We start from the raw sequence: 144,179 nt of genomic DNA, 5'->3' as shown, positions 1-144,179 counted from the left end.
CAGCTCAGGAATTACTGCCTCTTCCCAGGCAGTGGTTTCCTGTTTAGAGTAGACACATTTGGAAGTAAGTAGGATCTTGGTGCCCATCAGATCTATTTGAAATAGCAGCTCAGAATACTGAGTTCATCCATGGTATGTGATGAGTGCAGAGGTGATAAATCCATCAGCTCCCACCACATGGGGTATGAGCAGCTTGCCCTCTGTTCTGGTGCTCCAGTTCTCCCCTGTGTTGTGCTGGCTGAATTTTATTCTTTCTATTTCTCACACTCTTGAGTCTTAACAATTTCTCTAAACAAGTGGATTTATTCCCAGTGTGTACATTACATGAAACTACTGTTTTGCTTTCTCAACAAAGAGTAGGCTGATGTTCTGAATTCAGCAAATAAAGCAGCTCTTTAATGTGAAGAGTGTAGAGCTACCCAAAGATTCCATGTGTGAATGGAAAGGAAGCCTTGATCTCCCTTCCAGTGGTAACACGTACTCCTTTTTTTTTAGGAAATTACCACAGCTGCACTAAACCTGATCCAACTGAAATCAATAGAAATTTTGCTATTGGATTTGCCAGCAACTCCCACCTTTTCTTTATTTTACATCTAGGATACAGTAGAGAGAAAACTTTGGGGTGTGGAATCCAGATTTTTTTCCTTTTGCTAGGGAGAGTCTGCATTTATTTATGCCTCAGATTAAAAATGTCATGGCGAAGCACTGTCTCAATCAACACTTTTAATGATATGTGATTATTCATAGCTTTTTGAAAATGTCATAAGCACTTCACATGCTAACATATGCTTTCTAAACAAACTCTGATGATTTATCTTGGTATCCAGTTTCTTACAGTAGAGTTACAGGTTCCTGAGTAAAGAAGGAAACAATATTTAAGATAAGGAGAAAAGTGTAAGTGTAACATAATTAATCAGTAAAGAAATGCAGATGTCTGGTGTTCAAAGCCATTGTCCCAGGATTTTATCTATACTGCTTAAACTACTCTGATCTGAAAAATATCTATTTGCCTTTCAGTAAGAAATGCAGTATGGATTTTTAAGCGTAACAGATCTCCCTCCTAAAATGTTCAACAGATTGAACACTGGCAAAAATGCTGTATTAAAATAAATGATACCCCAAATAAATGTAGGCTCTAAAGGGAAGATGTGGTTATCTCTGGCAGTGGTATGAGTTACCTCAAGCTGTGTGCCAGTGATGTCAAGCAATACTGCTTACATCATTCTCAGATTTTTATAACACAAACTGTCATCTCTGAGCTAAAGATTACTCCTGTCATCTGCTATATTTAATAAAGGAGGGTGACAGCAGTCAGACTGCTACAGAATGATGAGCTGGGAGGGAGAGATACTGCTGGAAATCATCTGTGTGGCAGTGACACTTTAACCCTTTTTGTCTGGAGGACGCTCCGCTGGAGAGGGACACAAACAGGTGGGAGGGACGCGGGGCAGCGCGGTCACTTCTGAAGAGCTCCATAACTCTACCTCCTGGGAGCTGAGGATGATGAATTAAATGTCACCAATTGCATGAATAGGCAGTCAGGAGTGCCAAAAAGAGTTGCTGAATGATCTAATAACTCCCGAGGTGCCATGGGAGCCTGAGCATCACGCTGCACCCTGGGCTGGACCATCTCGAGATCGCCTATTGCTAAATGTGTAGGAGGGAAAATTTAATCTCTTACTCAGTCAAATATTTTGCTGCATGCTTCAGGGAGCATCAGAATTTCTAAACAGCCTAGTTTGGACCAGAATTTTTTTCTGGTTGCTATACATATGTCATCTTCACGTGCTTGACTTGCAGAGTATCCTCTTCCTTGTGGGTTTGGAACTTGCTGTGTTTAGTGGTGATGAAGCTGAAATGCTTTTTTGTGTAGCACAAATAATAAACACAGAAGCAGCCTCAACAGCCTTTAGGGCAGTTGTACTGTATCACAGCTATATTGTTTATATTAAAATCTGAGTGCTTGCTGCAGGGATAACATCCCAGAACAACCCTGTGGAAAATACCTCTCCTCATCTCTCATCACAGTAAATTGTAGTAAGAGAAAGTGTCTCCATTTGATGAAAAAATATCTTGCAAGCCCAAGGAAGAGGTAAAAATACACTACCAGCAATTGTATAGACTCCAATTAGATTTCCTGGGGAAAAAGTATAGGTGAGAGGGCACTGGCATTTTGGGAGCAGGATTTTGCATATGCCAGCTCAGTACTGTGATAAAGAATGGACAGTTGTTGCTGGAAAGCTACAGGGAGAAAAATGTCACTGATGTTCAAGATGTTTATAAACATCATGTTTATAAACATGGACTACCTGCAGTGGATGCACCCCGCTCCTGAGAATTACTCTGTGTGCTTCAGCCTAATTAAATACAATGGTGTCATTTTTATGTTTTCAGTGCAGGTTCTGCTAAGGAGTCTTGTGACAACTATCGTGGTGTAAGGGTTAGATGTTTAGATGGGGGAAAACACAGATGCAAGCTTTAGTTATGTAAGCCTTTAGAAAGGTTATGTTTCATTGCTTTTCACATTTCATCTAGTTCTTACTGGGGAAATGCTGTACTATAGAAAAATCACTATGCAGATCAAGAAACATGAGCATGTTGCTACCACGGGAGGAAAAAATATAAATAATTAAATTTTGTGCCACCTCTTTCACAGCCCTAATCTCATTAATATAAAGCAATTTTAGAGATGGAGAAGAGTCGGCAACAGCATTGGACTCGTGAGATATTTCTGTTTTCCATCCATCAGGCAGGTAATTGTGGGAGTTATGACTTTGTTAGGCAGAAATGTACAGCTCTAAAGAACCGATAACTGAGCATCTCTGCTCAGCAGACAATGGAGCAGCATCCAGTAATTGAATACATCAATAAGCTTTCACATCTCGTATAACTTCAGTGCCCTGGACAGGATAGCATTAGACATAATCATATTTTGATCAGGAGAAAATAGAAGTTGGATGAAATAATATCAATTTTATTTACAGGGCAGAGAAGAAGCCATCCAGTCTGTGACAGAAAAATGATTTTTTTTTTTTTTTTTTTATCTGGCTTTGATCTGGCTCTGGGCTTTGATTTGGTGGCAAATGGGTCTATAACTCATTTAGACCAGCTGCCAGGCTTTTTCAAAGCACAGAACATTAAGCAGAATCCTGCTTCAAGGAATAAATATACAATCAACATAATAAATGGTGACAAAACAGCCCCAGCTCATTCTTTACAGTTTGAAGTTCCTACAGCCTACATGAAACACTACAGATACTCAGCTCAAATGGTGCTTATTGATTTGTGGCATTCTTGGGCCAAAGAGCATTTCTTGTGTAAAATGTTCAGAATGACAGTTCAAGGGGGCTTGATGGGGTTGGGGAGTGCCTTTGTGTGAATGTTATTTGCAATAACACTTGCAGAGTATGGCAGAAGAGGAAGGATCACTGGGGACAGGCGAGGGGAGGGCGGAGGGGGGGTCACAGTGAGGCCACAGCCTGTGAGCCTGGCCAGGGCTGTCAGAGGGGATGGGCAGTGCAGGGTGGCACAGGGGCAAGGCCATGACACTGTGTGCCAGTGGGATTGGGGTGGAGCAGAGCAGGAGGGATGCTCTCTGCTGGCAGAAAGTCCTGAGTGTTCTGTCCCTTGCAGGAGGAAGGGCAGCGCAGGCTGGATCCTCCTTGCCAGAGCCTGGCACTTTTGGGAAGCTGGGCTTGCTCCCTGCTGGCCTGGGGTGCAATGATTGCAGAAGGCTTTGAACCCCTTATTCCATGCAGACCTGTGGGACTTTCATCTGCATTTTGTGTGGAAAATTGTATTTTTGAACCCAGCCTCCCCTTCAAGCCTCACTGTTCTCCCCCAGCCCTGCTCAGAAAGGTGTTTGTTCTCCTCAAGACTCTTGTAGTCTCCTCCTTACATAATGCTGCACTTCACTGAGGGCTGCCTTGTGCACTCCTGTGTGGATAAAACAAGTGTTGTCACGATGCTGCTTTACAGGGGCTGGCAGCCCTGCCTGCTCTGCTGGGGTGGAAAAAGCTGGGGTTTAGCTGTGGAGAGCATCAAAGGCTCCAGAAGTGCTCTTCAGGCTGGAACAGAGATACCGAGCAAAGCTTTTTCTGACGTGGTCAGGGGACCAGGGGACGTGCATTTTATACACAAGGGTTCATAAACTACAGGTTTATTTCTATTTTTCTCCTATTCCTCTTTTATTCTCTGCCAAAACTAAGCAGTGGGGTTTGCAGGAGGCAGCAGCTGGAAGATGGAATCAGGCAAATGCTAAGAAGGAAAGCACACTTTTAATCTGAGTTGGAATATCCCTGATAACAAGCTTTCAAGTGAAACAATAGGATTCTGTGGTTTCCAGTCAAAACAGAGCCAAAAAGGTTTTATCCTAGCACAGGTTGTGCCCTTAAGTCAGAGCACTTCATTAGGATCATAAGCAAGAATTCAAAGTGAAGTTTGATGGCTTATGTTGCATAGGTCTGACCAGAGGATCCTCTTAAAACTTGATTTTCTATATTAAAGCATATTTAATGATGTAAATATAATATCATGGTTATTTGTTCCTCTTCTTTAGAGCTACAATAATTGGACCATATCCATTTTCTCTCTTTTCTGGTCTCATCTCAGTTTCATTCTAGTCTGAGATGTGGATCATTATCCCATGGTACAGACTATTTGCCTTGGCAGATTCTAGGGAGAAAATAGTTCAATTACTTGAGCTGTTTTGGATAGGCAGGATAAATTTCTACGAAATCTTTTTTGCAGTTCCTGATTTTTTTTTCAATAAGGAGCTTGCTCTGAAATAGTTGGCAAGAGACAAATAAGGGTTTAAATTTGGGAAAAATAATGGAGATTTTTCTGCTCCAAGTGAAACTATTCAAGTAATGGATTTTTTTAACGTGGCTATTCCTTTTATTTCTGTGAATTAGGAGTCTGGGGGTGACAAGTTTTGGAGGTGCAGTTTACTGTCCCTGCAGCCAGTTGACCACTTCAGAGAAAACTCTCACCCACTATGTAAAAGGTCCAAAAATGGAATGTAGGGCTCCTATGAGTTGCTGAGTGGTGGGAGAATTACTTTTCCAGTTGAGGTTTCCTGCCTCTTTTGGGCTAGACTGTGGCCTTCTGTTATATAAGAGGTGGAAAATGAAGTTTTTACAGACACACATGTGCACACACTCCCCCATTTGAAAGAAAATCACTCCAAAATGTTTTCCTGGAGCCCCCAAGCAATTGCAAAACTAAGAGACCACTTCATTTCAGTGAGCACCAGCAAAGAGCATCTTGGGCACCATCCTATGATCTGCAAAAACACTCATTGAAACAGATGAAATGCATCAAGTCCATTGAGATCAATGGGTTCGAGATGTCCTTCCTTGTGCTGGTGGGTGTTCCAATGCAAGAATAACTGATTAGATCCCTAATCTGATGTGTTACTGCTTAAATCATAATGTATGAGCTACCTCAAGCTCCTGAGGTCACATCAACAGAGGTGGTGTTGTGAAAAAATCAGATTTTTGGAAGCACAGTGTGAGTGGGTGAGAAAAACTTGACTTTTGAGAGTCTTATTAGCAGGAGTGTATTTTAGCTGTGCATGCTCAAAAGCAATGTACCATCACACCAGGGCTTCTGGATTCAGTCATTATTCATCTAAAATTTTGCTTTTATCAATAAAACTTTTCTCAACACTTTGTGTTCACTCCTTGCATTTAAAATACGAAGATACAGCAAAATCATTGTTTCAGGTTTTCTACCTGTCAGGATGTTCCTTCATCTCATTAATCTGTGTAACAGGTTGATTGGCTTGAGAATGTCCTGGGGAATAAAAAAGAAATGTCAGCTGTGTTATCATGTGCTGGGTGAGGGAGAGCTGCCTGGTGAGAGACAGATCACAGTGATTTATGCAAAGTCTGGTGTTCCTGCAGCTCCCTCACACTGCAGTGTGCTGGTGAGCCCTGAGCTCCCACAAAAGGGAAGGACTTTATCTCCGCTAGAAATCCTATGCCTTACTTGAATTTGGCCTTTTTTTAAGGATTCTTAAAATGTATCTGTCAACACATGCATTTGAGTTTGGAAAAGGATCAGGGTGGTTTGGGTGCTGTAAACCAGCAGAGGCAAAGTGGTCTGGGCATGGAATTGGGCTGTGAGCAGAAGGAATTGGTCACTCCAAAACAACCCATCAAGGTGAGTTTTCTCCTCGTTGCCACATTGGCCTCTCACACCCAGCCCTAGAAATTCCCTTGAGGTGTTGGGTTAAATTGTGAATTTGCAGTTGGGGGAACAGGTCCTGGAGACTCCTGCCTCCCACTGGGAGTGATTTCAGAAATTCCCTTGAGGTGTTGGGATAAATTGTGAATTTACAGTTGGGGGAACAGGTCCTGGAGACTCCTGCCTGCCACTGGGAGTGATTTCAGCCTTTACAGCTGCAAGGGACGTTGTTGAGTTGGAGGCATGAGCAGGCCAGGGTGTCTGAGGGTCTGTGACAGTGTCCTCAGCCCTGGTGGGACTGTTGGGGTGTCCTGTGAAGGGCCAGGAGTTGAACTTGGATGGTCTTTGTGGGTCCCTTCCAGCTCAGGATATTCTGATTCTGCTTTTCCCTGACTCATCAGCCAAGTCATGCTCAGCCATCAGTGACTGACACAGCCAGACACAAATATTTAATATTCTTCTACCTTGGAGCATGTAATAACCAAAATTAAATAACGTCACCTTAAATGAGGCAAACAATGCCTGTGAAAAAAAAATTACCTTTAAATAAACTTTGGAGGCTTTTTCTATTTTTTTTCACTTATGTATTTTTCTTAAATAATGGAAAAATCAGGGTGTGTGGTTGAAAAGCTGGATTGTACCTCAGATAATGACAAAATTTCTGATCACTTCTGTAATGTAAAGATCATGCTTTCTGAAATGACAATTTATATGCTGAGTTCAAAATAGCTTGAAATTAAAATTTAAAATAGGAGGTTAAGCCAGGAAATAAATTTGAAAAATGGTAATAGCCATACTCTATTGAAACTGGCTAAGAAATCACATAGCTGTGGACATAATTAATAGTTCTAATAGCTGCATTAATAGAGGTTTCATGCTAAATATTACACTGATGTTTATTTTCTCACTTGGTTAGCAATGTGCATTATTAAGGCACTAGCCTTTATTCTAATTTTAGGTAGTTCAGTGCATAAATAAGCACAACTTTTAAAATTCATTTTGGTTGGAATGATCATAGTAAGGCAGTTCAATGACCAGCTTTCCTTAGAGATTTATTCTCTTGGATTAGTTTCATGTTATAGATTTCTCTATAGTGGCTACAATTTTTGTCCTAATGGAGTAAATAAGCTTGAATGAAGTGGGTGGGTTTTAGTTTGATGGGGAATTTAATCTCATTTCTGTCTGCACTAGATGACAGAAGTGCACTTAAGATACTGGTTCAATTTAGTCTACAAGTGCTTTAGACTGGAGAATAATCTGTAATTAACTGAGTATTTTACTAACTTTCTACTTAGCCATTGGTTTAAAGGGTTCATTTTCGTAAACCAAAGAATGTAAGGATCTTTGTAAATAAAAATCCCCTTAAAATATTCTTCTAGAACTACCTTTATTGCTCATTTCCACAATGGCATTTTTTGAGGATTTTTTTCCTTTCATTTCTTCTCTTTATCTTGTTGACTTCAGAAAATAAAAAAAAAGACAAAAATCCAGACACCCCCCCCCTTTAGGAGACAGTAGACAAAACCCCTTTTTTGAAAGAGCAGACCTTGCAGCTTTTTGAACCTCTTATGATTTGGAATTTAGAAAGATTTATTTTAAAATTTATTTATTTATTTATTTATATGAGTAATAGGCAAAGAGGGGGCAGCTGCTGACAGGGATTGTGCTCTGTTCTCTATAAGCAAAGAGCACTTGGGCTCGGTGAAATCCGGGGAAAATTTTCAAAGGAAATGTTGCCTAGGGTTTTTGAAGCCACAGAATTCTCAAGTAGTATTTAGAACAGGAAAAAAGGCCTAATTCTGTGCTTATTTCTGAAGTATTTGAGAAAAACAAGAAACTAAGCTAAATAAGAGTTATAATCTTCCTTATTGCTCTGTAAGTGGCCAAGTAACCAGCAGCCACAGAAACGCAGGAGTTACCAGAGGGAAGCTTCTGCTAAGACACCCCTGGGAAATGAGCCTCTTCTGTCCCCCATGCTGCTAAAAGATAATAATGAATTTCTATACATCACAGAGTCATAGAATCATTAAGGTTGGAAAAGACCTCCAAGATCTTCAAGTCCAACTTTTGACTGACTGCCACCATGGTAACTAAACCATCTTGTGAAGTCCTGCATCTGCTTGGGGGATGTTAGGAGTTTTTAACACTTCCAGGCAAGATATATGTTGACTTGTGCCACCTTAGAGGGAAAAGGGCTTTTCAGCTCCAGTGTGTGGATTTGCCTTTTGAGGCACCAAAACTGTAACTTGCTTCCCTCCAGTTTAACTGCTGTTTATGCACACAGTTAAAAAAATAAACAAGCACCTGTCTATTATTTTTAATTACATTTTTCCAGACTTGGAACAGAAAAGTAAGATATCTAACCATTTTGACCCTGATGTTAATTGCTTTGAATAAAAAATATACCACCTGTCAACAGTAGCAGAAAACATATGCTCAGTACAATAGTGTGCAAAGCAAGTGCTACACAGCTCATCTTCAAAAATCACCTCCTTATGATTAATCTTCCTCTAAGGGACATATAGTAAAATTGCCACAAATAATGGTTTGAGTTTTCAGAAAAACATATTTGCTATCTGGTGTGAAAAATGCATTCTCCATACACAAGTGGCCCTCAAATTGTTTCTGTGCGTGCGAACTGGGAAATGAAAAGTTGTTTTGTTTTAGTGGTGAAAAGCTTGTTTGCTGGGATTAAAACTTTGCCTCTTTCCATAAGTGGGAACAATTGGCAAGGATCTCTGTGAAGCCATGATTTCAGTCCTCCCCAAAATCCCTCTAAAGTGGTTCCCTTTATTTACCTCTTTTTCCAGAGGCTTGGAATAAAATATCTTCATTTCATTCATGTGACTAGATAATATCTAGAAGCATGTGTGCCAGGTAGGTTAGCTGCCTCTGGGAGGAAAAAGCAGGGTTCAGTTCCCACATGCACAGCAAGGGTTTTTTGGCCAGAGGTAAATGACTTCAGACATGTCTTTCTCCTTCAGCAGCAAAGGTGAAACCTGACAGAGAAGCTGCCTTTCCTGAAGTGCATTAAATACAAGATCATCACTTTAAGAAATGAAACTTGCAGCATAAAGACATTTTTCTTGGCCTTTATTGTCCCACTTTGTGAGGCTGAGTAGAGAAAGGGCAAACAGGGAACAGCAGTAATGGAAGAAGTAGAATAGCAAAAGAAGTACATAAAAAAAAAAAAAAAAGCCTAGATTGTCTGGTCTTAAAGATTGCACTAACTTATATGCTAGTATAGCACAGAGTGCATTGGGATTTAGGTATTGATTTAAGGGATCTTTTGATTCCTGAACGTTCTGATGAAAACATAGCCAAAAGTTTCTTTTGTTCATCTTGCCATCAGTAACAGATATGTCCTTTGTAGTGATGCTCTGAGAAAGCATCTGAGTTTTTTCAGAAGCATCCAGCCCCAGTAGATACAACAGTGGCTGGGAAAAGGGACTTCAGCTCTCTAAAGGGGGGGGATTGTGTCACTGGTGGTGGTCAGTGCAGGGGCAGCCTCTGGCTTTGGTGCATCGTGGCCCTGGGGACTGAAACCGGAATGGCCTCTTGCAGCAGGGGAAGAGGGGGTGTGTGACAGCAACCAGCTGAGCTGCACTCCCAGAGATTACTTTCCAACAGCTTTGAGTGAATGTTTCATTGGTAGCAAACAGGAGCTCTACTGCCTGTCAGACCCTGGGAAGTGTTGTTTTGATTAGGGAGCGAAACCAAGAGTTTGTCTGGCAAATACACCTGAATTCTGAACACTGATGCAATATGAATTCCAAAATTCATGTTTTTTGATTAGTTAAGATGTTTTTGAGTAGCATGCGTTGATGGACACCAGCAGCACGTGCAGGATAGCGTTGTGTGGGGAAAAAAAGACGTCTTAGTTTGGTATTGATCAAGGTACATCTTGTGTAGCAAATACTGAAACATAAGGTGTTATTCAAGCTTCAAAGCAAACACCAGCCAAGTTCATGCTTTATTCAGCATCATAAGCTGCATTTTTCAAAGTCCTAATTATATTTCTTGTGGTATTTCTTGCACTGAAGCTTTGGGAGGAGCTGACTCCAGGTACTCACAGCTGTCACCACAGCTCAGTTCTAATGTGATGATGTGCATCCTGGTAATGACATATCTGAAGCTATCTCACACTGCTGCATTTTACAGCTCAGTTAAAGTGCCCACTAAGAAATTCATAACGCATGTTGTCCACATTTACTCTCAGGTTAATGGAAATTTCTCTGTAATGCAGTAGAAACCCTCAATTGTTCTCTAGGTGTTAATGTGTGTGAGCCAAAGGGAGGTGAAATTAGTTTCTGTAGACATCAGTTAATTCCCTTTTTTCTTTCTTGCTTTTTTTTTTTTTTTTTGGGGGGGGGGAGGGGAGCATGTTTTTCATCGATTTTTCCAGGAGAAAAATATGGAATTTACAATACCCTTGGTTCCCTTTGCCCCTTGTCCCAGCCCATCTACCTTCAGAGCCCTGCATGCACACACAGTTTATATTTTGTTAATGACTTTGTAACAAGTACTTAAAGGCTTGGATCAGTCAATCTGTGCCTTTATTCCAAAACCAGGAAAAAAATCCAGGCTGAGTTAGATACATATTGCTGTGCATAACTGTGTGATCTGTTTGACTATGATGTTGTTTGAGGCAAACTAATTCCCTCTCCTAAAATTTAACCCCAGAAAATGCCTCATGGTACTGGGACAATTTATGTTCTGCATATGGCATAGAATTAAAGGAGGCATGACTTCAATTGTCCTTGTTTGCCATCTGAGCTTTAGAGACCTGTCTGTACCACATGCTGGAAACCCGGGAGAAGGAACTGTAATCCCTTAATCCTGGATTAAGCATCCTGTGTATCTCTAGGATGACATCCCACGTTAGCACTGCAGTTGTGAGCCCTGTGAGCTTTCCCCTGAGGGACAACTTGGCACTGTCTTTCCATGCAATTGTCCAAAACTGTATTTAAATGTCCCCTTTTTGAAGCTGCCCTGTGTCTGTTGGCAAACTCAAGAAACCCCGTGGCATCTGTGGCTCGCACAGTTTCCTGCAATTGTAGTGTATTTTGTGGAATTTACCTTCATCCCCTTGCTCCCAAGTATTACCTGAAATGTATTAATAAAATACTTATTGCAACAAGCAATACCTGGCTCAACAAAAAATGTTCTGCTGGGAGGTGCTGTCCCATTTTTCCAGTTCATCCCATTGTGTGCCCAGGTTTTCACTTTATGCCTCCTCTGGTCTGCAGCCTTGGCTTTACCACTGGTACAGTCTCATCAACCAGAAATTTTTATTTATTAAATGGTTCACATGCAAATGTGCTAAGAGAAGGGCTGGGAGAGAGCACGACCCATGGGCTGCTGGGGAATATAAAGCTTTCTTCACAGCAGCAGGAGCAGCTTGCCAGCCTCCCAAGCAAAGACAGCAGAGTTATAACGAGGTCCCTGCCTTAACAAAGCTTTGAATGCTTCTCTTCAAATTCTTCACCTTCCATGCTTCTGCCTTGCTTTGAGATATGAATAATTCTTTATCATGGACAACAGCTCTGTTTTCTGAGAAAACATTATATGATGTCTGCCTCTTCCAAAAATAGCACATTTCTGCAAGGGGGCTTGCATAAATAAGGATGGGTTTTTTTTCCTTGCCACTGAAATGCTGATTTACTGATGCTGAAAGCATCCTTCTTGAAAAAAGCTTATTTCAGTAATATTTCACAGTGTCAGGTGCACAAGTAAAGGGAATCATCACATTAGACATTAGCAGTAGGTATTTTATTGCTTATGCCTCCTGTAAAATCAGACTCATGTTTTGCTCAGCACAGAAGAGGCATCTCCTTGCAGAGAGCTATTGATTAATGGTCTGCTAGGCTGCCATTTACAGGTGGTAACTTCACTGCTGCTGTAGTGGCTGGATTTGCTTTTGGAATATAATTAAAGGCAAAATAAAATATTACTGGAGACATTACTGAAGCGATGGCATTTTCCACACTCTCCTTTCAAACCTGTGATAATTAATTGATGTCTCATTATTAGATTATTATGAAAGATGGACTGGGTACGAATTGCAACTGAACCTACAGCATCATCAGCTAACACACTAGTTCAATGGTTCATAAACCAGCTGTGTAATTATCCTAACATGACAGATAATAAATATATAGTGTGGCTCATTCCTATCAAAGGTGATCACACAAGCAAGCTTTGGAAGAGAGGGATTTTTTTTTTTACTACTTTTTCTAAAAAGCTTATCCCTTCTGCTTGCTTTTGTGCAAGTTGATGGGTATAATACCATGAACTTAAGTGGGAGATATGTCTCCAAAGCATATTCAGCAATAAGTTATTTGCATTCAAACTCAATACACTTATTTTTCTGCCACAATTTTGTAAGTTCACGTCAAAACTTTATATTTGATTTACCTGTATAAATCTCTGAAAGGCAGGATCACAAGAGGCAGGAAAGGCATCTTTAAAGGACTTCCTATGGTGACTGTTGCTAAGGAAACCTTCATATTGCACCAGGTTTTGAAATGCCGGTAGCATCTGAAATACACAGCTGAATCTCATATATCCAGATCCAAATTAAGGGTGACAGGTAAGGGGGTATAAGTCACTCTGTGTCCCAGTTATGGAGAAATAACAGATAGGAGCTGGATGCAAAAAATACCCAGGGATTCATGATTTGAGATAGAAGATGCTGTGTGCTCCTGAGATTCTGAGCTTGTGAGCAGAGGCAAGCTGCTGAAGTGTGCAGATGATGTATCGACCTAGACAGGAGTGACTAGCTGGGGGTCATATCAACATCTGGGTACAAAGGGAGTTCAACTGCAGATTAGTGCATGTTATTAATTAATGCTGTACTCCAATTATGCAAGGGAGCTGCAGAAGATTCCCAAAGTGGGGCAATTTGCACAGATGCTACGAGTGACGTCATGTGTTTTGGCCAGGGGCAGCCACTTGATACTTGAATTGGTCTTTCCTCCCCCCTCCTCCTATTTTTCTGTTTGTCTTGGAGACATATATTGTACAGGAGAGGGGCTTGGGGTGCTACCCTCATTTTCAACACAGCTGAAACACAGAGGGACACAATTAGTGACTGGCACCCACACAAATCCTATATCAGAGCATCCTGTATCAGCTGCTCCAAAGACAGAAAATTCTCCAAACAGGGAATTTCAGTTGAAACTCTGCTTCTGTTGGCCTCCTGCATCCTTCCTTTGCATAGCCCCAGCACAAGCAAGTCAGAGCAGGTCCAGAAAGACAGAGGCCTTTGGCAGCTCCCTGGGAAGACCAAGGCTGTTTAATTGTGTAAAACACTCTTGCATGTCTGAGAGAATACTTGGGCTTGCATTTACAAGAAATCTCTTTAGAACTATACTTAGTGGCTTAACAAGGAATAAAATATCTACCTGAGTATCCTTTCCACATGTAACCCTGAGTAGAAGTTTGCACTGAGCTAGGAAATTAAACTTCTGCTGGTTGGAGAGGTAATAGTTGCTGCTGATTAGAAAGTGGCTGTCAGAGAGAACTTCTTAAAAACTGAGAGTCAAGTGTACTTCTAAATATGGCATAATCCATGAAAGTGGGACGAGTGCTGCTTCCAGAGTGTCTGTAGACTTGGTTCACTGATCTTTGGGAAGTTTCACTGTCATGGAGATAGAAATAGCACCTCTTCAACAAGAGATTCAGGTTCTTCAGCAAATGCTTTCTGGCCATTGCTTGCCCCTGAAATATCTGAATTTTTTCCTTAGACACAGTGTCATGTTGGTGAGCAATGTGCAGAGCTAGAGCTTGAATTCCTGAGCACATGTTGCTGCTCACAAGCATAAATGGTAATAAAAGCTATCTCAGAACACCATAACTAATTGTGCATGTTTTTATCTCCTTTGTTTCCCGTCTTTTATAATGTCACTTTACATAAGCAAGCTCAAAAATAAAATTCCTGACAGCTGAGAAGTGTGGCAAATTCTGAAATATGTTTACACTACACAAACATTGAAATGCATGTAATGTGAATATAAATTTCAGAGACGTGCTAAATAAAAGATTATAGCTGCTTTGTAGGATTTAGCAACAGATTTTGGGCTCTGTGCAAGGAAAGGTGTTTATCTCTTAGGTGTATAACTAGACATTTATATGTGTAAGTCGCTGAATTTGTGCTCATGAAAATCAGGTACAAAATCAGTGTTTGCCATGCATAACCTGACTTCTCACTCTAAAACATGGGATTTTGGCTGTTTTGCAGAAGTCTAGCTTGTATTTTCTTTCATACTAGTGTAATCAAACTAATATTTTTACTACTTTTAGGATCAGTGCATTTGTTTGTTTGTTGCCAGGATTCCTCTGCAATGCTACTTCTCTACTTGAGAAAAGCTAAAAATAAGTTGCAAGACTGATCTGCTGACTCTGGAAAAATTGTTGCTCAGGCAACCTGATCTTTTTCATAAGTTTGTGGCTTCAGCCATCTGTTGGTTCCAATAGGTAAACCTGTGAAAACTTCAACGTTTCCATTCTTCAGGAACTCCCCTTGCTGTGAACAAGTTTTCATTCACAACTATCATGGAAATGAACCTATTTTTCCTTTGGGGGGAAAATGATCAAATTTTAGAGGTTAAGAAAGCAAAATGTTGGTGGAAGTGGTCTTTAACTGGATGGGGGTGTTCAGAGTTTTCTTCTGTGCCTGAGGGGGTCCCAAGTATTTGGAGCCACATGGCAGGACTGTGCAAGCTCTGCTTCTACCTCACAGCAGCCTGAGCATCGTGCACCCATGGATGCTGATTTCGGTAGCAAACTGGCTGTCTCTTTTGGCAGGTTCCCTCTGCTTTCCCTAAAACCTCCTTGCAGTAACACTTCTCAGAAAACTCCAGCTAGAACTCCTCCTGCTTCCAAAAACTTGGGCAGAAAGCTTAAGAGACGTAGATTAAATTGTAATTTCCAAAGCTCTGTGGATTTATGCCATGAGAATCAGCCACAGGCTCTCAGATGTCACCATCGATGAGAAAATGCCCATTGACTTAATGAGAAGTAAATGGGCCCAAATCCACCAGTTTCAGCTGGTGCATAGAGCTGCACTTTTGGTAAGGGGGAAATACTAGCAGCTGAAGCATCAAGAATGCTGCCCCTATTTTTTCTGGAAGTAGATTAAAGAAACAAGATCAATACAGCATGTAACATGTCCTGAGAACTTACTAGCTAGTTATCCACCTTATTAAGAGCAAGAATGAAATAAAGCTCAATTTCATTCTGCATAGTTTATTCAAAGTGAATAAATGAGCAGGCAAAGATTGCTGTGTTTATACATTTTTCATAGAGGCTTTTGATAAAAAGCAGAACTAACCATTTAAGTTTAATTGCATCCAAATAAAGAACTATTTCCCACGGCTGCTGAATAATACAACATTGTTTTTGTTCTACTGTGTTCAAAAACAAAGGCATTTCATAGTAGCTTGGGAGGTAAGATGTAAAAGGCTTTATTTATATGTACTGGGGAGAGGGGTGGAAGGAAAGTAATTACAGTCTGACAGACAAGACTTGCTCAATCTCAGATGCTGGGAGATAAACGAGGTTTGAGATGAGAACATCAGATAAAGGGGTTTTAAAGAGTTAACAGCCCTGCCTCTACAGTAACTGCAGTAATATCTGTTCAACCAGAGGCAGTTATGATGTTTTGTATTGATAGCTTGTACTGTGAAGTCTGAAATTCCCCAAAGATTCACTCTATATGGAGTTAGTATGAGAGACTCCACTGTTCATTCCTCCTGAGAACTGCAATTGTTGCTAACAAGGCATTGAGGAGTGAAACACTGAAGATTGTATTGCACACACACTTTGCCATGATACCAGAAAAACAAACAAGGTGTTAAAAATTTGTACCACTTCTAGTGAGCCTCAGCATATCTTGGGACACAGCAGCATCCTCCCTTTCTTTTGTTGGTTACTTATGGTGTTTTATACTCAAGGATCTGAATCTGAATTTTTTACATGGTCTACTGCTAATAAGGTATTTTTTTTAAGCAGAAAGGAGAGAAAGAATGTGGGAGAAAACTCCTGCCAGTGAGTTTGCTTATGCAGACAGTCTAAATTTTTGGCAAAAGAAGGTTTTCCTATTTTAAGGTGAACTGTTGAACCCTGAGAGCCAAGTCTGTCAGCACGAGTAGTGCACGTGTTTGCTTTATGGTTGAGTGAGACAGTTGAGGCACTGAGATTTCAGTCTGAGAGCAGTTAAGGACACAAGGAGCAGACTGAGGGCTCTGACTTGTCCCCTCTCTGTCCTTTGACACCTGCCTGCTAGGTGACAGCTCTTCAGCTGCACAAGTGGCAAAGGGAGCAGTGTGTCCCCTGCCAGGCGCTTTTGTCCAGCCCCTCCTGTTGAGTTCAAACATTGCTGCTTTCAGCTCGTGCTGGCAGTGGAAGTGCTGAGCCTCAGAAGCAGGTGTGCTGCCAGTTTTCCAGCTCCTGTAAGGAGAGCTCTGTGGAGCCAATGCCCCATGCAGGCTCTGATGCTGCCTGGGAGGGCTGGCAGCCAGCTCTCAGGTGTGAGCCTCACTGATGGGTGTCACAGCCCAGCTGATGCTGCAGGGTGAGCAAAGACAGGGCTAAACCTGCTGGGGTTTGTCCAGCCAGAGCTGGTCTGGCCCAGCAGCCCATGGTCACAATGTCTTGGTGCAGTTGTGGTGGCTGAGCCTTGCGTGGGTCTCACAGCCCGGGCTGAGCACAGTGAAAATGGGTTTGTAAGGAAGGCTTTGGTGCTCTGCCTGCATAGCATGTGGACAAACCAATTTTTCTTATGTTTAACGGTTTTGCCCACTCCTGTTCATCAGTATCTCATTATTGTGCTTATTTCTCTTCCTTCAGTTTTCTTATTAAAACCATACTGGAGAACATAATTACTCACCCTCATTTTGCAAATGTTTTCCTGATCATTCACTTGAGTAAATCAGAGCCCAAAGAAATCATCATTATTAACCATCCAATTGACTGTTTTGTTCAATGCCAGCATGGCTGTGTGTGTTGGCCTGGGGACTGCAACTAAGAACAGAAAAAAATCCCCAACCCAAAAGTCTTTTATTCCTCACAGAAAACATCTGGTGCTTTGGGCTGATCTATTGAGATGGAGGCAGGCTCTATTCACATAGGCTGTTGCCTCAACTGGAGATAAATTATATTCTTGCAGAAAGACTTTTAGTTAAAAGGTGATGGAAAAATTTACTTTTGAAGTCCAAAGTGACTTCTATAGCCTAATAAAGCACACTCACTACTAAAACGTAATAGATTGTCTGTAACATTTAAATCTCTGTTTAAAAAAACCACTAGCAGTACAACTGTTTAATCAAAAGTATTTTTTAACACCATGTTTACTTCTGGAAATATTGATTAGTGCCTCAATTCTTACAAAAGGGCAGAACAGAAATGTGGAGATAAACACTGTTAATGTCTCGTCTGTTGTTTCCACTGAAGTATGCAAACCATGAGCTTGGCAGGCAGCAGGCTGGTGGGAACACTCACATTACTCACAGCCAGAGAAGCTGAGCCCCACTGAAGCCAGGGCTTTGAATTATAGGAGGTGACTCTGATCCCATAATTTTTGTGGTGGTGCTCTTTTCCTTTCCCTGGCAGTGTATTTAAAGGCAGTTAAGGCTAAGTATGCTGATACTCTGATCCCAAACATGGACTGAAAATATATTAAATCTGCCCCAATTTACTAGAAAAGCAGCTTCACATGTTTATGGAGGGCTCACACACACTGCAGAGTATTTCTGACCGTGAACCATTGGTTACTTTGGTCATTTGACAAAAAAAAAAAAGTCCAAAAAATATTTTGGTTAACTCAACAACACCAGTTATTTTACAAAAATGTGCAAATATGTAGGACACTGTGCTTGGGAAAGGTTTTCTTGATGTGCATAAAGTAAATTCCATTTCAGAACAGCTGGGTTAGTGTAGGGTTTACTGAGATTCAGTGAGAAATACAGATGTGCTCTGCCAAACCATAGAACATCTGTAACATTTAGGAGGTGGAGAGAACCTTGCAAATAACCACAGTTCTCAACTACTCACATTGCCTTTAAAACTTCAGTAATAAAATTGCCTTTCGTGTTTTGCCTTGTGCCCAGCTGTTGCCAGGTCAGTTCCTTATATTCAGGGCATCACCCTACTCGTGCTGAGCAAAACTCATAAACTGTGAGTGCTGATGGCTCTTGGTGAGGATGAGCTTGGCCCATTTTTCCTTCCAAAGGTCAGTCCCTTGTGCCAGTACAACTGTGTCAGTTTTAGTGATTGCCCAGCTCACACTGGTTTTCAGTTTTCTCTAGATGCTGGTCTTGAAATTTTGATCAAGCTATTGTTGAAAACAGACATACCTTTCTCAGACAGAAGAATTGAGTTCTCAACCAAATTAAAAAATGACTTTTATTCCATTTCAGTACTTTTAGTTCACTTCTGGTGGACTCTGAGTTGGTATCTGAAGAGGAAAAGGTTACACTAGCTTTGACTTCTAGCCATGTGAGGAGCTACCCCTGTTTTCAGCGGGTGTAAAATGGGTCCAACTTGAAGATTCAAATATTTTTGAAAACACAGCTAAGAAGTAATTTTTCCACTGTGTTCCTTCTGTTTGGATCCAACCAGTTCAAACCAGATCCAGCTGGCTCAAACTGGTCCAAAGCAGATGGAACCAGATCCAATAATTGCAAACCAGTTCAGTTTCCCAGAATTTCATCATTTCCCAGGTTAAAGTCTTTTTGAATTCATGTGTTCCTTCAGATAACATCAGTTCTAGCAGCTTTGAGTGGTGTCAAAGGTACAGTTCAGAGTAGCTGGATCTGAAATATTTGCCAGGAGTATTCTTCAGGTGCTATGGTCCATATCCTGACAAATCAGCACTGGATTAACCCCATGTACTTGCATAACAAACAGCTCATCCAGAAAAAATACTCTCTCCATAAATTACCCCAGATACCTTTGAGCCTGTGCTTGCTCTCCTGATTATCTGCTCGTGTCGCTCCATTTCAGACTGCACTGTCCTTGTTTAAATTCTTCCATCTCCCTTTCCACTGAAAATTGGAGCACTTGGTGCAACTCCCTTCACATGCCAGCTGTGAGCTTTGGCCCAAGGCTCTGTGGCTGACAGGAGCCGGCGCTCAGATGAGCTGTCTAACCCCACTGAACTAAAGTAAAATTCCTCCCCCTTCAGCTGGAATATTATGGTAAGAAACAGCACTGCACATGTGAGAGCACAGCCTGGTTAGAACTCCTGAGTCCCTTTGGGATGCTCCAGAACAAACGTGCTGCTCTTTGCAGCTGTACTGGCTGGAGCAGCCCAAAAGGATGCTGAAGGTACCAGTAACAGCTAACGAGTGCTGGATGTGCTCTCTCAGGGTTTATGAACACACCATGAACATTTAGTTGTATTTTCAGTTAATAGTCAGGATGTTCTTTGACTTCAGAGTATGAATCCCATTAGATTTCCTCAGGAAAGAAATGGTTTCTCTCAGGCAGTATCAACTCTTTCAGTGTGTACTTAGTGTGGAGTCTCCATCCAGCTCCTGACTGGTTTTTGAGGGGACCCTCTTGAATAGATGAGTCCTTAAGATGTTGGTCTTCAGAACCCTCCCTCTAGAAGCTGCACCAAAGCTTCTCAACATCATGGAATATTGCAGAGGATTTGGGCTTTTCATAATGTCCAGGCTCATGTTCTCCACAGTGTGGCCAGCAGGACAAGGGCAGTGACCACCCCCCGGTACTGGGCACTGGTGAGGCCGTGCCTCAAACCCTGGGTTCAGTTTTTACATTTTCTGAATGTAACAGAATGGCCTCAAGCCAAAATAGTTTGGATTTCTCTGAGGATGAAGGGGTGAAGGCTACAGGCCAGCAAAGTAAAGGTTTTGATTTCAGTGGGACTACTCCATTGTTTGAAGTTGGTATGGGAATTGCCAAATCCCAGACACTAAAGCACCTGTTTAGAGCTTGCTCTGCTCTCAGAGGAGCTCAGTGGTCTTTTAATGGTTCCTGCCTAAATGTCTTGTGTCCAGCGGGAAACATCTCCTGCATCTGCAGGTCTGCCTTACCCCACAGCAGCCATGCTGATCTCTGACAAGCCATGCCTCTCTGCAATTTTGGCATTTTTTGCATGTACAAATACAAAACAAGATGAAACCTGTAAAGTCATTTTCATGTGTGACCTAATGCAGTTTCCATAGAGGCACTTATGCTCTTTCCTCCCTCACACCATATGAGTTCCTAATGAGACATTAATGAGACATTAATTGCTTATGCAAATTTAGACTAGTAGACAATGAGAGTTGTTGTACCAAGAGTTTAAGGGCCATATAACTGCTCTGGATGTTCACATAATTCCCATTAACATTAATTGGAGTTGCGTGCAGATTAGAGCCTGGTATCTTCAAAAGTTATAAAATAAACCGTTGAATACTAATGGGGTAACTTGTAGCCATGTATCTTTCTTATAAACACTGGATTTTATGCTGGTTGCTAGCGAGTCATCTAGTGTTAAAATGCTCCAGATGGCATTGGAAGTAGTTCAAAAAACAAAAGAATTCTTTTCACTTAATATGTCAGGAATGTGAAACTTTACCCCACATGATTAGAAATAGAATAAGAGGGGCCATATATTTTAACCCCTTGAAAACTTCTGTGGAGTGTTTTAAACTTTGCTGGTAAAGTGGAGACAGGGAAAGGTACAAAAGTTGCATTTCTAAAAGTAACTCATGGAGATGCTGAAAGGAATTAATTCACTGACTGTCATCAGGGTCTGCTGATGAGGAACTGTGAGAACAGTGACTAAAACTCTTTGACCAACCAGCTATTTGACACATATGCTGGTAGCTCCAAGGCTATCTCGGTTGTCTGCCTTAATAACATCTCTGCTCTCATTTCCATCTCCCCCTGCTCTTGCTGCTCCCGTGTCATTTTATTTAACACATTTCTCGCAGCCCACTTCCCAGGCAGCTCAGTGCATCCTTGTCCAGAAGAGCAATAATGCCTCTGCTTGGAGCTCGTTTTTGCCATGACAGATTGATAGACAATCCACGTTCATTCCCTGCTGGGAAGCCTCATTTGGCCTGTTTAATGCCAGGCCTTTTTAGGGTGAGCGCTGGGAGTCCTTTGCCCCGCTCTGCTGAGTGCTAACTCAGTGTGTCTTTCCCCATCCGTGGAACCGCCAGGCTCGATGAATTCAGCCAGCAAGGCACAAGATCTCATGACTTTATGAATGCCTGTGTGTTTTATAACAGCTCTGGCCACCTGGGAGGTTCTGCAGTTGTCACAGGATCATTATGATGGAAATCCAGAGCTGGGGCTGTGGCAGGGCTGCTCCCCCGCCGCTTGTTACTGCAGCTGTGATTGGCAGCTCACGCTCACTCACCTGCACAGGGCTCCTGCCACCCTCCCCGGTCCCCACCGCCTGTCACAGCCAGTCCTGTCCACCTGCAGCTGCTCTGCCTGAATTCCAGCCTCTGGTCAGCCCCTGGGATGCTGTAATTTCAGGAACAGATGTGTCACTGGGCGCCTGAGATGTTCGTGAGGTCAATTAAAATGACCTGCGACACTAAGGGAGTTAAATAGAAGGTTTAGCAAGTGCATAAGATGATCAGCTATAATTGTCTGCAAACAATGGAAAAATAGTATTTTAAATATTTTTATTATCAGTTCAATTACTAGAGAAGCTTAAATTTTGCTCGAAGGAAAGTGCTTGGCAGCACAATCTAAGCATCGCACCTATAGTGGTGCTTTCATTTAGAACAGCAAATAGTGAATTTGCCTCGTGTTTCAATGGTGCTGAGAGTTCTTAGAGCAGGAAGATATGGCCATTAACTGTTATTTTCTTAATAATAGCACCCCATTGTTAAGCAAAATGCTTACCCCAGTTGCATTCAAAGCACTAGAAATCCAAAGTTAAGGCAGCATAAAATGGGTTCTCATTGCATTGAGATGGTAATGTATGGCAATTCTTTTTGCACTCCTAGCATGTACTTTGTATGTTAAATGAGGTGAAATAGAAAAGGGTAAAGAAAAAAAGGTATCTGAGGAAATAATAGTGCTCTCCATGGTATCTTTGGACAGTACCAAACAAAGTGATGAGAAGCTCTGACGTGAGAAGCTCTGATGTGATGAATGAGTTTGAGGTATTAGGGCAGAGAAATGTATTTGATGGACGAATATACATAGAATATTAAAGTAATAATAATAATAGCAATTTCAGGGATTCTTTTCAGTATAGGCCATTTTGCAAGCAGTAGCTGATGAAGCTGTAGAGGCTTGGATTGCTGTGCTGTGGGGACAGCTTGCTCTGAGACCTTCAGACAGTCCACACTTATGTGTTTTCTTTTAGTTTTAAGTGAGGAAAGCTGGCATAACAAGGAAATGTTTCTATTCCTAAGCATAGCAAAGCAACCCTTTCTCTTGCTAAACATCTGAGACATCTTTCCTATCTAATGCACTTCCACGGAATGATGGGAGAAAAGTAGATTGGAGAGGGGGAAAATTTAGCATTTACTCAAAGCAGAACATTGCAGCAACTTGGGTAATGACAAAACAGCCCGACAAGGTGCCAGCTCCGGCGGAGCTGCACAGTGGAGTTCTATTAAAAGGAAAAGAAAAATGAGGAGTTTGTCCTGGATCTATGAAAACCCATTCATCAGGGAGAGGATTAGGCCAAACGACTCACAAACATCATGCAAGCTGTAAGAACATGCTGTAACACTGACAGGAAGTCATTTCAAAGACTTCATCTGCTCAGTCCTGGGGTTACCTTGATGCCACAGGAGCCCGATGCCTCCCTGCTGTTAGATCACCAGGATTTTCCATCTGAAAGGACAGCTCTAGGCAGGGAGAAGATAAGAAATGGGATTTGTTTAAAAGAAGAGGATCACAGTGTTTTTAACTCCCCTCCTGCTCTGATGTTCTGCTCTGTGGGTCTCTCTGTTGTCATCCAACCTTTGGACCAGGGCAACAACCCAGTCCCCAAGGAACTGAGGGCCAGTTTCTGCATTTCTCCTTCCAAATCCCAACCCAAAAGATCCAATTCCCAACTTCCATTCTCCTGGGAATTTGTAACACCTTTGTAATGTTAGTTTCCTCGCCACAGGCCATCTATTGCAGGTTCCACTGGAGCACTTTGATTTTCATTAGTGAATGCTTTAGGTGTCCTCTGCCCTTTTTCAGATTTCAGCCTGGGGGAAATCCCCCCACATGAACACACTTTTCCTAACTCAGCAAGACTTGGAGGGCTTTGTACTGACTTCTTACACACCTTACTTGCCTCTTTCCATCTCCTAAAAACATTTTATCTCTGACAGCAGGTATCACCAGGATTTAACTTCACATATTTTTAGTATTTTAAGAATGAGAGGGAAAGTAAATGTTGTATTTGTAATACAGTAAGTGTAGAAAATGGGTAAAATGGGATCAATATTGAGAACAGTAATTAAAATGTTGAAGATAAAAGAATATGCTTTGATTGACATTATTCACAGCTTTAAAGGTCAGATTGCAACAAATATATGGGATGAGTATTAAAATAAAAGATACTTTTAATGGCACTAGTGAGAGATTACTGCTGTTCTTATTATTAGTTCCCTGAAAAAGAACAATATAAGCACTTAATCTCCAGAGGGAAAAAAAGGAGAGAAATCCAGAACAGAGAGAAGACACATCTGCAATTTAGTTTAATTGATCTTGTGCTCTGCACCCCAAAGTGCACAAATCCACACTCTCCTTACAAACAAACAAGGGTTTTATTAGAACACAAACAATAATTTTCCACTTTTTTCACTCCATGCTCTGCTTTTTTCCCCGTTTCCCTCCAAATCTGCAGGAGGCACTGCAGTGTGTGATCAGCATCCCGTGTGGTGCTTCATGAACAGATTGCAAAGCTGTCCCCTGTTAGAGAGCAGAGGGAGGTGCTGTACCTCAGGAGATTTTACAGATGGTGATGAGCTTTGGGGGAGAGCACAGACTGGGAGTGAAGAGCTGGAGACACCTCCAGAAAACTCATCACAGCCTAGACTTGTACTCTTCCCATCCTGGCAAGATCAGCCCCTTCCCCTCCTTTTTTGTCCTTCCAAAGTGTGACCCTCTGTAAAGCTTCTCTCATTTTACATCAGTCTCCCCCAAAGCCCAGCATGTTCCTGGCTGGCTCCAGCTCTGTCCAAGGCAGATCCCTCCTTTCAGGGAACAATCTCCTGCAGATATCCAGGGTTCTAGGGGTAGCAGGGCTCTGTATTACAATGCCACTGAGAGATACCTGCACGTGAACAGCTATACCTTCACCCTTCAGCCTCCTGTCTCAGCTTTATACCTCTCACAAGGCTCAAGAAATTGATTTATTTTACTTTTGGGGCAGATAAGTATTCCATTCGTGCTTACTCTGACCTTTGCACACAGCAAGGTATTTGCTTTTCCTAATTCTAGCCTCATTAGCAGTGCATAAGTTTTGAAATCTTCTTACGCCAAAAAGCAGTAATGGTTATCTGCTATACTTGCTTAATGAGTCATAAAATGAAATGGCAGATGATTTGTTCTGCATAAAATTAATCCAATAGTTAAATAACGGCCAAGACTGCTGAAAAAGGACAATAAATCCAGTAACCCTGACAACATCTCAAAGTATTGGCTTTACTGATCACAATCAATTAGAATTTTTCCACCCTACTTAAAGTAAAAAGGGGAAAAGTTCTGGGTTTTTGTTTTCTTTATGAAGCTTCAATAGCAATTAGGCTTGTCTGTGTCATTCTGAGGAATGCTGGCTGTGTTGATCTTAGTTTGTTTTAATCATGTTAAAAGGGTTAAGCTAAATACTCCAAGAACACAAAGGGGAGCTCTGAATGCAGCAGAGTGCCTTTATCCCACTAATTAAAAGAAATTGTTGGACAAGATGAGATGCACACTGGCACTCAAGGCTGTTTGCATGATCATGTCTAACAGGAGCTCCTACAAGCAATAAAAGTAAGAAAAGCAAAATTAATTATTTTAGCAAACTATTACTAGGAATAAATAATAGTATTCCTAATATTGATCCCAAGTTCTCATGAACTTCACTCATGGGACAGAATCCACTCATGAAGGGCATTGCACAAGGGCAGGTGTGACCCTGACACGTTCCTGGCAGTCAGGAAGGGAAGTTTTACATCCTGAGCATGTACCCAAACTTCACAGGATCCCTTTCAGCAGTGAATTTGTTGCTGACCTGGATGCTGATGCCACTGGCTTCCACTGAGACAGTTTAGGGTGGTAGAATGCTCCTTACAGTGGGTTTCAAGGTGGGTGTGCAAGTACCAAAAGGTATTTCAGCAGCCAAATGTTACCATAACCAAGTCTACAACAGGCCAGATGGAAACTGAAGTACTTCATGTTCCTGGCTGAGAAGAAAACTTGTGTCCTCCCCACCCCAATCCCATCCCTTACCTCTCCAAAATTGTCATTAAAATGTGCATATTTGCAAGGCTGGTGAAAATTTATTAAGCAGATGAATACATAAATAAACAAACAGCTGGATGCAGGCAAAAATGGGTTCCTCTTGTCTGGTGATGTTTTATTGCTGCTTTTATTTTTACTGATTGAATTTGACAAATGTTTCATTGTATACCACACATAAATGACATTTTGATTCAGGCTCTAATTGTGTAAGTCTCACTAGCTGTGTAAATATTTTAAGGTTTAAAAATTACATTTTTCATAACTGTGTCAGAAGAATTAGATTCAAGCATTGCTCAATATTGCAACAATGCAGGATATATAAAGGAAAACTAATAGACCACATTTGTTCTCTGGAGAAGAGCAGTTGCTGTGAAGGCAGATAGTTCTTTTTGAGAGCAGATTTTTAATAAATAAAGTGTAAAATATTGCTGTGTGTTTCAACATTACTCCTCCTTCATGCTGTATGTGATTTTAGTATCATAAATTTCTTTGTGCTCCTCTCAGTCTCTAATCCTGCACCCTGATTTTTTAAAGGTCTTTATCAGATTGGTCTTTACCTTCAGCCTGTGCTACACCACCCTCTCTCTCAACACTTTTAAACCTTGTTCCCAAGCCTCTTGCAAAGCCCTGAACAAAATTTTGTCCCCTGTTTCTGCCCATTTTGCCCTCTGCTCTCCAGCCTGCAGTGACCTGCGTTCATCCTTTGCCCTTGCAGCCTGAGCTTGCAGGGCACAGCACAAATCTCTGCCCTGCACTGCCATGTGCCTTTGTAAAGAAACAGGAAATGGGGGAAAACAGTGATTTTTAGTGAGTAGTCACTGCATCACATCTTTGGGTACAGAAATACCAACTGATTTCTTCCCTTGGATTTTCCTAAGGTGCAGAAATAGCTCTCAAGCAAACAATTTAGGTGTGACCTTGGACAAGCCACTTAATTATTTGAGTAGTTAATTTTTATATTTGCAAAATGTGCTATCTGTTTCAAGCCTCAATACCATGTAAAGAATGGGTTTGGGCCATGCATATTTTAGGATATTGCAGATACCATTGAATCCTCTAAGACCCTACTGTCATTTTATGGGGATTTCAGCAGCAGTGTATGTTCAAGAACCATTGTACAACATACCTCAAACATAGTGTTGGGAATGTAATCAGAGACTGGCTGAAAAGGTGTCAGCAAATTGTCAAAATTGGGAACGCTAAGGCAGAGAGATCAATCCTTAGTTTGACACTTGGTTGATACAATTCACTGAAAGGATTTTTGATTCCTAGAAACAAGTGTCAGAATAGCATTGCAGTGCTTTTTCTTTCCCCAGTAGCAGCTAATAATAATTTCCTTTATCGTTTTCATCAACTCCATTAATATTTTTTTCTCTTTTGAATCAATACAATATTTTTTTTTTTTTTTTTGTAAATTAAAATTTTTACTGTAACAAATGCTGTATTTGTAAGATTGGGGATGCTCAACCTTGATAATGAGGCAACCTTTTAAAACCATCAAAATATGGGACCAAGATGAGAGCAAAAAAATCTCACAACTTGTCAGTAAAAACTGCAAATATGTGTCTTCATCTGAGGAATGAGATATTTAAGCTGCATTTGAAACAGTGAGTTCATGTGGAATTGAAATGTCCCTCTTATTTAATTTATTCTTTCTGTGCTTGGGCACCAATTTAGGGCTGCAGCAGTGTCGTATGAGGTGTCTAAGAGGTAGAGTTGTTCCTGTGCATTCTTCCCCATTGTCATCTGCAAAAGCCTTAAAAGTTAATGTCCATTGAAATTGTTCTGGTTTTACTACCACCTAAATGTAATTTGTTCTGATTTATGCCCCTGTAAAACAGGTCAAGACTGATGAAAAACAAGGCCAATATATTAAGTTCTTATAGAACAGTTTGTGGACGTAAACATTCGAGATCATTTGTGCCAGTGCATCTTATCACCCAGCAGATGTTGTTTATGTAAAATGCAAAATTGACACAAAACTTCCTACTAAACATAAATAAAACTAGATGTGTTTGGAGGAGAGAGCCAGTTGCTTACCAGGTGCTTAGTTTTGAATGCAGGTTACTCTGTGAATTTTTATTTTAAGAGAAGGCTTATTCACAGCTGTCAATTTTTGAATCTCATTTATGCCTGGATACATCAGGGCTCATTCTGTAGACAGCAGCCCCTGAAACTGTTGGACAGCTGAGTGGATGTGTTTCTGAGTCTTTCTCCTTTCACACTTTAGACATGATTCCAAGCCACCAACACTTTACATTTGCTTTTGCATATTACACTCTAAAAATACATCTTTTCCAGGAGACCCATGAATGTATTTCACTCAGGATATGGATAACTAGCTCCACTTCTAACTTAGACCATTTGAACTTGTCTTTTCCCCTCCTACTTCTTTTCCAGTGGCTCAAGGTTAGATGATAAAGTTCATCATCAGTCTATATGGTGGTTTTTAAGATTTCTATTTTACCTGGATTTTTTCCATTTGAACAACTGCTTGGAGGAAATTTTTACAGAGAAATTGTCAGGGGTGATGCTGGCAGGAGCAGAAAGCTGATGATTGCCCTCAGGAGGACATGGATCACTGAACTCTGAATAATATTTGCAGTAGGGTTTGCTTGCACGTCTTCAGAGTCTGAAGTGCTCAATTCATCCTGCAAAGCCACAAGGCTCACACAGAGTCTGGTACAAACCTGGGAGGGGGAATCACCTTGTTTCATCTTGGGGTAGGAGGCTGGAGGTGCAGAGGACCTGGTGGGAGTCAGGAGACTGAGCAGAGGTCTGCAGCTGTCTCCTTTCTCAAAGGCTGCTGGGCTGTGCTCCATGTGAGGCTGGTTCCATCAGCTGCAGCTGGACAGCAGGATGTGGTTTGGGTACAGCCATGCCTGCAGGACAGCGGTGATGGCTGATGGCAGCATGGGAGAACAGCACAGACTTTGTCTTTCGGAAGACATGGGTTGCTGTGGTGTAATTAATGTTTTCCCACTCTGATGTATGCAGAAGAGTTGCCAGAAAGGAAGATCCGTGAGCTACTGGCTCCAGCTCAGATGAGGCTTTTCAATTTCTGTTGCTTTTGATGCTAAGCTGCATTTTCTAGTACTGCAAGTTGTTGCATGTCCTGCCTCCCTTGCTTCTGAATTGAAATATTTCCATCAGCTGTTCCAGCTCTGCTCCCATGAGTGTTGGCTCTGCCCTGAGCACAGGAGCCCCCCAGGTTTGCCACATGCAGGTGGCAAAACCAACAAGACAATCTGCTGACCTGTCTGTCATCATTTAATAGAAATATTCTCTGAGAGGCAATCAAATACACCAAAGGTTTTGCATGTCTGCTCAATTTTCCTCCTCCAAGTCCAACCCCACACCTCCCCACTGAGGAATTCATAACTTAACTGTATAAGTAAATATTCAAATCTTCTACTTATGTCTTTAATTACCTCACAGATTAGGCCAACCCTGTCCTTAGTGACCCGGTCTGTGGGTTTTAAGTGCTTCCCCACTTGCTTTGCTGGATTTATTCAGGCAATTCCTGGAGAAGCTATTTTGCAATCTGGATTTGCATAACGGATGGGAAACATTGCATGTCTCCTGTAAAAGATCAGGAAGTTTGTCACAAGCCCAGCTATTGCACATTTTAAAAGGTTATAAAGCTGCTAGGTGTGTGATAAATGCTGGTGGAAACACTGGCTTCGCTGCAGCATGAGGGAAATTCTTCCCTGGAGGAATTTTTACAGGGTTCTCAAAGCTATGCAGTGACTTTCCAGCAAATATTATTGTGAAACAATTGTTTGGGGATCGAGTTGTGTTTTGTCAGCCGGGAATTTATCTTGTAATGTTGAACTGCAACCAGCAGTCAACACTGACACCTGATACATCTGTTTTATGTGTCTATCATGAGACATAAACAATCCACATCTTTCCTTTGTTTCTTTTAAAAAGTCATTTTCTTTGCTTCTCCTCCAGCGGACTGTCCTACAACCCTCTGAAAAAGCTGAGACAAGGAGCTCTAAATTGCTTGGATAGGTCTTGGTTGGAGGCTGGGGGAGGACAAGCAGGGACCACTGTGATGTGTTTAAAAACTCTTTCTTGTAGGATAAAAGTGCTTTTCATGACTCTGGGGTTCCTGATTAGGGTGTCTGCAGCTGGATCTGGATGGAGACACAGAAAGGGATCTCCAGCCCAGTTCAGAGTAGCAGGGCCCTGATTTGGGCTGAGCACTGGGGAGGTTGAACATCAGGTGGCCACTCCTTTGAGAGGGAATGAATATTAGAGGGATCTTCCTTTTGGGGTATTCTCTCAGTGAGAAAGCTGATAATGTGGGCAGCCACTGTCGGAAAGCAACCCAAAATATGTGCAAAGAGATTGTTTTCTTCATTTCTCAGATGGCAGTAGAGCCTCAGGATGAATCAGATAGAGACATCCAAAGGACAGCAGAGCTCCCTCAGACCCTAACTAATGAGGCTCTAGATCAGCAGTACCAGTGGGTCTTAATTGCAAGGGGATCCTGTTGTAAAATAACCATATAAAGGTATAATTTCAGGGTTTTTTTCATCTTTTCTACTGGAGGCCCTTGTTTGAGCAGCTGTGAGAAAGTTGCAGGGCTGCAGAGAACACTCACAGTAGAGGTTTCACCAGAGATCTGCAATCTGCAGCTAACTGCAGCCCCTGAGCTGGATTGTTTCTGGGCCCACTTTGCTTATATTCTTTGAATTGTGCAGTTCTCCAACTCCTACCTGCATAATAATGGGAGAGCGTGGGACAGAGCTCATGCTGTATGTTGATGGCAGGAAACAAGGGAAATTGTAGCTTTCACTGTTTGTGCTCCTGACTCTGTTTGTCCCTTTTGAGAAGAACAAAAGCACTGACACTGTTGCAGACAAACACTTCTCTCTAAATGAGGTGCTGGTAAGGTGTTGAAAAATGTAACTTTGCATTCTTCCAAGCCCTCCTGTTAAAAAAAACTTATACAATATAATTTTCTTTGCTCTCTGTTCCTTCCAAGCATTTTCAGTTAAGCAACTTGAATATTCATAGATTTGGATGAGCAGAAAAGAAGCTTGTTTCTTTCCATGTAAAAATGAAAGGGGAAATTAAAACATACTTCCATTGCTAGTACACATTTCAGTAAAACATCAGTGGTGTATATGCCTGATTACTTTCCTGTGGAACAATTCTCATGAAGTCGTTGATATTAAAATTCAATATACTGTTTTGACTAAGCATCACTGGGGATAGGACAATCTCTCATTATTTCCTTTTCAGCATAGACATAGCTCACAGGATGGATATGCAGATTTTAAATGAAGCAATAGAATTGTAAAATGGAGCTATTTTTCAGCTATCACAGATTTTAGCAGGCCTGGAGAATTGTATCTTAAAGACACTTTATTTTCTCTCTGTTTTTTTTTTTTTTTAATGCCTGCCCTGTGCCAACTTTTACTTGTTATGCCAAATAGGAGGCATAGGGCAGCATCCCCATTAAAAAGTGTGTCCACCAGCCTAAATCTTTGCTTCAAAAATTCATTTTCTTACCTTAGCTATGGGGTAAACACTGCACTGAACATCCTGCCTGGCAGAACAGAGGGCATGAGGCAAGGGGAAGCTGCAGTGGATAATCAGGGAATAGCAGCCCTTCTCCTCCTGCTCAGCACTAAATTTGAGCAAGATTCATTCTGGGTTTGTGTCTTTCCTTGTGGCTGATGGATCTGGGGACCCTCCACCTTCCAGACTCCCAGACTCAGCTGGGAGTTGGGATTTCAATTATCATCCCAGACTTTCCTGTCTGGAAATCACAGGGCTCAGCTGTGCACATCTTCTGCATCACTCTGGAGAGCCCTGGACAGAGGTGCAGCAGCTCTGCACTGCTGGAAGGATGCAGCCCAGAAAATGCATGAAGCATGCAGGCCTTGCTCTGTGTCCTGAGACATAAATCTCTACAGAAAAAGGCAGCAGAGCTGAATTTCTCTTTTCAAGGATTTAATGTGTCAGAGCAAATATCTAGCAATTAATAAAAATGCATTTCAGATGCTTTTCTTTCCAGGTCAAATGTTGCATAATACCACCACATGTTTGAAGTATCTGCTTCCAGAATGTTATGTTTTGATAACAAATATTATAAAAAACAACTAAAAAAAAAGCCTCAATCCATTTGTTCCTAATAAATTGTATGGATTTTTGCAAAGACCTGGAAAAATAAAATCTTTCCTAAAATAACAAAGAACAACTTTAGAGCAGCAGATTTCATGGTGATTACCATGGTTTTAATGACAAGGGTTAACCAATTTAGTAATGTGGGTCTGACAGAGCTTTGCAAAGTCTCTCACTGCTTTTGGACTAAATACTTTACTCAAATTTTGGGAAACCAAAAGATTGATTTTCTTTGCCTTTTGATTAAGAGAATGGGATTTGGACATGAAAATCCAATTAGATGAATGTGGGGCATGGGAGGGAGACAGGGAGAGAAAGAGATGGATGGCACATGTCTCTGCTGCAAGCAGACCTTATTCTGAAATTTGGACTACATCTCTGCTGGCTTTCAATTAATTAATTAAAACAGCTTCTCCTCTCTCCCTGTGCACTTGGACAAAACATCATGACATTTTAGATTTACCAGGTGATTGTACTGAAAACTCACCAAAAAAAGAGAGAAAACTTGGAGCCGTTGAAAATAAATAACAGGAGTATTAAAAAGTGAGAGAAGGCAGTATTTTGTTATCTCCAGTATTTCTTGCAGTTAAGCATCTAGAATGATATTATCTGCATTACTATCAATAAAACTTGCAGGCAACTCCATCTGTCTGTCATTCATAAAATGAGATGTTACCATTTCACAGAACCATAAACCACATAAAAGTCAAAGTATAAGGATCCAAACACTTTCTAAGTAAAAGACTCTTTGAAGCAGCTGTTTTGCTTTAATATTAGAGACAATTATACTGTCAAAACAGCAGAATATTAGCTTTTCACATGCCTGGTTCACCTGTTTATTGAGTGCTGCCCAAGAGCAGACGTGCCAGGTGCACCCTGCCCGGCGTGATGGGGAGCAATAAGGCTCTCCATGAATCTGGAGATTGCTCTCTTTGTGCAGAGCAGTCAACCACCTAATCCATCCAAATGCTAGCAGGGGCTTGGGAGAAACATTTTAAAGGAGAAAAAACCTTGCAATGGATCCTTATGACTCTGCCCTTGCTTCATAATTTCCTTCTAAGTCCCAGCAGTGGAGTGCTGTCTTGGTGTGAAGGATGGTGGCTGGTTTTTTTATCTCAAAAAAAAAAAAAAATCTGCTTATCTCTGCAAATTCCTGTTGAGCAAACCAAAGAGTAATCTGTTAGAAGCTGCTCTTCAGCCTAATGAGGGCTCGTGACAGTAAGTTCCACATTTGTGTCTTCATGGGGTAACTTGAAACAGCAATACAATAATTGCTATTTTTATATCCATAACCTAGATTTAGGAGCGAATGGACAAGAAACTTCCATCACTGAGATCTTTGTGACTACATGGCAGAATGACATTCTGGAGGAATTTTGGGAATTGTTTTACAGCAATACATAAAAAAGCAGCTGAAAAAGCTGATTAAAAATAAAAAAAGGCAGTTTTAGTAGATGAAAGACAAATGCAGATTTGGCAGAAACATTCCAGTTTTTAATCTATCTTGTTACCTAGAATTTTTCACAAGGGAGACCTGAACATTGCTATGAATTGTTCAATTAAAATCTACCAAGTTCTACACTAAAAATAATAGTTATGTTCCTCTTTAAATATGTCTTCACAACTTTCTGTGGTTATTGAACTTGCAACATTATCTCTTATCTGGGGAATGCTAACCATGATAAACAAGGAAATAATCAGGGCCAAATGTGAGTTTTGGCAGTTGTTTTGGATTTTCAACATTTGGTACGTTAGGGACGTGCACAGATCAAAATCCTAGAGGCTCTGTAAACACTGTAGCCCAGAAGCTCATATGTATTCTGAAGCTTTTATTTTCCTTTGTGAACATAACCTGGTTGGCAGTGATTAGTGGTTGCTATGATTTCATCTAGAAACTACTAACTGCAGTTAAAAAAAAAAAGTAATAAATTCACATAGAGCAAAATATGTTAACAAAAACAGTGATTGCTTAGAGTTAGCACTTCTCTTTTGCAGCTCTAACTGAAATTGTCCCCTGTAAAGCCATATAAATATATGTGTGTGCATGCATGGAAGATGTGTAGGGGATCTGAGATTTGAGCCTGGCAGGGGGATGCTCTGTGTGACAACAGAGCAGGCCACCAGTGAACTGCCTGAAAATATTAATTTATTGAAACCAGTGGGTTTGTTCTATGCCTGCTTAGGAAAGGGCTGAAGACATCTAGACCCTACTAGAAAGAGCAGGTCACATGAAAATTGCTTTTAACATAAGAGAAAAATTAGAGTTCTTGTCTCAAGTACATAATTTATTTGGTGTGGTTTGAAGAAGCCTCTGTACTCCGTTATAAAATGAGGATTAAGTTGTACTGTGCTAGCAGATGGATTTTTCTCTGACCCATACAGCACCTACTGGTGACACATAAAGTTCTGATTCAGGTAAACTGGGGCCAGTTATGATGGAGATTAAATATTTGTTTCCTTGTACTGTGTGTTTCTTGAATAAGGAATGTGTGAAAGGACATATAAAAAGCAAATTCTCTTCTAAAGCTGTTTTCAAAACAGTGACTTTAAAGCAGTTAGTGAGGTACTAGTGCACTGGGGGAACCCAGGCTGTGCACTTTGTTTTCCCACATTTCTGGGCAGGGATAAGAGCCAGTTTCTCTCAGCTTTTTCTCAGGATGAACACAAGGATAACAGACCCATCTGGGTGTCAGCAGTACCAAGTGATGGGTTGTTCGTGTGCTACTCACAATTGTGACATCTTCTAGGCAGCATCTGGATCCCACTGGAAGCTTATCTCCTTTTTGCTAGCCTGTGTTCTAAAGAGAGGAAAAAAAAAGGCATGTACAAGAGTTGCATTTACACTAAGACAGCACTGGAATTAGCTTTTTTTTTTTTTTATTGTCATTTGGATGCAATGAGGAGGGTAACTTATCTACAAGAAGTCAGCACTATTTTACTAAATCAGCTCTTAACTGATTGTGTCTTGCAGTATTAGGTTCATTCTCCTCCTTTTCCCTTGCCATCTCTTATGCAAGTCAATAATCTGTCCTCTGATTGTTAAAAGACTGCAAATCACTACACTTCTGTTATTTACCACTCATCTGAAACTCCCACCCACTACTTATCCTCTCCTGTGTGTTTAACTCCCAGCTACCCAGAGTATGTGTCAAAATAGGTTTACAAATATTCTTTAAACAGCAGAAATTAATTGCTGTGATTCTACACATTCCAGAAAAGCCCAGAAGGTATAAACTGAGACTTACTCACATTTGCTACGTGGATGTAGCAGATTGTACTGACATCTTAGCAACATAATTAATTGGATCTATTTCTTCAGTCATTTTCTCTATAGAACAAATATCTGAATTAGAGCAATGCCTCCTGGTTAACACGATGTGCTTCATATTTTCTGTGTTCAGTACTGCTATAATTGAAAACATAATATTCAAGGTACTGTGATACTGATATAGGTGAAATGGGCATCTTCATCATGCTGTTGGATCAGTATAACATAGACCTTTCAAAAAATCACCAAACCTGTTGATCCTGCTCAGAGCAATGTGTGGCTTTTGCCAATAGATTATTTAAGTGCATGAATGTGATAAACTAATTGTGCAGAACGGGGGAATAATTCTATTTACTGTCATTCAGACTGACAAATTTTTCATAACACACATGTATGAGCTGACCACGCCAGCCACACATAATTGAATCTCTGAAACTGTGGGATTTCCAGGCTGTGGGAAAATTTTGTAGCCATTTGCTTTGATTTCCAGAACCACTGGCTGGGCTTACTGAGAGCACAAGCTGCAGTTGCTGAAACCACTGCCCAACTTCAGCTTTTTCCTGCCTTTAGTCGTTGGAACGCTGTTCATGGGAGAGACATTCCGATGATGAAAGAATCCTGCCTGTTGAATTGGCAGTATATTTAAACAGAAAGAAAGCAGAAAATTAGTTTTTCTGTGGTCTATGTGTTGTGTATTTTCTAAGAGATACTGACATTAAAGGAGCATTTGCCTGAAGGCCTCAGATGAGATCAGAGCTCCATTATGTCCATCTCAGCGGGGGCCACATAAGAGAAATATGCTATTATTGTTGTTATTATTTTTTTTTTCCCTAAAGATAAATAGTCACAGCAAAAGGATGGGGAGAATAAAGAATAGATGGACATGGTGTTGAGATAAGGGATGGAGATTATGAGATGGACACCTGGCCAGCAGATCAGCAAAGGCTTGTGATGACCATAAGAGCTGGGAAAGTTTGTGTTCATGGCCAGGCTGGGCTTGGCTTGCAGATCTGCAGCAGGGAAATCACCTGGAGCTCTGCTCTGAGCCAGCACCAATACCAGATTTAGCCTTTCCCATTCCTGACCTCCAGCTTGGATTCACGCAGCTGCTCTCCCCCTTTCCCAAAGTCAGGAGCTGAGACCTGACTTTGTGGGCTCCCAGGAGGAACCTGGTATCTCCAAGGGTTGTGTGGATGTTTGATGAATTCTCTGGAGTGCTTTGCTCCTCTTGGTCTAAGCTTGGGACTGGGGGCCCAGGTCTGCAGCCATCAGTGCTGGGAGTCCTTCAGAGGTGGTTATGTGGGAGGGCATTTCTCCTAAAAATTGCTCATAACCAAGCTGTATCTAGAAAAAGACATTTTTGTGGCCAGCTGGCATTTTTCTAGCAGTCAGCTGCTTGTCATAAAGTTCCTGATACACTTTGGGTTTGGGGTTAGCCTTCTTAATCAGGATGTCTTGCTCTTCTGTTTGGTTCTGCAAAATGCTAGCCTACTGTTCCATTTTGTTTTTATAATTCCACTGTAAACCTTCCCAAAAATCCTAGACAACAAAAGGCCAACAAAGCAAAACAGTCCTGTGCTGCTTTCATTTAAATATTTCTTAACCAAGCAGTTTTCCAGTAAGTAGAATCCAGAATTATTTTGTTTTAGGAAAGCAAAACAAATCCATGAGCTAAATAATCTCTCATTTTCTCTTCCATTTATTGTTTTTTTAAGTGACTGGAGAAGTCTTAAGCCTTGCACTTTCCCTACAATGGAAGGGAGTTCAACCATTGGGAGGAAATGTGTTAAGCTGATGGCAATTGTAATGACATTTGCATAAACTAATTTATGTACATTCATTTCAGGGTTAAAGTGGAGCCAAAACTTTAAAAGAATAATCCAAATTGCTTGCTAGATATTTCTGAAACACAGATAACTTTTAATATCCAGGCCATTTGTCAGTGAGTTTAGCTTGTGTGTTTTATTTTTATTGAGCCAGACTAAAAGGATTTGGTTTTGACAAGGAATTTGTTTCCTAATGCAAGAATTCAAATCGTGTCACTCTACTGACCATCAGACATTAATGTTATGTTTACTCAACATTCAGTTTCAGTGGGAGACTAAACAAAAAAAAAAGACAAAAAGAAGACAAAAGGAGTCTTCTTGCCTTTTCAACATGTGAACTCTTCTCCCACTCTGATATTCCAATAAAGCAACAGCGGATGTTTAAACAGAGATTTCAATCCCAAACACTTCTTGCCTGTTTGTTTAATTACATTTCTGGAAGGTTACAGCTCTCCAGCAAATCTGGGCTCTGTTTTCATAGGCTTCTCAAATTCTCTGCTTACTTTGACCCTGCAGCTTCGATTCAGTTCAATAACTCAATACAGAACAAACCCAGTCAGCCCTGCTGAAGGCAGTGCCAGCTCTGCTCCTCAATTCACCAGGGACAGAGTGCTACAACAAGATTTTCCTCTTTATTTTCACATTCTGGGCTTTGTGCCACAGCTCCCAGCAGTTCTGACACACACGTCCTGGTGTCTGGAAGGTGCTACTCGTCACTCAAAGTGCAATATAGAGCAAGAACATCCCTTTGTGCCTTTCCCTGCTCTCGTGCAGAGTGTGGCAGGTCATGGAAAAAATCCCCACCTGCACCTGAGCAGTTCCTTGGCATGCAATAGTTTGGAGGGCTGATCTGCAGAAATAGCCAAAAGTAACTTGGGAAAAAAAAAAGGTTTAAGTCAGTGATCTTCACATTTAGATTTTGGGTTTTAGGACATCTAATATAAAAGGTTGCTATCACATTATATGCACATACTTCATGCTCACAATTATATCTGTATTTCACCATAATTAAGGTAACTAACCATCCATATATTTTTCTTTCTTCTTCATTTGCCTGGGTCTTATCACTTTATCCTCAGTCTTGTCTAAAGCTTCTTACAGTTCCATAGGAAGGGAGATCCTTTTATGTTAAAAACACATATCTAAATCTTTGTAAATGTTGAATATGTTTCCTGCTGAGGTCTGAGTAAGCTTTCTCAAATAAGGTCTATTAGCATTTTAATAGCATACTCACACTAGGAAGTCTTTTTGTTTCACCAGCCAAATATGAAAATATTCTGTATTTGCAAAACAATGATTTGATGCCAGTTACCCATCAGAAATGATCCCCATCACATGGGAAGTCAGGCCATCATAAACATCATGATATTACATAAACATTAACAAGAAATAAATAGCTATCAAATGATATACAAACCTCTGCTTACAGATCCATACCCTGATGACTCGAAATGGTTTCACAGTTTTGCACTCTGTGCTTATATTTGAATCACAAACATTGGTAAATGTTGATGTCTCAATAGTTATAATGCAATTTAGCACCTCACTGTAGGAGCATACACACATATTCAAAGACAGTTGAGTATTTTTTAAAAGATCTCCTGGGCAAATATTCCCCCCCACATTGCCTCACTATCAAATACTCTATACCCATGAGATCACTCTGATTTCCTTTGCCTACACAGGGAAAGATCATGTGCAGGGAAAGATCCCACAGGGAAGTGCCTCTATCTGATTCCTTCTGCAACTGGATATGAGAAGGGAAATTCTTTGGTAGTGCAGATACACTTGCCCCATTTATCACTATCAGGGCAGATTTGTCTGTAGCCCACACTGCCCCAGCCCTGCCTACAATGCAGAGAGATGAGGAGGAGAGTGGCATCTTTGCCTCAGAAGACAAAACAGGACTCAGCACTGGGTTTTTTGATACAGTCCTTGGCAGAAATCTTAAAGGTTGCATTTGTTTCTTTGGAGGTTCTTTGTTCCAGAATCTATCCAAGGAACAAATCCTTCTGTTTGCAGTCTGAGCAAGATAAGCAAATGAGGAAGAGCTAGAAATTCCTTTTGCTTCCCTATGATCTGCTGGCACAAAGCCCTACTCTTTATATATGACTTAGAAGATGAATCAAAAGTTTGTTTTCCTGTGGCTCTAATTTGTATGAAAAGATATAATTTCTGTAGAAAAATCCAAGTTTTGCTCTTGTACTCCGATTCCCCAAGCTGAGCTCTGCTGCAGGCTACACTCAACCTTGAATCGATAGCTGAAATAGAAAGGTCCTAAAACCCATCAAAGTAACAAGTTATATTTTGCAAAAATGACAAATAACTTTGTCCTCACAGAACATGGAAACAACTTTACAAGCAAAGCAATAAAAAAAGAAAGCATTGTTATTGCTTGAGTATATTATAACCCTCATTTGAAAAGAATCTCAGTCTGGTTTGAAATCACTCTGTGCATATGTTACAGGAAGTCTAGAGACATTTTGTTCCTTATTAATGAAGCATGAAGAAAATAGTACTGCGTATACTTTGTTAGGAGTTTTGGCATCCTTATGCATGCTGTGCATTAAGTCTTCCCTAATTAGATTTTTGTAAGTTTAAAGGCTCAAGGAGGGCAAGCACACATGACTACTCCTATAGTCACACTGGTTTTCTCCCCCAAAATGTTCTCTGTTGTTTGGCACACTTCATCCTAAGATGACCTTTCTGGCAGCTGAATGGAGATAGGAGAAGAAAAAATTGATCTTTTAGCTTGCAAATATGGAAAGAATATTGGAAAGCATGAATGTTCTGGTCCTAAAAAAGGTGTTTTCTTCTTGGCAGTGTTTATAAAAAGTGTGATGTGAAGTGTAAGACTTAGAGAGGGCAGATGTGGGCAGTGATGGGTGTCAGTGAAGATGCATAGGGAGCTTTCCTCCACCCTGCTGTGAGCCCACAGAAGCTGCCCCACCCCTGGCAGTGCGCAGGGACAGGTTGGACAGGGCTCAGAGCAGCCTGGAGACCTCTTCTTTGCTGAAAGTGCCCACAAGACAAATACTGAGGGTTTGACCTGAAGGCAGAGAGAGAACAGGTGGCTTTGCCCCTGAGGAAGTAGGCACATTTCTGCTGTTACTCCTAATGTTGGGTTTTTTTGTGGTGTAATACAAAAATAATGGGACTTTTGATATGATGAGGGTCAGGTCCACTATTACAGCCAGCAGTTATAACATGGCAAAAAGAAAACTGGTAGTTCCAGACCTGATTTCAAGGCTTTAGAAACATTAGAGGGTGAAAAGGTCTAATTTAATGTGCTTGAGAAGGAGCAGCTTTTCCACTGTGCAAGGACTGGGGCCATGCACTCGCTGCAGCAGCAGGAACCAGAGTTGTGCCGGGGCAGAAGAGCAGCCCCAGGGCTGGAGGAGTGCATCAGCCCCGGGAGCCTCTCACAAGAAGAGCTCCCAAAGGATGGCAGCACTGAGAGGAGACAGTGTCACTTGTCAACCAGTCTGGGAAATCACAAATGAAGGATGCTGAGCCCAGGGATGCCTGGGCAGGAGGGGCAGCCGAGCTGGGGCTGCTGGCCAAGCTCCACAACTGCCCTGAGGTCCCCTCTCCTTGGGAGGAACACTTTGGAGTTGCCATGTACGCTTTGTGTGCCTTTCTGTTCAACATGTAATCCCCAGAAGCTTCTGCTTGTGTTTATAACTCAAATTGTAATGAAAAAGGAAATTAAAGCCTTTCTCATTTAACAAAAGAATGAAAATTGCATTGAGAAAGAGTGGGGGGAAAAGGAGCTTTCACTCTTTTGGGATTTGAGAAAATTAGTCCTGCAGTATTTTTTTTTCTAAAGAAAAGGAATATTAGATATATTAACTTCATTCTTTTGTCCTTTCCTCTCAATGTTCTAAATTCTTTGTATTTAGAAAAAGAAATACTGCAATCCAACCATTAAACTGCTACTTTATTTCTCATTTTATAGTATTTTAATGCACAGTCTTAGTTCTGCAGACTATTTTCTCAATAAGCAAAGCTGGTTACTTATAGATAAAATTATTTGTTCTATAAAAAGCAACAGAATTAATGCCCAATTGACTTGTGAGAAAAACCTTCACATGTGTGATAGATGGAGGTGTGCATGTGTGTATATTTTTGTGTAGGAGCTATGTTTTAACATTCTAATTAATTTACTATTTACTATTGGTAGCTGCAAACTTTTTTTTTTCAAATTTGTTGGCTGATAAAACTATTCCCAAAACTAGTTAAGTTTCAGACCCCTGAGTGTTGGGGTGGTTCAATATAAAAGGGAATTTTAGGACTGTGGGTTTTAAAAATGGTCATTCCTCTTTGTTGTGTGTTTTCTAACTCTTTCCATTCAGGCAGATTTTAATGTCTATTGTATAGAGGATATGGGATTACAACACTTGGCTTTGCAGGAGTCGGATGCAAGAGCTCCTGGAGCTTCTGGGCTGCTGCCTCCACATGAGGCATCTCTGTGTGCAGTGGTCCTGGGGAGCTAAACCTGCCTGGAAAGGGAGTAGGAAATGCAATGGTTATCCCCACCCAGCTGCCAGCAAGCAGAGACTGGCAAGTGAAAGGAGTTGCCCAAAGCTGAAGCTCAAAGCTGGTTTTTCTGGGGCCAGAGCTGATGTGTCTGCTGCAGGGGTGAGCAGCAACCATCAGGAGCAGCACAGTGGGTAAACAATTCTTGTATTTGCTTCCTCAGAGAGCTGGAGAAGCCTTTCTCCCCAAAGTCCCAGTGGGCTTTGTTTTCTTGGGCTGAGGTCTCTGGAAGGTGAGGAGGGGTGAGGAAGGGCAGTTGAGCAGTTGTATCAGCCCTTGGTAGAGAGGTTAAAGGGGCCAAGAGCATTAATGAATTTAACAAGGCAACAGAAACCTCTTCAGGGTGAACACAAAGATGGTGACATGTCCTGTAGTCATGTCCTGTAGTCATGGCCAAGAGCATTAATGAATTTAACAAGGCAACAGAAACCTCTTCAGGGTGAACACAAAGATAGTGACATGTCCTGTAGTTTGTGGATGCCTTCAACATGATGAGTGCTGAAAGAGATCATACTGGCTGTGACAGAACACCTCCAGTGATAGAGGGGCTGTCACCTGGGGAGAACTGGTCACTAAATCAAAAGGACATGACCTGCTAGAGAAGAGCTTCCCTGTTTGATGTGGCAGTGGAGTGGCTTGAGGCAGGACAGAGCCAGGGCACTGGGCTGGGGGGTGCTGCAGGCCCTGTCACCAAAAAGGTATTGAGCCAAATCAGAATATCTTGGAGATAATACACCAGACTTGATAGGACCACTATTTTTACGAGGCAGTTTTCAGGAAACAGTTCCCAGTGATAGGAAAGAGATGAAAAGTATCATAGAAATTTAGTGCATATAATCAAAACTTTTATTTCCTCATTGTGGAGCTCTGAATTTATGACCAGAGCTGTCAGGAGGAGGACAGCAGCTCTGCACATGAAGTGACCTTTGCAAACCTGGCTTTTCCTCTTTTCCCCTTTTCCTCTCCTTGGAAGGAGAGATGGTGTTCTCTGCTCAGTAATATTTTGTCAAGAGGCTCCCTTCCTTACTGCCAGATTAGCATCTAGCAACTTGTTTTTTCTCCAGCCTGTCTCACCAGAGGAGTGGTTGGGCATTGAGGGACCAGATGGTGGGATTGCCACCCCTTGGTGGCAAGAGCAGGACTGTCACCAGTGCTCTGATCACTGCCTCTGGCACTGAGAGAGGCTTGGTTTCCTGCAGATTTGTGTTGCTTTCTATGGGGCTAAAGTCACACATGATAGAAAACTACAGCCAAGCAGATCAGTTCGCCCCCCAAAACACAAGTTCTGAGTGGGCAGAAATTATACTCAGATTTGTGATGAATTGAACAGAAAAGTTTCAGCCAGAAGAAAATGTGAATGAGTGATGGTTCAGTTCAAAACAAAGCCCTTGAAACTTGCATTTTGAGGAAATATTTAGAGGAAAGTAAAACAATATCAAATAAAAAGTGCCCCCCAAAAAATTAAGCTTCATTTTAGGTTCAATAAGAAAGATTTTCTGGAAAGGTTTGACTGGCTTTAGGTCAGTCCAAAATCTACAGTGGGCCTCTCCTACTGTCTTGATCCAGCAACTGGACCAAGAAGCCACCTAGTGACACTGTTCAAATCTTAGTGAAAGTTTCTCCATTAGTTCCTTCTAAAGCCACTTGTTCACATCTAAAATATCTAAAAATTGCTAAAGTGGACATCCGGGTTTTATTTAAATGATCATAAACCAAGCCCTTTGCAAGACCCTTATGGCACTGTCTGCAAATGCTGGGTCGTTCCTTCACATTTCAAGGGATTTTTGCAGACTTTGGCTGCTTGATTTCTGCTCTCTGCCCTTAGCAAAAACGCATGGAGGTATAAAAGAACAGGATCACCTGACTTTGTCCTGATTTCAAGAGCAAAATTCCAGATTAAAGCCAACTTCTCCAATATGCCCAGCTTTGGGAAGTCAGAAGTGGATGGAGCTTTTAACAGACATCTCTGAAAATTAGGTTTGAGATTCAAAACCTGGGAATGAAACCCCTGATCCATACAAACCAAGTGAGAAATTTTTCCTGATTTCCTCAGGTTTAGGAAAAGTTTTTCCTGATTTCCTCAGGTTTGTTCTTGTTCTTTGCATTTATTCTTTGCTCTTTTCCACAGCCTAATAATCCATCAGGCTCTGAGGCTTTTTATGCACAAGCTTAAATTTGAGAGTATTTGTTCTCCAGCTGAAATAATTTTGTTCTGATGGCAGAAACCTGTCTTTTGGGCAAAGAAGAATGAACAAAGAAGAAAGAAAAATGCTTTTTATGACTTGAAAAATTTTAGTACTTAGGTTTTTTTTTTAGAGCAGCTTCTCAGATGTGCCTATCCACATTGTCTGTCAGTTCTTCAGTAATACATTTAAACCCAATATTTCACCTACATTTGGTAATGGAATTGTGTTAAGTTCTTGCACCTTTTGTGACAATAGACAGCTGGCCTCAATGAAGAACCTCTGTTAATTCACAAGAGAGGAAATGGTTGATAAGTTCACTTTTTCTAAATATCAGAGGATGCACACTTGGCAGCTAGAACCTTAACTCCACTGCTCTCAGAACTACTTCTTCTTTTAACCAATGCCAGTGAAGGGCTGGACTCATTATTCCTGAATTTCCTATTCCACAGTTGTTTAAATCAACTCACGTGCTTTGCTCCCAGTGAAACCACATTGCTGTTCACTGGCTGAGGATCCAGACATACCATTGGGGTGGGCAGCAAATACACAGAGCTTTCCTCTGCTTCTACCCAGCCAGCAATGAGGGAAAACCCTGGAGTATCCCCAGTGGCTATGGAGGGGTGCAGTGTGCTCAGTGCTTTCTCCTTTTGGCTGGAAGTGGAACTCTTTCCAGTCTGGCCTTGCAGGGAGCTCCTGTCCCTGCTGTGCTGTGCAAGGTGGTGACAGCAACATCTGCAGAGAGAAGGTTTGGGCAGTGCAGTCTCTGAAAGGCACCATGAGCAAGAGCAGGCAGCTGAGGTGAGCTGCTGGGCACCAGCTCCCTTGGAAAAATTCAGTCTCTGCTTTTAAATGCTTGTTTCTGTGCAAAGCTTAAAAGAGACAATAGCACCACCAACAAAAACACCCCACAAAATGTGGAAATAGTTCCAATCACAATCTGCCCAGGGAACATGCTGGAATGTGGCTGAGCTGCAGGATGGCAGCTGAATGCTGAGAGCAGGGCACAGCACAGCTGGTTGTACCTCAGCCTTGGTGGGAATTGCATGTGGCGACGGGAGTGTGTGCTCTGAGTGAAAATGCACCTGCAGGAGTAAACCCATCTGAATAGAGCTGTTAACTTACCAACAAATGGAATATTGAACTAACCTAAAAGTGACATAATAGAGAAGCAGTCAGGGACCACATTGGCATTCAAGTGGCTATTTTTAGCTTGTATTTACTAATTGCATAGGAGTAAGAAAAGTAGGTGTAATTACAAAGACAAATGGTCTTGCTAAGTGGAATAAGCTTTTTTTCTGCATGGTGTCTCCTTCAGAGGAACTCATATATTTATTTCTAGTGTTTTTCTAAGAACAGAAGACCAAGCTTACTAAATAGGTAGTAATTGGTATGAAGTGGGCAGGCAGTTAAAGCTGAAAGCACTTGTACCCGCTTCCCTCTTCATTATATTTTGTGCCATGTAGATGGCAGAAGTGCAGTAGCCTGACAATTTACTTGATTAAAAGTGACATTGTAAATATAGTCAAAGGCAATTTGTATTAGAAACTATTTTTGATAAGAAGGTTGTCCTCTGAAGCGTTATTAGCCTTTATGAGATGAAAGACAATGAAAGCCTAATTTCCATATAATTCCACTTAGTATTTTTTAATAAGGCTTTGTGTGTTATTCAGCCACGGGTTTTGATTTGCACAGATGGAACCAAGTGCTGGAACATTTTCAAAAAATGTAAATATAAGGGTTGTATTTCGGACTAGTTTCACTTTTCATTTCAACAGCAGCCATGCAGGCAGGGAGAAGTAAAAAGGAGGTCTAAAAATATTCATGGGCTATATAGTGCCCTGAGACCATGCTCAGGTCTCCCACTGACTTCTCTGTCTCCTGACACAGCAGTTGTTGAGCCGAGACACAGAATTTATATTGCTGTCCCCAAAGTTATGTTCTTATCAGTATGTCTTTTCAAGGAAAAAAACCCAGCAAACCAGAACACATCTCACATACCCACCCAAAAAACCCAAAATGGGTCAACCAAAAAAAAAAAATTCACATGCATTCTTCAGAGGCTTAGTTATTCCAGACAGTCTGAGTTCCCAGTGTCATCATGAGGAACTAAAGATTAATCATATTTCACATATCATTGTGGAGGCTGAAACAAATAATATCATCATCTCTGGAAGCTATATTTATGAGAAAGTGCAGCAAGTGTCTTTCTATTGTTCTCTTATCAAATTTGCTGTTTATTAGTCCAAGGACAATTTTTTCCCAACTTCCAGCTCTTCTAATCAAATTGGGAAATGTTAAAATCGAGCTAATGGACCTCACAGCTGAGAGAGGCACTCCAAAATCCCTCTTTCTCTTTCTGTTGTGTTGACTTGGCAGAGGTAAAAGCTATAAAACTTTTGTCCTGCCAGGAATATCAGATAATTCTGTTCCAGTTTTAAAATCTGGAAATGTACTGCATATGAATATATACTTAAGACTTTCAGCAAAGGAAGAACAATTTTCCATGGTATAGCAGGTTACTTACTCTGCCACAGTTTATTGAATTGACTCATGTAATTTCTCCTCTCTCTCCAAAACTGGTCACGGAAATTAATTTATACAAATCTACAGCCAAAATACAAGGAAAAAAACAACCAAATAAAGGAGATGCATCTCCATGTTTGAATAGATAAGCCAAATAGATAAAAAAGATGCTCAAGCAGCAGGTATGCAAAGTGAGGACCACAGTAACACCTTTCCCAGCTTTAGTTATGCTTCCAATGTAGCTGTTGCCATTCCTTTTGCTGTTTCTTTAAGCAGGACCTGCCTCTCAGGGTCCCCCTTACACACAGCTATAGGACAGCTCTGACTGTTCTCCCTTTTGGCTGTGCCAGCTCTTCTGACCTGTGCAGGCGCTCAGATCCAGCCCTTCACACAATTCCTGCAGGGGATTTGCATGGGCAACTCTTCCAGTGCTCAGGAAAAATGTTGTGCTTTTCCATCAGGGCTGCAGCCCAGAGAAGCTGTTTTGAGGGGGGACATGGAAGGGAGGGCTCCAAACTCTTACTGAAAAATTAAACCAATTATTCCTAGAGTGCAGTACCTCTATAGAAATTGGTTTGGAAAGATTTCTGATTCCACAGATTTGTCCTCAGGTGTCATCCTCATTTCTTTTATTCCTCTGCTCTTTCACTCTTTGTGAACCAAGCCAACAACTACAGCAATGCAACTGAACCTGCAGCCCATCTCCACATGCCTATAGAAAAAAAGATAAATGAGGCACAGAAACCCCTCATTTGCCTTGTCCCTATCGTCTCCACGTGCTCCTCTCACATGGGAATTGTTCTGTGCAAGTGTCAGTGGCTGGAGGGGGAATCAGGCACAAACCTGTACAAATGTAGGTGTGAGTTTGGGAGGACATAGGGCAATGGCAAATTCAGCAAGGCAGGATTAAACAAAAAGTGAGGAAATGCAGATGGCAGAGTGCAAGGGGAGCAATGCCTCATGCTAGCTGTGCACTTAAAACGAGGGCGGGGAAGAAAAGTGTGACTGAGCAGGTGCTGCTGGATGACAAATACAAGATCCTGTGAGAACAGCAGTGCACACCTCCAGCATCGCCACCTGCTGCAGCCAGGGAGGTGGAATTAAAACCTGAGCAAGAGGGAAAATTACTGCTTAGTATGCCCAGATTTCAAGGCACTGAGGAAGGATAATATCCAAGTCATGTCAGTTGGGCAGAGATGAGGAAAGAGAGTCTGTTGGCAAGACAGCATTAGTTCCTCAATTACCATCCCAGGCAAGATGCCTCCAGCCTTTTGGTTGAGCAGAGCACCCTCAAAATCTCATTGCTCATGACTGGCTGCATGCTTCATGAGCCACCCCCTGAATTTCTGCCCTATTTTTATCTTTTACTGGTTGCTTGCTACCCCTGATATATGAATATTGAAGCTCTAATTCCAGTGTGAACTGGAATATTTGTTGGGAGTGCTGAAATGTGGGTTAGGAACCAGGCTGCGAGGGAGAAACGGTGAGCAGCAAGGGGATGCTGAAGTGATTGGAGTGGGGATGGTGATGCAAAGAAAAACAAAGAGGAAATTCAGGCTGTTCAGACCAAGAAAAGCTGACTGACAGCAAAGAGGATGGCATGGGGTGAGTTGATAATGGAACATCACCAAGGGACTGGACTAATGGCTGAGCAAGGCTTATTTTGGGATTGTCATGAACGTGAGGGCAGGGAAATCCTTACCAATTAATGATTATTTTGAGAAGTTGTGAGGGATGATTGGTTAGACAGGGCTGCAGAAGAGGAAGAATTGCACTGAAAGATGCTGAAAGTCAGAACTCACCTGAGCAGTAGAATAAGAAATTAAATTAGTAGGTTTGGAAAGGAGAAAATTTGGAAGGATGGGGCAAGAAGAGGTATCAGAGACATGGGAACAGCACAGTCAGGTGACCAACATAAAAAGAATATTTGGGAGTAAAATCAGTAGTGGGCAGAGTAACTGAAGATGGAGGAAGGAAAAATGGTAAATGCATGAATTAGCATAAAGATGTGGAATGTAGAAAATGGAGGATGAACATTTAAAGACATAATAGGGCATTTTATCAAAAGAAGATGCACTTGGAAAATGACACAAACAGCTCTCTACAGAACCTTTTTTTTTTCCATATCCACTTGGTTTTATTTTTTAAGAAAAACTACAAAGCAATATGAAAAAAACCCTGATGCTTTTAAACAGTCCTGGCTGTTTAATAGAGTGGTTGGGACATTATGTTAAGAAAATGCCATGCCTTTGTAAGCTCTTTGGAGAAACCTCAAAGGGACTTATCTTACATGGGGACAGCATCTTGACAGTCCTCATAAAGGAGAAAAAGCTCCTAATTTTAAAAGAATTAACTTTAAAAGGAGAAGCTACCCCAAATTTCTAGGGGTATTTCCACCATGCAGTGTAGTATTTATTTTAAGAAGAGCTGAAAAGGTTTATTCAAGGGTTATGAAAATTATGTTCCCTTTAAAGTTATTTATATTTAAGCACTCAAAAATCATTAGTCACTTTAAAAAATGTTGGCCACTTTTTGTATACTACATTTTTCTATGAGTACTTGTGTATCATGCAAAATACACAGTGTTTCTGAGCCAAGGGATTTTGGTATAAATTGAGTGGGTTCTAAACTAAAGCAGAATTATAAATAAAGGTAATTTATTGCACATCTTACACTTTCTCTCTTCCCTTCCAACCCTCAGACAGAAAAATCTAAAACACTGAGGACTGTGTGCTCCAGAGTTTGTCAGAGTAGAACTCGACTTCTGCATGGAAAGATTTCTTGCATTTCCACAATTCCCAGTTTGTACTTGCAGAAAATGGTACCGGGCATCTGGATCTCTGATCTTTGTGGAGCCAGAAACTTTGAAGGCAGTGAATTACTTCCTATCTGCTGGAAAATCCTGCCCATTCTCACTTCATGAATCTACAGCAGACAGTGAGCTCCTTCACGGCACTTCTGTTTACTCCATATATAAAAAAGGCTCTGTAGATGTTTTAAGGTCCTGTTTGTGCAGCCAGAGCATAACAAAATCTTGCTTGTGAGCTCAGATCCTCCCTCTCAAAGGAGCGTGCCATTTGAACAGGAAACTCTGCCAAAGGAAAATGAGAGTTTCCCAAATGAGTACCTGTGGAGGGGGAAGTGCTAATCCCCTCCAGGAGCTCTGCAGCCTCCAGCCAAACCCTGTGGTAGCCACAGGACATGAGGGTGCCTTGGCTTGATGGGGATTTTGTGGTTTGGGGTTTTTTTTTTTTTTTTTTCTCTTTTTTTCCTCAGAAAAAATGTCCTTCCATTTTACAGGGTGCAAAGTGGCAAAGAGTAAACATTATCAGTAGTACGAGGCTTGAAATAAAATGAGGAGGAAAATCAAGAAGCACCATTTATGAAACAGACTGAGGGGAACATTTCACTGCGTGGTGAATCTGTACCTTTAGACCTCCTCAGCTATTAAACCACCCTCTTTCTTCTCATAATGAGGATTCAGTTCTGAGAGTTAATGTACAGCTCATCCATAGACCCAGATGGAAATGCAATACATTTTGATAACCATATGGTACAACATGAAAGATAGTCAAGTATAAAGATTATAACAACCCAGAAATTAATTTAGTGCTGAGCTTGATCTAGATCCCACTAAAACCCAGTGTAAGCTTTTTCAATGACATTTGGGTCAGGTCTTTCAGGTCTTTCTGTGCTCTTTGTGTGTGACTCAAGATTATTTGTCAAAGGTCAGCATAGCTGAGCATTAATAATAGATAGCTTGAAGCATTCTTTCCCTTTAAATCTGCCCATAAATCACCTTTTGGGAATTCAAGGGGTTTTTTTACTATTTAGCTTTCCCTAAAACAATAATTAGATAATGTTCACTTGCAGCTGTAATTTGTGTTGGTAGTAATGAATGGCAAAGTGTTCCTCCATGAGTGACTGGCTGAAGGCGGTGTGAAAATTCAGCATTTAAATACAAGTACAGTAGATTATAGAGTGGCTATGACTTTAGGATAGTCTGTATTCTTTGCAATCAGGAAAATAGCACTGGCTATCTAGAACACAGCTAATTTTTTCCCTAGGTTTTGGAATACCAGTCATTTTCAAAAGATTTTGGAATCTTTCTAAGAGCAAGTTGTGGTGACAAAAACACAGGCTTTTAAAAACAAAAGACAGGACCATTGTACAAGTGAAAGCAATTGCCAGTGAAGAGGCATTAGCTGAGTAAATATTACCACCCAGTTCCACTTAATTAAATACTTTGCTAAACACATGCAAGTACTTTTATGGACACCCAATATGCAGGGAAATGCCAACTGACTGACTGGATTCTTATTTAGTATTTCCTGTTTTCAGGGCTGAAGCATCTGAACAGAGCTGCTTTGTAGCACTTCCCTGAGAGCTGTTGAATGCCAATGTTCAGGGCCCACAGTGTCACTACCAAGCAGACACAGGAAAAGCACAGCAAGCGTTGAGCAAAATGTGGGTTTGCTCTCCAAAGGGCCCCCAGCAACACCTTCCATGGACTTTCACAGATGGAATCCTTCTTTCTGTGTGTGCTTCTGCCCTGTTCTGAGGCCAGAGCCACGGATGTCTGCCAGTTCTCCATCTCTAACACAGCACCTCCTGTTAATAGCCTGTATCTCTGTGTTTCCAGCCCACCCCTCTGAGAGCTGCAGAGCAGCAGCCTTTTCCTTGGAGAGACTGAGCTTTGGTCCTGCCATGCAGTGTCTGGGCAGCACCTCCCCTGTGCTGGTTGCACTGACCATGGCACTGCCTTTTCCATGGAATTCCTCCTGGACACAGGCATACTGTGTGGCTTTAGCTTGTCTCATCCTTCCCACCCCCCTCCAACCAGTAGCCACTCATTCAGAAGCAGCTGCCTTGGACAGCAGCCAGGTTTTTGACTAAGAAAGATCCATTTAAATGGATGTTCATCAGAGTTTAATGATCCTTGTTAGCTCCACGCCAGGGGCAAGATGATCTCCTGACACCCCTGCAGGTATTATCACTCTGCACAGGTAAAAAGACAGCAGGAGAGATCCTCATCCAAAATGGAGCTCACAGGCTGACACAGAGCCCCTCTTAATCCCATCTCACCCAGCTGCATGCAGAGAGATTGCCACCTTGCACGTATTTCTGAGGTGAGGTGCTCAGAAGGTCATTGCTTATTCTTATCACTGAAGGGGATTCAGGTTGTATTATGGGTATTTATTGTTCCTGAGGATTTCTAGCTTTTATTACGGACGCTCGTAATCAACCTGCAATGTTACCTTCCAGCTCAGCGAGTAGCACAGTTTGGTCAGGCGCCTTGTTTCCAGAGAACAGGCAGCGTACCTACCACCCAAAACACACAAACAAATTCATTCCCAGTAGGATCATAACCTGCAGTTCAGGGCGTCAATTTTTCTGCAGTAGCTTCAGTGTTCCGTAGAGTCTCATTAATGCACATTTTTTAAAATCCGCACAGATGCCTGAGGAGGCATTAGGAACCTCAGAAAATCCAACCTTTAGTTTTGTATTTGGTGTGACTTGACTTTTTGTAGAGTATGATAAGGTGGTGAGACTAATTGCTGTCAGAGCTGAATTCATTGGAGTTCTGCAAAACACAGACTTGTGTCAGTGTGGCCATGGAAATGTTATGCTCCGTGTGCAAATGCTCAGAGATTCAAACCTTATCAAACGTGTCACAGAACCGGTGCTCCTCTTGAACCTGTAAACTTTTCAAAGCTATTAACTTTTTCTAATTTACATATCTGTACACCAGGGTCATGGTCCCTACTTCTTGCCTCTCTGCATCAGGGTATGTTCAAAAGGGTAGAATATAGAAAGGGTCCATAAGATAAGAGCAGCAAAATTGCTTTCTTTGAAATCTCTGGGATTTTTTTCCAACATCTTTGTAAAAGAAGTATATGGGTATAACAGTCCCTTTTTTAAAAAATCAATAGTTGAAAGTGATTTGCTCTGATTAGGCTCTCAAGATTGCTCTAAGTTACAAGATTGTTGGGTTTAAAACAGCAGGTGAATTTTCTTTGCCACTTAATCCCAGCACAGTTCACATTTTGCTTTCTAATCTTGAAAGACCCTTTCTCCCTCTCAGATCTCTGCTATCATTCTTGCTGCTGTGATGGTGATCTAAGCATTGAGTGAGCAGTCAGTAGTTCCCACTTTTGTAAGACTTTTCAGGACTGCAGGTGGTATTTCTTAAAAGTTAAATCAAGCCTTCATTCTTCTGGGGTGAAAACACTGAAATCCCCCATAATTAACAGTGGATGGGATTTTCCCCTATAATACTGAGAGCTGAGAGGATCAGGGAGGACTGTCCTGGTGCATCAGAGCAGGGCAGTGTGATGGGCAGAGGGGAGAGCAGAAGTCCCCAGGGCAAACCTCCTGGAGCAGGGCAGCTGGGAAGCACAAGGGAGTCTCCCCTGGGGTTTGCAGATTCATGGTGGATATCCTCTCAGTCCTGGAAAAGTTTCAAGGTACTCAACAGTTTTTTTACCCTGCCCTTCACCAGTCTCTAATGAAGCCTGTGGGCTCTGTGTGGTCCTTAATTCAAAGGGAAAGCAGTGCCAAGCCTTGCAGTCTGTGTAGTCCTCTAAGATGTGACAAGTGACAGGGTGCCATCGCTGTCCTGAGGGATGACAGGGCTGTCCTTTGCATCCAGACTGCTCCAGGGGGTTTAATTTCTTCTGATAAATGAAAGGCATTAAGAAACGTCTCCTGCCCTTTGAAGATACACCAAGAAATTTCACTTAGCTTAAACACAATATAATGGGGTTGTTAATCCCAGACTTTACCCTAAAAATATGGGTTTTAAATGGTTTGAAAGCACACTGCAGAAAAGTCATCAAAATGGCTTGGTAATAAACAGACATTTCTCATCATACACCAGCAGAGAGAGGCTTCATTTCTCAGTGGTTAAATAGTAGCATTAGAGATGAGCTACTCTGTGATTTTGTTTGCAGAGTAAATGAATGTCCAAATATATTCTTACTGAGGAAGAGCTATCTCACCATTACTGAAAAATAAATGCAAATGTTAGAGTCATATTCTGCTTTAACCAAATAATGCACAACAATTAAGTGTTAAATTATTGATGTTATAAAAGGCAAAACAGCCGCTAGGCACAGGAGTTTCCATGACTTCAGCACTGAATTATGAAAACTTTCTCCCCCATTTTTGTCAAGAGTATTATTAAAATGTAATTTTTTTTTTTCATTTGAACTTTGAAGTCTGTTTAAGCAAGGCCATTGGGGAAAATTAATTAAATTGGGAAAACTAGCTGGCATATTTACCATTTCAGAGGCCATGCTGTATTTTTGCAGTGAGAGGTGAATTGGGTTTGCATTCAGAAGAGTAACCTGTCCAAAGTCAGCCCTGAACAGCAGCAAACCACAGAGGCAAAATCTGGTTATTGCAAAACAGCTGCTGGCTAGTGAGCTTTACAGCTTTATTTCATCTTTCAGACTACTGAGCCTCTCTGTGTATTGATAAAAAGGTATTAGAAGGCAACTTGGGGTTATTTCTGTGGGACAGCATTCCCTGAACAAGGAAAAAGAGAAAGCTTGGGGTAGAGTAGCCTTTTAGTGTAGCATAGAGAAACAAGGCTGAAGAACTGGAAGCAGACAGCACACAGATCCAAACCAAATTAGATGCTTTAATTATGCAGTGAGTGCTGAGGAGAGGTCTGGGCTCTCCATCTCTGTGTCCCCAGGTCTGTCACACAGAGTCCAGACTGGGTGACCAGATGGCCCTGTGGGACTGTGACCAGGAGGTGTGGGGGATGTGGGGCATCCAGTGAGTTGTGTTTTAAGATTTATAGCACAAAGTGCAGTTTGTAACAGTTTGAGAAGGTGGGATCTGGGGCAAAGCTGATGGCAGGGTCTCACCAGCTGCTTTTTCACAAACATGAAAATGTGATGTTGCACATCCCCTAAGCACAGCACTGCCTTTGGTACTTCTGGATTTCAGGCAGCAAAAAATCTCAATACCTGGTGATAGTGGGCACAGCCATAAATCCCTCACAAGAAATATGCAACATGTTGAGAACATTTGACAAGTTTAGTAACTGTACCACAACCTAGATGGGGGTTTTGTTTGTTGGAGACTTGTTTATTTTTTTTTTTTCCATGAGTCTGCTAAATTATTTAGGGGCTGAATTTTAAAATTAGAAGATGTGGCATTAAAAAAGTGATTAATATTTTATAAGAGGTTCTGGGATTTTGTGGTATCAAAATACACATTGCAGCCTTGGAGACTCCAGCAGGGAGCCACAGGAGCATTCCCTCCCCTCTGTCTGACCCCAGTGCCCATCACAGCTGCAGCACAGAGCACAGGGGTCACTCCATCCCCCAGGTCAGAAGGGAACCCAACTGCACCACCTCACATGGGGTTTCAGTAGTTTTGCTTTTTTGTGATAAATAGGAACACAGTATTTTGTATCAGTGGGGTTCCTCCATATTCTGTGAGTGATTTTTAGGTGAGGAATGTGGGGTTTGCTTACAATATCAACGGGAGAGGTGAGGGGAGTTGCAAAAGCCATTTGAGTCTGCTCCCAGCAGCACCACAGGATCAGCAAAGCTGCTGGGAAATCCAGGGATGCTGGAGAAGCAGGAATCTGTGCAGAGACCACAGGAGTGAGAAGCACAGGCTGGCAGGGATAGAATCTCCAAAGGTTTCTCTGCAAGGAGGAGCAGCAAGAATAAGACTCACGAGCTTTCCTCGAGGACACCACCAGGTATCCTAGAGGGGTGTATTTGAACAGGCTGCTGCACTCTGAGGTCTGTCTGTTCTTCAGTAGATCCCTTAGCAACCTTTCAAGTCAGCCAAGATCAGCAGTAAGTGCTGATGGCTGCAGCCAGGCTTTCTCCAGAGTAATTTACCTGTGTCTAAATGTACAGGAAATAAGTTCCAGTGACACTTCTCATGAATTAGTAGGCCATGCTGACACAAATCAGGAACTCAATACAATATTCAGCCAGCACATTAAATCTCCTAACATGCAGCATGCTGAGGCACTCTTCATTATTAGCAGGAGTACGAGGAGCTGAAGAAATGGCAGCTGTCCCCTGTGATGGCAGCAACGATGACGAAGGCAGGAATAATTAGTGCTCTGCTGCACGGCTGGCGTGGATGGTGCTGCTCTTCAGAGCTGCTCTCCCTCTAGGTGCTGCACAGAGATCCCTGATCATTTACCAGCTCCTGGTGACTCTGCAGTGTTGATAATCCCTCGGGAGCTGCACTCAGTGGGATGTGCAGGCACACAGGCTCAGTGTGGTCGGTGTGGCTGTGCTGGGGATGCAGCCTGAGCTGGGGTAGCAGCACAGCCCCTCTGGAGTCAGGGGACCCACGGTGACAATCTGCCCTGGTCTGCAGTGTCAGAGCAAGTCCTTGTCCTTGAACTGAGAAGCAACAGCCCTTGGGTTTTCCCACAGTCTTTGACTACAGTAGTGGGGAAGAAAATTTTTTTTTTGCAAAGCCTTATTTTGAAAGGGGCTAAATTTTCACTCCAGAATAGAAGTTGAAACTTTATCTCATGAAGCTTACAATCTGACAGTATATATTTAATTTTTTGTTTCATTTTTATACACGTCTACCTTTCCTGCTTTGTTTTCCAAAGCAGGAGACACTCAGCTTTGTGCAGGGCTGATCTTGGTGGGATGTTCCAGCCAGAAGAGTTCTGGCAGTTCTCTGGTGTACTCACCACCACTCTCTGCTATTAACCAGGCACTGAGGGCTGGCTGCACATCTGGTTTTTTGGGTTTTTTCAGGAATAGATCTTCAAGAACTTTAAGATCCCTCTTTAAGACAAGACCCATTTGCCTTAAGAAAAATGAAATGAAAAAAAAGAAAAAAAAGAAAAACTTGAAAGATTAAATGGAAGTTCTGCTCTGCAGATCTGATTCTGGAAAAGGGGAAGAATTTCTTGCTGAGAGATGACTTCACAAACTTACAAACTAAAAGACTTTGGGAAAGACAGCCCCTCAAGCTCCCCCAAGCATGGTTTATGAGAGCCAAGGCTGTATGATTACTTAGCACCACAAATCAAAGCATCCTTTCATAGCATCACAGAACAATTCCCTGAACCATATCAGAAGAAGGAGTTAATTTTCTCTGACCAGATTGTGCTGCAGTTCTAACGTGCACCAGAGAATAATTTGTTCCTCCATTGCAATGCTGGAGATTTTTTCTCCCTTTCACGGCATCAATTTCTCCTGCTATTGGCAAATACTGCAACAAAGAGAGGGAAGTGGTTTCAAATGTGTCCATCCTACTGACATGGATTGTAATGAGCATGGAAAATGGGCCAACATTAACTCTCATAGTGTCAGTAGCATAAGCCCAAGTGCCAAGCCATTTCAATTAATTATGTGCTAATAGTCTCTGGGCTGATGCAGTGTTCAGCATGCTCTATGTGTACAAGTTATCCTCATTAGTTCTATTTTTTTCCTTTTTGAACAAAAATTAGCAGTAATCCTTCAATTCAGTGGAAGCCTTCTGTTGCAGTCCAAAAGTCAATGCAGCATTCAGGCTTCATATGCACATTACCATTCCCTCAGGCCCTTGTTGAGATGGTGTTTTTAGGAAAGTTAAACACCTTCAGTATCCTGTGTCCTGCTCTGGCACAGCAAAGTCACTCCAGAGCTGCTGTGGGGAAGGTTTACAGCTACTCTGGGGCACCAGGCAGCCAAAACACAGAAACAAAATGGCAAATAGGATCCCAATAGCCAGAAAATCATAAGAAAGGCTTTTATTTAGGCAGATATGTTATCTAGTTTTGGGGTGTTTTAAATCACCTCTTTCCAAGGAATGGCTCTTGGACTCTCAGGCATAGATGGATGGAATGTCTCTCATTGCAATTAATGGAGGATTTTTTTTTCTATGGATCTCTTTTCACTATGAGAGCAAATATTTTAGCAGCACCTAGATTGCTCTGGAGAATTCTCAGTATGATTAAATACAGAATTGGAGGCAAAGCAAAATCTGCACGTGGTGTTGTGGCAAAGCCCCTGGAATTGTTGGTGGTTCCTCTGGTGGAAAGCTGCCCTGGAGGAAGAAGCTCACAATTCAAGGCTGATTTGGAAGGTTTTGGGACTCTGCTCTCTGGCTTCTGTTTTAATTGTTGTTTAGCTGCAAACATTCCCTCAACCCAGAGTGGATGGCAAATATAAAAATCAGAGTAATTAAATGATTGCAAGTACTAATGAAGATCCTAAACAAGCAAAGACATCCAAAGCAGTCAGTTTCAGGACCACATCAGGTCTTTGTATCTATAAGACTGCAGCTTAAAAACGAGATACATTTTTCTTCCAGCTCACCAAATTACAGATGATATTCAGATATTTAAATATCTCTTCTGTCCAGGCAGGAGAAAACTGTAATATTCAGTATGTAGTGATATAGTAAGTGTACAGTAGTCATGGTTATTTTGATGATTCTCTCCCCCAATTAGTATTTATTTTGAAAAGACTGATGGCAGCATTCTGTGCTGTAAGGTAATGTGTGCTATTAACCCAGTGCAAGATCACATTCACATTTTTCTCATGCAGGGTCATGCACATACAGGCCAAGAACAAAGTCAAGCTTTTTTCTTCTGGTGGGTCTATCTTTTCTTGTGAAGAAAAAAAAAAGGACTCTGGTGCAAAATTCATTTCATATAAAATAAAATCTCTTTTGAGTTTTACTCCCACACCTACCTCAAAGACCTCACTTTGTGCTCTGGGTACACAATTTTCTTGTGAGCACAAGGACCTGTCCAGAGAGGTGGGACAATGTGACCTCGGGACTGTGAGAAGCCATCACTGCCCCACTCCTCGACGGAGAGCTGTGATTTTGGCCAAGGCCCCTCTCTTTGCTGCTTGAAATGAAGATGAGTGGAGCAGGAGGATGCCTGTGGAAGGTTCTAGTAGTAAATATCCAGAGACTACCATCCCTGTCAGACGGGATGGATGTTTCAACAGCCAGTCAGCCAATTTCACGCTGAAATTAAAGTTGTCAGTCATCAGGTGGCCTGCTTGGTAGATAAGTGATATTACAGTTTCACTTACTCAACCTTTTCCCATTGGCCAGAGTTTGATGCAGAATCCTTGCTGGCATGCTATTGACACACAAAATGTAGCAATTATTGCTAGCATTTTTATTCTCAAGGTTTTTTGGCACATTGAGTTCAGATTCCCATTTACTACGTTTGATACATGTAAACAATCCAATTTTTCATCAGTTCTGCTCAAGAGCTCATCAGTGACTGCATATGGGTGTAATCAAGTAAGCATCGTTTACTAAATCCAAACCTTAGTTCTTCATTTCCATCAGTTCTCACTTCTTTTTATATTTTCTAGAACAGCTCCATATTTTTAGATGGCATTAGTCAGGATTCTCTTTTGTTTGTTTGTTTTAATCTCACGTATATCATTTCAGTGGTTCTTTTTTTTATTGCTTGAAGTGCAATTCTACTTTCCCCACATAATTTCCTTGCAAAGCCAGATGGACAGAAATGGTTCCATGCCACGCTGAAAACTTCCCTCTTATTTACACAAGATAAATCTTGTTGCTAAACAGTTCTGGAGAATGTCTTCACTATATAATATCTACTGAATTTGTCAATCAAGTCATTCTTATTTCATCTTTCATCATTCTGCTGTTCTCTACACACATGTAGTGGAAAAGGGGAAAAAACCAAAGCTGGAGAGAAGATGATGACAGGAGTCTTGGGAGATGGATGAATTTGCCTACCATTGTTTTGCCCCTAAGGTGACAAATAGATTTTGATATTTTGGTTTCTGATTGATTTTTTTTTTTCCCTTTTTTTCCTCTTTTTCCTGAAGCACACAGAGCTGTCCTGGGTTAAGCAGAAAAGCTGCTGGTGCCAGTGCTGAGGAGCAGAGTACAACCCCTGCTGCTCTGTCAGATCTCCCAGCTGACTTGTGTGCTCAGGATTCTGTATGTCTAAATACTCCTGACATGCATCTCTGGAAATACATGCATGGAAAAAATAAATTTATTTCATTAGGAGAGCACACTAGAGGTTTTGGGAAGATGTACTTGTAGCAAGTTATCTGTGGTACATATGGGATATCTTTATTCAAGTATAGCTCTTCAAAGCAGTCTTTCAAAGGGGCAGAAATTCCCATTGTGGTGCTCAAAGAAGGAGACTTCAAGGCAGAGGGAGTGAAGATCCTCCCAGTGCAGTCAGGCATCCCAGAAGATATGAGCTTTTCTCCCTCCTTCATGCTTGCCTGTTGCTGCCCTGCTATGCTAATCCCACTTCTGGAGGCTGACTGTACTTCTCATTTAGTTCAGTGGCAAAAAGCCTTCAGTACTTTTAGTACTCTGTCAGAGACAGAGGCTGATTGTTTTTTACCCATTTGCTTCCTGTGACTTTTAGAGGTTTTTAGCTCAGCCTCCTCTGTTCTTTGTGTCATCACCACTCTCAAAGACCAAGAGAAGGACAATTTGGGCTGTGCAGCACTAAAAAAGCATCAATTTTTCTGTTCAGGCTTTCGCCCCAGCCCATGTGCCCAGGAGTGAGGCTGGACACCAGAGCCTGAGCCTGGACAGGAGAAGATGTGCTGGGGAATTTCCAAGCCATCTTCTCTCTGCTACAGATTTTTTTGCCCACGCCTGGATCAGCTCTGTTCCTTAATTGAAATCATCCTGTCCTCAGCATGCTTAATCCTGTCCTTCGTGGGAGTCCCTTCCCTCCCTGTGCTTTCTGCCTGCGTGCTTGCAGCTGAGTGTCACTGTTATGGGAAGTGGCACATGCTGCCTTCCAGTTTTTAATACCTCTTTCAACTGGAATATTAAATCTTTTCCCCATAGACCTTCCTATTTCTCCCATTTCCTGCATAAACGTTGTGTGAAATGCTGGGATCTCCCTCGTCTGGACCCAAGTGCTTTGTGATGAGTATTAAGAGATATTTTACACTTTCAAGTTATCTGTTCTCTTGCAGTGGGTAGTTTTGCTTTTTTTTTCCCCTTGTCTGAGACAATGTCTCCCCTTTTTTACTAATCTTGATTTGAAAGAACTGTAAATTCTGCTTTCAAAAGCAAAGATGGAGTCCAAAAAAGAGCACCAGTTCCTTCTGTCTTGAAGGATCAGACTCTTCAGCTTCCCTTGAAGATAGTTACTTTATTTGTTTTGCCATAATTCCCTGTTCATTCTTGCTGTTCACATTTTTCATTTGCTGGGCTATGATGCAGGACTGCTGTTTCAAGGTTCACTTACAGTAGCAGTCAGGAAATCATGTTCTCTCCACAACACTCAGAGTTTCCAGCTCCCAAAGGTCATCTGTAGGAAAGTCTGTGTGAGGAAGTACAAGAAGAGGTCTGGAAATGATTATCTAAATCCGTGTAAGTGGTTCCTGGAGGCCACACAAGAATAGCCACCCCTGCTGGGTTTGAGATGGAGAAGGGAAGAGATCTCCTAGCTCATGACTTTCCATATTAAGCAAGAAGAGTGTTGTGTCAATTAGCAGAAGTACAAACTGAGCTCATGCTTTTCAAATTACTCATTTTCACCAGTCCTAAGGCCCTGATTCAGCTGAAATCACTCCTTCCCAGCAAAGAGCACAGCTCCAACCTATGCCTTTACTTGCTAGCACAATTAAAGAAAATACCCTGATGCCTTTGACTGCTTCTTAAAATAACTTCAAAAGGATTTTTAATGGAGAATTTCTTGTGGGGAAACACTACAGTCAAACAGCAATGTGTTTTAAGAGTATCATCTCAGAGCAGTGGCTGTGTTTGTTGCATGATGATCTTGGTAGAGCCTTTATTGTAATGTTCTAGAGGCCAGGCTGAAATCCCTGATTTGTGTCTTAACCCAGGGACAAAGTATTTTTTCAAAATGCAGTTTGCCAATGCAGTGATTTGTTACTTGATTGTACAGATAGTTAATATGGATAGTTAATACAATTTGAATGCTATATTAGGGAAAAAATAATACAGTTTATAGAGCAATGAGGTGGAAAATCCTCTCGTAGTAAGAAACAAACATGGCATTTGTAGTGCTGGATGAGCTAGACATGTAAAAATGGTAATGTAAACATAGAAATCTGCCATTTTTTAATGCTATTTATTTTCTGGACATTATTGATGCACCTGTTACCTTAGTCTGCAGTTATTTGTTTAGTAAATATATATTAGTAACTTGTTGAAAAGGCTCTTCTACCTTTATGGACTGTTTGGCTTGGATCCAGCACAGAGTAAAAACAGAGCTTTATCTACTCATACTATCTTATATCAATAGGCTAAGGCATAATTTTTTTCTCATCCCCACTCATCTTTAACTATGGAAAAATGATAATTAGTCAGAAGAGGTAGTGAACAGCACAGTGCAAAGTCCTCATGAGTAAACTATGGGAAAAATGTGACCTCAGTAAAGCAAAAAGTAAAATAAAAAGTTGGAATCCTTAAACACCCTTTAAATAGTTTGTTTTTACAGCTGCAAAGAGGGTGGAAGAATAGATTGATTGGGGCAAGTTGGACAATGGTTAAACAACATAAAAGAGTGTTCACACATTAACACAGTGTGGGTTTCCTCTCTGAGGTTCAGGTATGGGAGCGTGCATCCCACACAGACGTGGCAAATAACCCAGGGCAGTGGTGGCTGAGGTGTCTCCATGGGGAGGTCACAACCCAAGGGCTAAGTGAGCACAACTGTGGCACTTGTGGTCTTATCAGGTGCCCATAAAAACCTGACCTCTTGCTGGTGCATGTTTGCATTTTTCGTGGCCAAGCATGTGAGAAGGAGAGAGGTTGTTTATTCAATAGAGTTAAAATCTGTGCTTGTTGTTACTGCTTTGTTCAGTTAAAATTACAGAGAATTGTTTCCCAGGACTGTGTTAGAGCTGTGTTTGATCACACTGATTGCTGGTGCTTTAACAACCATTGGTATTAACAATTACTCATAGTTGCTGGCACTGTTTGAAAAACTTCTCTTGCCTCACACAATTTGTTGACAAGGAAGGCTGTTCTCTCCTAGATCTCTTGACCTGAAAAGCTCTCCTCTCCCTCTTTTTTTTTTTTTTTAAGTAAAATTTCAGATACATGTAAGGAAATGTAAGCAAAAAGGGACAGTGATCTATTTGTGTTTTTTAAAACACAGCTGAAATTCAAGTGAAGCACATTTTATGTACAAAATTAAATGTATCAATAGAGATGGAGCAAGATTTCTTTCATTGTTTTTCAGATAAAGTGAGTTGATATTATAAAATTGCATCTTCACTTGGACAGAAAAACTGTATCCTACCCAAGCCTATTACCTCAACATGACGATAAGGTTTTCTTGTCATTCCATTCTTTGAGAAACAAGGCTCAGCTCACTTTGACTCAGCACTGAGTCACAGTACAAGTTCACTTCAGAAGCAACCTGCCCAGAGCCCCAGACACAGAGGCTATGAGAGAAGCATGGTGACCCCACCATGCTCAGTCAAGCTGTGATTTTACAACAGCAATGCCATGCCCATGTTAGCTGGCAACAGATAATTCTGAGCATCTGAGCTGTGGCTCTAAGATGTAATTTAGGGATTTTTTTTTTTATTAAGCAGAAAATATTAAACAGGGATGTTGCGTTCTGTGATTTTAAACAGTGTGTTAAAAAAACCCAACACCTCACAAACGTTTGAATTGGCATTTCTCTCTGATTCTGATTAAGAGCTCAAATAACTCTCTTGAACAGGATTTCCCCAGGTCATGTCTCAAGTGAATTCCCCCATTTATACCTCCTCAGTCTCCCTGACCCTTTGCCATCACCAGCTCCCCATCAAACTGCCCCACGCCCAGCACAGCCACACTGCCACTATTGATGAGCTCCACATCTTGGGTGCAGCGAAAAAAAGAGAGCACAACCCCAGTGACCCGTGACGGTGTTTTCCAGATCTCCCTCTCTAACCAGGCACTGCCTGGTTTCACTTCTGAGAAATTGGATCAGATGAAAGTTCAATTGTTTAGCACTGAATTGCAGTGAAGCAGTGCTGTCAGTTTAATTAACTCCTAACTCGAAGCCTCTGATGAAGGTGCTTGGGAGCAGACAGTGGAAATAAAACAGTGCACAGTTGTTCCTCTCAGGGCTGAGGTGTTCTTCACAAGGGAACACCTCTGCAGCTCACTGAGCCTGGAACCACCTCTGTGATCCAGAGTACAGAGAGCAGGGATATCAACTGGAAAAGGTAACACATGTTGGGTTGGACCTGGTACAAGTTACTTGAGAGGGAAACTTTGTCCCATACAAAAGATCAGTTTAGGCTGGAACACAACATAAAGCTAATTTTTCGAAGTTTTAGTGAATTTTGAGAGCAGAGACTGTGTTCTGGCTGGTTCAACCATGTCAGATATAATCTGTAAGGACTTTAAAGGAAAGATTCCTAGCAGCATTTCCTGGATAACAACATATCTCTCAAGTGGGCTTGAATCTGCAGAAGGGGAATCCACTAAACCCACTGAATTCACAGTTGCTTGCTTATTGACCAAAGCCCATGGGCTGTTTCAGCTCCTGCTTTAGCCTGGCAAGGCTAAAGGTGTGAATTTAAGGGGGTGAAGGTGTGAATTTAATTTCTCTGACAATCTTGTCTCTGTCTCAAACTTTTCGTGGCTGATGCAAATCTGAACTCTGGATAGCACGATGGTGGGGGTGACTGAGCACTGGCATGGGTTGCCTGAGGAGGTTTTGGATTCTCCATGCTTGGAAATATTCAAAAGCCATCTGGACACAGTCTGGCCACTCACTCTAGGTGACTGCTTGGACCAGATGACCTCCAACCAGATGACCCTCAACCATTCTGGAGGCTGACCAGCATCCTCTGCAGAACAGGCTCAGAAATCCCTGTTTACTCCTGCTGCTACTCTGTTCAGTCCCCATTTCCTGAAGTGGATCTGGTTTTAGGTGGAAAGATTAGGGAACAAGTGACTATCATGCTGGCAGGTGGATGATTTGGAGAAGTACAAATAAGTGTTGCTCCAAAGGAACAGAGAAGTCTTATTCTGCTTTTACCTCTCCTCTTTTGCCCTGCAGAGAATCAGTGGGGTGTATCCAGCCAATGGGTCACCTGTGGGGATGCTGGAAGAGGGTGAACACTTAAGAATTTGTATTTCTTTAATTTTGCACCTTTTCTTCCCTTTGGCCACCTAAAATTCTACTGAGCAGAAGACAGCTTCCATGGAAGTGGCTGTAGTGTATGGTACAGATAATTTACAGCATTTGCTGTCCAGGACTGTAACAGTTTTATTGGGCCTTTCAGTCTTGGGCAATACTATGATGCCCTTCCTGGAGGGACAGTAAATAAATCAGATGTTTACCATGATGAATCAAACAGTATGACTTTTAAAAACTTTGTTGTCTGAAAGTATTTGCTCTCTTTGCTTGAAACATATTGTTCATGCCAACACATTTCCTAAGAAGTCTGCAAAAAAAAAAAAAAAACCAAAGACAAAACAGATACAAAGGAAGAAACATATGTTTTAAAATGGGAGATGAGTTCTTCTGGAAACATTTGTATGTCTGAGTCTCCAAATATGAGCAATTTTTTCATTTTATTGAGACAGACTTGCAGCCCAACTAGATTTGACATGAATAGTAAGAAAGACCCTCTGAAATCTGGCACTACAGGAGAAACAACATGTTTGTATCCAAAACATCCAGAGGGGAATTATGCAAAGAGATTAGTCATCACTGGAGCAGAGTCTTAATTTCAAGAGCTGATTTACGCTGGGCCACACCACCAACTTCTCTTCCTGTGCATTTTCCCTTGTGCAATAGGAAAGGCTTTTGCCCCCCTGCAACTGATGCTGGCTGAGGCTTGACTCTGATCCAAGCCATAACAAATATTTGTGCATTTGTGAATTGCAACAGCACAGACCTGACCTGAGGTTGGTCACGAAATACCAGCCCAGGCTGGGAAGCAGCAAGACATCGAGCCCTGACTGGAGAGCTGAGCTGACCCACCAGCTGTGACTTCAGCTGGCCACACTCAGAGCAATATCTGCTTTGCTGGGTAGGAGTAAAATAAACACAGCCTGAATTCCTGCATAAACTGAGATGATTCAGGATTGCTTTGTCACAAACCTACTGTGAACTTTCAAATATTGACTGACAGCATCCATGTCTGAAACACAATAAAAGCTGTAATTTTAAAACAGCTTGTGGTTGTAGAGAAAACTCAAAGATCGTGATGCAGGTGTATATGGATGGCTGAGAAATTGAGAAATAATAAGAAAAAATCAAAATAAAGGAACCACAGTCTATGTTAGTTGTAAAATATTCATGATTTTGAAAGAAATTTGGGAATGGCCAGAATCTTAAAGCTGAGATTATGAAGTCTGCTAGTTTGCCTTTCTGGCAGTTGGTGTTGACAACAAGCTCTTAAAGTTGTTCATAATTTTAGAAGAATAAGCAAAGCATAATTTAGTATGTTCTGTAAATTCTATTGATTATTTCTGGGCTGGAAAACAAGCCATAAAGGAGTTAATGCAATTACTACAGAGGCAACTTCACTATCTGTGCTTCCTGCTGCTGGAACCATTCCCTTGTCCCTTGATGGGACAGAGATGACTCATGCTCTTTCTGGAAAAGTTCTGGAAAAGGACAGTTTCCAGAAAGAAATCTGTATTGCCAACCACCTCAGTTTAACTCAGGGAATTCCCTTCTGCCTCATGGTGCTGGTGGGTGGCAGGTTTGGGGCTTTGTGCTTTCTCTTCCCTCTGTTCTGCCTGGCATGGGGAGCAGCCCAGGATCTGCAGGCATGGATGGCATGGGAGCATCTCTGGGCACTCAGCCACACACAGGGAAGTGCAAAGCAAAACGAGGGGATGTTCAACATCCTGGGCCATGCAAGGGCTGAAAATGATAGTTCATTAAGGAGAGAGAAAGCTAAAAAAATTGGCTTTCTGAATCCCCCTCAGCAGGTGGGAAGGGGTTTCCTGTGGGTACAGACATGGTGCTCCCTTGGGAAAGGCTCTGTGGAGCAAAGAGCTTGTCCCTGCATGCTGGGGGAGCAACACACTGCGGCAAAATGGCTGCAGGAAGAAAAGAGAAAGAAAGTGAAGCATTTAAAACACAAAACTGAGAAAGGAAGCTCAAAGAGGGAGGAATGATGGCAGCACTGTCAGGAGCCAGCGACCCAAAGACATTCATCTTATCCGTGCAAGTAGGAGGGGATCTGATAACACACAAGGTGATTAAAAGCTTTGTCTTTGCATTCTCTCCTGTGTCCTCTATAGGTGTGTGAGAAGCCTGCAACTCCACAGCTGGTGTTTGGGGCTGTCAGCCCAAGGAGCTTTCAACTCCCATTCATTACAGCCTAAGTGAGCTGCCAGGGAGCCACAGAGAGCAGAGCTGCTGTCACTCCTATTTTCTGCTCCATGGGCCACAGAGGAGCAAAGCAATGCAAGAGGAGGACATGGGAACCAGGCTGTCTGGGCACCTCATCACAGCTGAGATCCACCCTCCTCCAAGGTAGCTGATGGGAGAGGTTATGGCTGGGTTGCTCTGCACTGGTACCGTTTGGATTTGGAGAATTCACTGGTTTGGGCTTGGGTGTTTTATTGAGTAGCAAAAAAAAAAAAAAATCCTTGAATTTTCTGCTGTGCTGTACAAACACTTCTGATGAGAGGTGCAGGGCTGGCAGATGCCTGCAGAGTGAGGGAGAGCCTTCATGGGACTGGGCTGCTATGTGCCTTTCTTGCCTGCATTGCTGCAATTGACCATTTTGTCTGGTTTTAGAAAGCAGCAGGAGATTCCTTTCTCCTGACTAAATGAATAATTAGATCTATTTCAGTATTTATAAGAGACTGCTAAACACTGTGATTTCCAGAAAGCCAGGAGAGCCACTCATGGGGGGCGATGCCACCAGTGGGATGCTGCTCCACTGTGGGTGGGAGTGAAGAGCCTGACTTAGGGCTGTACCAGGGACTTTCTCAGTCTGCTTCAGGGCAGTTAATCAGCCTCTTAAATGTTGTTCTGACTGCTCCGAGTTCAGGCCCAACCAAAGGTCCTACATTTGCAAAAACATCTTTTTTTTCTGAACCTGCACTTTAGCCAGTCACTGTGTCCTGACCGTGCTGTGGGCAGTGCAGGTCATCACCTGGTACCTTCTAGAAATCAATTTCCACTGGTCCCTTCCTGCTCCAGGGCTGTGCTGCAAACAGGGCAGTTTCTGTGGAAATTAGTGTGCATCTCTTGGTGTTATGCTGCTTTCTTTTGGTCCTGTGCTTCTGAGGTTTTCCATTGCAGCATTGAGCCTTTGCTCCCACCTGTGAGACTGAGCCATGCCTGTGCTTACAGACTTGTTGCTGCAGTGTGACCTGTGGGGTTGGTTTTGAAGAGCCTTTATTGATTTGTCACTTAGGAGGGAAGTGATAAGCCATCCTTCATGCTGCTCGAGGTCTCTCTGTGTCTGCAGCCTCAGCACAGCATCTGCTGCAGTCACAATTTCTGCACAGAGCTGAAAGTCAAACATCTTTTTGGAGAAGAGTCTCGGGGTTTGCAGGCAAAATCTTGTAGCTCTTTTCAGCACCAGTGAAAACAAAATGTGAGCTCGGTAGTTTTGGGATTTATTTTGTTACTTGTCCATGACTCTGGGCACAGCAGGACCTTGACCTGCACAGGGGGACCTGAAACATCACCTTGAGATATGCAAGGGATCACAGGGCAGCGGAAATGCAGTCCTTATGATGAATTCGTGGTGCCCTGCCAGAGGGAAAAAAGCTCGAGTTAAACCAAGAGATGTTTTGATTGTATTATTGTATTATTACAAAAACTATTTGAGGCAAATTTGTGAAACAGTTTCATGCAAGAAAGCTGGTCAAAACTTGGAAAAGAAAACAAAATAATTCAGTCCTTCTTTTTATTTCCAGTCCAAAATACCTAATTTTTAAACATGTCCGTGATATTTTTATCTTTTTTTTTTTTTTTCTGGATCAAACAAACCAAAACTGTTTCAGCTTGAGGCTAAGTAAGAAATCTTTGATTAGCCCCAAATGATGGTGTTTTGTTGTTCAGTATTTCATTTTCCCAAGGCCAGCAACACAATCATTTGGCATCAATAAAAAAAAACAAAAGCTTTCAATTCTTTGCTCATTTGTGGTCTGGTAGATCCTCCCTGCTTTCCTACCAGTATGGTCTGTCATGCTGTGGGACCTCCACATTTTCAGGGTTTGTTTTTCCAAGGCTACAACTCTAGAAGTAGAGAAGGCAGCTTTTCCAAATGCCTGAGGCACCCCCTTCCTGTTCTGTCTGATTCCAACACCCACTTTGCTCTGACCATAGCTCCCTGTGCCCCCTCATCCAGCATGAAGGAAACACACCCCAATCCAATAAGAATATTTCACTTCCCATTGCTGAAGGGGGCAGTAATTAAAAAAAAATCACTTCTGAGAAGGAATTTATTCAATTGTTATTTAGAATTGTAGTAAAAAAATTAATGATGAAAACAAATACTAATAGCCAGACAAGGCCAGAGCCAGGAGCAGCAAAAGAGCTGTGACCCAGCTGTTTTATGTCCTGGTTAGCAGATGTGTCCTTTGCCTGTGGAAAAGCCCTGAAAGGTTCCCACTGCTGCTTCAGAGAGAAAGAGAAAAGGCTGGGGGGCACCAGTGGCTATCAGCAGTAAGATCCCTCTCAGCCCTCTCGCCTTAGGGGGGTCAGAAATTGCTGTGTGAAGCCTTTGAGCTGCTTCCCCTCATGCAGAGTTTTACGCCCAGGAGTTTCATCAACTCCCCAGATAATCCCTAAATCTGAGAGCCATGAAACGGGGCACATCTCAGACTGATATCTTGGAGCATTTTGCAAATCTATTGGAGGTTTTTAATAATTCCCTTTAACATAGGGAATCAGGTAAAGGAAGGGCTCTTTGTCTGACCCAAATGAATCTACCAGGCAAAGCTGACTGCAACATTAGTCTTCATTTATAGAGCCATGAGAGCATCTAGGAGTCAATAGCAGTGCCCAAATTCCCATCCTACAGATAAGAAATAGGATAGTCCATCAAAGTGTTTCTTTATGTGTACAGCAAGCTAGAAGTATTACCTATTTTTGGGTCTTACTGATTTTTGGGTGTTGTTTTCAGGATGGGGAGAAGGGGAAAGAGTTCACTTATAATAAATCATGCAAAGCCTGATGCGGTCAGTGCAGAAGTACCCAGTCAACTCTTAAAGGTTGTAACCCAAGTGTGTACCCTGGTGCAGGTTTTTATTTGTTCTCCTTCCCCCTGGAACACAATAAAATCCCAAGAGATGTCAGACATGGGCAGGCCAAACAGCTGATCTCTATTTGCATTTTGGGTGTAGCTCTCAGTGGGTGGGTTTTTCAAAATGTGTCTAAAACTGCAAAGGAACACAAGTGCAGAAAGCTCCTGGGAGCTGTGCTAGACCACTTCCCTCAGCTGGATTGACTTAACAAGATCAAATAAATGTGAACAGGATGAGAACTCACAGGTTTAAACTGCTGCTCAGGAAATTCAGGTTAAACATTAGGAAAAACTTTCTAACAGTGAGAACAGTTGCATATTAATAGAAATTGCTGTGGGAGGTTGTGTACCCAGTGCCACTGGAGGCTGTTAAGAACAGGTTAGAAAAACATCTGTCAAGAATGATGTAGGCAGAGTTGGTCCTGGCTTGGGGAAGAATTACGAATTAAATGAAGCCCCAAGTTCCCTTTCAGCCCAATTTTCTCTGCTTCTGCAGTGTTGCATAGTAATGGTTGACAGATAAATTACAATATTACCTTTTTTTTTTTCTTTTCCAAAGTATATATTTTGAGTTCTCTCTTCAGTGTAGCACAAATACAGGTTTCAGCCAGGAAAGGTCCATAAGCAAATACATCTCAGAATTATTAAACAGGCAAGCAAGAGCAGCACCCTTTTTTTTTTAAGGGAATGGATTTTCAATGGGGAAAAAAGAAGAAAAAATGAGGCCCCAAAGAAGATGCATCAGCTTGGGGATGATGATTGTTTTATTGAGAAAATAAATCTAGGGTGTATCAAATGTTCATAACTTTGGGAAGAAAAGACAGAGAAAGAAGAGAAGGAAAGCACAGATATCATTAGAATAAAACCCTAGAAAATGAGAAAATCCTAAACAAATTAAATTATACATCTAACAAGCACAAACAGACATCTTCTTTCAGAAGAGATTTAACCCAATTCTTCAAAGAAACAAAACCCAGCAGTAATTAGTAAGTGCTTTTATGTCGTCTGGATTACAGCATCCAATAAAGCTGAATTCCTAGAGGTGATGTTCCTCCTCCCCAAAATATGAATAATTTGAAGATGTTGTGCAAGGCTTTTTCTGCCTCAGCCCAATAGGATGCCACCAAAGTTGGACAGCTTGGGCTGTGCTTATTCTGCATATCAAAAAATCAGCTGTGGCTAGACCCCAAATTCAGAAATGAGAAAAAGAAACTCGAGAAACTGGGACGTTTCCTTTGATGTTCTGTGAGTTATGAATCAGGCCTTAAAATCCTGCTGGTCTCCAGTGTTTTGACACAATACTAAAGTTTTGTAACTTCTTCAGCAGAGTGAAGCTGGAGGGTAACAAGGGAAGGAAATGTGGCAAGCAATAAAATTTATATTCTGTTTCTTTGCTTGGGTGCAAGTGCCCCAGCCACATAAAGTGAAACCAGGCCCTTGTTTATAAAGCGCACATTGTGCTATGGCCCAGACAGGTAATTCCACGTGGCTCCAGAGTGCAGACCTGTATTTCACATCACTTGAAAATGCAAGTCCAGTGCTCTCAGGCAAAGGAGGATGCCGACCCCTGTCATAACCCCAAGGCATGGGAAAAGCTCTTACTTGCTCTGTGGAAATTTCATGCCAGGACTAACCCACAAGTGACTTTTGCTTGCCACTGAGCAGTTTTTTTATGACATGAATAAATACACCATAAAATCCCTGATGGAAAACTCATCATGTCTCACACAGAGACACGCTCAGGCAACAAGTATTTCAGTGTGTATTGGACTTTTCTTTCTGCCTTTGAAGTTGCCAGAGTAACTTCCCCTAATCCTGTAAGTGAGGTGGGAGGCTGGTGGGCCAGGAGGGATTTGCCCCCAAGTGTGGCCATGGTTTTACCATGCAGTGATGAGGGCAATGAGGGTGGGAAAACCCAGCCGAGGCAAAGCTTGTGCTCTCTGCCATCCTTTGAAAAAAAAAAAAAACAACAGAAAAATGAATCATCACAGAAATATAGGTCAGGGTGGAAAAACACAACTCAGGAAGGTTTTCAAACCACCTCAGAAAAAATGAAGATCAGTTTCTGTGCTATTGCCTTTTGACTTTTAAGCCAGGAGACGTGCAACTGGTAACCCAAAATCTGCATACTGAGCTGAGTGGATGTTAAGCACTCAGATGAAGAGAGGCAGACGTTGCCAAATTTTTTCTCCAGCCAGTTCTTTCAGCCCAAACATTCGCATTACTTTTCTATGGATTTAGACATTTCCCAGTGGGTAGCTTCTCTTCCTTTAGTTCCCATGTTTCAGGAGACAAAGTTAATCTGTCTCAGCAGAGGTGCCCAGGCTCTGCGCTGTCAGCAGGGTTCATATCGGTGCCATTAATCATCTGGTAGTTGCTGTTCTTTCATTTCCTTTTGCTCACTCGTGTTCTCAGCTGTCCTCCTGTGCTTTGAGGAACAGATCTCTCTGCCTGCCCTGCATGGGCAGCAGTGAGAGGCAGCTCCAGGCTCTGCGTGGAAAGGAGACCTGCTGGTCCTTGGGGGGGTTTAGCTGTGCCTGGCATGTGGGGCAGCTCCAGCCATCACAAACTCCTCACCAGGAAATCAGCTCCTGTCCTTCTGGAGCCTCTGCAGCACAGCACCTCGCCAGCAGTGGGATGACATTTCAGAACTGGACAGTTGTCCCTTGCCCAGGCTGACAGACGTGTCCCTGCTGCTGCTGTGTTGTGTTGCAGCCTCCAGCTGGGGAGCTCACTATTCCTGTAAAGCCCAGGAGTATCCTCACCCCTGTAGCTTTTTTCCTTGCATAAATATATCCTATACAACTTAAGATTTGAGGTGTTTTTAATAATGCATACCAGAGTAAGAAGGCACGTTTCTTTTGTTCACCACAGTTATGACAGTTCCTCTGTAGTCTTTACATACATCTTCCTGTTTATTCTTCTATTTTTCCTTATTATTTCCTTATTATTTCCTTCTATTTTCTCCTTATGAGATTAATTCCTGAGCTTAAATGAGATGAAGTCATCTTGAACAAGCTTATTATTCTTATTAATATTGAGATAAGTCCCTGTCATTAGTAACACGGGTAATTATCAGTAATATTGCCACTTGCTGTTTATATACTGTTGTGTGTACAGTTCTTTCCAAACAGGTAAAAACTACTGCTGTTATTTTATTGTGATAAAATTAACAAACTCAGTGGCTGTGATCACTGCCCTTTGCTTAAAGATGAAACAGCATTGGTGTGAAACAGTATCCTCTTCCAGGCTAAAATGAAGCATCATGCCACTTGCCAAACCAAAGGCTCGTGTAAGGCAAGCTATGAATCCAGGAGCCCTGAAAGCCCACACTTGATCACAGAGAGTTTGAGAAGACACAGGAGAGAGAAGGAATGCTTAGTGCAGCATAGGTTTGTCTCCATCAGAACTGCAGATGTGTCACAGCACAGCTGCACCCAGCACAGCGAGCACAGCCTGGAGCCCTGGGTCTCCATCCCACCTTTGCTCTGCCAGCACTGCTCCCTTCTCTCCTTCTCTGTCTCTTTTCAGGAAGTTTGGCCCCATCAGGCAGTGTCATAGGTGACAGCAACCTGAGGAAAGGTGGGGTGAGGATGTCCTGGTGACAACTTGAGCAGCAAAATGGGAAGCACAACTGAAAACACCCCACAGCACACATGAAATAATGCTCTTTGTGTATTGTAGGTGCATCTCTATAGGGAGGCAGCTTCCAGCCAGAGGAGCCCATATAGATAAAAATTACATTTTTCACTGTCACAAACTATTTGAGCCATTATTAAGGTTCGTTCTGTGCCCTGGGTTGGGCATGGAGGCAGCCAGGACAACCACAGAACTTGGTCCTGCAATTACTGTGTCTGGTATAGAGTGATTGTCTCAAGTGCCTGGGATTTTGAAAATTATTTATTTATATTGCTACTTTATTTAAGCATTGTGGTATCGCTCTGATACATTTATTGACCAAAGTAGCACTACTTTTGCAACAGAAAAAAACCTAGGTCACATTTAACTTTGTCTGAAAAGTAAAATGAGTAAATCAAAAATGTGTACAGAATAAAGGCCATGAAGGCAAAGGCAGAGGGTTGAGGTTTAGTGTCAGGATGTGTCTGTCTGTTGTATCTACTTTAACTACGCTTCAAAATTGAAAAGTAGAGAACCTAAAAATAGATTTCTAAAAGCCTTTTCTTATTCCGATGCCAGCTTCAGAGAGGCAGGAATTTTGCCCAGACTACAGGCAGTGTTACGCTCCTGAAGGGTACCAGATCTCCCTTCTCAGTCCAAAACTGATCCTAGAAGCTCAGACCAAGCTGGGTTAAGCCTCCCCAAGTCCAGCATTTCTCTGAAGCAAGCTGAAGTCCTGGTGAGTGGTCACTTCCTGGGCAATGAGATGCTGAGCATTGGGACCAGGTGCTGCCTCCCTTTGTCACACTTATTCTGTCATCTGCAGAAGGCAGCACTCCTGACACTGCTGGAGCACAGATAATGCTCCTTGGCTGCTGCTGCTGCTCTCCCCTAATTACCAGGAACATTGCTTTAAGGAGTTACAACTTCCAGGAATGATGTGAAAAACGAACTGTTTAGAGCACAAGTGAGTAATAGGCAATTGCAGGCTGAAGCATCTTTAATCACTTTCCATTTTAAGTACATTTTTGAAGAGCATGGCTCATTATTACCTGGCAGATCGTGATAGAGTTCTACATTTCTGGTAGCCTAGACTACAAATGAAAACAAAAATTTTGCCTACAGGGTGTACTGGTTGGCAAATTCTTCCCCCAGAATGACCAGTGGCCAACACATTCTCAGCCAAGATGATATTTCTGCCTCAAACTTTGGAAGGGAGGAAGCCAGACCACCTGTCTGGAGTGGAAGAGGAGGGATGAACCTCACTCCAGCCACAGGCAGATGCCATCACCCTGCACTGCAGCTTCCTGGGAGGAATGTCTGAAGCAGCAGGACATGCACAGTTGTGAGTACTGCACTCCCACTGGCCAAAATGTCTGAAACTGTGTTATTATCCCCATTCTTACTGTGCATCTGCAAATGCCCTAAATTCATTACCAGCACATTGATGGAAACTGTTTTCCTCCCAGTTAAAATATTTCCAAATACATTTTCCCATTGTATGCGCAAGATATTTCTTGCCAGCAAATGGAGTTATCTTCTCCCTGCTCTTGTGGCAGTGGGAGCCTGGAGGGGAAGGGCAAGCACTGGCCTTGGCAGGGCACAGGGATGTGCATCTCACCTCCAACATCCCATGTGTCCAGGCATTATAAACTGCAGTAGCCTTTTGGGGAGCAAAGGGAGAGATAGCAGCCCAAGAACTGGACAAATTAGATGTTTTTAAATAGGATTTATATTTCTGGAGCAGGGAAAAACAGTGTTAAATGACTCCCCGCACCATCAGGAACCTGGCCACATATATGATTGGCATTTGCACTGCTAATGAGACCATCTCTATTATAATGAGCTCATTACTATTTTTATTACTATTGTATTTTGCATGCTTCACAAATCATGCAGGGAGCAGCTTTTTACTTCTACTTTCTCTTTCTACCTTGAAAACTCTCAGGGCAATTCCAGTGGCTGTATAACACAGGAGAAAGAATTAACCCCTGTGGAGAGCCTGAGAGGGAGTGGCTGCTCCTAACTGGTCATAGCAGGAGGGAGAGGGAGAGAAAGGAGGGGATTGAGACGTGGTTGGAAACTAATTCAGTGAGAAGTTCCCATGCTGTGCTGAAACCCAGTGACAAGAGATTTTTGTGAATGTATCTCCTATTCAGGAATGTCTGCACAAAATTAGTCTGCTCCTAAGGGAACACTTGGCATATAGATTATGCTCTTTGTCAACATTTTCTTCCAAATATCGATTTGGATCAGATTTTGTTTCTCTGCTATTTTGCAGTATTTTGCTTTAATAAATTTTGGATATGCTAAAACAAAGACATTTTGGCTCTGTAGCAATGTTCAAGTTTCCAGTGTTGCTCAACTGGTCTGATTCATGTCTCTTGAGATGCCCCTTTCCTTTTTCAAGTTCCAAACATATGTTCAGTAGGACAGACCCCAGAGACAGGTCTCGCTGGCTTTCAATGATTCTGTTGGCTTAGATTGCTTTGGCTTCAGCTCCTTACCATTAGCAATTCCAGTTGGCTCTTCAGTAGCCACTGCCTCAGCTGTAACTCTCAGTGAATGGCCAACACCCTGGAAATCATCCTCTGCCTAAATTTCAGGCTACTTGGCTTCAATAGTGCACCACGAGATGCAGCTCAGAAAGAGAGAATTAAAAGGGGCAACTCTGCCCCTTTGGAAGCTTCCAGAAACCTCTGGAAGTGAAAATGAATCATCACTGCAAATCAGCTGCTGGAGAATCACATTGCTGTATCACATGGCTGCCACTAATAGGTGTAAGCACACCAGTTCCAGATGGAGCAGAGAAAACATCAGGATGCACAGATGTGGAGGGGGGTTTAGTACTCTGGACTTGTGCTAAAGGCTGTAATTCCACTGATTGCCCTAAGAGAGGACAAACTCATGGATTTGTATCACCTTGGATGTCATTGACTGCAGGATCAGGACGGTTTAACCTCACCAGACAGATGAGAGGTATCCAGGTGGGAATGGCCATCTGCCAGACTGCATTCCTCATCTACTTATCATACCTTTGCCTTGGCCATCAGCAAGGAAGAAGACTGTGCTTGGATTTTTCTGTTCATGATGACTCCAAACCCAATTGTTTTCTTACCTATACAATCCAGACAAATTCTGCAGTCATGTGTGAGATCCAAGAATTGGTCAAGAAAATTAATTTCCACCAAAGGACAAAAAATAAGTAAATGTGTGAATACATCTGCCTGCTGTTGGAGCTACTAAGCTGCATTTTGAATTTCAGGTCTGTTATTTTGTTAGTTTGATGTTGTAGCTCTCTGACAAGCTCCTTCTGTCTCACTCATTTCCTCTGTGTCCTCTGGCTGCTGAGACATCATCACTCTTTCAAGCCCAGGGTTAGGTCTGGTCTGCTTTTAATACTCTGTAGACTTTGGTGGCATCTGGCAGTAGTACTGCCAGCTGTTGCAGAGAAGATAAAGAAGAAAGGAAGACATTAACATTAAAAAAAATATATATAAAACCAGTAAACTGGGTGTATTCAAAGACTCAGTTTCACAAATTTATATTGAAGAAAAATTTGGATTAAAATTTTCAGATTAAATTTCTCCCACCTTGTTTGAATAGCTCACCAAGAGCAGAGGAGAAATAAATAATAAATATGCAGAAAGACACAAAACATGCTGCCTCTCCTTCAGGAATTTAGTAATTACTTAAGTGAACCTAAAGTCTGTTTTTCTCAGCGTCATAGAAATGTGTCCGTGTTGTTCTTTTTGTGAGCTTTGTACTGTACTGACATTTTATGTTTAATAATATGTGGAGTGAAACAGGAAATTTAACAAGAATTTTGCTTCTGGCAAGATTATCTAGAGAATCTGCCTTTGGCTGGATGTAACAAGTGTCTTTCCTGCAGGTGTCTGTGGGTGCCTTGGGATTTGAGACAAGCTGAGATCCTGCCACACAAACCAGCAGGAGTCAACTGAGATTGGTCCCTTCCTTAGGACATTGTACAAAAGGAAAAGAAAGAGAGGGAAGCAAACTGGGACCTTTAAATTGGTCCCAAACAACCACATGCCAAGGAAATTGCCCCAAAATGAGTGCAAATCATCATCCATCAGTCTCTCCATGGAGCTGCTGCCATGGCACACATGGGGTGAGCTGTCCCTCCTTCAGCTCCTTGTCCTCAGGAATTCTGCAGACATCAACAGATGGGGGTCTTAACTTCACATTTTAGTCCTTCATTACCCTTCCTCTACCTTCTCAATCCACAAGAGCCAGGAAAGCCTTGTGGAATGTGACTAACATTTAAAACCTAGCTGGGTGTTTCACACGCTTCCTCCTCGCTGTGAGCAGGATTTCAGTTCAATTAGGAATAGACCCCCTCCCACTGACTCGGTTCCACAACCTAATTCAAGTTTTAACCCTGTACTGCTGATGCTGTGCATTTTCTGGCTGATTTGGGGGTTTTGTGGTAATGTATTTCTTCAAAGACAATAGATTTCATCTATAGATCCGAACTGGGATTACTGAAAAAGGTCACACATGCACCCTCTCAACCCTGCTCATCCTCACAGCCACTCATTTAATTTCAACATCAGTAAAGCCTGAATTTTAATATTATTTGTTATATTTAGGCCAGATGACCTACCCAGTTGGAATAAGAGATTAGAAATTCATATTTTAAGGCATTATGCAAAAACATAGAAAAAATTTGACCTTGGCTTAAGTACTTTGAGACCACTTGTGTGTAATTTGAAAATCAGGACAAGAATCTGAGGAGAAGAAAATTAAATAATGCTGGCAAAGATCTTTGGGGTTTAATTTAGTTTTTTTCCCTGCATGAGAGCTTCTTTACACAGAAACCTTGAGACAGTGGCTGGCTCCTTTGTGAATTCAGGTGTTTGTACCAAACAAGATTACTCAGGAGCAATAAGAATGACCCCAGGTGTTGTGTGCTGCTAGAAACCTTTCAAATGGATAAGGACATAGTCAGTAATTACAAGGGAGGAAGACCACATGGCTTAAAGTGACCAGGTAGGAATCAGTTCCTGCTGTGAAAATTTTTGTCCTTGTTTTATGGTATGTGTGAAAAAATGGAAAGCGTGAGTATAAAAGTCAGTATTTTTGTAAATAGAAAAAATGAAAGTTCATTCAAAAATGAGTAATGGAGCCAGCATGGTATGAAATCCCACTGTTTTAAAATAATACCTAATTTAATTGCATCAATCTTCTAAAATAATTAAGAATGTGAGAATAATCAGTTTTCCTTTCATTGCAGACCTTTTTGTGTGCCTTCAGAAAACATTTTTTATTTGGTTTGCTCCCACAGCTTCAGCTTTAAAGGTCGTGTTTTATCAAGATATCATTTTGGGATGACTTTTTTATTATTCTCACTGGCACTAACAGCACACAGTGGCTGATCTTTCTTCAGAAACAGTAAAGGAAGTAAGTGATTTACCCACATAACCTAAAAATAAAGGATATTCCTCTTGCATTTTAATTTAGCACTAATTAGCTGAGAGTTTTTGAATATGTATTTAGAACACAAGGAACAGCTCTGGCCTTCTGTGTTGATTTTGTTACTGAATTTCAGGAAATTAAACAACTCAACCTCAGAAAAAGAGGAAAGCTGAATGCAATAAATGCTGTAGCAACTGAAAGTGTGCTTTTTAGAATTCAGTGATACAGAGAATGACATTGACACATTTCTGAGAAATCACAGCCCAGATTGCTCCTCAAGAGCTGCACACCTGAAAAGACAACACAGAAAGCAAATATAAAAATACTGAAATGGTCTGGATTAGGTGAAACAAATCACCACTGGGGAAGTGGAAGGCAGCACTTCCTCATGCTCACAGCTGCCCACATGCCATGGATGGAACTGGTGCTGCAGGCAGGGCACAATTTGCAGTATTTCAAAAGGACATTGGGGTCAGGGCTTCTGTGTAAGTAGTGATAGATCTCAGGTTTCTCAGGAGCGCTTTCACCTGTGAAACTAAACTTTTTCCCTCTTTAAATGCACCTGCAACAGCACTGTCCCTGCCTATAGCCAGATTTCTGATCCAATACCACAAGAATTGGCTATAAGAAGGAGCAAGGCTGAAAGGACAATCAAGAGGACTTTGTCCTGGGGCACATGCACTGGGTGTTTGCTGTCCTCTCACCATCAACGAGGCAAGTTCAGCAGTAAATGCTGTAGAGCAGTGGAAAAGTTGCCAAAGCACTGGTATGGAAACTGTGCTGTGATCACAAATCCCTGTCAGGCCCAGGTTTTGAAGCAGGGATGGCAGGACTGAATAGAGTCTGTGGAATTCTTGAGCCAGTTCACTGTGCCAGCGAGGGCCCTGTGATTCACAGGGGAAAAAATGCAGCCTGTCTCTATTCAGTTGCCCATGCATAAACCACATAAAACTCTCTGGAGTGACCTCCCATGCTTTTGTTTTGTTTTGTTAAGGAAGATTTCCCCTTGCTTGAGCCTCTATTATGACTGCAATAAGAAATAGTTTACTCCAGAGCAGTTCATAGACCCAGGTGCTTGTGTTTCTTTGTTCTTAAGATACTTTGAGCATTTTACTTTTCTTCAAAGGGCTGCTTATTCTTTGAGATGAAGCCATTTGCTTCATGTTTTTTAGTATTTCAAATCCTCTGTTTTCTCCCCAGAATTTTTTTTATTTTGTAAATGAAACGTAGGCCTAGATCAATACCCTTCTCATTGCTCCAGGGTAGCATAATAAGTGAAAGATGTTTTTATAATTGTTATGAGGACACAGGGATTGTTTCATTAATGCAAGGAAAATGTGTTGTTAAGTCATCTGATTATATGAGTTGGGCATGAGCTTTCTTTACTTGTGGCAAAATGTCAATATTCCTAAAGCATCTTAGAGTCAGCAGTTTCAGAGGGCAGGTTATTTGCAAAACAGCCTCACCATTATAATCCAGTGACACATAAATCTGCTGCTCCCTAACTTCCAGCACTGTTCTCTCCAAATCCAAAGTTAAATGGATTCTATTCCAAGAGCTGAATCGTCACCTAAACTGCAGTGCTTGAAAGATTTGCTGTTACTGAGGAAATTGGTCTCCTACATATTTCTATTGAATAATTTCCCAAGGACCTATCTTCAGTGCATGGTAATACCATATATTGCAGTGTTGTAGTTTCTGGATAGTCTAATAGACATGTAATCTTATTTTAGCAGAAACCCACATGCTCATAGGCTTGTACAGAGCAGTAACTGGCTGTACAAATAGTCCCACTGAAATCAACAGGAATCCTTGTCCAGGTATTGTTTCATATATTAAAGTATATTCACAGCTCATTAGCTCACACCAATGACTTCAGCAGTTACTTCTCAACTTCTATTACAGTAAAGCTCAGGCACTTTTCTGGTAGGCAAAGTATTTTTTTACTTTGTGTAATAGGAAAATGTGAAAATTGCATTTGAACACAGTAACTTTCCAATGCATTTCAAGCCTCCTTCAGCCATGTTCATGAAATCCTGGTTGCTCAAAGGATCTTATTCACAGTTACTTAATTCTACAGTTATTTTTACTTTCAGTGACCCCCTTGGTACATATGACAATGTTCCTGGTCCTGCAAAGGGAGCTGTTGGCCATTTTTTGTGGATGATTTTGGATAGGAAGGAAAATACAGTAAATCATGCTTATCACTTAACAGAACTATCTTAATTTCTTAGGCTGTGCTACCCATTCCACTTCCCTGAGCAAACTGGAAACCAGCGGCAGACACCATTTCCTGTGCTTGTTCTCTCACCAGCTTCCTTTTGATCTCTCATAATTACTTTTTTCTTTTCTACAACTTCTGCAAATTTATGGGTAGAAAGTGCACTTTGCTGCTGAGCAAGATCAAAATAGATATCTCAAAAAGACACAACTGCAACTTGTCACAGGGTTTCGTTTGTGGTGGAGGTGATACTTTGTGTAGGCTGACCTAGAATACAGACTAGATAAAGAATAAAGCAGGGATTTATTAGAAGGCCTCAATAGATCCACCTTGGAGAGCATGAGAGCCCAGCCAGAGCTACACCCAAGATGAACCCAAAATGATCACAAAATGCACGACCGCTCACGGGGTCTCTCACTTTTATAAGTTCTGCTCCATTTGCATATTGGTGTTAATTGTCTAGTTACAGCTTTAGCTGATGAAGTCCCATCCTTCTTGTTTTTCTCTCTTCAGTCCACGTTGTTTGTGCTCTTGGGCCTGAGATTTGGATCTGTTTTCCTTGGGTCTCCAGCTAGAGAAGGAATTGTTTTGTCTCCCTGCTCTGTGAAGAGAGCTCACCATCCCCTAATATGAAGCTCAGAACTACACACTAAAGCAGCACAGAATGTGAGAAACATAAAAGCTAAAACCTGAGGCGTCAGAGGATGAGAAGTGGGGCAGTGACAAGGACTGGCCTTGGCGGTGTGGTGAGGATCGCCCTTCGCTCTGATGTCCCCTCACACTCAGACAGGAGCTGGGAATTTGAGTGGCTTTTCCTCAGCATGGCTGTTGTGCTGTGCCACACAGTTGCCATGTCCTTATCTCAAGTACCCTTCCTGCCATCCCTGGACAATCCACTCCTATCACAAAGGCTTTTCAGCTCAGATCTACACACACTCTCAGGCGAGGCCTGTCTCTGCCCTGCGACACGCGAGGGCACGCGTCCCCTATTCCCTGCCAGGGCTCGCACTTGCCTGGGGCGTGATGCCCCAGGATCACCTTGGCCTTTCAAGGAGAGCTCCTTTACAGCCATTTCACTCTGATAAGCGAGGCCAGGGACCTGTCTAGCAATCTATTTGTAGCTGCACTGCATGGACTCAAACCCGTGTGCGTGCTCCTCTCTCACCCAGATAAAATAGCCCATGATGAATGCCGCCGTGAAAGCAGCAAAGAGAAGCACTGTGAAGAGGGTTTGGAGGACCTGATCAAATAGCTCTGGAGAGCCCTTGAAGCAGCCTGTCAGGAAAATGTGGCTGTGTGCATGTTCCAGAGAGTGTTCTGAGGGCTCACTGGCCTGTCTGCTGCTCCTGGGAGCAAACAGCTCTCTCCCACGACCAGGGCGCTGCAGGCAGATGCCAGAGCAGCTCAGGTGCCAAAATCAACCCCCACTGCCTTTGTTCACGTTGCCAGATACAGCTAAATAATGAACTGCAGTCATTCAGTACAAGCCTCTCTCACCTTTTGATTTGATGTAATAGATGTACTACAGATAAAGAAGGTGCAAATAGTGCTTCATTGTGAGCCAGTGGTGCAGAGAACTTAAAACAGCACTATGAAAGCAATTTTAGCTTTGTACAGATTCAAACCCACCTGAGGAAACTGGGTATAAATCTCCCTTTGCTTGCATTGCTATGTGTATTTTTCCCTTGTTATTAGGCAAGACCCACGCTTGTTTTAACTGCCCCTCTTTAATTTATTGCGATTTAGATCCTTTATCAAAGCCCCAGATTCTGTCTTATGGAAAGAACTATTAGACTCTTTCTCATTCAGGAAAAGCAGAACACAGTAGGATTTCTGGATTTTAGCAGTCCCAGTAAGTTGACAAAATATTAACTCTCACCCCCCCAGCATATACATCACCTAACATCACAAATGTAAACAGAGGAGTTTCACCATCTACTCCATAGCAAACGATGCTGTGATATTTTCTGCCACCATATGTGCGACAGAGAAACAAAAACAAATATTTCAAGGAGATATAAAGAAGTAAGAAAGCTTAGGACAAAACCTGACTGAATGGCGGCATTGCGGTCTTGCTTAAAGCCTAAACAGAGAGCCTTTTTGGCTGAGTGCTGGTTCACGGGGGCTTGGTGTTGCATGTACAAGTGTTTTCTCATATTACTTGATTTTGATGCTAAGAATTAGGATTTTGTGTTATTTTCAGATAAACAGAACTACATCAAAGATACCTGACTATCATCATTCTTTTTCTTCTAAGGGAAACAACAAAGTTTTGTCTATATACCTGACTATCATCATTCTTTTTCTTCTAAGGGAAACAACAAAGTTTTGTCTATCCCTTAGGGACAAAAAGAAGCTGTGTTATTGAATACCTCACCACACCAGTTTCCTGGTTTGTTTGATGGGATGACTATGATTTACAGGATTTCTTTATGAGACTCAATTAAATATAGAATTCATAATATTCATGCAGTTTCTGTGCCAAATATACATAGTGCTGATACAGCAGGGATCTCAAAATATCAACCACCTGCTTGGAAGGAACAGAATTATGAATACATCTCCTTAAACAATAATTCATCATACTCAGAAGCCTAAAGTTAAGCTGCTCTAGAGCCAACACAGCTGCTTTATCAACTTATTTGGGGGATACTGCTGACTTACAGTGCTGGGAATCATACTTGCATCTCATAGCTAAGACTAAATTCAAAAATTTAGAACCCTAGGAAGGAACACTGGCTGTGGCATGAAGGATTCCGATTTCCAGAGGGGAATCCAGAACTGTGAAGGCCGTGTCCACACTTCTCATACAGTGTGCCAGGGTGGGAACTATTCAGAGATAATATATTCAGAGTGTGTGTGGGAAACCAGGAGAATCTTTGCACACCTCACTGAGGACTGTAGGGAAAGATCCCCTCTCCTTAAGGATCCTCACCCTTAACCCCCAGCTCCTTCAAAAGATTGTTATGGGGTAGAGTTTTTCCCTGAATGAGGTCAGCTGAGGTACCAACTCAACAGAGCCAAAAAGGCACTTTTTTCCCTAGGGAAAGCTGCTCTACCCACAGTAATGAAATTAATTTTAATCCTCATGACTTCATGAGAAGACTTTGATCTCACATACTTCAGCTTTATGATTTTTTTTTCCCCAGACAGGCTGGAGCTACAGAAGTGAGACAGACTGAAGACCCTCCTAGACTCACATACAGTCTAGGAGATAAATTTGTGCAGCAAAAATGGAATCACAGGACCTGAGTGGGGTTCTGGAGGATAAAAACCAGCACCCCAGCATGATAGTGGCTTTAAGTCCATTTTCACTGCATGGATGCAGAATCCTGCTGTGCCCATTCCAGACAGGTGTTAGTCTAATTGGTCTTTCTAACTTAGATTTTACAGCTTCCCTTAGCAGCCAGGTTCACTGTTTAAATATCCTCCATTAGGAAGTTTTTTTCAAATCTCTGATTTAAAATTTTGCTCTATGTAGAGCCAGGAACCCTTTTTGCTCCTCTGGTGACCATGAGAGTATTTCAGAAGCACCTTCTTTGCAGACTTTTTGAGAATTAGAAGACTATTACAATGTCTTTATTTCAAAGCTGTACAAATTCACCACTTTCCGTTTTATCCTTATGAAAAGGAACTTCTTGTAAAATTCTTTGTAGTGCCTGTTGCTCTCCTGGAACCAGGATAAATGTAGCCCTTTCTGTCCCTTTCTTACCAACTGGATGACCAGTTCCGGGAAGGGGGCATCAAAGCCTCTTTAGTCAATAACTAATGTCATCTTGTCTAATGAGTATTGCTAAAATGTTCTGACATACTGGGATATAAGCCTCCTGAGGAACTTTAAGTAGTCAGAGTAGGAAGAAGTCTAACACTGCTAATACAATCGGTTGAAAAATACCAGTTTTACTTGTAGTATCCATGTTTCAACACAGCTGCTCATAGTAAAAAGGAAAACAGCCCAAAATACCCAATCCTGCTCATTTTACCTCCAGGAGGTTTGCATTATTACTCTGTCTCCAAGTCTTCCTTTTGAGAACATGTTCCTGACCAAGAGGTTTTCCAGTCAAGTGATGGATTTGTAGTCCAGCTCTGAAAGACCAAGACACCTTTGAGCACCTTTGAGGGGATGATTACTACCTGGCCTTTGAAAATCCCTCCAGACCAAATAGACCAGGCCTGTTTATATTAAAGAAAACCTGTGCCACTGTAAAGGCAGCAACCACCCTCTTATTTCTCTCTAGGAAATAACCTTTAGGGTTAAATAAAGAAAGGAATAGTCTTTTCAACCAGACTGTTACTGCCTGAAGGATCCAAATAGACTGAGGGCTGTTTTCAGGAGCAAAATGCACAACAAACTTGGGATGGGATAAGAACACAGCAAGAAAATGTCTGATTTATTTGGGATTACAAGGAGATTTGCTATCTCATTCAAACCCCTCTTCTAATAAGGATTTTCATCTCATCTACTGTCTCATTTTACCTTTTGCTCCCAAATAGTGCTGGAGGCTTGGTCCTAGGACAGCTCTCTGATATCCACAATGTGTGCCTTCCCCATTTGACTGAAGCTCTATTTCAGTGATGCAGAAAATTAATTAGGGCATTTTATTTCTGTCATAACTAGACCTTTTTCTAAGGCTGCAAATCTGTTAACTCTGTGAACAAATAAACACAAAATTAGGTTCTTTTTCCATGACTTCTGAAGCTGATAGCAAGAACAGCCATGAAGGAATCTCAATACAGAGTCTGTTGTTCTAACCATGCTGGAAAAAATTCTCTGTACCAATTAGAGAGATTACTTTCCTCCCAGTGATGCGGAGAACTGAAAAATCAGGCAAATATACTAACCAGATGTCACTTTATCAGGCAAGAGGAAGGAGTATTCAGTGGTGAATGGAAGACAGTGTGTGGGATGCCCATTGGCTCATGCAAAAATTTCCTTTTATTCCCATAATCATGTTTTCTGCGGTCTTTCCCCAGCCTTTGCTCAAGACCAGCATGAACAGGTGAAAGGGCTCCTATTTGTGTATCTGTGGCTCAGCTGGGCAGTGGCCACATGCCCTGAGGAGGTGATGGCTGTGTGCAGGTGATCCTCACCTCACCTACTCTGCTGGTGCACCACAGTGGAACATTAAAATGTCAGGAGACAAAAATGTGGATTTTTGTCTTCAGCTTCACTCATTCCAAACCTCTACAGGGCTTGTCATGGCAAAACTGACAAACCACTAAAGATACACAAAGAAATAAAGCCACAAAAGGCTTTCACAATATCAGCAACCAGGTGTCACCCCTGTGCTCAGATGTTTTTATTCAGCAAGGCTCTGGAAATATTAGTCATGTTCAGGATTTCAGAAGTCATATATTTCACCGGATTAAAACCTTTGTAGTATTGGGACTCCATGAGTGAAAAATAGTTCTTTCTACCCATATCTAAAAATATATGTTTGAAGCTCAAGTTGATTTAATGTGAATTCATGCTCAACTGTGCATGTGATGTTTGGATATAAACAACATTTTCACATTGCACAGTATCACCCTGCTGCTGTTGTGTCTTTTCTCAGACTTAGTTATGTATCTTTAAGGTATTTTCTTCTTGGGGCTGATTAGATAATTTAAAATGCCTGCACTAAAATTCACTGCCTTTAAATTGGGCTAAAGACATCATAGTTATATATAGTCCTGTTAAATTACTTTGACTGAGCTAACTTGCTATAAAATGGCATCTTTTATTCCAAAATTGGCCAAAGGGTTTTCCTCCATGTATTGTTGGTGAGGTTAAAACAACCAGAGACCAGACCCAGCACCTGCTCACCTGGAAATCCTCTGTATGATCTCAGCAAGCAATTCAAGGTAGAGCATGAAAGAAAAAGTCAGAAATCGAACATAAAGCCCCTTTCTGTTCAACTCCAAACAAGTGCTGAATGCTCCCCAATCATTTTAGCTGTGATTTTGTCCTTGGCCGCGAGAAGGGAGCGAATCTCAGCGCATTTGAATCACAACAGCTGTGATAACGAGTGATGAGCGTTTATTCCAGTAGGAAATCTTACCCAGAATCTTTCCTAACTGTGAGATCCCTCTTACTGCTAAACAGGATATTCCATGCCCCATTATGCTAATGTAGTGGCATGTTTCCAGCAAGCACAATTTGTCAACAGCACCACAGTGACAGCGATGACCACGATCCCCTAACTCAGCCACCCATTGCATCTAATAATTGTTACTGCATTTTGAAATCCTCCATACGTGTTCCTCCATTGTGGCCACAGAACTAACAGGTCTGGTAAACTCTATGAGTAAGAACTGTATTCTTAAAAAGGTAAAATACTAGTTTTCTGGGGACAGCTTAATCTTTGGAGGGCTCATTGCAGTGTCAATATTGTCCTGGATCACAAAGTGCTTTTAAATAAGAAAAGGTTAGGTAGGGCAAGAAGATATTTTTGCACTGTGTCTTTATATTCTTTTTGTCAAAGATATTTTAAAAAAAGGTTTGTTACAGTTTGTTTCGAGTTTGTTTTCCCAAGCTCAAAACAAACTGCATAAAGCCACATGCCTTGTTAAGGCAATGAAGGATTAAGCAAAGCAGTATTTTTAAAAACTAAAAAGGACATGTTTTATTTAGGGGTGGAAGCCCTCTGTCCAACAGGAAGGTTCTTGGACTCCAAATCACCTTGCATTTCCAGCACCCATTTCCATGCTCCCCTGCCCACTAACAGCTCCTCTCCTTGATTTGTGCAAAGGCAGATTAGGCAGCGGGGTAAGAGCTGAGAGAAAATGCTTCTCTGCAGCAAGCACAGCCTGCAGACACCGCTTCCCCCAGCACCGGGTGGCAATTATTTCTGTGTAATAAGCAGTCACCCCCTGACCCTCTCCTTCAGCATGCAACGCTTCCCCTGTCAAGTGCTAATCCCTTTGTTAGCTACTCAGCTGCACATTCATTTAGGAAGGCTAATGATTTACACTGTTCCTTCTCTGCAGGATTTCGATGGACATGTAATTAGAGGTGAATGGAGTCTTCAGAGGTACGGCAACCACGAAAGCCAGCGGCAAAGTCAAAGTGTTTGTCTAATTTCACAATCGGTTGTTCCAGTGAATGAAACCATGTGGTCATCTGCACACAGAGAAGAAAGTAGAAAAAGAGAAGCAAAAAACAACAACAAAAAAAATCCGCCTTTAAATGAAGAAAAAGTGGGTTGTGTGGCACACACAACAAAGCTCCGAGATGAAAAGGAACGTGTTTCAAAATATTTTCAGTTGGCATGCCAGAGAGCATGTTGGAAGATAAATGCCAGCAAGGAATCTGTTCTTCTTGTACAGAGGGAAAAAATATCTGAAGGTGAAAAGCTTTGTTTTAAAGTGCTTGAGATGCTTAATCATTAGCAGAATAAGTGTGAGAGCTGGAAAGCTACAGAAAAATACCTGAAGGTGAACTGGAGAACTTTTTGTGTGCCATTGACAGTGGTGTAAAAATTTGAGTATTTTTTAATGTAAGTCATCCACATCTGCAACACCTCAGGAAACATCCTGCAGCTCTTACACCAGGTGAGCTGGCCGTTTGAAGTCCAAGGGATTTTTGCATATGCATTAATATCACTGGATGAAGTGGAAAAGTCTAACAGGGAACCATAGTCTTGGTAGATTTTAGAAGAAATAAAACCTCTCAGCTCTGATTTCTGGACAAACCACAGAGAGGGTCCCATTTTGCTGCAAGCTGTCACTCCTTCTCCATCACACAGGGGTTTGTGGATGATCCCAGCAAGAAGGGCTGGCTGCCAGCTGGCCATTTATGTCACTTTTGGCACTGTGACACATCATCCCCAGGTGTGATGGTGCTGGCTGAAGGCACAGCAAAGCTGGGAGCTGCAGCAATGGGCTTTTACTTCTTTCCCAGCACAGCAGCACAGATTCCAGCTACCAGGTGATACCTGCCCTCTGCCCACCTCTGTGGTGTTTCCTGCTATTTTCTCACACCTCCTGAGGCTGCAGATTGTTTTCTGCTTCCCATAATTTTTTGCAGAGTTTGGGGCTTTTTATATTACTATTTTTTATAAACTCTTCCTATGTTTTTGTTTCCTCATCATGGGTTCCCCTGTACACTGCATGGCCACCCCGTTATTGAAGCCGCTGCACCATCTCCCTGCCACTGACCATTTGTCCATTTTGGAGCAGGGAATCTCCACTCTCCATAAAGATAACACACAGTGCATCCCTGGATTAAATATTGTTTGCATTAAATAACACCCACTCCTATCCTCTCAGTTACACAATAGCCAGTCAAAGTGATCTTTTTATGAATTAAAGTAAGACACCTTCACCAGTGCTCTGAATTCAGAAGCATAATTTCATTAAAAATGAAAAAAACAGTAATAATTAATAATTGCTTTAATTCAGTCTGTGCTTATGAGCTAATATCTCTCACAGAGTTGTCTAATACAATTATAAACATAATTTCATGCTTAATGAAATATAAATGATGCAAATGAATGGTGCACTCCAAAGATATCGCCCTATCAATCAATTGTCCTCCCAACACTTCCATTTTTCCCGTGTGCTTTAGGTAGCAATTTTGTTTGAAATGTGGCTCTTGTTTTGATTTGATTTGCAGACAGCAGACAGCAGGTATTCCATCCTGTCCCTAAGGACGTCAGTCTGATGGTGAGGTGTCATCACAATTTAAACTGGCTGTCTTATTGCTGGTATGGGGCTGTTTTATCTCCTGAGATCTGGATTCAGAGCACTGCCTCTTGAGTGAGCACAGCACAGCCTGTCCTCACCCCTGCAGCAGCAAAGCCCCACAACAAGAAAACACATCCAGGAATGTCTCTGCTTTCACTGCAGCCTGTTTCCCACCACAGCAGCAGAGACAGGGTGATTTGCTGCTGACAACATCAAAAGATAGCTGTGGGCAGCTGATGAGGGTGTTTGATCTTCTGAGTGATCTGGGATCTGTTAATAATCAAACACATGAACATACACTTCTTGCTCTTTTTTTGAATTATCATTTATCACTGCTATCACTGTTCACTTTTTGAATTACAGCAGTAATTTCTCTCTGACCAGCTGGCTCATAACACCCAGTGGTGTCATCATGGAAAACCTTGTGTACAGTCGCATGACTTGCAGGTACAAATAGGTAAAACTTTGTAACACTTGCTCACTAATTTCTTGTGTTTGTATTCCAAGAGCCTCAGTGATGCCCATTCTCACTGTGTGCCTACAGAGAGGGAGGGAGAAAGAAAATTAATCCCTTTGTATCAGAGGTGTAATGATCCTGACAGAAGAACAGGGGTGAGGGCAAAATCAACCAAACTCCAAACAGCAATTCTTGCTGTGGTTAGGGTCTGTGCAGTAAATATATGTTTTATCTTGCTGGGGCTTGGATATAATTGAATCAAAGTTTGTTGGAAAATTAGCCCAGGCATGCAGAAAGCTTCACACCACTCAAAACCAGGCAGTTTTGCTTGGTTCAGGTTTAATTATGAATGGTTCACTCAGCCCTGGTAATGACTCATATTCACTAACCAGCCTGTATATGAGATGTGACAAAAGTGTAGTTCAGATACACAAAGCATAATTATTTAATGATGAAGTAAAGTTGATTAGGAAGCCTTTAAGCTATTACACTCTTAGCAGGCTATTTTGCAGTCACTGAATAAATGAACATAATTTAATTCTTAAAAGCTGCATAGCTCCTGCTGCTTTAGAAAATGATATGTAGCTAACACGATAGGTTTTTCCCATTATAGAATTCTATATGCTACAACAAACAGCATACAGAATGCAATGCAATGCCACTAAGAATAAGGAAAACTATTCTTAGTGACTATCCAGGCTAAAAATGATAGAACTCACATATCCACTAACAATCATGAACCTGACAAATCAAGCTTGTAAGCCTGTGGTGTGATCTGAAAACAAGCTTCCAAGAAGAATCTCCATTTTAAAAATACATTCTTTCTTCCTGGATTCTTTTTTATTTTTTCTCATGATATGTGCAAGACTGAACAGCCTGAGAACGGCTGTGCCACTGAAGGAATATATTTATATATTATGTAGCTGTGTTCCAATTATGAAATTGATCCATGGATAAAAATCCCTCAAGGGTGGCTATTAATGAGATTGTCTGCTCTGAGTGCATCCAGTAATAAGATTAGGTATGCATTTATCCTGAGCAGAGATAAACCAAAGACAAGTTCGTGCCAAGATAAGACAGTTTTCAAAAGCAATTAAACATGGGACATAATGTGCATGCATATGTCTGTGGGAGGCTGCAGGATGGAAAGTTGGTTTTCATCTGCAGAAGTGCTCCTGAGTGTAACAGGTAGGGAGAAATAGGCTTTTCACAGGAGTCAGATTAAACTCGATCTCAAAAATCAAAATATTTTACTCTTGAATTTAAAAAACATTATTATAAAATGTACACTCTGGCCTTTTTTTGTTTTTTTCTCCACTTATGAAAGGCTTGTAGACACCCTTGACAATTACCAGCTGCTCAGTGAGACAAGAGTCAAGCAGCACTCTTGGAGTTCAGAGAACACAGCACCTTAAGAGCATCCAGGCATAGCCTTGCATGCTGCCTAATGCAGGCAGATCCCAGGGATGCCCTGAGACAAATTATCTCAAGCATTTCCTACAGGATTTGCAGCAGAAATACCTCTGCCATAGTTGTGGCATCGTGGGACACAAAATCTTGCACAGGGAATCAATCAGGGACAGTTTGGGTAGCGCTGGAGGAGCAGCCAGAGCAGCTCAGGGCTCAGCACGTGCAGAAATGCACACAAAGCCAGAGGTTGTCATCACATCACAGCCAGGACCTTTCTGTCCCCACTTTATGACCATTGGAACTGGGTGGTTATTCATCACTCTCCTGCAGAATAGCTGAAATACCTCCTAAAATCTTCCCTTATTTTTGCAACACTGGGAAAAGTTTCTCCTTCTCACACTGCCTCTGCTGCTGCTCAGGACATGGTTTGGCTGCAGCACCTTCAATAACTGGAGAACACAGGGTGCAAGAGGCCAGAACCCCCCTGCAAGCAGAATCCTGCCTTGCAGGTAAACAACTGAAGCTCAAATCAAATTTTGAGACACTGGAATTATTAAATAGGCCTTAAAATGCTGCCTGTGCTGGCTACCACTCATAAACGTGACCCAGAGCCAAGTTCTCAGCGCAGGTGGAAGCCCTGGGCACCACCAGGCAGCAGGTAAAAATGTGAAGGGGGAGGAAAACTATAACTCAGTTTCTGGAGTAGTCTCTGGGGAGATAATGGACAATAACTGGAGCACAAATGGTAGGAATGAAGGCATGATTTTGCTTGCTCCATTTTTTGCCTGATCAGTTCAAGGTCACTGCCAGCATGAACAAGAGCAGCCTGGAGGGTTCTGCAAACCACAGCCACTGAAAAAATCTTTAAGCAGAAAGGTATAAGGAGATGGGGAAGTCCTTCCAATAATGAGCATGAGCGCCTCTCAGGACATTTTAGAAGAATTCTGAATAATAATAATAATTTATAATAACAGAGCATCTTAAAAATCCCATAATCCAGAAATATTAGCATCTGAATGATTTATGAATGCAAAGGAAATTCCCTTCCTCATACTTTAAAATACAAAAGCTTCCTGTTCAGCTGCCAAATACTCATCCCAAACTAAATTACTTAAGAAATTTGGATGATTGGCACTTCAGCTAGGTGTATTTGAAAGGAATAAACAAATTTCTGCTATCTATTCACAGACCTTGAAGTAATGGTTATAAGATTTTAAAATATCCACTAAACGAGTATTCTATTAAGTGGTGACTGCACAGAGTATATGCAGAAATATTGTGTGACTGGGGAGTTCTTGAATACAGCTTTGTACTGTAATAAGCCTTCTGTTAAAAAGTGCAAAAAAACCCATATGTATGTATTATTGTATTTAGCATTTTTCTCCCCGAGTAATTTATTCACAGGCAATTATTTGCTTAACTTATTTAAAGTGGCACAGAATCAAGTTATCTGCTGCAGAAAGCTGTTAGTTTCCCACCTCTCTCAGGTAAAACACCAGGATCCTTTCACACCCTGTCCCATTTGACAGAAGTCCAAGGTCAAGCAAAGCCACCCTATCATTTTTTACTCAAAAAATATCACATAGACCTGCCTTTTGGTTAACAACCATATTAAAAAGCACTAGAGGAATTTAGGAATTTAGTAAGAAATACTGGATCTAGCAGCTTCTCCCCTCAGACTGTCTGTTCCCTGCCAGGCCAGGTGATTCCTCCAAAGCCTGTCCTGTGTGTCACATGTGGTCACACCGTGCTGAGCACTGACATTCATTCTTCTAACAGATACTTTGAATCACCAACTTTTTTTGCCTCTTGGGTTCCCTCCATCAGAATTCTGAAAAATCAGCTCTCCTCCAAATTAGCATCAGAGACTTACTGGTTGGGTAGAACTCTGAGCTCCTTTTGAAAACTCTGCTAATTTTGCTTTTCTGTGTCCTTCCTTCACTGCCCGCTCCTGTAATCAGGATCCCAGAGTGTGCTTTCTGATGAGGATTAAGCCATGACCCATGCATGATTGCAGGAAATAAGCCTTTAAAGTATGCCTAAGTGCTCTGCTTGTTTGCAGCTACTGATCCTTAAAATAGATGTCTGTAAAAATGTGTAATTTCAAATGTTTCTGCAGATATTGTTCCAGTATGTGTAACGAGGAGAAACATCAAGCCAAGTTATATCAGTTATGCTCCATTATGTCATGAACTGAAACAAAGAAATCAAAATATACAGTAATACTTCAAATGAAAATTCTACTCTTGTACAGATTCTTTCCCTAGTTACCACTTGCAAAGCATCAAAATATTCCACTTCATTTTTGGGGTTTATTTTAGCTATTCACCAAAAGTCTTTTCAGTGTAGAAAGTATTTCATGTACTGTGAGAAAGGTTGAAGAATTATTCCGTGTTAATATTCTCAATATCTTTCATGATTTGAAAGTCCAGAGAGCCTGATTTCCTTCTTGTATGGACCATTTCTTCCTTCTAAACCCATCTTATTTTCTTGCTCACCATCCTTTTTTGTTCCTTTATCATCTTTTCCAGAGAAGATGATCCCGAGTGGGGTTTGTGAGCTGGTTCACCACAGACTGATATAATGGTAAGTAAGAAATGCAATTATTTTCTTCTCCAGCAGTTTCCACATTATTCCCATCACCCCTGGTTGATCACTTTGAATGGCTTTTACAGGAACTATACACAAGGACTCAGAGATTTTTCTTCTAACTAGGTTTTTATAACAAAGCTGTGTGGACTAAGAAATCAGCTGAATCAGGCAACTGGGGCAGAGTTGTTTTTTTCTCTCCAGTGGCTCAGTGCACAGAGCACTTCTTGAAAGCTCCAGAAATCTGGGACAATAGAGCAGGACCAGGAGTTCTCCAGGAAACCCCATTTGCTGTTTTTTGTGACTTTTCTGCTCAGAGATCATGTGAAAAGAAGAAAGAATAGACCTTTTCTTTTCTTTTCTTTTCTTTTCTTTTCTTTTCTTTTCTTTCTCTTCTTTTCTCTTCTTTTCTCTTCTTTTTTCTTTTCCTTTCTTTCTTTCTTTCTCTCTCTCTCTCTCTCTCTCTTTCTTTTTTTCCTTTTGTTCCTTTGAGAATATTAGGTATAAAGTGCCATCACTGGAAGCTCAGTGTAACAAGATGCCTTAGAAATCCTAAGGTACTGTCTGGCATTTTTAAATCCCTGACACTCACTAAGCTTAGTGGCAAAGCTCTTTAAGTATTGAGTATATTGATAGAAGTAGCATACTGTTGCTCCCTCCTCATCAGTCTCTCAAGGTACTTAGTACATAATTTTGGCCTATTTAATGTTACTTTAATCTTAACCAAGTCAAGATAAGGTCAGATATTTCACCTTCACTGCAGCCCTCTTATGTCAGTGTGCATAGAAACCTGTGAGAAAAACATTTCCATCATTTCCACAGCAGTGATCAAAGAAAATCACAAATGCAATGGACTTCAAAGAAAAGGGCAATGGCCCAGACCTAGCTCTGAGGCAGTGTGCACAAAATTGGTGAGATCTGAACTAAATTGCTTAAAAACAGCATCCAGTTTGCAGCAGTGACTATTCAAGGGAGCACAGGCTCGAGGTCTGTGTGTACCTGCTGCTCACGGCGGTGGCAGAGACCTCTCTGCAGAGCTGATCCTGCAGCTGCACCCACCTCTGGACAGGGAAGCTCCAGCAGGAGGGAACTCTAAATAGACTTTGAGCTGCAAAGCTTTGACTTCTCATGTGAGAGAAACGAGTCAATGGGAGAAACAAACAAACAAACAAACAAAATACAGTCCAAAGAGGAGAAACAGTGAAAAGGAGATGCCATTCAGTGCAGCACCTATCCCACAAGGATGGGTGGAAAAACAGGGAACTATCACCCCTGGGGCTTATTCTGAGCCTGTAAAATCTCCTCCTCATCTTCACCAAGAACATTTATATTCCTGCCAGTGTACAGGGGGAGGGAATATGGATATCAATTACTCTACAGGACACTGGGAAGGCAGTCCATGCTTTCCCTCCGTTCCTCAGGCCCTGCCAAGTTCAGAACTAGTAGCCACACCACAGATGGGAGAGGAACGGGGCTCTGCTGCAGCCTGGCTTGTATTTGACATTGTCTCCCAAGGTGGGATGGTCATAGCCTTGGAAAGCTGCAGCTAAATTCTGCTGTGGGCCAAGGCCACCCCCTCCAGCAGCACTTCCAATGCTTTAAGCTATTTATTTGCCCGGGTGTGCTATTTCAATCCACCTTAGTAATGTGCATCACTGCTGCCAAAGGCAATTTTCTGTAGGAGCTTGGGAAGAGGGGAGATGGGAGAAAAGAATGCATTTCCTCCCCATCCCTCCCGCCCCCGAGCCAGGAATGGAAAGCTGGGAGGTGAAAACTCAAGGGTTTCATTTAACAGAATTAAAACCTCCTGTTCTGCACATTGTGGTGCCTGCACAATCATAGAGAAATATATCTTGGTTAAATTTTTGATGAGCTTTCGGCTGCTCTAAATAATTAACCAGGACCTCTCTCATTTGAACATGGGTGCAACTTTTCATGTTTCAAACGCTTCCCGCCTTAATCACCAGGGAATCGCTCGAGTTATTCAGGTCACTCCATATATTTATTTCTTTTCAACATTACTAGTCAAAACAAATTTTGAACCTTTATGCAGAAAGGGGAGAAAGCAGTTTCCTTTTGATCTCACTCCAGGTAAATCCACAGGAGAAGTATGTGTCTTGTTTCCAGTAGCTGAATAATAGAGATTGATAGGTTAATCAGTTCCAATACAATTTACAAAGCAACAGTGTGCACTCAAATCCTGAGTTTTGACATTCCCCGAGTCCAGGATGTTCCAAGGATGTTAGTGCAGGATATCACAGCACAGTTTTTGAAAGACAGATGCATTAATAAGGATACTTCTGTATCCCCTCATGGAAAGCAAAGGAGACTGATCCTGCTTTTGACAGGCTGCTTGTATGACATCTAACTACTGAAGTCAGTCCTGCTCCACCCCCATGGAGGAGCAGCATGGAAAATGAGGGCTTAAAACTACTCCTTCTGTCCCTTCATTACGTGTCACAAGGAGCTTGGATGTTGTTTTATACGAAAACCAGACTATCTTGTGAGTATATAAAGTGGCATTAAGTGTATTAAATATTGGATACAGTCCCCTAATGAGGGACTTTGATCTCCTATCATAAGACTCAGATGTGAAAATTGGACTCTAAAAGCAGATTAGTAAAAAAGCTCCTTCCTAACCATTCCATTCTAGTGGTCCTCAGTAAGCCACAGACTGAGCCTTGAATTCATGTAAAAAGCCTGCAACATGAAATCAGCTGTGTCCACTCTGCAAGTGCAGTTGTCTGCAAGGGGAGAAGAAGGGGCATGGAGGTGAGCTGATGAAAATTTGGCTTCAAGTAGTTTTTCAGCATACCTGCCTGTGAGCTTCAATATTCCATCCCAAAAATGGGATTCACATCACCCTGTCTCAGAGACATCACAGGAAAACAAATATATCTAAAATTGCAGAGGGCTTCAAAATACCATAGACAAAGGAGCAGGCTGCACTGTCAGCTGAATTTCTAACAAATGTCTGCCCAGGGCTTTCAAACTTGTCAATAAATTCAGGATTAATGATCTCAGCTTGTGCCATTTTGTAACTCATTACTTAAGGCACAAAGCTGGTGAGCTTGTTTAGCCCTCCATGACTTTCTTTTCTTCCTATGGATGGTCACTGCAAAAATCCAACCCAGTTATTTCCCAGGAGCAGGTTACTGATGTTTAGTTGTTATTGTAACCAAGTTCCTATATATTCTGCTTTCACTAATTTGTCCCCTTTTGCAGTGAAAACTGTCATAACTGCTCAATTTAAAATGCAGACTGCCTGAGAAAGGGCCTCCTGAGAAGTGACAGGTCTGGAGAAGTACTTCATGTGCACGAGAGCATTTTAAATTGAAAGCTCTCATGTTTCTGCAATGAGACTGGCAGAGCTACATGCTGTTAAAATGGGAGTCTTACAGGATTTTCCTCAAGAAATGTCCTTTGCTGCTGGTCATGTCTTCAAACAGTTTCTGCAAATCATAAACATAGGTCAAAATTCACTTATTTTTCATGTGACAGTATTGTTGTCAATGCTTATATTTGGTCATAGGTGCCAAAAGCATCAACCAAAATGAAGAAGATCAAAAGCAACAGAACAGGGTATAAAGTGCTGTGGTTTCACTGTCTCAACAGTTTCTTAGCTTCAGCTGGGCATCCAGACATTAAAAGCTAACTCAGAATCATCATCTTACAACAGAGGCAGTGTAAGATTTTCTTCTTTTATGAAAGCATTGCACAAACAAACCGTGTTTGTGAGCCATTCCCATGGCACATGAGGCAGGGAGGAGTGCTAATTCCAAAGTGAGACAAAGAGCTGCTTTTCTTCCCCAGCAGTTACTGCTGATCCCAGCTGTGTCCAGCTCAGTCAGGTGGCCACACGTCCACCACTCTCCCAGCACTAAGGACACAGATTTGGCCTCAAGCCTACACACTTGCTTTTCATCTTTGTGTGACCCCAGCTGGTCACAAAGGGCATCTGAGACTCCTCCAAGGTTTCCATCTTCCTCATCAAGATGCACTAAATATATTTGGAAATCTGGCCTTTAACCTGCCTGTGCCACAGCTCTCGCTCCTCTTTGCCTCTTTTCTGCCTAGTGCAGTGTGAATGCAATCCCTCCACAGCAGCTGCTGCCCCCTGAGCTCTGTGCTCATGGCAGGGTAGGACCCTCACTGTCATTTAGGAGACCCTTTACTCTGAATAAGAAAAACAAAGTCCCCCATTATCTCAGCATCTAACTGGCAGTGCTGGCTTAGCTGTTGGACTCCATAATCTTAAGGGCCTTTTTCCAAACTAAATGATTCCATGATCTTATTCTGTCTTTTTTCCAGCTTAATTTTTATATATCTACATATGTTAGGTCATCTACTATTTCTGTGGGCTAATGCATTGTCATATGTTCTATTTCAGTAACACCTGAGTGTGATTTATTAAAATGACAGACCACACTACAGTCTTCAATGCAGGGCTAATTTGTTTCTACTTTTTAATGCAGTTCTCCACATAATTTCCAGCATTCAGGAGAATAAGTATTTATTTTAATCACTGTGCACTGCATATGTAATTTTTTTCCTAGGTGAAATTTCTTTTTAATGGAGGCTGGGTCATGAGAGAGCAATTATATAAGTTACGTGCATGTTAATTTAAAATCAGCTTTAGGTCAATCTTTTTTAATTATCTATTTTATCAACTGTTTTTGACTAGCAATTTAAATAATTGTGCTTGCCTAATACCTGGAAGTGTAATTGCTTTTGGATGGCCTTTATTCTGATCTCAGTATCAGCACATACTGCGCATGTTTGCATCTGTCTGCATGGTGACAGATTTGTGGTGACAGCTTGTATAACTTATTTATAAAATGACAAATTATTTTAGGATTTCTTGAAGTTCATGGACTGGAAATATGGAGACACACCTGCTTGCTGCAGAAAGCTGAAGAGGATCTGCATGTTGAAGAGAAACTGCAGGAATTGGTGAAGAGCGCTTTGCAAACGCGACAAAACCCCATGGGCCACCCTTCTGCAGGTCCAGGTTGCAGGCAGGTCTTCATGGATGTCATGTTTTAGCTAGAAAGTCCCTGCTGCTGCAGTCAGATATGACCAGGAAGGTTCCTGAAGCCTCATCTGGAGTCCATGGGGAGAAGCAATCTCTTCCTGGGGTTGGTTCAGAGCAGGAGCCAAGTTGAAGTGCTTTGAGTGGCACCTGGCAGAGCCCAGAGCACGCGTGTTCTGTGTCCTGCAAGGACAAATCCTCACTATTCTTCACTTTGGGCTTCCTCAAGCAAAGACTGCAGAGAGTGGCTCAGGGCTGTTCCCATCCCAACCCTAAACGTGCCAAGGCTGTCACTGTAATTGCAGTGGGAGTGCCACTCTGAAGCCACGTCGCTGGCATGAAAGGATGAGTTCATCAGCAGGAGGCTTCACTGGAGTGGAGTCTGGGATGTCCAGCTAGAAAGAATAACGAGAGCCTCTGGTAGAAATTAGCCCCTGGTAAGAATTCCCAGCAGAAGGAGCAGGAATAAAGAGCTGAACTTTCTCTCAGGGGCCCTAAGTGGGCAGAGCAGCACAGCAGACACAGACTGAAGTGCACAATGAGGCACTGAGCACACAGAGCCCACTGTGCAGCACCAGCAGTGGTCAGTGGATGTGTGCTGGGAGAACAGACAAAGGAAATAACTCACCACACCTCAGCTGACAGGGGTTCTGCATTTAAAAATAAGTTATCCCATGCCTGAATGAAGCCTACCTGGACACAGCCTTCTAACAGATAAATAAACCACTATGCACCTTTCTCAGAAGGCTACTCTCACAGTCACTTTCATAGATAATGAAGATACTTATCAGCATCACTCAAAAAAGAAGATACTGGTTTAAATTTTGCATCCTGAAATCCCGCTCATAGAAACACCCATTTATCAGCTACTTAATGGCCTCCTGCTTGAAGGGCAACTTCTTTTTCTAATCTGATGGATGGTTTCATATTGTCCAGGTCAGTTTTTGGTTTCATTAAGCAGACTAACTGTGTAAGTTAGAATTTTTGGCCCATAATATTCTGAAATGTATTCAGCCAGCAGTGAACATCCATGTTTGAGCTCTGTGGCAGCTCTGATTACTGTTCAGCCTGCTGGGTACAGCCTGCAGGGTACATGGCAAATGACCACTTTGGTGTCAGGCCAAGTCTGGCCTGGACAGGAATGTTTAAAGCTTCAATGCCCATAATAAAGCAATATAGCAGCTTATCAATTACTACAAAATTAGTTGCAGAATTGCTGCTGGATGCAAATGTACACAGCATTGACATTTATTTTCTTTACCAAGAAAGACTTAATTTTGTTTTTGAGAGTGACTAAGGTATTGGCGTAGTGCCTTGTGTTTTTCAAATTGTCTCTATTTGAAAAATGAACTATCCCTTAAGGTAAATTAAATGAATCTTTTTCTTTGTTCTTTCAGTCCTTCTGCTGGAAGCCTAGTGCTGTTCAGCTGGAACTGCATGTAAGCCAGAGATAGACAGGTTGTTCCTTTGAGCATTGACTTCCCAAGAAGCATATAGACAAAAAAAAAAAAAATGCTATCAGGAATAAAACTGAACAATTCGGACTACCCTCATTGTCAGAAGAAGAGCAGGAGCTTACTGTGCACATGAGGGGATGGGACTTGGTCAGACCACGTGAGGATGTACAGGTGGTCACACAATTTCAGGAACAAAAAGAGAGGAGGGGATAAGTGAACTGGCAGAAAGGATAGTAGAAGGGAGACAGAAACCCTAGAGGCCATTCCCACACCTGGTATTAACCCTTGGAAAATTTCTCTCTCCATTTAGACCCTTTCATCCTGCTTGCAGCATCAATTTGACTGAACATACCAGTGTTTCTGAGTAGCTTGTTCCTCTTAGATTTTGCAAATACTGTGGAGTGTTTCTCCATCAACACAACACCTTCCTCCTGGCTTTCTCTGTCTCGATAATAAGAATGCGCAGCACACACAGTGCGTGTAGTTTTCCCCAGCCCAGACCCAGAAGTGTTGGAGCTGACTCACCTTCACATCCTTGTGCTCAGCCCTAGAACAGAAAGGCTGCTGCCATCACTTCTGCTCTGCAGACACTCACCTTGTCCTCTGCTTCCATATGTTCTGCCTCTTTGGTCACATTTTCTACCTGCAAACACATTTTCTGCTTGCTCCCTTTGGCATCCTCTTTATCTGAGTGTGAACACACACGCCTGTGCACATTTCTGTGCTTTTCCCATGTATTTTTACATGTGACTGTATGTTTGTATTTCACTTGTGATTGTTTCCTTCCTGCTGCACTGAAAAGCTGTAAGCATCCCAATTTCTTCTGGCACACAGAAGAAGCTATGATTACATCCATGCAAGTTTTGTGATAACAGCTGACACATCCATTTCTGATCACAACCTCTGTGGGCACCTGCCTCCCACTCTCTAGCTGGTAAGGAAAAATTAGGCTTCTTCACAAAAGATAAAACTTTGTCAGCTTGCACTCACCTAGGGGGATGCTGAGCTCTGAGACAGGTGAGCTTAATGCTAGGATTGAAATCACACAGTGTTAAGCTGAAAGTTGCAAATACATTTTTAGGTATATTAGGATCAGGTAGTTACAAGTTTCTTAAAATAAATTCCATAAGTTCTGCTTATATAGTAAAATTATATCATTAAACTGATAATAGATTGGAATGGCATAAAAAAGTATATATCTATATGGAAAAGACTTTTTCTGTAATTATGCTATGTCTTCACATAAATAAAAGCTCACAGCACTTAGTCCTGAAATGCTGCAAATCAGAAGAGCACCAAAGACTTCAGATTTCTTCAGCTGGATGAATATTACAGTTACTTCTATGTTTTTTTATCAAAAGCAGCACTGTGGTTAGAGACAGGTCATTTGTTTTCTATATATGAATGAATTGCAGTATACACAAATCTAACCCCAGCCTCATTAAAAAAAAAAAAAAAGTCAGTCAAAAAATACCAGAACTTAGAAACTGATATTGAGAATTTAACACCTGAACTGGACTGGGAAGGTGTACTATGAGACTGAAACTCCAGTGCTGAAAGAATGGATGGACAGATTAAAGGAGATAACAGAGATGATGGAGATTTCAAAGCCAATGATTTCTCTGACAATGAAAAGGGTTTCCCCTTGCACAGGCAGTTGCACTGCCAGGACTGCAAAAGGGAAGCTGTTCCCTGCCTACTCTGCATTTCAACAGTGCTTAATTTAGCTTACCTTCAGCCACTGGGCCTGAATATTCTCAGGCACTTGAGAGGTTCTGTAAGATCAAACATAGATTTTCATATCTATTTGCTTTAGAGTTTATTGCATAATATCATTAAAACCCATGACTGAAATCAGGCTTCACTGGCTGAGAATACTCACAATTTCTCAAGTGCCCTGCATTTACTGCCCATCATGACATCAAAATGCAGAGCAGTGACATCTTCTCCATCAGCAGTGAACTCACACATTGGCTGCAGGGGTTGAAGCTCTGAGGTCAGCCTAAACCAGAGATTATCACAGAAACATCCCAGACAGTTTGCTCAGGCTTGGTCTGTCTCACCCCCAGGTCCTTGCCTCTGCAGGTACATACAGAGGCAACAGAAACCTCTGTCCCTGTGGGCAGAGACGTGGATCCAGGAGGCACCAAGGAATGGAGCAGCCAGAACCAGCAAATGACCAGAGCCAGCATGGTGCCATGACCTGGTTTTGACCACAGAGCTCTCCTGTGGCTTTTAAAACCTCTTGCCCACAGAGTTTCCAGTGGAGCCCCAGTTTCCAGAGCTGTCTGCTGGGGTTGGTCTCCTGGGTTTTGTTCCAACAGACACTCTGCAAGCCTGTCCTTCCTGCAGGACCTCAGGTCATGCCAAAAGCTGTGCTGTGCAGCTGACATGCCCCAAAACTCCTGGAGGAGTATCAGCCCAGCCCAGCAGAGCCATTATGATCTACTGAGTCCACTCAGCACAGAGTCCTTCATGTTTCTGTCCCAACCCCAGCTGTTAAATGCACTCAGAACAGCTCCAGGGGCCCTGCAGCCTGAACACAATTCCAGTGGACTGGAATTTCCTTCTTGGAAAGGACCACTGGGACTGCAAGCAAGCAGGGTGAGATGCCATTTGTACAAACTGTGCCACAAACAGTGTCACAAACAGTGGAAAGGGACTTGCAGTGTGTGGTGAGAGCAGCCTGTGAGGCAGCACAACGAGGTCAGCTCTCCTGAAAGCCTTCCAGAACTGCTGGTTCCTGTGTACTGCTTGAGTCAGGTCTTTAAAGTAGCAGGGTACATGGACAAGTCCCTCTGCATGACTTTTTGGCAAACTGAGTTGGTTTGAATAGAATGGAGCTCAGTAACCTGTCCTGTTCTACCACTGTGCTGTTCAGAATCATGTTCTCCATCTCCACAGAATTACAACAAATAGCTATCACCCCTTCCTGGGGATTCAGTATTCAAACACAAGTAACTCATTTGAGGTGAAATTTTCATCTTTTTTTAGCTGCATCAGAATGCGCTGGCACTGCTTAATCTTTTGCTGATTGAATTTGGCGTTTGGCTTTTAAAATAAGGGCACGCTCAAATTCTTACATTCCAGGAGCACAATCAGCAAGTGAAGTGCTTGCAAAGCAGCTTTGTTGCCTGCACCTGCTGGGGTTTGCTGCCATGCATCGCTCCTGGGGAGCATGTGCAGGAACAAAAACACCCAAGTGCTGGGGAAAATTCTGTCTGCATCATCACAGCTTTTCAGATTTTTGTAATTTTATTTTTATGAGTATGAAAACACGTTTCTAGTGTGTTTGCAAATACGTGTGGATAATTTTCACATGCTGCCTTTGAAGAGGCATGAAGGAGGTTAACATGGGAGGACTGAACAACACCTGGTAGTTTCATATGAGATGCTGAAGGTGATGTTTCTTGCATAACAAATCACCTGTAAGAAACTGAATGAGACCCCAAGATGGTTTTGAGGCTTTAAATGAAACAAGGTTAAAAACATGCAGTATTAGCTTTGTCATGTTAAATGTGTTTTCTATCTCTGCATACACTTATAATTATTTTCATTTTCACAAACAACTTGGAACAACAGACATGCTCTATGAGTAGAGACTGTATAAATAGTATTAAAAAAATCTCTATACAGAAAAAAAGAGGCAAGGTTAGTTTTTACTTCCATCTAAAACTTACCTGGCTGTACTTTAATTACTTTATAGGACATGAAGAGCCATAAAAGTTACCACCTTTCTGAACTTGGAGAAACGCAGAATGGGTGCACAACTTTGTGAAGCACAGAAGGATCTGAGTTCAGGTGCTGCTGTTCCCATCTCTGCCATAGAGCTGCTATATAATGAACAGTTCAAATGGGTCAGAATCCGTAGTGAGATTAAAGGCCAGGAAGATTACATACAGCTTGTAAAAAAAAAAAAAAAAGAACAGACAAAGCTGCTTCCTATCACCTGCTGGATTCGGTAGTTTTACAGCCCTGTTTTCTGTACAATTTTAGCTCTCAAGGACAATTTAATAATTTATTCTGCATCTGATAACCAGACCTGGAGATCCTATAAACAGCCCCTCTGACTGTTTCAGAAGGAGCAGATTTCCCAGCACTGGAGGGCTGGACACCCTTCAGACTGGGCACCCATCATTACAGAGGTTGGTGTTTTAAAATTGAGACACCAAGAATTTTCAGTCTTGATCAACACCCAACAGACTCCTTTACTTGAATCTTTAATCCCACCATTAGGCACAAAAGTCTATTCAAATAATGTGGGTTTGGACATTCTACCTTTTTCCAGCTATAAACTGTCTTTATAAATCACACAAAAGGTTATTCTCTGAAGGTAACCTGACTCAACACAAGCCTGGACGTAGCACCCAGTTCTCTGCAGGTGCTTGCACAGGTTTTTTCTGTGCTATTCAATCAGCAATTTGTTAAATACCATTCCCTAACGATGTATTAAATATCAATATAAAGAACACAAACCATCTCACTTGTCTGCATCCCCAGTATCTGAAGTTGTGCTGATTTATTCTGGGGGAGGCAATGCTGCTGGAAAGCAAGAGCAGGGATACAGGGTGTGGCATGGCCGGATGACCCCAGCCTGCAGAGCATGGAGGCATTAAAGTGTATTTTGTTATTTTTTCCCTGTTAGGGCCTTCTGTTTGCTAGGCCAGGCTAGTTGGTGACAGCCTTTTGTAGACACAAATTAATTGCTGATTTGGATACTTACAGTTCAGGCACAGATTTTTTTTTTTTTTTTTTCTATCTTGTTCATTCCAAATAAAGCAAATTTAAAGGAAGACAGAAAGGCATGAGTATTCAGTTGCAATGGGAAGCAGAGTTTACTGCACTCCTGTCACCTCAGGCATGGCTGGAACAGACTTGTGCCACACTGAGTGGACCTGCACCCCCAGGTCAGCACCTCTCCATCCTGTTAGACATTACAGCAAATGGCTGTGTGATGCACTGCCCCCAGGGCTGAGAGGGGCCAGGAGAGGGTGGTGACACTTGGCCACAATGTTCTGTGTGGTGCCAGGTGTGCCAGGAGGCCCCAGGACCCAGAGCTGTCCCCAGTCCTTGGCTGAGTTCACATCTCAGCAGGGAGTGGTGGCTCCACCCAGCTTCTCCCACCCACAGCACTCCAAGTGCCACAGCCCAACACTGCTGGCAGCTGCCTGGCACGATCCAATCTCTTCTGCAGAACCTAATCTCTTTATAGCAGCATTTGTACATAAATTAATGAAAGATCAGAATATAAAGATGTTCATTTTTGATTAGTTGCCCATTTACAGGAAATTCAGTTAAAACTGTTTAGTTTTATCATCACTAGACAAAATAAGCATGACAGGATATTTTAGCCTCTGGATTATGTAGATAACACACAGAAATGTCATTTACATTTTCATTCTTTTCACAGAGCAGCAAACCCTTGCAAATGCTTGCAAGCAAATTAAAATTCAGAACTTAATTGGATTTTTATATTCTCTTTAAACAGGTAATATTGTTTTTCTTCTTTTTATTATTGTATTTGAACACTGGATTTCATTTTGAGAGTGTGCCACTGAAGGTGAGAGGCCCTCTGTGCTAAATGCTTCATTTAACACCATTAAAATCTATGTTTCTCCCACACGTTTGAAGATTTAGATTGTTGAATGCCAGCATTTTAGTATTGTTAAACAACAGAAAGGCTATGGAAAATGACTTTCTTAGGTGTATTTATGTATATACTTATGTGTGTATGTATAGCCATACAAAAACATGCACATACATTATTGATCTGCTTGCATGTGCACAAATACACTTACAAACATGTTTATACATGTATCTATGTCTATCTATCCATGCAAATGCAGACAAATGTTCCAATAATTTATCTCTGCACATTCACAATTTGCCATAACTTGACAAGAGATTTGATAAAAAGAAAGCAAAACACATATTTTGTTTGATTATTTCTCAAAACTTACTATGATATGAAAACTATGGAAAAAAATCACTATTTGCCTTTCTTTTTTCTTCTTTCTGCATATCATGAGCTTTACCAAGGTGGCACTTTCTGAGCCTGTATATAAGACCTGATCTCTGATGGTGACAGTATAGTTCAGTCTCTGCAAATGCAGATTGCAAAACCCAGGTCTTGGATATCCCACTGAGGGGAAAGTCATATTGAAGAGCAAGAAATATCTGTGAGAAAACTTCATATTTTCACTGAAGAAGATACTGAGAATGGGACTCTGGCAGAAAACAGCATTTTTAATGGTGAGCAGAGGGAAAAGTCACCTTGGTGAGGTCACCTCCAGGGTTATGTCACTGCTTACCCCATGTGCTGGGGAGGAGCAACACAGTGCCAACAAATCTGCACTTTGGATCTCACAACTCACTTCTGTTCTGTGGCACTGGAATGGAAGGCTTCGCTCCAGACAAGTCATTGGCTTTCAGGAAAATATCTGAAACAATGAGAATGTTAAAAGAAGAGAACATTTCTTGGCCAGCAGTTCTGGCTGCTCCCCTGAGCGCTCTTGGCACAGTAGGAATCAGGGAGGACATTCCTGTTGTGTCCCCAGGCAACATGGTCCTGCTTTATCCCAGGGTGACAAAAGACTTCTTGCAGCTATACATCTTGCCACTCATGTAATGGACACTTCATGACCCTGGAGAGCCTGCTGAAGTGGAAGCATGATTCAAAACTCCTCAGCGCTAAACAAACAGGCTCACACTAATCCCAGTCCTTCCTTTGCTCCACTTCCTTCTGGTCAGTGCGAGTCAAACATCACACCCACAGCAGAAACCGTCAGCACTGCAGATCTGTGTGGGGTGAGGCAGGAGCAGAAAGGCACTGCTAACTGAGGGGCTAATTATAAAACTGCCAGAACCTTTGGGAAATAACTGACCACAAATGTCAGCTCAGCAGCAGGCTTGGAGCATTCTTGCTGAAGACAAAAATTCTCAGCATTAAAACTCCTCACTTCACATTGTATCATTCTCAAGTGCATGACTTAAAACTGATCATGCCAGACATCTTCCCGTATCCTTTGTGTTTTCCCGTCTGAAACCAGTGATGGCAGTTTTAACACCTGCCACGAGCACATAGGTGTGTAAATTAAAAATGTGCTTTGCCTCCTCTGCGTTGACCTTCCTCACCGATTATTACTTTCATCTACCTGAGGCAGAACCCCCACATGTTCAATACAACGAATGTATGCATAAATATGCAACAAATCCCTTGCATCATTTGAAGATTTGCCCCTCATTTTATAACTTGTGTTTATTACAGATTGCATCATGGGTAAGGACTTGGAATTGCTTTTCAAAAGTTAATCTTTTCCACACAAACAGACACCTAAGTAATAAAAAAGTAATCAAGGAATAAAAGTCCCATCTTGGTGCTACTTCTTCAGGATTTTGCCTGGTTGTTCTCTGCATTCCTTGGGAGTTCAGAATCAAGAATATGAGTCTGTCAAAAAGTCATTTTTATCTTATTTCTGCCCAGAGTAAAAAAAAAAAATATTAAATTAACATATAACAAGAAAATCTGCTCCCACCAGGATGTCAAATCCAGCTTTGTAGTCATCAAAGCTTTGTCTAATTCTAATTACTTTGGCATAACTGTCAAAATTTGCTCTTCCCTGCTGATTCATCTCAGATGTGTGGCATTTTTCCCTTTGATTAGCCAGAGATGGACCTGGTCAGCCTCACTGACATGTGGTTCCTGCACAGCTCTGTGCAAGTGAGGCAGAACCACGAACTGCTTTCCCATCCTCCTTGCCAGCTTCACACTCTGCTGAAACATCCAGAGAACATGGACATGAAAGAGGCCCACAGAAACAGTCACAGAGAAAGTAATTTTTCCTTTTAAAAATGTTTTCTAAGCATTCCCCCCCCCTTTTTTTTTTGGTTTTTGCTTTTAATTAAAAAATTTTCTGGTATAGTAATAAGTCAAAGCTCTCTTTAAAGCACAACCTCCTATGAAGTTAAAAAGTAAAACACCATTAGCAAGGGCATTTTTCATTTGTCTCTCCAATATGCCAACTGGAAATCTCCAGTGACAATGCTGATCTATGTCATGATCAAAAACCCCAAAAGCAGTGATGGGTTTTGGGATTCAAAGGTCTGTTGAAATTAAATAGAAACTACAGATGTACTTCTCTTGCATTTGTAGTTTTCCTCATGCCATTTTTTTTTAAATAAAGACTTTCTGAGTATACCCAGTATCTGTTTCTCCGGCTGTGCTGTAAGCAGTTAAAGCCAGATCTTTTTGTTCTGTGCAAGTGACTGGAGCAACCTGCAGAGTGCTCAGCACCACCAGGCCACATAATTCTATTAGAAAAAAGAATACCCATCAGCTTTTGACCAGGCACTTTAGCTAATTGTATTAAGACTAAGTGAAATTCAAGCGCTCTCCAAAAGGGAGAGATTTTATCAGTAACACTCTGTAGGGCTGGAGGATGGAATTATTTCTGTTTTTCAGGTGACAGGGAGGGCTGCTGAGGGATTTACCCAGTGTCACAGCAGTGTCCATGGTTCTGACCAGCCCCTCCTTGCCTTGCAGGGTTGGGGCAGCTCAAACACCAGTGCACAGGTAAGTGTGGGGTGTGTAAGGAGCCAGTGGCTGTCAATCCTACAGGGAAGTGATCACTAAAATCCAGCTCCCAAGACAATTCATGGAGCTGCAGGTTGTGCAGAAAGCAGCACGTCAGCAGCGCCAGCAGAGAGGAGAATTCACTGAGAGGCTGCAGAGCTGAAACACTTCAAAATGTCAAGGCAGGATGACAGCCCACAGGCAGAGTTGTCTCTGCAGAGTTAGGATGTTTCATGGAGAGCACATCCCACGCAGGGATCCTGGTGGTGTGACTGCAAACACGCTCCTCACTGGCACAGCCAAGGCAGGACCTGCGCTCACGCTGATTTTACACCAGAGCACCTGGGGCCAGCCCCGTGGGGATGCAGGTGTGGCTGGCTGAGTACCCAGTGCTGCCCAGAAATGATATGTGATGTAATTCTGGACTCTCTGGCTCTCACACAGCATCTCTTAACCCCTGGGTGCAGCTGCTCTGGAATAAACTTCTGCAAAGCTCAGATATGTGCATTTAAAAAAAACATGTTTCTGAAGATTCGTCAGCAATACTTGGGAGAAAAAAAAAAACCTCCACATCTTTTCCTGATTTTAGAAAACTTTGTCTTGTTGAAATGGTTTTCTTCTTGAACATCTAATATTGACATTTAGGGGGAAAGCAGCAGCAAGAAAAGTGTGTCAAGAAATACCATTTTAAGTTGTGGGTCATAAACACTGGGAAGCAGGAAGCTGGTGCTATCCTCTTCACTGAAAGGAAAACAGGGAAAAAGCTCCTTTCTTTCACTAGATACAAACTAATCTTATTTCATTAAATTCTACTTTAAAACAGATATCAATGGTGTGATCATAAATCTAACTCCTAGAAGACAGACAGTTGAGTAAGGCTGGTTTAAAATCACAGAGGTTTTTTGTATGCCAGTGTCCTAAAGGACTTCATTCACCTGTGTGACTTTATAGTTTTAAGGTTACAGTAGCAAGGAGTTTATGGCCTTCATATCACCCCTAGAGAAGCCCAGTATAGGTCAACACAGCTATATATTCTGGAATTCCCCAAGTATATGTATTTCACATACTTCTGCTTCCCTCCCACCCCACATCCCCCAAACCAGAAAATTCTACACAATACTTGTAACAATCTCGACACCTCTGGCTCGAAACCCTCAGAAACACGCTGCAGGAGACACCAATGTTCCTTGCACTTACAGAAGTGTGGCCAGGTACATTAATGAGCCATTAAAAATTTGCCACCTGCCTGCTGCTGAAGCAGGGAGCTGTCAGAGGCAAGGCGTGCTGTGACTCTGCTCCTGCTTGCAGAGATCCGTGTGATGCCTCGAGATTGAACCCACTTTAGAACTTCCTGCCTGGTGAATGGATTAATTTGTAGCAAGATCTGAAAGCCATGGATTTTCCATACCTTCTCTCCAGTCTAAAATACAAGCTCGATATCTCTAATGCTTCAGGGACGGGGATGAAGGTGGAACGTGCCCTCTGCGGGGTTTGTGTGTGCTCCTCCTGCCCATCCTGTTTGTTTTTTCCCCACCTCACCACCCCAGGCAGCATCTCAGCACCAGGGACATCAGCTCACTGCAGGGACATCATCCCAATCATAGCTACCAAGTTCATCTTGATTTGGACCATAGATTGTCCCCCCTGCACCCTCTAGACGTAGCTCAGCTACCACTGCTCAGGTCAGATGGAGTTTTGAAGGGACACAGAAGGTCACCAGCAGCTTCCAGCAAACCTCCTGCTGATACTGTGCCAAAAAACTACTGCTTCTCCCCAGAAGAAGTCCAGCTTTCTGGTAGGTTTGCCAGCTTCTACCTCTTTTCTTAAACTGGATCTCAGTAAATAGTCACATATCCACACTGTTTAGAAACTGAGTGAATTTTCTGTTGGACCAACTCTAAAAGCTTTGTCAGGAAGCAGTGAAAGAGCCCAAAATTAAGCTATGAAATACGCTGTATCCACATATTACAACACAGGAATTGACAGGTGACAATAAATACACTCAACAAGTGTTATAACAATAAATATAGCCTAAAGGGGAAGAAAGATTTTTTTCTTTTTTTTTTTTTCTGGTCTCTGGTCTTCTGAGACATAACCTTGCTTTGAAAATGGCTTAGAATTCATTAAGAAACAAGAGTCAACAATATCAAAATTTCTCCTCTTTCTTCTTGAAAACCCAGTCACAAGTACTGCATGATTTTAAGGCATGAGAGGTTTTGATTTTCCAGAAATTCTGCTATCTAGTTGTGTTGCTTTAATTAGCTATCAACAGCACTTAATTTATTTCTAGTGTATTGTTGCCAGCTTTTTACATATCTCTCCCAACCTGTGAAAAAAATCTCAAAAATAGACCTACAAAAATTAATCTTCCTGTTCCCTGTGCAGAGATATTAAAATGGTAATTGCATTCTTTATACCTCTAAAACCTGGTTCTACTTCTAGATACTTATCTGAAAGCCCAATGAAATTGTGTGATCACAATTGTTGATGCTACTTACACATTACTGGAAGGTATTGAGATCTGATAGTAATCACGATACTGTAAAATCTTCACACAGTGAGGCCATAGTTCATCAGTGCCTTTGATTTTTATACTGAAGCGTGATTGCCTGGACAAATAAACTCCACTTATTAATTCTTAGCATCATATTACCTTTATTATAGCACAAGGAAAAAATCTTGTTATTTCAAAGGTACTATGCTCAGCTGGCAACACAGCAATTTCTTAAAACCCCATACCTCAAACACAGACTGCTTCCCCACAGGCACATGGGTCATGTGGCCAGGTAGGTGCCACTTCAGTCCTTATTGGAATTCACTTCCCACAGAAATCCCCTCTGCTCAAAAGCCACAAACTACCAGGAGGTGGCTGCAGTTGGTTGCTCACGCCTTGGAAAGACCAGACCCACTCTGAGACTCTGATTTCAGCCTTTTGGGGTTTCTCAGAGGAACTCTGTGATGTGGGGTCTGGCAAAGCCAGCCTCCCCTCAGTGCTTGGATGTGTCACCTTCACACACCAAACCCTCTTCCAGCAGGAAGGGTGGGGGGCTTTTGCCCTTTGGTAACAAGTTATCTGAAGATTTTTCCACAGACTCATGCCAAGAAAAGCTAAGTAACAATTATCAACAGTTTAGATGGAGGCACCTTCCTTACTTGCGACCCAGACAGACTCTCCAGCAAATGGAGATCTTTTGGAAATTCAGTATTTTTATTCCAGAGAAAAGGATATAAGAAAAAGAAAGAAGTGAACAGATTACTCTCTTAAAAACTCCTTTAATATTTTGATTTATTTCCACATTGTTTGGCAACTTCTCACAATAAGCAGTTTCAAATGGCCTAAAGTAATTGCAAAAGAAACCCTATTAAGAGATCCTGATGAAGGAAACTATTAAAATTGTATATACACTTTGCTCTGATGAATCTCCCTACTTCACTTTTGCAGCAAATAATATAGTTCCACATTGTTTTTTCCTTTCACAAGAAGTGTGAATTATAGTCCTATAAATTCACCCTAACTGTCAAATAAATTGAATAAACATTGTGTGAGTGAATTAGGAAGAGATACAAAGCAATTCAATACCAGGGTTAGTTATGGAGAAGACTTTTTAATGAACATAAATTGATATAATTAAAATAAATTTGCTTTTATGTTCCTGAAGTATATGCCCTGCAAAACAAACATTGGGCCAAAGCTACCATCTTTCCTGAGATGAAATGGGAGCTTCCTGCTCTCTGGGATTTCAGAGATTTCTGAGGCTGGAAGATGCAGCCTACTTTGTTAAACGAATGCAACAGAGGAGATAAAATTTCAGCTTTTTGTTAAATTTAGTTTTTCTCCCTTGAATCACCTTCATTTTACAGAAGGAAAGGAGTAAATAAAAAAGCCTTTCAATGTTATTCTTTATAGGCTGGCAGTAACCAGTCGGTCGCTTCTCTGAATTCTCATTTTTGCAAGCTGTGATGCACTCATATGTCAAGACCACCTTTAAAATCAACGTGCAAGGTGAGAAAAGCATTTTAACTGCTACAAAATCTCCCTCTCCCTCTTTCTTTGTGTCCCTGGAATAACAGCAATAGGTTCATCATTATTTTTGACTGTGTAAGGATAGGAGAGGTGAATCATGTGAACCAATCTCGTACCTTGACAGCACAGCATGCTTTTCCTCACCTTCTCCTGGGCTTGCCTACATTCCCAAGCTGCAGCCCCATTGTTTTTGTCAGACATATTCTCCAAATCAGCTTCTGTTTCAGGAGTTCTTCTTCACATGGCAAAATTATTCTGGCTGGAAAATAGAGAGAGGATTTTTTTGTGTTCACAACAGCATCATTGACAATTAGTGCCTTTGGCATTCCCTCTACAGAGAGAGGAATTTCACTCTGTGGATAAATAGAGAGCTTAGGTTTCCAGGGCTGTCAGCCCTTAACAAACAATAAATGCATGCACCACTGTAGAAGGGAATATAAATCAGAACAGCAACTTGAAGGTTCTTTCTTAATAACACAATGCATGTTTATCTCTGAGAAAAGAAGGCCCAGCAGCTAGCAAACACCACTAAATTCCCACACAACATGGCATTGTCTATGGCTCTTAGAAAGGTAAAACATGCTTGAATAGATGTTAGTGTTCTTAACACCAGAGGCCTGCATGCTTAGAGAAAGGCAATCACAGCACACTATTTCTCCTGAGGCACTACAAACTATTGTTCCTTATAATTGCAAGCATAAGATTTAAAAACCTTTTCATTGCCTTGATGAGTTGGTTTACAAACTGGCAGCATACCAACCACTGGCTTAGGCTGTGTGACACCATATGGACAGTCCTTAAACCCCAAAATCCCAAAGCACATGTCTCTCCACCCTCAGAGGATGATGCCTTTGATAAAGGCAGATCGCTGCGAAGCCTGATTCCATGATTTACAGAATGCTTTTAGGGTGAGCAGTTCTGAATTTTCAGGGAATAAATGTTTCCCTCCCTCCCTCCCCCCCCTTCTCTCCTCTGAATTTTCAAGGTTATTATCTCAATGCTTTTTCCTTGGTACCAATTCCTCTGAACTTGAGTTCACAATGACTCACAGCAGGGAGGCACAGAGAGAGCTACCACCAGAAGCTTTCTCCCTGGAGGAGCTTCACAATGCTGCCTATTATGTAGCAACTTGAAATGCTGGCTAAATGGCACACATCTCTTAAACATCCCTTTCTCTCATTTGTTCACCCCAGGGACCCCAGGCATGGAGATGGATCTCTGCTCTCCTTATCCCACCCTGCCCACTGCAGAGTTGTGTGAAAATGTGGAGGGCTGCCAGTCTCTGGACTGCAGCCATTACTGCCAGCACTGCTCTTTGGAGGGCTCCAAGCCTCAAGTCAGTCCACTGTTCACCTACCAGTGAAAGCCCTTAGAAAAAATACCACCCACCTTAGTGAGGTGTTACATTTGGGGATGTTTTCCTCAGTCCTACTCATCCCACAACCCCCAAATTCAGAGGTGCAATGCAGTGGAGAAGACAATAAAGAGGCTTTGGCTGCGCTGCAGTGTGGATTAAAAGCTTCTCTTCTGAAGCTTGGTAGAAGGACCTCGTTGTAGAAACAAACCCTCCTCAGCAGATCCCTCCTATTGCAGTTTCAGGTCAGCCACCCCTCCCTGCACTCCCACACAGGAGAGCACAGATACTAAGGATAGACAACCATAAAATACTGGAAGGAAATCCACTCCCCCAGTCTCATTAGTGGAGACAAGAGTGCAGACCACCCTGCCTCCATGCAGGCTGTAGCCCTGCAAGCTGGAACACAGAGCAGGCTGACAAGAAGACACAGGGCCATTACATGGGACTGGCAACTCCTCAAACTAACCCACCAGTCATTTAAATCTATCTATTGTTCCTTCTAAATGTCTCTCTTCCAAAACCCACGGCAGGTGAAATCCAATACCATGCACTGACTCACAAATAGCTATTCATTTCAAGAAATCTTTCACCTGAATTGTTTGTTAGAAGCTTCTAAGGAAAACACTAGGTAATAGAAAGTGTAGGTGAAATGACAAGTTGAACTGATTGTGCACAATAAACAAAGCACCTGGGGCTTCAGTGTGCCACAGCTTTGTTTGGAGGAACAGGATAATGATGTAAGCCTAGCAGTGGTCCAAGATTACAGGCTACCACTCAGTTTTTCTATTAAATTCACCATGTGATGCTGAGCCTTGACTCTCAGCTTCTTTTTCCCCTGACACACTTGCTTCTGTGTTATTCATTTGTAAGAGAAGGACCTCAGAAGAAGGTCTGTCCTCCTCCATAGATTCTCTGTCTCTGTTCTGGCCCTGGCTCCATAATCCTTTGATGGCAAATCTAGTACTCTTAACATGTGTACAACTATTACTAATAGCAGTTATAAGAACAGAAATAATTTTGCATTGTACAGTCTCATGGCCTGTACAACACACTTTGTTGCAGTTCAGACATTAGTCACATTAAGTCCAAGATCATAATTCAGCCCCTGTGATGACTAGACACAGGGCGCTGCTTGACTGCTTACAGCAAAAATTGTTGTTTACAAGGTACTGTAGAGATGGCAGCGCTGCACTATTAAAAACATATTAAATTAATTGAATTCAAACAACCAGCCACAAGAACAGAAAGGAGAGCAGTATGGAGCTGCCTTTACAGTTAGCATTTAAAGACAAATCCTCCTCGTGAAGTGCAGCACACACACACACAGATGGGGCAGGTCCTTCTCTGGCTTCTCTGTAACCTTTATGGGAGGAGACAAGTGGAAGTGCAGAAAATGGGGATCTTTTCTCTTCTACTCTCACCCACTTTAGCAACCTAAGAATAGCACAGATTAGTTTCGCCACTTTCCAGCCTGAATTGCTCCCCTCAGGGATAAATGCCTGCAGAATGTGTCAGCTGGTAAAGCATCTTTCCAGACTGACAGGGGAAAGGTGAGCACCACACATCCAGGAGCTCTGACACACCTTGAGGGCTCGGGCATATGAATGAAGCCCAGAAAGGGTGCAGCAGTTTGGCAAAACTCTAAGTCAAAACACCATAATGTTGAAAAACTATACAAAACAAACAAACAAACCAACCAACCCAAACAAAGAAGAAAAACTGCCTGGTGGAGGAAGTCAAGGTCTTATTGCGGAACTTTCTCCTTCATGCCACAGATGGTCTTTTCCTTCAGTATGATGAGATCACATGACAGCATGAAGTGAAGCTTTCTGCAAAACTGCAGAAATTTCAAGCCTGGCTGCATGGCAGAGCAGAGCAGCACGTGCCCTGGCACAGCACTACCAGCAGTCTATTGGCAACAGGCAGCTGGATTAGGCAGAAACCAAATTAACAGAGGGTGGAGAAAGAATATACTGCCTCCCCCCAGGCATGTTTAAAAGGCTTCAGAGCCAAAGGGATGAGCACAGCCACCAGCTGCTGAACTGTGCCCTGTCCTGGGCAGATGCAGGGATATCCCTCAGTCCCAGCCCTCGGATCCCTTGGGCACTGCTCCAGTATCCTGTCCTGCTGCTGTGCAGAAGGAGAAAGGTTCATTAGGAATTTCTACCTTCCCTCTGTCAGACTCTTCTTGAAACTACTACAGCCCTGAGCTGGCCTGACACTGCTCACGTCTGTTCTGCTCAGCATAATCCCCCAGCTAATGGCTGTATGGGAGAGGCACCTCTGCCCAGGCATGAGGCAGTGCTTGGAACATGAATATTTCATAAATGAATACAGACTTTTCAAAAATTATTAACACATTTCTGCAATCCATGTTCAAGGATTGCTGTAAAATAAGGCAGAGCTGTACTTTCAGGGTCTCACTTTCCACTCTCAGACTGATCCTGACAGTATTTAAAACATGCAGCTACAGGCTTATTATGCAGTATTAATACAACAGATCTCAAGGATATTTATCGACTGCTGCTGCTAAGAAGCATTTTGAAATGCTTCCTTGACTCCCATTAGATCCTACACTAAGGTAACATTTCCCAGGAGTTTATTTGTATTTCAGAGAAGAACACACTGACCATGTTCACCCTTTCAAATATTTCTTCCAGACACAAGGGATTATTTACTCATGCTTGCATGCAAATATCTAATTCATTTTGTTCTTTTAAAATGCTGGTTAAATAAAGCTTTTCAGGGAAACAGAGTCTGTTTCAATTTATCTTAGTTGAAACTGGGACTATAAATCTCTTCAGTTTCCTTTATTGATCTTAGACAAAATTACAAATATAAATTACAGCTGCTGCAAATTAAATGTTCTAATGACTGTGTTTGAAAGCAAATGCAATGGCATCAATAACACATTAGATAAGACACTGTGAGAATAGCATAGAGCTACCACTCCCTGCTGAAAGCAAAAGGATTTCTGTGGAAACTCACACCCAGGGGGTCCCTTCTCCCACAGCCATGTTCTCCTATCTCTCATTAATTTGTAAAATTAGCTACACCAGATCTACAGGACTTGCAGATGGTTTGATGCAGCCATCAGGAAAACTCATCAACTGGTTTGATAGACACCATCATTTCAGAGCCAACAGCCCAAAGAGGGCTGTTCCTGAAAGTCTTTCTTATAGAAAAATTGCAGGCTTTGGCTGAAATTGTATTGAGACCCACAAAGTTTGTACACTGGACCAAGACAAGAATCCAACACTGGCATGTGGTGCTGAATCACTGCATTCAAAGAGGCAACACATATTCTATCCAGCCCATGCTGCAGGAGATAAACGTATCTCCAGCTCAGTGTCCCACCAGGTCCCTTCACTCTTTATCTCACTGGTCACAAGGTCATGCTTTACAAGGGCAAATATCAAGTGATGCTGCTTCAAGTGCGATATATTCCTCATGAAGGAGCTTCTGTTTCACAAAGCAGCATAATCATCAGTTTTCTACACGGCTGACATTTAGACCCTTAAGCACAAAGGTATCTGTTTACCAGGTCATGAAATTGCAAGTATAAGATCAGTGGCTGTGCTGTGCTTGACAAAACCGTAAAACATTTCATTTTGCTGCCTAGTGAGCTTTCAAAAGCCCCAACACTGGAGAGGAGACAACATTCATGTTGCCATCAAAGTATTTCGAAACACCTACTTTTCTGTCTGTGGTTTCTGGACATGCATTTTTCCCTCACTCCAGTTCTGCCACTTCCTTCTGATACAGCCAGCACTGCAAATATCCAAGAAAACTGATTCCTTTTATGCTTTCTTAAGTTTTATGTGATCACAAAGCCTCTCTGAATAAGTATAACTGCGTGTAGTCAAGGTATTAACATTCCTATAAATTTTGTGAAATGGGCACCTTGGTAAGCAGACAAATGAGCTCTCCATTTACCCAGAGATAAATGCAGGACACGGGCTCTGGAAATCCTGTTGTCTTTGCAGCTCACAGAACTAATTGCTTCTGAGCAGAATTCAGCTGCTTTGAGAGACACCATTGATTCAGGGCCTCACAGCCATTAATGTGTTGCCACTGAAAGTCCTGCTTGTAAACATACCTAAACCAACTGAAACTGCATTGACTGTGAAACCACAAAGACTTTGCACTCTGGACCAAGCAGGAATTCAATACTGGCATGAACTGCTGGCCAGAAGGGCAGGTCTGACACACCCTCCCAGCCTGTGAGCTGTTCCACAGATGGAACTTCTCCTCTGTGCTTAAAATAGGCAGTAGACCCTGATTTTTGTCTTCCCTCATTCATGTAACCTAACAAACAAAAAACCAGCTGGAGCAGCAATCTTTGTCTACTGCTCATTCTCTGGTGTCAGCCAAGCTGCTGCTAAATCCTCCACAGATACCTCGTGTCACTGGCATGTCTGTGTTACTGGGGCAAGGCGCTGGAATTCTTTTTTCCTTAAAATAAAAGCATTCAGAAAAACTTTCCAAATCATTGCAATGATTGAGGTACCACCTTCTGTTTCAATCGTGAAATTAGTGGACATCGCAATCATCTTCTAAACTTCTTGTCTTGGCTTTAGAGCTGTATCTCCAAGAGGGAAGCAGAGGAGCTCCTCTGGAGGGCATGGATGGCCTCTGATCTAGGGAGAGCGTTTATGTAATTCAGAATTAGCCTCTGACATCACTTTTTGCTCTTTGCTGAATATTAGTTTGTGGAATTTCATTCATTATTTACTTTGACCTTTAGCTGCACTTGATATTTTCTTATACCAAAACTTGACACTTCATAAAGAAAAACTCAAGAAAACATCAGCCATCAAGGTAAACATCCACAGGAAGGGCAGATCTCATAGTGAACTGATAAAAACCATCCCCTTGCTGACAGCCTGGAAAGATTCAACCTCAAGCTGCCCAAAGCAGGATCTTCTGCCTTAACACCACTGTTTATGCTGATTCTCTCTCAAAATCCTCAGGTCTTTTGGGTAATCATGCTGCACATACCTGCCTTTAGGGAGGTTTTTCTCCTCTCCATTAATATGAGTGAGTCCAAGTTACTCTGCACGTATGCATTCGTGCACGTACAAATTTCACTAAGTATCTTCCACGGGAGCATTCTGCAAAAATCATTTTTGCTGGATGCAAAAGTTCAGCTGAGAGAATTATCAGCATCCAGCAGTAAATGCTGTAATCTCAGTGTTAAATGGCAATGACAAAGATCAGGTTAAATACTTTCATAATCCCTACAAGCCACAAGGCTTGAAATGTTTGCCCTTAGAATTGTAGCACAGGGTCTGGGTAATAGTGAACCAGAGTGGAAAGAACCTGGGAGCCCTGGCCCCTCACCTCCTGTTATTTGCAGAAGGTGAAAGCACACCCTTTTTGTTCAAGACTCTCGTGGATTTTTGTCCACAAAAGAAACAGGAAAATTTCTTTGATGATATTTAAATATTTCAGAGAGGTGACCAGACTGTGGAAGTTTAATTACCTTAAGCCATGAGAGGGCAGAGAATTGAGGGCACTGACAAAAAGAATGAAAAGGAGAAAAATGAACTTTTTTTCCAGGACAATGGAATGTTACTATTTATGAACCTGCAAGAGAATTAGAGCTGAAATAATTAGAAAAAGAGATTTTAATTAATGATGGTAATTCTTAGGAAAGGAACCAGATTGCCAGCCCTGGAAACTGCCAGCTCATTTTATCCACAATGTCCATACAATCTCATTGAGGTTGTTTCCAAGATCCCCAGCACAGGACATTACCCTGAGCAGAGAAGTTCAGTTCCTGATAGCTCATACAGCTTGTCTTTTGCTGCAGCTGGACATTGCAACATGAATAGTTGTTCACTAAATCAATCCCACGGTACAAGCAGATGCTTTGACATGAGCCAATTGATCTCTAACAGCTTCAATCAGATTATAGCAGCGACCAAGAATCACAAAACCTACTGAAATAAATGTAAAGCCCCTTAGGTTCAAATGGCTGCTGCATCAGGGTCTCAGCCTGATGAATTCACAGCAAATTGATCACCAGCTTCCTCCAATACATAAGTAACCCTTAAGAAACCCAGACCACAGCAACAAGGACCAAAGGGAAAAGAAAAGGAACCTTTCTATTCAAATCATGCCATTTCAGTTAACTTCTGATCATTCTGTTTAGATACATCAGTCCCTTCATCCCAGTCCTGATGATGACTGCTGTGAGAGACAGCAGACATCACATTTTGCAAAGAGCAGCAGCTGCAGAATTTGTTTCCAAACTGGAAGGTGAGGAGGAAGTTGGGGTTTTTAGTAGTTGATAATAAAATCCTGGAGTAATGAAATTAGCAGAAGCCTTTCACCATCTACCTTTGCATCCCGTTCTCCATGCTTTTGCAGCTGGGTGGAGAATTCCACCTCCCAGAAGTGCTGAGCAGACTAACAGATTTGGGGCTCAAGTTCCCTGGTAGAGGGACAGCTAGCCTGACTTGTCCCTGAAATTTGATTTCTAGTCCCCACTGGCTTAGCAACACAGCTGCCTTAAGCTAAACACCTTGCTGTGATTCTCATAACATCCCGTGGCAAAGACAGCAATGATTTTCACTACTTGAGCCTAATATGAAATAGATTAAGTCACATGTATCAAATTCACTTTAACATGAGTATTTCTATTACCTGGGTCAGAGAGCCTGTGCAGTCACTCTTCAAACCCCGCTGTTATTAATTCAGCAATTACAGCTTTATGGTGGCAGGAAATCCTTGGTGTTTAAGCTGGGACTGGAAAGCTGTAATTCCGAATGGGACATGACATGAATTACTGGATTGCTGTAATTTTTCAGCTTTTCATGCATTTTCACTGCATATATTAAAAATAGAGCAAGTAATTCACTTTTAATTATGCAAATTCAAAGACAGTAAGACAAGAGATGGATGAGTTTTTAAATGCCTGCTCTGCCTGGCCACCTGGGGTTAGCGCAGAAAATCCACCAGCTAATCATGTAACCTGGCTCACCATGCTCCTGCTTGCCTGAGTGTACGAAAAAATGCCTCTTTTTAGATGCCTGCACCATCACAAGAGCACAGAGCACAGGAAATAAATCACCAAACAGAGGGAAAGCTGGGCAAAGGCAAACCTTCTCAACCTGCCTCTCCCCTTCCCTTAGGTGTTTAAGGACAGCTGATACACAGCTGCCCTCACATCTGACATCCCATAAAACCTCAGAGGCTTTCAGGCTTTCAGTTTAATTTGGCCGTTCTCATCCTTAGCCACCATGTCTCAATGAAAGGAAAAAATTGCCCAATACAGATATTAAAAAGAACTTTTAACTAGAATATTCAAACCAGGGCCATAGTGTGGATCAGCTTCCACATTCTGCAGCTCTATCCTTGGCTTCTTTTCTGTTTCTTAGCAAAATCTCTGGCTGCAGCCAGCTTTTATATGCACGAGTCCATACACAGGTCTGTGAGTCTGGTACACTGGTCTCAAAGACGTTGCTAAATTGTAAGATAGCAAGTGCAGTGATGTCTTGTTAAAAGTCTAGTAGCTGTATCTAATAGCTAAAGTGTTCAGTGTGGTAATTACAGAGGCGAGAGACTGCTGAACATGTGTAAAAAAGGAAATAATTGGAGTAGCAGTACTGCAAAAGCGTCTCCAAGCCTAGAGCAATTGTTATTTTGCCCTCCTACTGATGTGCTACTTACCGAGGATACAGTGGTTAGAAACCAGCTCTCTTTAATGAATGCTAAGCTAAGTTCAGGTGTTTCCCATCCAGAAACCCCAAGGCTTCGTAACCAGTACATACACAGTTTAGGATGCAGAGGTAAAACTACTCACAAACCTTGTTGCCTTGCCCTGAGAGATTATCTGCCTCTCTTCCCTGGGAGAACTTTCATGCAAGCACATTAGCAATGCAAATCTCCAGCAACCTACTGAAAAGAGGGTGCTGAAGAAGGTGCTCACAAGACACTGCTGTGCTGAGTTTTTCACATTAATATTTACAAAGCACGTGGAAACTTTCCGTTTTCTCTAATGTCTTCATCCTGCTTTCCCCACCCAGAGATCTCACTGCTAGTTTCAGTATTGCTTCTTAAAGGTGATTTCTTGCAGCTTCTTCAGCAGCTAATCCATGTGCTGAATGCTTTCAGTACTTGCCTGGGTGCCTATTACATAGAGTTTCAAAAGCAGAAATCTTCCTGAAGAGGAGTGGGTGGTTCAAGTGGTTTTTTTTTCTGTCATGTCCTTGGCATTGCTATTACAAATCTCACTCAGATATGGCATCTGCCCTGCAGCTCTGGAATCCAGCCTTATTCTCCAGCTTTTTGAAACTCATCTCCCCATTTTGGCATACCTGCTGATCACAGCCTTCATAAATCTAAGCAGAACTGAGCGTTACCTTCACCTTACAGCTTCTGTAGAAACCTGAGTCATGCATCAGTCACTTGCGGTCTCAGCCACTGCTACTACTTTCAAAATTGTGTTAAACTCCTGCTCTTCACAGAGTGAAGCACAGAATTAGCTCACTTACCTGTTTATCTGCTCCACTTTGACAGAGATGTGTTTTGCTGGGCAGGGGAAGGTAACCATTCCAGTCACTTACCACCCAGCCTGTTCCCTGATTGCAGAGCCGTGGGGGGATTGCTCCCTCAGCCTCATCATGGAGCACTTCTGGCTGATGGGACACGACCTCTGAACACTGTGTCTTTGTGAACTCACCATCAAAGCAGTCTCAGTCCAGAGAGCTAAAGATCTGACACACTGCAGTGGGAACAGCAGTTCTTGCTCGCTGTGAACAGAAGAGTTTGAACTCCCCTGCCTCCCAGTCCTGCTAAAGGGAAACCTGATTCTTATTTATAATCAGGAGGAAATGAAGACCACAAAACGAGATGATGACAGAGTCATTAAGGATTTATTTTAAACTACAGAACAAAGCAGAAACAATATCTTGGCTTGGTGGAGATTAAAGACTTGTGTCGTCTGATCCCACCAATATGTAGCGATGGTTCTCATACCTTTTAATTTTAATTCTGCAATACACGTCTGCTGCCAGTTCTACCAACCAAAGTCTGCAAAAGATCAGCTTGTAATGAGAGCCAGTTTAACCCCATTATTTTCTTCATGTCAGTGGTATCATGGAGATCACTTATAAGCTTGTATGTTAAGAAAAGCAGTTAATTGTGCTGCTGTACCTGGTTTAGACATAAAAGGCAGAATTAATAACAGGTTTAAAGAAAAGGCTTAGAATAGGAGCCCTGTATGCAGAAAATGGGTTAGTGTGAGTTAATGTCAGCTTGTAAATAGAAAGCATGGCTAATATTTGGTTAAAAGATAAGAGTGTTTGCTATTGATTTGAATGACAGACCTATGATAGATAGAAAATAAACATTTTGATGGAAAGAAGTGACAGAAACACCAAGGCTGACCCTTTGTGTAAAGGTTCTCCTGAGCAAATATGGCTATCAGACTGAAAATATCCCTTTCTGTGCTTGTCCCAAAGGGATGCTCATACAGTTCCCAAAGACCAAACAGGCACTTCAGGATGCATTTAATCTCTGACAGAGGAGAAGCACTTGGCTCCAGCATGGGTACCTACACCCAAACACTCAGCTGGGGATGTGGGATGGCCCCACAGGCCTGGACATGGAGCCAGGGTTTGATGGAAACCATAGCATCCAGGTCAGTAGAAGTACTGGAGGAATTTATGGATACAACAGGGCAAATGGCAGTTTTGCAGAGGGCTTCAGGTGTCTCCTGTTCATTTCCAGGGAGAAAACAACAAAACACCCCAAGAAACCACCCAAACAAGCAACAAAAACAAAGCAAAAAACATTGTGAACCTATTTTCACCTTATAAGTCACCTGAATACCTTTCCTCATTACCTGCTTAGAGCAAGAAGGAATGTGGGTTGGCAGGCAAAGATTAGAGACTTTCAACTCACAATTCATTTTTCAGCAATTATGCTCTTTCCCTTACCCAGGACAGACTGGAAAATGACTCTATTGTTCCTATAAACCAAGGAAACAGAAAGGCAAGTTAATGCTTTCTACATGTCTGTTGCCATTCATTTGAAAACCTATTGAACAAGAATGAAAGGTATCAAGTTTTTTTTGTTTGTTTTCGTTTTAATGGTCCAAGACATTGTTTAAACAGCAGAGCAATTATAGATTGACTTAGCTGATTTATTTCTGAGTACAGCAGGGCCCAGATCCTTCCTACAATGGATGCTACAGAAATCAGCATTAGACACAAGTTACTCTGAAATCAAAGTGTATTTGTGCAGCAATAAAAAAGAACGAATTGGGATAATAATGAGCAACCAAATAGTAACACAGTTAAGGGTGCTGCTTTGCAGGAGACAAGTGACTGTTCTGAACTCTGATGTGCCAATGTAATGAATCACAAGAGCACACTGAAATGAGAGCAAACATATAAATTCTTCTTATTTCAATATGTACAAATAGCAAAGCAATTTGAGGCTGTTAACCTCCACAGCTTGAGGACAATATGTTCATCATTATTGTATAGCACTTCCCTCTTCAGAAATTCTCTGTTGATTGGTTTTGGTGTTCCACTGAAGCATAATGTATACCTGAAAGGATGCTCAGTATCAGACAATGCTGAGTAGCTCATAAAAAAGTGGACAATTTCAAAAAGAAATAACTAGAAAAAGAAGCAAACTGTTATAATTCATTATTGCTGACAACAGAGATTATGAAACCACACTAAAAATATTTTGATTTTTGCTTTTGAATGGATTTCATAGCCCCTCCTTTTCCAAAGAGCTTAACATTTTTGAGTTTTTCTCCTTCATCTGCACTGCAGTTTCATCTCTACATCCCCTATCTCCACAGCTCCACCTGTAGTGCACCTATTTCCAGCTTCTCTGCTCTGTTCTGAGTCATCACCAAGTCTTGTCAGACACCCAACTGCCAGCAACTCAATTTGACTAGGAACTCATTTGAAGAGCAGGTGCAGGTGGCCAGAGTGGGTTTGGTGAGGCTGGCTGGGCACACACCACTCCAGGTGACCACAGTGACCACTACTCTGTCCTCTCCCCTGGGCAAGCCAAGTCACCTTTACTCAGGGCTGGAAAAACACCTTGGCCAAAGCAAATCTTTCCTACACATCCCTGAAGGATGAGAGGCTGCAGTACCTTCCTGCTGCCAGCCCTGGGGGGTGGGTCAGCCATGAAGGGAGGCAAAGCAAGGTGCTTCAGTGCCATCCTTGTAGGAGCTGTGCACCATAAATGAGTCATGCATTAGAAAATCCCCTTCTCCCTGCACCCCTGAGTGCACACGAATTGCAGCCACACTTTGTCTCTCAGGACTGTGATTCTGAGTCTCTCTTGTGCAGAACTCACCCTTCAGCAGTCCCCACAAGAGGCACTTTCCACAAGCCAAGGTAAAAGCTCAGGCCCAGGACAGAACTACACAAATGGCAAGAACATTCCTCCTAGAAAGTGCTTTTTTTGGTTTACTGAAAGTTTGGGGAAACAAATCTATTGTAATCTGGCTATGGGAGTGTAAATAGTAAAAAATACCTTTCATTTTACACCTGTTAATAGTCAGTGGAGAGGCAGGAAACAGAAATGCCCAGAATTCTTCACCAGGCAACTGAGTCTTTTAGGAGATACCACAAGACACAAAAAGCCACTTGTTTAGTTGGAGGAGGAGAAAATACCATAAAGCTTAAGAAGCATTTTGCTCAGGAAATCACATCTTTCCCCATTTTCCAGCTGACACGTTGCATTGCAAGTCTGTCACAGCACATTACCTCGGTGATGTGATGTAATGCAACATTGCTGATGCAACCCAATCTGATGTGTCTCATGTGATACATCAGGTACAATACTTGGGAAGATTCTTCTGAAAACAGCATCCACAGAAGAGTATCTTCCCCCATCTTTGTCAATTAAAACATCCTTTCCAAAGAGTTGTATCAGTTGCAGATAATTGCTTTTTCACAGGTAATTGGCAAATACAATTAGTTGTGGGAAAGGTTTGCTTTTCAGCAACTCACACACACACCAAAAAAAATGGGAAAACAGATGATCACAGATGACATGTACCTTGTTCCAGTGAAGCAGGACCTGAGTATGTGTTATTTACAGGGCTAGATTGTGCCACCATTAGGCTGATATTTTTTTCTCCCCCATTGACAAGTGAGAATTGAGGGTTTGGAGTTCATTGCTTACAGATTTTCATTTAGAGCCCTAAACTGGAGTTTTATTCTGAGGGAAAATAACAGTAAAGTCAGCTGTTTGTCCAGAGATGCATAAAAATTCACCAAAAAAATAGGAAATATCTATCAACCTTATAAACTGTTCAGTTTATTAACAAACTGGCAGATAAGTTTGCTAATATCTGCAGAAGATAAATATAACCAAAAGTGAAATCAAACAAAAATACATTTCTCAGCAGACATTGGGGGACACTGTAGTGAGTTCAGAGTGGTTTATTCCAATGTAAGTACTGAGCACTGCAGGCAAATTCAAGACCACCTGAAATCCTCTCCACTTGTTTCCAAAGCCACCTGCAGCTATGGAAAACTGCTGGATGTTCACATACAGAAGGGGCACAATCCATGACCCAGACTTGGAGCAGTCCACCAGGGTGAGGGTGTTTGTGAGCAGAGGAGCTGCAGGGGAAGGGGCTGCTGATCCCAACTGAGCACGTGGCAGCAGAAGGAACTTGTGGCAAACCCACACCTCTGCTGGCTCACTCCACCACAGGGCAGATGAGAGCTAAAATACACTCAGGCTTTCAAAACTGGTTTAGAGGAGGCCTTCAAAGGAGGAGCAGCACCAGCTCTAGATATTTTCTTTCCATTTAGCACTGTGATAGATGAGTAATGCTGACTCTCACAATTAAAAGATGAATATCATATATATGTGTTAAGAGAATTTTTATAGCTTTATAGTTATGTTTTACCTCCCTTGCATTGTTATCAGAGGGTGGCCTGGGTTTGGGACATTTGGGAGGGTTGGCTCATTACTATGGCAACAGCTGATCTTCGGTGAATATTTAAGAAGTCATCTCCACCACAGGACAGTGAAGAAGGAGTCAATGGACAGAACTTTGGGAGGGGCAAAAGGGCTAAAAGGTGAAACTTCCATTGTGTGGGTGAGCACATGGTGGGAAAAATCCTCTGCTCCCAGCACTGTAATGTTTTCTCTATTCAGTCTTCTGTTGTATTTTTGATAAGGTTTAATAAACCTTTTACATTTTTGGAAGTGAGTCTCATTTCTCACAGCACCTTCCCCTGCCCTGCCGTGCTGCAGGTGCCTTGGGAGCGTGACCTGGGAGAGCAGCAGCGATGGCACAGTGACACAACACCAGGCCATTTCACTCTCTGCTCGGGCTGGGTTTTCAAGTGTAAAATGTAATTCAAATCTCTATAAAAAGCTATTTGCTCCCTAGTCTCAGGATTCTAACACCACGTTTCAACCGTAAAATCCAATTGAGGAAAAAAAAAAAAGCCTTTTGCTCAAAGTCTGAAAATCCTGCAAGAGCCTTCCAGTCTCAGGCTCAGCTGTATCTTAAGAGCCATCTGACCAGTTGTCTTTCTCTTCTTTGAAGGTGTGGCAGAGTGCCTTGGCTCCAAAAATCCACATTTTTAAAGCCTAGCACATGTCCCTTGAAATTCAAGGTATTTATTGGATATTTCTACATCCAAGGAGTTCTTCTAACAAAGGGATCAAAGACAAGCTTTCAGAATTTTGAAAATACGATCCAAAATGCACATGGCAAGTGTACAAATGTCTCTCTGAAATGTTGTGTCCATGCAGCTCCTGAGGGCTTCTTCTCAGCCCTGGCCACTGATGGTGCTGTCACAAGCCCCTATTTACAGCTGCCAGCCCAAGAGATTATTATTATTCCATAGGAGCAAAAATATTTCTCACCCTTCCCAATCCACCAGTGCTTTCCTTGCTGATTCAGATTAGCTGATAGCATGGATCCTGAAAAATTTATCTAATTGTTTGGACTTTCTTTTTCACTCTTTCATTTTCTCTCCTTGCCCATGTGAAGCTTTTTCTCTTTTATGGAGGCTTGTATTTAAAGTTCTCTTAAATCACTGAAGGATTAACAATGAGCAGAGAGACTTTAAAAGCTTTAAAATTTGGTCCCCCTTCAGGATAAAAAGTTGGCTCTATATCTAAATTTTCCAAGTTGCTTTGTGAAATGTGAAAATTTAGCAAAATAATTTAGAACACAGATTGCAATTTCTGACAGCAGTTTCTAGTGAGCTATTGCAGGAACAGCCTTTTTCATGTTCTATTTTCTATATTAGGAACTGTAAGTAGAGTAAAAACCCAATATTTTCTGAGTATTCTAATCCAGAAGTAGGTAAAACATCCCATTTTCACAATTTATAACCCCTCAACTTATATATTTTATGAGAAAACATGCAATAACAATTTATATTTCCTCCTCTGTCTTACTGCATTGCCAAAAGTCCCACAAGTATAGGATTAGCTGAAAAAAAAATCATCTTTTATTAAATACAAAATAAGTTTTGACTTTTATGATCATGATGTAAAGCTTGAAAATATGATTTCTATATATTCTGAAGCTTTGGAAATTAGACTTGTTATCTATTGTATAATTTGCTGCATTTCATCCTTTCTTTTCTAAAAGATGTTAGGTATTTTTGGAGGTTTGAAATCATTCTGAAGGGCAAAGAGTGATTTATGTGTTACACCTGTGCATTTCTCCATGCACCCAACACGCTGCTATGCATCACCTGTCAGCTCATGTACCAACCATTTTATCAATGCTCCAGGCAGGACTTAAAAGAGCTTTTCCCAACCAAAACCTCCCTTTGGATTTTTCAGCTTTTCTCTCCTGGCATCTGATATTATCAAGTGTGACAGTATGCTGCTCGTGAAAAAAAAAATCCACCCCACTTTAAAATCTTTCAGCTGTCCCTTATATCAATCATTTTTTGCTTTTGTTAAATTCAGGCCACATGTCTGTGTCACTGAAATCAGGCACTGCATGTGAAGAGCACAGTGTGGCTGCATTTATTTCTCTAAACAAAGTTCACCTGATATTCTACTTTCTGTTGGGAGGAACGATGGCATGGCCATCTGCCTTCTAATTAAGAAGAATATTGTATCTCAGAGACCAGGAAACCTCATCTGTGTCTATTCACTCTCACATCTGTGGCTGGGGAAGGGGGAAAAGAAAATCTCTTTGCTACTCAGGGACTTGGTTTAGCAGGACTTCAGTGACATGGGACTCAGTTATCTGCTTCAATATCAGGTAACAGCACCACCTTCTGCCAACAAGTTACCATCTCTTTAGCAAATTATTAGGGCCATTTTCTCTCTGTGATTTCAGCAGCTTTCTCAAATGCTTCTGATGTAGACAGCAAACTTTAGACCAAAATCCTTAAGGCTCTTTTAGAACACATCAAGCTGTCCAGAAGAGACATAAATGAAATTATTGAAATTTACTTACAAAAATACAATGAAACTAGAAGTTCTAAAGCTAAAAATGGTCTGGTTCAGCAAAACATTTAAATACACGCTTAAATAAATAAATCCTCAAACATTTTTTGCTGAAGCAGTGCTTGAAGTACCATTGCAAGATTACCACTTCCATGGCATTTTCAACAAGATTTGGGTGGCCAGGCAGGCCCACAGCACCTGGGCTTAGTCTGAAAATAACATTTGGTTCCTATTTTAGATTTCATCCTGTGCCAAAGGGGAAATGGACAGAAGCAACAGGAAAGAAAAATGGAGCTCCCAATAAGAGAGGCACAAAAGGAATAAGTCTTTCCTGCCCAGGTGGGAGTTCAGCTTTTCCCCCTGTAGCCCTGGAGGGGTGGAGGAGCAGGTCCCAGGCTGCAGGTGAGACCCTGTGTGCCCAGATCCTGTTCCTGTGGCACACACCAGGTGTGTTAGCTCAAAGAGCTGCTGCCAGCAGCCCCCAGGTCCACACACAGCAAGAGGGAGCTGCTGATAAGGGCATGGGGAGATAGGACAAGAGGGAATGGCTTTAAGCTGAAGGAGGGAAGATTTAGATTAGGTGTTGGGAGGAAATTCCTTCTGGGAGGGTGATAGGGCCCTGGCTGAGGCAAAGAAAGGGTGGATGGGCAGTGGGTAATGCTGAAGAAAGGCTGCAGGGTGACTTGTCTCAAACCCAGCAGTTGTTCCCCCAAGCCCTCCTGTCCAGGGAGCAAAAACAACAGTGGCAATTCATCTTCCTGACTCTTCATTTTTCTCTGATTTACCTTTCCATGACTGGAATGGCAAACACACCTGACCATGCTGGTGATGGAGAATTCAGCTCTGGGGAACAAATAGCTCTGGGAATCCTTGGACAAACTCTGCTTTCTGGCATTGCAGCAGTTCATAAAGCTACAACCACCCAGTGCAAAACATGTCTTCTCAACCACTTTCATTGAAATAATCAACCCTTCCCAGTGCTGTCAGTGGAAACACAGGAAAGGATTAGCAGCAGGCAGATTCCTGCACCTGCCAGCCAAGCAGATGAGTGTACTGAGAGATGGGAAGCGCTGCATTAGGCAAAGTAACATCTGCCATGTGCTCCTCTCATACCCACTCTCCCAAGGGAAAAGTCAGAGTAGAGAGGGTTTGGTTATGGAGTTTGATCATCTAGGCTTGTTTATCACATGAGCTGGAAAGGTTTTTTCCATGAATTCTTGCATCATATTTGTAACTGCTCACTGCACAGGCAGATATTTTTTGGAAATGCAAACAGGGCCTGTCAGCAGGGAGAAGGCTGGCTCTGGGAAATACAGCACATTTCCAGGCAAACTGCTGGAACTGCTCCTTAAAGCCAGTTCTTGGCTTCTAATAATGCTGAGGGGACTTTTAATTGGATTCTGGTGTTTTCCCTCACATTCAGCAGCAGCAATGCCTGAACACTTTGCTGCACGAAGCTGGGTGACAGAACTGGGTAATGAGACTTAGAGTGCAAAATGGGGGCTTTAGCTCCTGGGAAGGAATTGAACAGCTCCTGACTGAGCCTTCAGAAAAAACTCACTTCCCTTTTGCTCCATGTTTTACATGTCGTTTTCCATGTTTCCTCTTGAGCCCTGTGCCTCTATGAGTTACAATCTAGGATGCTGAGGGGGTTCCACATCTGGGGTAAAGCTCTTGGCACTTCCACGCAGGGAGGACTCAGAGGAGGTGCTCCTACATCTCCTGCAAGATATTCCCATGTCATTTTCAGGGAAAATTCTCCAAACTGTGTGCAGAAAGTCTGAATGGGGTCTTTTAATAGCAGAAAACCTGCCAGGGAGGAAGCAACCTCTTATCTTAGCTTTAGATGCTTAAAAACTATTTAATGTGTCTTCATCTTTGTTCTCTTTGCACTTTGCAGTCAGTGATTGCCCTGCCTTCAGCTTAAGTTAAACATTTAATTTTTAGACTGCTAAGCTTCAGAGGGGTGAATCTTACCCAATGTACAATATTGAGCTGTACTGTGATTTAACTACGAGTGGTGCTGTGATTTAACTCTAGCAAACATCCCATCTCCTGACAAGATGGTCCCACAGTGTGGGGAGCACACCTAGCTGCCACTGGAGCCAAGGGATCTGGGAGAGATCCTGTCACCAGACAGAGATAAATAATAAAGCACCGATGAGCCAATCAATAAAGCAGTAATTAGGGCTGCGTGGCAGGTTGGGGGTGGTTTTGGTACTTGTAGGTTTTTTCCCCTATGGATTTGAAAGAAGTTTGCTTATCTAAGTTTTAGAACCATTTAAATGAATCCCAGTTCTGTTCAAATCAATGAAAGTCTTGGTGAGACAGCTGTAATTTTATGTTCATGTGTTTTAGTAAATTAGGGGGTTTAGCCTTAAGGATTCACTTTAGTGTAATCTACTGAAAAGATAAGTAGAGCCAGATGTAGTGTCTTATAAACTGCTGGACAGTTGCAACTGGAATGACAGCCTTGAAAGCAACTTTATAGCATAGGCAGCAGATTTTCTGACTCAAAAAAGTAGTATTTTACATAAATAGTTGTAAATATTTTATATTTACAATTCAAGAAGGAAGGGTGCAAGGAGGTTAAAAAAAAAAAAAAAGCCTGAGTAATTGGTAATGGTTTTATCTTGTTCTGTTGGTGTATATCCATGGAGAAATACAAGCTGTATTACAAACCATTTAACTAAATTAAATTCTAGTTAGCATCTGGGATCCCATCAATAAGAGTCTATATTTCTGAGGAGCCACAGACTGGTGGCAGTAATAGACACATAAAGATTTTAATAGGTGAGTAAATTTGTTTTGCATTTCTCCTGCTACCAGAACACACTTTAGCAGAGTAATTAGTGGTTAGATATCTGACTATAATTAAGAAAATTCTCTAATCATTAAAGATTCTCAAGAAAGAACATTCATCCCATCAGTAATGTTTACATATTCTGAGGCACATTCACTCAGCATCAGAAATAGTTGTCACCTGGTTCCTTGCTCCACATAAATCTTTAATAAGATATTTTCATCACAATTAGAAAGTGATTATCAGGGTCACCATCAATTTGTGATCATTTCATATGTCTTTAGACACTCAAATTGAAAAAAATAAAAGGAATAAAAATCAATGCAGTTCACCTATAAATGCCCAAGAGCTGGGCTGTGTCATAGTGACTTTATCTGCTAGTCCCAGCTCCTTATTTATAAAGCTCCTGACTCTCCTGAGTCCTCGTGAGGGCGTAGAATAAGTGACTACAATAAATCCTGAGAGATAAGCATTTACCCCAGCCTAACCAGGCTTTTTATGTCCAGTTTTTTTCTCTTGGGGTAACCACAAGTGTGACTGTGTTGTTCTAAGCACCATTCCACAGCTGCACACACTCGCCCAGGGCTAAGCTCAGCAAGGTGGACCTGAGCCTTGCAGGAGTCTGCTCATCCTCCATGGATCAGGTGCAGCTGGATCCAAAGCTGGAGCTTGTCAGCATGTCCAAAACTGAACCCAGATCTCCCAACATCAAACCTATTTATGTAAACCTATTTACATAAGGTTTTTATGCTGTATTTATGTGAACCTATTTATTTTTGGCCTGAAGTTTGCCACTTCTGAACCGTTTGGGGACCAAATTTTCATTGAAGTCAGTGGAAGTTAAATATGAACATGGGCTGGTGACATTGCAATTGTATTTTGGAATCTACCAAGCAAAATAAATCTGGTAGTGGGTGACATTTCAATTCTAAAGGCTGTGCCTGCAGCTTTCTCATTGCTAGTAGGTCTGAATCTTCCCAAATGCTAACTTGCCAAGTCCAACAAGAAATCTGTAAAAATATTAGGCCTATTTCTTTCTGATTATAAATAATCACCGGCAATAAACATTTTTCAGTGTGGAGGAAAGGATTGCAAAGTCATTGTAAAGATACAAAGCAAAGCTGATTCCTCCCCCACAGAGCTTCCAGCACCAGAGAGCAGGTGATGGGGACAGACTGGAGAGAAAAGGAAAATAAAAAACCAAATTACAGCACTGAATCCAGGAGATGTCCCGGCTACAGGAGATTAATTTTGTCAATAAGGCATGGTGCTGTAATTTGGAACACCCTGGAAAGAAGAGATCTCAATTGAAAAAAAACACACCTTTGCTGCTCGTAGCCAGATGGTGAAAGCTACAGGATTTCACATTTTTGGCTGTCAGGGAACAGAGCTAATGGTATGGGATTTGTTTCATACCAACAATGAGGAACTCAAAGGCAAACTCAAACAGCAGAGACTAAACACAGAGCCTGAGCTCAACAGCAGCTCTGGATCTAGAGGAACGTACATTCTCCCCACACAGACTGACATCTGGCAAACACCTGAATGGAAAAACTACCAGCAGCTATACATTTGCTGAAATGCTTCTCTCGTCCTCTTTTTTATTTCTGTATTTTTATTTTTTTCCTGAATCGGCAATAAGATTACATCCTTATTGCCCTCTCATTGATTTCTTCCTCAGAGGCAAATGACAGCATTTCTGAGAAATAAATAAAAAACCAAATAAAATAAAGCTGAGAGGCAATCTGCATGTAAATCAGCATTAGTCATTGACATTTGAGACTTGAAAATAAGCCATCCCAGTCCCAGCTGTCCCCACAAAAGCTGATCTCCTTTGTAAGACAGAGAACACTGCAAGCAAACGGAACCAAGGATGAATATAGATAAGATGTAAACTCTCTTCACTTGAAGTTTTCCCTAAAAAGTCCTTTGTTCACAAGCACTTAGGAATACTTTTACCTACTGCTGCTGTTGATGAAAGTTTTATCTTTGGTACTTTCCTTCCAAGGAGGCAGTTCCCTACAACTCCTCATGAGTTGTTTGCTCACACTTGCAGCACATGAGGCGACTGGCTAAAATGGGGGCAACATTCATTATTCCACTCTGCACTATACACACCTGTAGTAAAAGCTGTTAACTTACACCAGGTTTTCTCACTGTTTTTCCAGAGAAATTTTTCACTGTCAGTATTCTAGCAACATTCAGACAACAATCCTTTTACTAAAAATCAAGAGATTTAGTTTCACAACGCAAACATTACTGGAAATTGTGCATTGTTCTGAATAGCACTAGAAATATTTCATTTGGCCAAGACAAATTACTTAGTTCTACCTCTTGCCAGTATTTTTACTGAAAACTCAGCTCTAGGTATGGTTCTGTGCTGCTCTGACCTCTCTTGCCTGCTGCTGCAGGGAAAGGCAGAGGTAGTAGATGGCTGTCCAGGGAGGGATGTGTTTTGCCACCTTCCATAGGAATTACCCAAAACAGGGCAGGATTTCTATTGCTGCCAAAACACTAAAATCATCAGCCAGTTGCTGTCCCAAAAGACAGCAGGAGATGCTGCACTGTATGAGAAAAAGCACCTTTCCCAGCATTCCCTTAACTATCACACATCAGGGAACTTCATGGAGCTGCTGGCCCCAAAAGCAGTTTGCTCAAGTGGGCCAGCAATTAAACACAGTGAAAAGAGCACAGTGCAGCTTTTAATTCCCTTCTAAAGGGGGATATTTCCCTTCTTCAGGAGATAGGGCCCTGATTCCACTACAAGTGTTTGTGGAGTGACGTATTTACTGCAGGTGCTATCCTTGTTTCATGTGGAATCTTTCCCTTTTGGTGCCTCCTTTCTGGCAGTGAAACTGAAGCACTTGTGTCCTTCCATGGAAAGAAAGGTCAGAAATGAAGGCACGAGGGCCTCACTGACATGGGGAAGAGACAGATCCCAAGGAAGTCTTTCTAGATCCAGAGTCAATTTTTACTTATGTTTTTAGGGTGCCTTTGGTTTTGTGGGGTTTTTTGGTTTTTTGTGGTTTTTTTTTTTAATTAAGCATGCAAAAAAAAGAGTAAATCCCTACTCTTGAACACTTTCATTTTAATTACTGATAAAATATCTCCAAATTCTCAAAGCTCTAATTAAGTGCATAAGTTTCAGCATAATGCAAGCTTGGTGTTGCTTAACAGAGCAATGACGTTATGGAAGAATAAAAATATTGATTTTCTTCAACAGAAACAAGGAGGGCTCAGTTTGTGGGTCCTTGCAGTGGTGTTATCAGCTTAACTAAGTCTAATTAACTTCATTCATTGTGAAGTTTAAATAGAAGTACAAGAAAAGTCTTTTCAACAACCAGGAGCACAACCAAAGGCTCAGAAACCCTTGGCTGTATTAATTTCCCCTACCCTTTCTCCTTTGATGGTTTGGGCAACCAGAGATCAAAGGCTTTTGAACCCCTAAAGGTAATACACTCTGAAAGGCTGGAAAAATCCACCCTTACAGAAAATATGTGAAATGTCATGTGCGTGGTACTGAGAAACCTGCTGGAAGATGGAGCCCCAACCCTGGCTTGGACACTCCCAGTATTTTCATCACCATCAGCTGGAAACGAATTCTGCCCTTTACGCTGTTGGCCCAGCTGGTGTACAGGTTCCACTGATGGAATTTACTAGTTTTTCTTAAAAAGACAATTTCTCCACTTCTTTTCCAATATCCTCCTGTCACTGTATACCCTAAAATGCCTTTCCTAGCAAAACCTCCATATCAAAAAGTCAGTTACTGCAGCACGTGGAGCATTAATACTTCAACATGCCAAATAAATCATAGAACAGGACAGAGTATCCTGAAAAAAATGTGCCATTCTTCCTGCTTTTTCTGCAATTGTAGCTATTCTGTCATATCAAATCAGTTCACCAACCCCAGCGTACGCAAAGAGAAACACAACAAAGAAACTCTTTTCTCAAGTGGTGAGAAAAAGAGAAATTAACCTGTGCAGTGGGCAAGGAAGATCCCCACAGTTAAAATGGGCAGTGACCTTGCTCTCCCAGCACAGGTGAGCAGCAGGGAGCAGCACCCTCCTTCCTTGCCCTCATTGCCATGATCCTTTCAAAGCAAAGGCGGCTTTCTTCCCAAAACAGAGGCAGGATGAGCCTGGGGCCTCCTCCTTCCCTGGCCTGCAGTGTAACTCCTGACCAAAACCATCAAGAGCCCACCCCTTCACATTAGCCCAGGCTGAGAGCAGTTTTAGTACGTGTCTTGCTCTTTTCTGAAGAACCACATCATCTGTACATGATCCCTGCCCTCCCTAAAGCAATCTATATTGCTTGTCAATGAATTTTCACATTTTAAACTTTGAAAGTGCAGTTCTGCCAACATTTCCATGATGCTTCACTCCTTTTTCAGTTTTATTCATGAGCAGTTCCCACCAGTCACCATTTTTTAAAAGAGGATTTTACAACACAGCATTGTTAATTTTAGCACCTATGTGTTATGCTGCTATGTCTGATATAACCAGTGCTGCTGGGAAAATGGAGAAAAATCTGACAAAAAAAGTATCTTTAAGACAAACTAAGCAAATTTCTTCTGGGTTTTCTGGCTACCAACACTCTCTTGCTCCAGTGTAAAATTATCTAAGCAAATAGTATTTTACTTTACCAATCACACAGACCATCAGCAAAGATTTTGCCTTCTGTCACAAGATACACACTATAGTGCAAATTGTTTCACCTGTATCCCAGCTCAGAAAATGCCCAAAGCCTGTAATCCTTTATGTTGTTTTGCACTACTCAGAGAGATGTTCATCACCAATCATAAATCCATGATGTCGTAGGGAGCCCTGAGGGAATCTTTTAACAAAATCTCAGTGGTATTAGCAACTGATAAATTGCCATATGTTAGAATAATTCCCTCTCCACTTCATTTCCTCCTGGGGCATTTCTAAAGCAGCCATACCTGGCTTATGGGGCTGTGTAATTACCTGATAATTATTAGATTAGTGCTCCTCCAATCTGTAGGTGTTGCTCTGGCCTCTGCTGTAATATCTGCAATATTAACTGACCAATCCTGCTGTCATTCTGCAGTGAAAATATTGTGATGTCAAGGGGTTAAAATAAAATGAAATATCCAGGGTCTGGGATAGAAATAAACTGGGGCTGGCCCTTGAGCACCTGGCTGGGAGGTCATTGCATGGGATCACAGTAAGGGTGGATGTCCCTGGCAACACAGAGTCTGGCAAATGCACTTTACCAGCCCCAAGCACCAAAATACTGCTACAGAGACTTGGGTTTGGGCTGATTCTCTCTGCCTTGCTTTGCTGTTGGTTTTGTGACTGTTTTTAACCCACAAATACAGCAGCACTGCCTGATTTGATGGGAAGGAATGAAAAAATCAGACTCTAAATGAACCTCCCTTCCGTTTGTGGTTGTGTGTATTACTTGTATGCAGCTTGATTTTTTTTTTATTTCTTTTTTCAAACCCAAGACAAAAGCCTCTCATTTCAGCACCTTGTTCACTTGCCTTTTCAACCATCTGGGTGTTGCATTTTGCAGGGTCCCAATTTAGCTGTCCTTTATTCTCACTAAACTAAGGAACTAACAAGGGAATGACATCAGCACCCATTTCTGGTGCTAAAAAGAAAAGCAGTAAGAACAAATCATAACTTGCACTGAATAATTTCCAAATGCTTCTGGCTCTCTGCACTCAATCATATGCATGAAACCCTGCTCCTCTCTTCTGAACTATGGGACTTTGTACATGAAAAATCAAAAGGAAATAGTTCTTCAGCTGTCAAATGCAGACTTCAGTGATAGCCAGCACTAAGCTGTCTGAATCAAACAGAAGCTTCCTGGCTTAGTTTGGATTGCCTATATCCACAAGTTTAACTTTCCCTAATGCTGCTGACATAAGTATAACTTTGTCTTTTGAGGCATTACGTGGGTGCCTCCAAGTCCAGTTGATGAGCTGTATCACTTCAAAGGAGAACCTTGGGATGAGAAAATTAATAAAGATATTTTTTGGGGGGAACAAGTTACTTTTGTTGTTTACTCTTTGTCCCAGGTGAGCTCCCAGTACAAAACAAACACCTTCCACCCGCCTAAGGAAGCTGATTTTTGTCTGGCTGAGGCAGCAGCTGAGGCAGCAGCACAGTTGCTTCCTTTGCACTAATGAGCAAAAAAATGAAGAAAAGAAGAAACTGGCTTCTGAATGGAAGGTGAGTCAAAAAAAAAGGACATGCAGAAGGGTGAACACAGCTCCCACAACAACTATCCCATGCCAAGCCCCAGAAGGAGCAAAACAGCTGCAAGCAAAGCCAAGCCAGGTTTTGATGAAACGTCTGTTGGAGATTTTTTTTTAAATTCATTTCAGAACTTGTCATCTGGGTTATGAAGCTGAAACTGAAGGGAACCTTTTGGGTTTTTTCTAACAGTAACAGCTGCTCTTTCTAGCAAACACCTGCACTACCAAGAGATTTCTGGTTACCTCTGTGGCTGCTGCTACCAGAAGTAAGAATAAATAGTTTGGTAGAGTTCCAGGAGAAATTAATTAATTTCATTTTGAAAGATAAGGACCAGCGCTTTGGCTTGGAAATATTTGAGCCTTTGCCTATTTTCTTTTGGCTATGTTTTGCCTGCCTTTGGCTGATCAGGCCAGTCCCACTGCACTCTGATGATCATTTCCACACGCAGAGCACAAATCCCTTGCCACAGCTTCCAACATTTGCTCCTACATCCCTTTCTGGATCTCCAACTGAGAGCCACACATTTCCATCCAACATTCTGCTGATCTCATCACCCCTCAGGTGCCAGCTCCTTCCTGCTCTTGCAGTGCTCCTGGAGTAGGTGCTCACCTGCTAAGAGCAAGAGCTGTAGCAGATGGACAGAGTAGCTGGGGACAGATGCCCTGTTCATACCATCCCCTCTGTCCCTGTGCCACTGGCTGGGGGGACATCTGTGCTTTGCTGGCAGCTCACAGGGTTGAACCACAGGGAGGTGGGCAGTGGACCTCAGAGCAAGGCAGGGGTGGGGTGTGGAAAAGGCCCTGTGCTGACTGATGATGTGATACCTGAACTATCCACAGTCCTCATGGCTGGGGAATGTCCTTTAAGAGGGAAACAAAGGCTTTTGCATTGCTTTGTTTTAATTCCAAAAAATTTTAATACCATGAGTAAATGAGAAAACCTTGACCTCTGTGCTCCAAAGTTCATTTCTGCCAGAAAACTGAAATGGGAACTGCCACAGAACAGTTGGTGCTGTTTAACAGTGTAGAGGAAAGAAGTTAGATTACTCTAAATGGGTCGTGACCCTGTCCAAATGCTGCCAGAACCACCTCAGCCTCAGGATACATCTGCCCAAGTAGTCTTTGCTTCTACATTGTTTAGTTGTACATACAATAATGTAGGTGCCAGCTGTTCCATTGCTGCTGCTTTTCATCTGTAGTGTTTCTTACTGCACTAACAGCACAATACACATTGATCCTGCACTATTTCAACTGGACTCCTTCAGTAGAGTCTGATTCTGCTCAGTTAGAAGTGGGAGAATTCCTGCCCATCTTCAAAGGCCACCAGGCATCAGCACTGGAGGGGAAGAGCTCATACTGTGTGTGTGAATTCTTCCCCTGCAGAACACTTTGTTTTGCAAATCAGATGAGTACAAGGATATAGAGCCTCTGAAATACTCAGATTTCAAAATCAACAAAGTAATTACCTAGACAGAATGTACCTTTTTTTGCTAAAAGCATCTGTTTAATTATTATTGTACACTCATCCTGGTAGGTGGATGTTGGGTATCAGGTACATTCCACTGAGCTTGTTCTGAGTCCTTCCAAAATGCTGTTTGAAAGATGATGGCAGAAAATCCACTGATCAATTCCCAGTTCAGAATACTTTCCATGGACTGATGGTGTGCTATTCCAGTCCCCTCATTTTGGTTTGCAACATTTCTGTAAGAGGCTTTGATTCAGACAATACCCATTACTGCTGCCTGCTGATATAGACCCAGAAAGTGAAGCAGATTATACTGCATAAGCCTGAACATGAATAGCATTGGTTAGTTAGAGCAGCTGTTGGCAACAGTTCAAATACAGGGGAAAAAATGCTGCTAATATCCACTGGACATAAATTACCAGTTTAAAACTAGCACCAGTTCACAGATTTAAATGGATTTTTAATGGACTCCAGCCTCACGATTAAAGCAATAAGAGGATATGATTCCTCTATCCCCAATGGCATCGTAAGGGCTTCATTGACATGTGCCCTGGTGATTTATGGTTGACTGCCTTAATCAGAGCTCCAAGTGCTGTGGGAAAATGCCCAGGCAGCAGAAGACAGATCATGCAAAAGCGCTTGCTAATTTGGCTTCCTGAGCAGTATTCACATGTATCAGCCTGCCTGTGCTCAGGCTGACCCTGCTCCAGATGTCATTGGCCCAAATTGTTTCTAGGTGTATCAGTCACCCACCAGTTTCACCACCAAAATTTCAATCATCTTGTAAGCTGCCTTTCTTTGGGTTTTTGTTTGCTCTGCAGCCTCTGCACATGAATACGGAATTGTAACCTTTAGCACCTTTACAGTGAAGACTTGATGTGCGAGACCAGCAAGGCAAAGGGGCCAGACCACAGACACCCAGGTCTCAGTGGTCATTCAGAGCATGCAGAGGGGACTGGACACAAGGGACAGCACTAACGCTGCTGCCATTGCACACAAAGCCCAACAGCCTCACTCTCAGCCATGTATTTCTCTCACCTGCTCTGTGCAGCAGGTTTTCTACATGGCATTGACTACCATGGGCTTGAGAAGAAGAGAAAACATTTTCAGCAGTTATAAGAGTTTGGGTTACTGGGAGACAGCAGGTCTCAGTGGGAGGAAGCTGTGGATTGAAATCCCCCCATCCCTGTAAACCACATGGAGAGCAGAAAAGAGGAGTCATTGCTGTGGGCAGTTCCTGTGTTTTATCCACTCACTCATCCTGTGACTCTATTAAATGGTTAAATGGAAATACTGCAAATGTAGTTTTCCAGGAGTTTATCCTTGCTTTTGATGTTACAGCTGTTATAGCACAATCGTTTTGAAGCGCTGTGATTTCTTTCAACAATCAAAATGATTCCCACAGTGAATCCTTTTTCCCCTCCAGAGGCACTGTGTCTTATCATAGCCTTGTCCCTCATTGGTAAGTCAAACCGTATCTGAGATGTCAACTCCTGTCACACTTATCTAGGATTTCATGCATGTAGCAATACAGGATTTTAGCTCACAAGCTTTGTGACTGCCCCTATTTTTTAGGTTGTGACTATGGTAACTCTTCCATAAGTCGCTTCCTAATAACCATAAAATGAAGCAGATAACACAGCAGATATCTCTCATTAATACCCTTTAATTGATTCAATAATCACACTGCAAATTAGTCTGGAACAATCAGGAGTGCTACCATTTTCACTTAGGTGCAAATTTCTTAAGCAAAGGAAGTTAAGTCAAAATGAAGCATAGAGTTATTTCAGAAAGTTTAGTATCACAAAGGCAGAAGTGATGAGGGTGAAACAGCTCCAGTTTCATCAGAAATCTCTTGACTTGCTGTGTCAGAGCAGACTATTTTTTTTTTCACACAAAAGCTGCTGGGACTAGGGATTCACACTTTCTGATAAAAAGTAAGATTTTGTGTTTCTTTTTTTTTTAAATTTCTAAGTAGGCCAGGCTCTGAGATTGTACCAACTACCACTGTGATCTCAAACTAAACAGAAACTCTAATTAGTCTGGTGAAAAGGTGACCAAAAGAATTTTCTTCTGTATTTTTCTAACAGACCATGGAAATTAAAGCACAGCTCTATAAACTTTCTCCAAATGGGCAAAATTCTAGATTTGTATAAAAAAAGAATCACTATGTAATTGACACCAAACCAATCAAGAACGGTAAAACCAGCTCATGAACCACTGTTGCCTCTCCCCAGAGTCTCTGCACAATTTAGAGGTGCTCCAGCTCTGAGCTAGCTGCTGCCAGAAGCCAGAGCAGTGCTCTGACATCCTGGCTCCCCATGGGATGCTCAGGTGCACACTCTGGTTTAATTCAGAGAATACCTACAAAAGCACAAGCCTTAACACAGCAACACATTCACACTTTTTCAGGCTTTAATGGTGTGTTGTTTATTGTCTGTGCTGCTTAGAAGATTTCCTTTAAAAGTCTTTCTTTAGCTAAAAAGTTGTACACGGGCACATGCCAGAGACTTGGTTTTACAATCACTTTCAGGCTCCTTTAACTGCTCAAGTAGCTGAGGGATTTCCTTGTAGCCAATGTCTGGCATCCTTATCTTCCCCCAGGGATGTAATTTTAAAATTAGTTTGCTTTCTTTTATCTCAGACATAAAGTATACAACAAACAATATCCTGAGTGAGATTTGAGTGCTTTAGATGTTTTACTGGAGTGGTGAAAACTCGCTCTTCCCAATGGAGGGGCCTGGAGAGAGCTGACTGCTCACTCACTGTCAACTTCCCTCCTCAGAGAAAAATTCAAATTAAAATACTGCGATCTTTCAGAGACTTCCAAGGTCCCTGTCATTAGCAATTAGCAGGACTGCTGAGAAATACCCAGAGCTTAGTTACGGGGAGATGCATCCTCTTCTAAGAATGGGAGCACTGTGGCTGTCACCCCTGAACGTGCACAGGGTCGAGAGCCACGGCACAGACTGGTGAGCATCCACCCCCCAAACCCAAAGGCCTCCTGCAATCCACTCTGCAGCACCTCTGAGCCTGGAGCATGGATGTGTCATCCTGGATTTCTCTCTGATGGGAAAATAGATGAGAAACATGAGAAAAAAACACCCACTTTGTTTTAGCTAATGGTAGTATGATTTATAAGCACGCTAGAAGCTCAGATTGAAAGTCTGATTGACAAGGAGCTGATCATCCTGCCTTCATCACTACAAGGCAGCAATGAGTTAATACTGCAGGCATGATCCGAGGTGGCAGCAGGTGGGCGAGGTGCTGGGATTGACACTAATGCTATTCTGACAGGCTGTGACTTTCTAAGTGCTTAACTGCAGGGTTGGGCTCAGCCACGATCTTAGATCCAGCAGTGATGGCATTGCTAGGGACCACAGCCAGAGAAATATGGAGCTGGTTGGCTAAAACTCTTCTCCTTTCCATAGGAACTTAACTCAATGCACCTGTCATCTCCTGGCAGGGTCACATGTCACAGAAGGGGATGAGGAATGAGAATTTTGGAGCTTGCCAAATAAATGATCTCTGCTTGGAATCATCTGATCCACAAAAGATTGAAATCCTCTTAAGGGTTCCATAGTACCCTAACAAAGGATTGAAAAGGTGGTCTGAGTTGTCCACCAAGTTTATCCTTTCTCAGAGATATCCAGATTTCCTTTTTTTGTTGTCGTTGTTCCCAGGTCAATTGTAATTTAATTCAGCCAAAAACTCGTAGAGCACTTCTAACTCTCTATCTAACTAGAGCTTCCTCTAACTGGGAGAGGTCTAGGGAAAATAGCCTGAAACTTTGAGCTGAAAATTCTTCTTTTGACTTCAATGGTGAGCAATTCATTCTGGCACTGAATTTAAACTCACAATGCATTAGCAACGACCTACAAAAAGACAGAGGAGAGTGGCCAAGCAGTAGCTCAGCCCTGGAGAAGCCTTACTCACATCCAATTTCTAAACATTCATTTTTTTACTATGCAAATCACTGCAGAGCACAACAGCTGGCCCCAACTGGCCCCACAAAGTTTTGCACAAATATTACAGAACACAACACCACACATTCCCCCTTTCTAAATACTGCAAATGCCTAAAACCAGCCTCAGGATAACTGAGAGCCTCAACCACTAAAGTCTCTTCTTTATTACAGCTTCTCATAATTA

At 41.9% G+C, this 144,179-nt stretch overlaps 5 long non-coding RNA genes across 8 annotated transcripts; 1 reads left to right on the top strand and 4 right to left on the bottom strand.

Moving 5' to 3' along the window:
* Positions 1-73,868: 73,868 nt before the first annotated feature.
* LOC137483706 (uncharacterized) lies at positions 73,869-82,786 on the bottom strand. The gene is made up of 2 exons (XR_011004610.1): positions 81,787-82,786; positions 73,869-76,327 (listed from the first exon to the last, which is right to left on the bottom strand). It is a non-coding gene; the product is annotated as an uncharacterized lncRNA (long non-coding RNA).
* LOC137483704 (uncharacterized) lies at positions 81,110-87,710 on the top strand. 2 transcript variants are annotated; one of them, XR_011004608.1, is made up of 3 exons: positions 81,110-81,497; positions 87,169-87,294; positions 87,516-87,710. It is a non-coding gene; the product is annotated as an uncharacterized lncRNA (long non-coding RNA). The 2 variants fall into 2 exon arrangements; XR_011004607.1 differs by lacking the exon at positions 81,110-81,497 and adding an exon at positions 86,726-86,856 and having other exon boundaries at positions 87,160-87,294.
* Positions 85,522-86,493, bottom strand: LOC137483705 (uncharacterized). Its single transcript, XR_011004609.1, has 2 exons — positions 86,353-86,493; positions 85,522-85,765 (listed from the first exon to the last, which is right to left on the bottom strand). It is a non-coding gene; the product is annotated as an uncharacterized lncRNA (long non-coding RNA).
* Positions 87,711-95,649: 7,939 nt separating the features above from the next.
* Positions 95,650-106,585, bottom strand: LOC137483703 (uncharacterized). The gene is made up of 5 exons (XR_011004606.1): positions 106,470-106,585; positions 103,858-103,988; positions 100,754-100,819; positions 97,069-97,121; positions 95,650-95,799 (listed from the first exon to the last, which is right to left on the bottom strand). It is a non-coding gene; the product is annotated as an uncharacterized lncRNA (long non-coding RNA).
* A 5,426-nt stretch (positions 106,586-112,011) lies between these two features.
* On the bottom strand, positions 112,012-122,688 carry LOC137483702 (uncharacterized). Of its 3 annotated transcripts, XR_011004604.1 has the most exons (6): positions 122,613-122,688; positions 120,763-120,872; positions 118,625-118,751; positions 117,808-117,882; positions 112,899-113,013; positions 112,012-112,245 (listed from the first exon to the last, which is right to left on the bottom strand). It is a non-coding gene; the product is annotated as an uncharacterized lncRNA (long non-coding RNA). The 3 variants fall into 3 exon arrangements; XR_011004603.1 differs by having other exon boundaries at positions 112,012-113,013; XR_011004605.1 differs by lacking the exons at positions 112,012-112,245; positions 112,899-113,013 and adding an exon at positions 115,816-116,235.
* Between the last annotated feature and the right edge of the window lie 21,491 nt (positions 122,689-144,179).

The sequence above is a fragment of the Anomalospiza imberbis genome, chromosome 16 (assembly GCF_031753505.1).
Source record: "Anomalospiza imberbis isolate Cuckoo-Finch-1a 21T00152 chromosome 16, ASM3175350v1, whole genome shotgun sequence".
NCBI lineage: Eukaryota > Metazoa > Chordata > Aves > Passeriformes > Viduidae > Anomalospiza > Anomalospiza imberbis.
The sequence above is the reverse complement of the archived record's forward strand: the minus strand, read 5'-3'. Positions and strand labels throughout refer to the sequence as shown.